The sequence below is a fragment of the Alligator mississippiensis genome, chromosome 2 (genome assembly GCF_030867095.1).
Source record: "Alligator mississippiensis isolate rAllMis1 chromosome 2, rAllMis1, whole genome shotgun sequence".
Classification (NCBI taxonomy): Eukaryota; Metazoa; Chordata; order Crocodylia; family Alligatoridae; genus Alligator; species Alligator mississippiensis.
In genome coordinates this window covers 186,143,264-186,287,442 of record NC_081825.1, presented here as the reverse complement: position 1 = coordinate 186,287,442, position 144,179 = coordinate 186,143,264, and the positions used below count along the sequence as shown (strand labels likewise).

Sequence of the window (144,179 nt, the reverse complement as noted above, 5' to 3'; positions counted from 1 at the left end):
GCACACCGAGAGGCTTCACAAACCCTGCAGCCTGGGACACTGAGCATGGTCCAGCCCAGTCCTGTAGCAGTGGCATATAGCCTGCATGGATGCTACAGGAGCTGGTCTTGGGCCATGCTGTGCGCACCTGGCTAGCATGCTGCTGTGGAGCAAGGGTAAAGGGTGAGTAGAGGCTGGGGGAGGGAGGAGCAGAGCATATGGGGAAGTGGGGAGAGGCTGGGGGAGAGGAGAGCATGGGGAGAGCAGAGACTGGGGGGAAGCTAGGAGCAAGTGCTGGGGGAGCAGGCAGGGGACAGGCTACTTGACCTCCCCACATCACCTGCCTCCTGACTTCCTGCCCTCCTGCAGCAGTGGGAGGGATGAAAACAGCCCCCCAGTAATTTGATTCTACACATGGAAAATTAAGTTATTAATTAAACTATTAAGGGGTTATTTCAAATTCAGGGATTTCTTAGATTTGAGTAAATACGGTATGTTTTCAGCAGGATGCCTGTGATGCAGGCATTTAAAATGGGATTGTCCTGGTGAAAAACAGGACTGCTACCCCCACCCCCACACACTCTTGGGTGCTCCACACTCTCTTCACCCTCCCTTTCCTGCTGGTGTGGGCACTCCACCTCCCCTTCTTCTTACTCCTCGGCACACTCAGTTGATATTGGATCTTGAAGACAGGAGAATGGTGGGAGGAGGAGGGGGAAGCTAAGTGTTCTAGTTTAAGGACAGAGGTGGTCACCCTACTCTGAGCACATCTTCTTAACCTGTCTTTCTCTTGCTTTCTGAACTCTGTGTACCTGTGACATTTTCTCACCTGCTCGTTTCCTTCGCCTTGTCTTCTCTTAACCAAGCTCTAGTCAACTGGCTGCAAGACACTGCTATAATATATCACCGTTATGCATAGTAGGGCTTACTACAGTTTACACAGCTGTATATATCTTAGTTTCAAATTTCCTCTGCCAATCAACAACCTGTTATTCTGGGGACAGCAGTCTACAAGAATTTCAATCAATTTGAATGATAGAAGCTGAAAGGCAAACATTGTCTTAAAGAGATGCTTGTAGCAAGGATTCTGGTTTCCGACTGACAGAAAAGGCTGCCATAAAACAAAGGGATTTAGACGAGGAAGTTTATCACGTACTTCCCCAGCATTGCACTAGCAAGGCACTGGCTCTGCTCTCATCTCCTCTGCATTTTTATCTATGGCATTTTAAAAGGAGTTCTTGGGGTTTCAGGTATTGTTGTTTATAACTGTTCAAGAGTTTAAAATAGTGATTTGGGGAATTCTTTGGGTAAATGATTGTCTGCAAACGCAGTGGACTAGACTTGGTAGGCCTTTCATCCTGCATTCCTATTTTGATAGACTGTTGTTAAAGGTGAGGTTTAAGGAGAGAGGCAGACAAGGTTCCTTGGGTGAATCTGATATCTTTTATTAGACCAACCCAAATAGTTGGAAAAGGTTTAAGGAGAGACACTCGGAAATCCTCAGATACTGTGGCCATCAAGAGTCCCAGTAGGTAGAATGAAGTAAATTAATTTGCTTACTGTCCAGGAAAAAAAAAATCCTGAAAACATGCTTGGATGCATTAGTTTCAGGAGTTTAATCTGTGTTTCTGCAGGTTTTTATCTTGTTTATCATTAAAATGTACTCTGAATCCCACTTTCAAAGACTGCCTTTCCACATTATATCTGCGGTGAAATAGAATTAATATGGTCTGAACAAGGGAATGCTAATTGCTTAGCTAGGTATCCATAACTTTTCCTTATCTTTCCTCTTCTTTAAAAAAGTTTCTCATTTGGATCTTTGCAGAAAGCTTGAAGGTTAGAGTGAGGTTCTCAGTGTTGAAACAATATATGAAATAATTGGAGCTTGATACTCGATTGGTATAAATTAGCATGGTACATAGAAACCAATGAAACTAGGTTGATTGACCATAGCCTAGGACAGGGGTGGGCAAAATACAGCCCGTCGGCCAAATCCAGCCTGCCAAGCACTTTCATCCGGCTCGCAGGGCCCCCAACAAATTGTGCTGTGTCCAACCCTTCCACCTACGTGGGTGGGAGCAATGCGCCCACATGTACACCCACCCCCAAATATACCCTATTGCCTCACCCCCACCCTCATGGGCAGAAGGGCCATGACCCCCCAGAGTGCATGTACCAGGCAGGGCTGCTGCTGCCAGTGCTGCAGCCCCAGGGACCTGCTCTGCTTCCCCAGTCTCCTTTTGGCTCCGGGCAGCAGGTAGGGAAGTAGGGTGGGACCACAGCTGGGAGGGAGCCAGGAGCGTGAGGCTGGGGCTGGCAGGAGTGCAGAGCCCATGCTCGGGGGGCGGTGGCAGTGTGGAGCTGGGGTGGGTAGCATGTGGATGTGAGGGAGGGTAGGGAGGGTGTGGGGACCCCTCCACACTTCCCCATAGTGCAAAGCCCTGGCAGGCAGCGGCAGCAGCAGCAGCAGCAGCAGGTGGAGTGCTCAGGGCGCAGGGGCCTGGTGGGGCACAGCTCAGGCCAGCGCTGCCCTTTGGGGTGAGGGGTGTAATCTCCCCTGGGCTGTCTGTATTGCCGGTGTTCCCTGCCACTCATGTACAGCCCACGCATTTGCACAGCACAGGAGGGAAGCCCCACGTGCTGGAGCCAGGTGCCTTTCCTGCTGGGGCTGTGCAGCACAGGAGAGAAGCCCTGCAGGCTGGAGCTGCCTGCACCTGGGGCTTCCCTTCCTTGCAGCACGGCCCCAGCAGGGAAGGCAATGGGCTCCAGCCCACAGGGCTTCTCTCCTGTGCTGTGTGAGTGTATGGGGCTGCACATGAGTGGTGGGGAGCACCGGCAATACAGACAGCCCGAGGGAGGCTGTGTGCTTCGCTGTAATGTGCAGTGCTGGCTGGAGCTGTGCCCCACCAGGCACCTGTGCCCTGAGCACTCCACCTGCTGCTGCTGCACCATGGGGGGAGTGTGGGAGAGTCCCCATGCCCCCCCACCCTCCCTCACACCCACACCCTGCCCCTACAACCCCCCACATATACACAACCTCCCCCCCACATACATTCTACCACACACACACACACACTCCCCCATACACACCCACCATACACAGACACACCACACCCACCTCACAGACCACACCCCCCACCCACCACACACACACACACACACACACACACACACACACACACACACACACAATACAATATACAAAACTAATAATTTTTTTTTGAGTTATTATGCAATCACCTCTATATACAGTACACAAACACAAATCACGACAAAAATATTTCTTGTAACAAAGTTAAAATATGCTATAGTAGGTGTTTGACTTTTAGTGTATGACTTGTTTTTTTTTTTTCTGGTTCTAAGATGGCAACCCCCCACAGGAGTATTTGGGGGGGGGGGCACGGGAAGGGACTTCCAGGGGCAAAGGACAGGGATTAGAGGTGGGACTTCCAGTCCCAAGATGGCAGCAAGGGGGCAGGGCAACTATCAAGGAGTGAGGCTACCCATGCGGCCCTCGATAACTCACCAAAACTTGTTAAGTAGCCCTCCACCTGAAATAATTGCCCACCTCTGGCGTAGGATCTCTTCCAGATAATTTTAGCTGTTTGTATCTAGGCCACATGTCTGGCACTTACAAAAATTGGCATTGGTTATTAACAGTGGCTCATATTACAATATATATGACATAATGTATGGACAGCTGATCTGTAGTTCTGACATAATCTCTCCCCCTTGGATCAGCCTTATATTTTTCCTCTATATATACAAAATGTACAACATAAAAGACAGCAAATATACTAATTTAATATACCAGTTCAAATGGTCACACAGGCATATATATCACCTTTAAAAATATGCGTATTTTCAATAGTATACTTATTCAGTCACATATAAAGACCACATCTGTCAAGTCCTCTCAAATGTGAATATTCAAATAAACGGTTTGAATCCAACTTGAATGTTGGTTTAAGTTGCACAAAATAAAGGCCAGCCCCAGCTCTGACCATAGCATAGTTTGTCTACACTTCCATAAATTTAAGGAATTTATCTGAAATGGATCTCAAGTTCAGAACAACTATGCTTTTGAATAAGCAAACCCAAACCACAACCATTTCAGTTTGGTGAAACCACAGTCGTACCTCAATTGTTTCTCTCTTATCCTGGCCACGTTGTGAGCTCTTAGAGAACCTTGCTGTGTCTTTGTAACAGGTAACCCCTACCTTCGTTACTGGGAAAGAGAAGTGTAACTGGGGCAGATTGCAGAGAGCTCAAGGGCAAAAGGCAGCAGGCATGTGCTGCCCCTGTAAATTGAGCCACTTGCTGCAGGGCTAAGTACAGACAGTCAAAAAGCCTGAGGCTGAATTGATTCAGTCCTTGCAGGTTAGTCTAAGACGCAGAGATTAAACTGAGAAACATCTGGACAGACATTCACTTTTGATTCAGGACATGCAGTCACATGTCTGCAGTGGCTCAGGCCAGACTCTGGGGGGTGCTATAGCACAGCTCTCTAGCATGTAACCAGCATGGGCTCTGGTTTTGCTTCCTCTTCCTGCTGCCCCCAAGGTCTCTGGGGCTTGCAGTCCAGAATCACAACAGCAGGACTTTGCAGGTTGCTCATCACTTCTTCTTCCTGCTTCCAGGTACTTCTGGGATTTGTAATTCACAGTCACAGCCAGCAGTAAGTTTTTAGTAGGGCAGGGCAGGGCAGGGCAGCTCTGCTCTGTACTTGGGGGGAAGGGAAGTTTAACTCCCCTCCCTGGCCCCAGGTCCCAGCCAGGGTTTGCCTGAGTGGGGGGTAGTCCCCGTTTCCCTCCTAACCCAACTCTTCTCTGCTGAAACAGACAGCCCAGCCCAGGGCTGGAAAGCACGCTGGGTTTCTGGGGGACTGTGATTTAACTTGAACCAGGAAGGGGCCTGGGACAGAAGTTTCATAAACTGGTTTGACCCAAATCAGTTAAGTCTGATACTACATTCAACCAGGTTTATTTTAAACCAGTTTCAGCCATTTTGAAACTGGTTAATGTGCACTGAACTTCTATTCTTTTACAGGTTTAAACCAGTTTCTGATGACTTAAACCAGTTTATGTGTAACTTCTGTGCCTAGCCCAGAAGGCCAGGTGGCTGATGAGGGAATCAGTAGTACCTGGGCCTTGGGAATGGAAAACTGGGTCAGATGACCAGAAGGGGCCAGGCTCGCAGGGCATATAAACCCAGACTATAGACACAGAGTGGGTAACTCGACTGTAGCTGCCAAAGGCCAAGGAGCTCTGAATGGAACTGAGTGCAGTTTGGTGGGAAGTTGGCTCAGACTAGGTACCTGGTGGGCTGGGACAAGCAGGCCTGCCTATTTAGGAGGGCTTGAGGAAACAGAGGCCCAAGGAAGGGGTTGTGTTAAAACCATTGGGGTTGGTGTTCTGTATTCAAGTTTGACTGGAGGTTTGGGTAGTGGCTGCAAGGAGGGCTTGGAGGCCATGGGACAGTGTGCTAATTGTGCTCTACAGGGCATGACTGGCTCTGGGTAGGATACAAAGGGCTGAGACCTGGAAGCTGATGTCTGAGGCAATGGACCTGGGTTAAGGGCTTGGCCTGAAGAAAAGGGGGCCAAGGCTAGGATGGCTGAAATCTCAACAAGTGCTTTGAGGCCAGGCTTGGGCTGCCTTAAAGGGGAAGCACCCCTGAGGGAAGCCTAAAGACCCCAAAACTGCTCTCGGGTGTTAGGGCAGGTTCAGGAGCCTTTCTACAGTCTCTAATGTTGGGAAGAGAGTGAAGAAAACTAGAGAGAGCTTTTTTGCCTCCATTTTTCTGCTGAACACAAAGCAATTGCTACTTTCCATATTGCCTCCTTAAAAAAACAAAAAACAAACCCAAAACATATAGTCGTTTACCAAGAGAAAGCTATATGCTATGGTCAGCAAAACTTCCCAGGGTGGTCAAAGACTCTTTTCTTACATTAGAGGCTTTAAACATTGTTAGCTCATAAATAAGCTCTACCCTGACCTTGCATTAAAGTAGGTACCCAAACAAGCAGAGATTTACAATTCGGGCTCCATCTTTGAATATATTATCAAGACTGTAAAATTGCAAGCAAATAAGTACAACTTCCTTTTATAATAAAACTATTGACCTACATGTTAAAGGAATATATAAACTTAAAAAGACACTCACACGTTCATGGCTAAGTTTAGCAGTGATAAGCTTCTTGAATATAAATTAATGATCCAATAAACATAAGTCTTGGGGTTTTTTTTTTCTTTTTAAAACTAAGGTAGGTTTCTTTCTATTTGGAAATCATTTGTAACAAATCATGACTTCAGCTGATGTATTCAATATTAGTTAGTAATGCATTCACAAAATATTTCATGCATTACCTAAATAAAATGCTGGTTAGCACTACAGATGAAACAGACTTGGAGGGCAGGCTAGGAGGGAAGGACAGATTACAGCAGGCCCTGGACAGGTTACAGGAATGGGCAAATGAAAATAGGATGGGATTCAATACTGACAAGTGCAGGGGGCTGCACTTGGGCAGTAGGAATCAGCAGCATACCTCTAGGCTGGGGAACTCCCTTCTCGAAAGCACGGTGGCAGAAAGATATCTTGGAGTTGTTATTGAACATGGGTTGACAATGTGAGGACACAGTCAGTAAGGCTAACCGTACCTTGTCATGCATCCATAGAGACATCACAAGCAGGGCCAAGGAGGTGATCCTCCCCCTCTATGCGACACTGGTCAGGCTGCAGATGGAGTACTGCGTCTAGTTCTGGGCACTGCACTTCAAGGGGGATGTGGACAGCATTGAGAGGGTCCAAAGGAGGGCCACCTGCATGATCAGGGGGCAGCAGGGCAGGCCCTACGAGAAGAGGCTATGGGACCTGAACCTGTTCAGCCTTTGCAAAAGAAGGCTGAGGGGGGACCTGGTGGCCGCCTATAAACTTACTAGGGGGGACCAGTGGGGTTTAGGAGAGACCCTGTTCCCCCCGAGCGCCTCCCGGAGTAACAGGGAATAACGGCCATAAGTTGCTAGAGAGTGGGTTTAGACTAGACATTAGAAGGCACTACTTCACAGTCAGGGTGGCTAGGATCTGAAACCAACTTCCAAGGGAAGTGGTGATGGTTCCTACCCTGGGGGTCTTTAAGAGGAGGCTTGCCATTTACCTTGCTGGGGTCATTTGAGCCCAGTTTTCTCTCCTGCCCAGGGCAAGGGTTTGGGCTAGAAGATCTACAAGGTCCCTTCTGACTCTAAATCTATGAATCTATGATTGACCACAGGATGAACATGAGCCTGCAATGTGATGCTGCAGCTAGTAAAGTGAGCAAAACATTGGTTTGCATCCATAGTTAGTTCTCAAGCAAATCCCAGGACTTCGTTCTCCTGTTGTACTTGGCCTTGGTGAGGCCATAGCTGGAGTATTGCATCCAGTTTTGGGCTACACAATTCAAAAAGGATGTGGAGAAGCTTGAGAGAGTCCAGAGGAGAGCCATGCGCATGATCAGAGGTCAGGAAAACAAACCTTATGATGAGAGGCTGAGAGTATGGGACTCTTCAGCCTGGAAAAGCGCAGGCTCAGGGGTGATCTGGTGGCCACCTCTAAGTTTATCAGGGGTGTCCACCACGATCTGGGGGAACGTTTGTTCACCAGAGCGCCCCAAGGGATGACAAGATCGAACGGTCACAAACTCCACTGCGACCGATTCAGACTGGACATAAGGAAGAACTTCTTTACTGTCTGAGCCCCCAAGGTTTAGAATAGACTGCCGCCAGAGGTGGTTCAAGCTCCCACTTTGAATGCCTTGGAGACACATTTGGATGTTTATCTTTCTGGGATCCTATGACCCCTGCTGACTTCCTGCCCCTGTGGCAGGGGGCTGGACTCAATGATCCTCTGAGGTCCCTTCGAGCCTGAATGTCTGTGATATCTAAATATCTATGAAAACTACAACCCAGAAATGACAGTAAGAATATTAAAGTTGCCAAATTATGCATTCAAAAGTTTGGAAATACTAGAAATAAAGCTCCTCATACTGTCTTAACCCAGCCCCCATCTGGTATATTTGTTGTGACTCTCCTACTAATGATGGCAGGAGTTTTCCAGTAAATATAGAACTTAGAGCTAGGACCAAAGTCGTGTTGTATCCTGGCCTCAAACCTGTGGAAGTGTCTTCTTGCAATGAAATTGAAACTCATGGTTCTGGGAGACAAATGGTTCTAGGGATGACTCAGACTTGGACAAAGCCAACTAACTTGTCCTGAAAAGCAGTACAATGTGACCAATGGGCTCTAAGGTTAATGCTAAATGAGTCAGTGTTAACTTAAGCAGAACATCCGGTATCCCTATCACCTGGCTCTCCCTAGCTCCAGGTGCTGACGTTGGCTACTGCTGTTTGCACGCTCACGCCCTTTTCTGCAAGGCTCACAGTTCCACCCTTCCACTGATACACTGTTGAATCACTAACATCTATGACAAATTGTCTTTCCCAGACATTCATGTTTATCTCCTGCTACCATGGATTCCTGAGGAACAGTCCATGCTGTTACATTTTTCATTGATCAGTAAAATATCTCCTCCATGAACTTGCTCTAGAACATCTATGACCTCCCCAGGGCAGGGCATAATGCAGTTTTTTGGCTTTACTCTTGTTAGTATAAACCTTCGGGATTAAAGAAACAGCACTGCTCATAGCCTTAAGTTCCATTTTGTATTATTTCTCTATGACAATTAATACAAGCTTTTGTTTCTCTTTCTCATTCCTTGGCTTGTGGCATCTCATGAGCCCCAAAGCACCCACATTTCCTGAGCTCCAAGCTAGTTACTTAAACAAAACACATGATAGTGCTGACTGACTTGTATTTGCTTGGATGTTTGTTTGGGCTTTCAGGGTGTACTTCTGTATTGTCATCCTTAAAATATCAAGAAACAAAAGAGCAACTCCCACTCTCTTTCCTAAAGTGGTCAAGCATGTACTAAAGGAAGAAAAAAAGAAATGATAAAAGTAATTAATAAAAACCTCATAATTAATAACTTGGTTAAAGATTATTTATATAACACGAGTTAATGAGATGTGTCCATGCTATCACTTTTGTTATTATCCTTGCATATTTTATTACTTTCTCTCATGCTTTGTACATCACAGGCCTTTTTGAGTAGTCAGCTCTCAGGGGCAGGGGTCAAATTTGTTGAGCCTCTAAAACAACCTTAGAGGTGCCATTGTAATACGTATATAAATAGTAATGATATTTATGATTGTGTGCTTGCCTTCATGCTGATCCTGGTATTCATCTGTGCTAGGTAAACTTACATTGAGGCAGATGGCTAGATTTCACAAACAGTGATGAATGCTTGGTATGAGATTTCAAAAGCACACAGCACTGGCTTAACTCTGCTTTTACTAAATCACTTTTAAAGCTGCCAGTAATTTAGGCTAAGACTGAGCACTTGTAAAAATCTCACCCTTAAGTAGTCCCAATGAAATGAACAGGACTGCTCACATGAGTAGCTGCTTGCTAGGGATGACCAGATTCTGATTCAGGTTCACTTACTTCACATATGTTTTGAGTTGAATCAATTAGATTAGATGTTAAATATAGGCCAGATTTTGGAAGCTACTTAGACACCTATTCAGATAGGCACTTATTGGGATTTTCAAAAGAGCTGTGTTCCTGTAGGTGCTACTACCTATTGGAAAGGTATCATTGTAACAGCTCTCATCACATTTTAATTAGAAAAATAAAACCTGCTTTATCATGGTTTTAACCTCCATTATCACAATCTGTTTCCATAGTTAACATTTTATTACCCTCCCTTAAAATCTGTTTCACCACATATGTTTGCACCTTAATGCAAGGTACTGCAGGAAACAAGGTGTTTTCTTTCCCCACTGAGTTTGAGAGGGTTGCTGTTTCATGTCTTGGTCTCATACAAAGTCTTTTGTTATACCTGGCAGATGATCTGATGTGGGAGTGAGTTTGAGTCTGTCTTGTAACAACAGGAGACCACCTTACACTTGGTTCTTCTCGGCATATGATATGTTGGGAGCCTATTCCAAAATCTGCTGGTCACTTGTTGGCCATGTTTCCTTTGCTCAGTTCTCAAAGGAGCGTGTCCCCCAGTCCTTGTTTGTATCTTGTATTCACTGCGAACAAATGCACTTGTGGTTTCAGTGAAACATATACTCATCTGCTGCCACATTATGTGAATGGGGATTTATGCTGCGATGCATGTAGAGCACAGCTTCTAAGAGCACAGCTTGTCCTGGGGAAATAATACCAATGCTGACAATGTTTCCTGGGTATAGTTTCAGGAGGTAGTCAGCTTTTACATTTTTTTAAGCTTTTATAATAGGTTTTGGCCTGTGCAAATATCCCTTCCTTTTAGTTTGTTACTTCTTCCACTGCTGTTGACTGCAGTAAATTTGAGGCAGTAGGTGCTGAAGTGCATGTTTGTTTAGATTATCAAGCATTGCACCACACTACTATTCAGGCCTTCTTGTGGGTTGCGTCTCAATTTAAGAAAGGTTTCCCACATGCTTTCTTTGTACTTTGCAACTTTCTTTAATATAATAGATTCTTAGCAATTTTGACTTCTGGTTTGCTTCAGCCATTTGATGGGTTGTAATTTAGTGATGATGTGACATACGTGACTGAATTCCCATTCTGAGATGATTACTTTCACAAATTCACTACAAGTGAACTAGGGCCAGTTGTCTGAAACTGAAACTATATCATTTAGCAGACACGATGTCTGCTGAAATGCTTTATTGCTTTTGTTTGATGGTCATTGGGCTAGTTTCTAACAGTTTCTCTCATTGTAAATAGTATATAGTTTGTGTAGTTGCGGTGAAGAGGTCTGTTTCTATCTTGTTCCAAGGTCTTTTGAGGATGCTTGGTATTTTTATTGTCTGTTTTTTCCTGCTTGACTAGACTTGGACATTTTTGGTCATGTTTGGCCATTACGTGGTGTCTCTGATGTTACAGATACAGGGTTCTATTTCAGAATGGCTCTGATATATTTTTGAGGGAGTTTTTGTGCTCAATAATCCAAATATTATGATTTGACTGGCTTTACAGATATGATACATTGTATGCTCAGCAGGTATCAATAGTTCCAGAAATCATGAGAAAGAGTTGAAGCTTCTCCTCAGATACCTAGCATTTTGGAAAAAATGATGAGCACCTCCATGTCCTTTTCTTTTATGCTTTGTTTGTAGCCTTTGCCTTGTAACTAGCAGATGAGAGGCTTGGTTGAATCTTTTGTTAACTTTTTATGTTTTCTGACTTTCCATTAGTTGAAGATCTCATATTCATGTTCAGTTGCTATATTTTCATGCTGCAAGACATCTCTGAATATGTCATCAGATATGTGTATTTCAGTCTCCTTCTCTTAACATTTATTTAAGCTATTACATTTCAATTTCAACAGCATACGCTGAAGGCATTTTGGCTTTTAGGTTTTTGTAATTGTTCTCTTGAGCAGTGGTTTACAGCTTTTTTAGACTCAAGGTACCCCTTGGAAAATGCCAGCCCTTAGCTTTCATGCATTTTTTGACCACAGAAAAATCATAGTGCAATAGTTCTGTTGCAGAATATGTTTGGGATGCTGTGCATTCCTCTTTGAAATCTCTGGGTTTATCTGGTGAATCATATAAGAGCTTGCACACCTAACCATGCTAATATTGTGCAATACTCTAAAAAGAATCTTGTGCACCCCAATTAAGAATCACTAATTTAGAGGTTTACAGTTAGTTTTTACTCAAATGGTTTCCCTGTACTTGTACATACTGTGACCATTTCACGTGCAAACAAGACATTCCTTTTCAATTCAAGCATACTTGTTCTGTGGGTGATAACCATCTCGATGTGAAAGCCCAGCTATCCCTTTTGATAGTTTTGCCCCAAGCCCCATCCCATTGGCATCACATTGTATGGCTGTCTCCTTAGTCACACTGGAGTATTTCACAGTTAGATAGCTGGTCATTAGGCTTTTGATATGTGCAATGTCTGCACCTATTAAGGTAATCATGTCTATACTACATTGTGGTCTATTTGTTATCTCTGGGATTCATGGGTACATCTGTAAGACTTGGAAGACATTTTGTCAGACAGTTTACAGATCCTAACAGTCTTTAAACTGGTTTAATATTGTTAGGTGTAGGCATCTGCTATATTGCTTTTACTTCTTTAGGATTAGGGTTGTATGCCACTCCCAGAAGTTCCATGTATGGTGCCTTAGTCAATCCCAATTTCATTTTGCTTTTGTTCAGTTTTAAGTTTACTTCTCTAGCTCTCTCCAGCAGACAGATAATGAGGCTGTGATAGTTATCTAGCCTAGCTTCTGCCTTACTGCCTCTTCATCTATTTACCATTAGCTTGTCTTTGATCCCTGTGGATCCTCTAAGTATCCCCTATTTTCAGCACTGATAATCTTCTACTGCCTGCATCTACACCATTGTACAGCTAGTCTGGCTTCTCAGTGCTTATCATGCTGCTGAGCCAATTTGTGGGCTCTGTGACTTTAACAATACCTTCTTTTGCATTTACTTTATTGAACCCCTTATTTTTTTCTTTTAATGCAGCAAATACTTTATAAGGCAGGCACTGTCCTGCCTGAATCATTGTATCTGTAACATGCCTGTAAGACATCTCAAGCCTTCAAAACATCTTAGTAAGCTTTAAGTGGCTCTGCTGCAGGAATGCCACAGTGCACTGATTGCTCTGATTATTTTGCTTGTGAGTTTTGCTTCTGTGATCCGTGTTTTGCTTGTGTGTCCACTTTATGCATCGTTGGTCCCAGGATTACCGTTACTAGTTTGTCAAACTCTAATTCCACTATGCAGCTGGTGCAATAAAATAGATCATCCTCAGAAATCCTTGCCTCTCTGTTATCAGCTTCACACATCCGCTTCTGGAAAGTAGTGATGCTTGCATTATTTGCATTATCTGAAAGTTCAGCCTGTTTCCCTTGGTATTCTCCTTGTAGTTCACATTGTCCTAATGGTGTTAGGGTGGTGTCATTTTAATATTGCTTTGTTGAACTGACATTCTCTTGCATACTTTCTGGCTGGTATCATCGCTAGTGTCTCATTGTATTTGACATTCAGTTCCCTGTTTGTGTGCTTTTGCTTTGTCTTTGCATCTAGTGCTCATCTTAGTTTTAGAGAGCATTTTCTTTCTCTTTTTTTTTTTTTTTTTGCATAGTGTTATCAACATGCATGTGGAAAATCAGGTCTTCTGGCTTATGTCTTCTACTTTAATAGAGTGCCATTCTCTTTGTGCATTTTATCCCTATGATTTTTCTTGCCACAGTTACTGCATAGGACTCCACATGCAGGACGTTTTCCATTATGATTTCCTCAAAGTGTTTCCCAAGTCTTCGTTTGCATTTTATTTGTCTACGCTGATTTGTATTTTTGTATTTGCTTTTCAACATAAGTCGGTGTATTGTTGTTATTCAGTTGTCTTTGTGAATCATCTCTACGTCTTTTTCACTAACATCATGTTTGGATGTCAAGTTACTCATTAGCTGTGCATACATTTATAGCTCTTAGTAGAAATATAGATGTGTGTATTCTTTGTGCATTCTAACCATTAGAGTGTCACATCCTCCTTCCATTGTAGTCATTAGTCATGCCTTTTAAGATGTGATAATCTTACTAGTCAGTCATGCTGTGCAATTCACCAGTATACTGATCTATTGTTTCTGCAAATACCTGATTACACTTACTGAAAGGATATTACTTGCATATAATACTTTTGTGGCTTGAAAGTGCTTTTGGAGAGCTTCTAGATTAGAAAGTTACAAAAATCCTCCCAATCTGCAGCTGACATATCACATACAGTTAGATGCTGTTAGCACCACATCTGAATGAGATCTGGGAATTGTGACAGATGACAAAACGAACACGAGCCATCAATCCGATGCCGTAGCTGGCAGAACTAATCAAACAATGGCATGCATCTTCTGAGGCATCTTTAGCAAGGCTAAGAAAGTCATCCTCCCTCTCTACTTGGCCTTGATGTAGAGTTGAACAGCTGGAGTTCTGCATCCAGTTTTGGGTGCCGTACTTCAGAAAGAATACAAAGAGCTTGAAGAGTCCAAAGGAGGGCCACATACATGATTAGAGGCCTAGAGACCAGGTCATATGAGGAGAGGCTGAAAGACTTGGGACTGTTTAGCCTGGAGAAGAGAAGACTCAGAGGGGACTTGGTGGCATCCTATAAGTATATCAAGGGTTTACATCAGGGCCTGGGGGAGCATCTGTTCACCAAGACCCTCTGGGGAAGACAAGAAATAATGGGCACAAGCTGATTGGGGATCGCTTCAGGCTAGACATAAGGAAAAACTTCTTGACAAGTTGAGTGCCGAGGATTTGGAACAGGCTCCCCCCAGAGGTGGTGCAGTCATCATCTACTCTGGCAATCTTCAAAAAATGTCTTGATGACCATCTTGCTGGAGTCATGTGATTCAACAGTCTTTCCTGCTCAAGAGTAGGGGGGCTGGACCCAACGATATGTAAGGTCCCTTCCAGCCCCTAACAACTGTGAAACTATGAAACTAGAAGCGTATGTGGCAGCCTTTGATTATTGCATCTATTAGTATGGTTTTTATTTCCTGTTTATCCATTTATCCATCCCTGTTGTTGTAGCCGGTGATGGGCCCTACTGCAATCTCATACTGTCCCCAACATGATTTAAAAACAAATTGCAATTGCTAAAGATGCCCTTTTTCTTGTCAGCTGCTCATAGACAGGGAATTAGGTATGCTGCCAGGATCACAGTCTGATCTCCCCCCCCCCAATATTATAAGTTTTTGACTTCATGTGCTGAAAGGAATAGACTCTCTTCTGCTTCCACTGCCAGTGTTCACGAGTGAAAAAGAGAGCCCAACCAGTACAATGTTCAGGCTTTCTTCTACACAGAGTGCCTTCCACTTCCTGAATCCTAGGTATTATCCCTAAAATTATCTTATTATCATGTTCTGATGCCCCTTATTGGAAAGCTGCTTATCCAAATAGGCATAAGGCCCACCTACCCACAACTTGGGTCCATATCTGGTCCTGGATATTGTTTCCTAGAAGCTATTGCCCTGCCAACAGCAAAGAAAAAGGGCAGGGAGTGGATGGAAATTTGGCTCTATATTCTATTCTTATATTAATTTGCCAAAGTCACTGGATATGTCTGAGGTAAGTAGTCTTTACCCTCCCAAGAGTTGCAGTAACGTTGTCTTTTCTGAAGTAAGAGGGAAGTACAGAGAAACTGTGCCTCCCGGTGGGATGTCTCTGAAGCATGATGCTTCTAAGTTTGTTCCAATGATTGTGCAGCTTATGCCATACACCTTTCAATAACCTATGCCTAAAAGCATAGTTTTAGCCTCTTTCTATTTGCAAAGTCTTTTGGGGATCTTTGGATGAAAGATCCTATGTAAACTTTGCTCTGCTTTTAATTATTATAATTATTTAATTTGTCAGCTGTTTTTTAACTTTAAAAAGCCTTTGTCAACTTTATATTTCAAACAAAAAAGAATAAGGTAACTGAAGATAGATTGAAATTAATTATCAAACTGTACATGGCATTTCAAAGCCTGATTAAAGAAGAGTAGATTGTCAGTAGGATTCCACACAAGCAACTTTGCTGTTAGGTGGTTTTCTAACTCATCCATTATTTTCTCTAATATTTGCTTATCATAACCTTTTTGTGTGTACATGGATGTGAATTGATTCTGTTAGTTTAAGTATAAATGAATACATGGTAAACTGCCGAACCTATTCTCTGTGAGGGGAGGCACATAATTTGTTCCTTCAGTTTTACATGAAAATCCCACAGAGCAAAAAAAATTCAAATTAATACTGATTTCAAATTGTCCACTGCATTTGTCCATCTTAAGAGAAAGCTCTTAAGATCTTCAACATTTCATTGGTGTCTTATTTCAGGGTCAAATTCAATACCAAATGCTGGCTAATTTCTGGACTGCAGAAAACTTGGCAAAAGAGCATAAAACTCTTTATTTTTTGTGGCTTACTTAACCTACCTAGTCACCCTCTGATCTTAGTTACACAGGTGCAACATGATTAAAGCAGTGGCATGCGGAAGCCCAGCTGATGGGTCAATATAAGAACATAGGTAAATAGATTAAATGTAAACACCTTGACTTTGTCTCCTGTTCTTGAAGCCTTCAGGATGTGGCTAAGTTTCAGACCCGCTAACATGGTGGGAATTATGTAGTTATATTAGGAAGAATTATACATTATAGAATTTTAGGATTGGAAAGGACCTCAGATATTTTACTGAAGTAAAACAGTAAGTGGTCAGTTGACATTTAACTGTTTAGTTGATCACTTTGCCAGTCCTAGAGGGGTAAGCCCTGCATTCTTCCCAGTTGTGAACCAATGGTTGATAGAAACAAAGATGGAAGCTTTCCTGTATTTCCATTTATAACAACTTCAATCCTATGTATTAGATTGATAATAGGTTTCATAGATTTCATAAGTTTCTAGGGTCGGACGGGACCTGCTAGATTGCCGGGTCTGACCCCCTGCTCCAGGCAGGAAAGAGTGCTGGGGTTCAGTAACCCCAGCCAGATGCCTGTCTAATCTCTTCTTGAACACCTCCAAGGTAGGGGAAAGTACTACCTCCCTTGGAAGCCCATTCCATATTTTGGCAACCCTTACCATAAAGAATTTCTTCCTTATGTCCAATCTAAATCTATTCTGCTTCAGTTTGTGGCCATTATTTCTGATAACCCCGAGGGGTACCGTGGTAAACAAAGTGTCCCCTATTCCCTGCTGACCCCCCCGATGAGTTTATAGGCAGCCACAAGATCACCTCTCAGCCTTCTCTTGTGGAGGCTGAAGAGATTCAGGTCCCTCAATCTGTCTTCATAGGATTTTACCTGTAGGCCCTCAACCATATGAGTAGCCCTCCTCTGAACCCTCTCAGGGTTATCCACATTGCTCTTGAAGTGTGGCGCCCAAAACTGGATGCAGTACTCCATCTGCGGCCTCACCAGTGCCACACAGAGGGGAATTATCACTTCCCTAGACCTGTCTGTGATGCACCTGCTGATACAAGAAAGAGTACAGTTAGCCTTGCTTATTACCTTGTTGGACTGGCAAATCATGTTCATTTTTTATGTCAGCCATGACTCTGAGATCTCTTTCCACTGTTGTGGTGCTCAGAATGGTACCTTCTCACTCTACAGGTGTATTGGAGATTCTTTCTCCCCAGGTGCAGCACCTTGCATTTATTCTTGTTAAATTGCATCCTATTCTGATCCATCCACTTTCCCAGTCTATCCAAATCCACCTGAATTCACTCCCTGCCCAGTGTGTTTACTATACCCCATAGTTTAATGTCATCTGTGAATTTGGACACGGTGCTTTCAACACCTTCATCCAAATTGCTGATGAAGATATTAAATAATACTGGTCCCAGAACAGCCTTGGGGGACACCACTGCCCACATCCCTCCAGGGAGAAACCGAGCCATCCACCACCATTCTCTGGGTGCATCCCATATGTCAGTTTTTCACCCATCTTACTGTGAGAAAATCCACATCACAGCTACTCAGTTTGCTCATAAGAACTGTGTGTGACACGGTGTCAAAAGCTTTTTAAAAATCCAGGTAAATAAAGTGGATTCAACATAATTCTGTGAATATGCTTAAACTCAAAATGGTGCATTCTGGGTGAGTCTATAAGATACACTTACTGCGCATTAGCCTAATTACACTGTGCAGCACTGTGCTGGTCAAAAAACAGTCTAATACACTACTGTGCAGTAAGCATTACAAAGTAACTGTGCACTGGCACTACTGCACAGTAATTGTAATTATTGTGCATTTAGTTAGTATTTCATAAGGCAAGTACTAAACTAAATACGCAGTAACTACTGAACATTAAAGAACATGTAGACGCACCCTTTTATAAAAATAATTATAATATTTAGTAGCTGGCACATAGTAGTTTTCCAGAAACGCTGTATATACATCTGGGCAAGCCATTTACTTGACTAGATGACCCTGATTATAAGATGACCACCCCCAAAATTAGATTTTATGTATGGAAAATGTATAAATTTGTTATAATTTTCTAGGTATAGACTCTAACTATTGGAGGTTTGCCTTGAGTTTGTTCCCCTCCCATTGCTACTGCAGGGAAAATAAATCAGGGGAGAGAGGTAGCCCCTTTGCTCTCTGCTTCCCTTCAACTTTTTCCTCTAGCAGCCCCTTCCTCCTCTCCTTACTGTCAGACCCTGATCTCACTGAAAGTGAAGAGCAAATCTGAGAACAACGACGTGAACATTAAACATGGCTGTAGCAATTTGCATATGGTACCCATACGCTTTGTATATCTAGAATTGATGCATGTTATCTTTCTTTTTCTTGAAACTGCTATAAGTTTTAGCATAGGTACTCTATACACGCACTTTAAAGCAGCACTTTGCCACCTACTTATATGTAGTAAAAACTTTTTTTTTTGCAGAAGATATATATTTCTACATCTATATATATATATAAAGGGCTTAGTCTTTATTCTCCTTTTTCTCCTTTTTACAAGGAAAAATACAAAGTGCTGCACCAAGGGAGGAAAAATGTCCAGCACACCTACTACCTAGGAAATGACCTGCTGGGTGGCACGGAAGTGGAAAGGGATCTTGGAGTCCTAGTGGACACCAAGATGAACATGAGTCGGCAGTGTGACGAAGCCATCAGAAAAGCTAATGGCACTTTATCGTGCATCAGCAGATGCATGACAAATAGATCCAAAGAGGTGATACTTCCCCTCTATAGGACGCTGGTCAGACCGCAGTTGGAGTACTGCGTGCAATTCTGGGCACCGCACTTCAAGAGGGATGTGGATAACCTGGAGAGGGTCCAGAGAAGGGCCACTCGTATGGTTAAGGGCTTGCAGGCCAAGCCCTATGAGGAGAGACTAGAGAAACTGGACCTTTTCAGCCTCTGCAAGAGAAGGTTGAGAGGCGACCTTGTGGCTGCCTGTAAGTTCATCATGGGGGCACAGAAGGGAATTGGTGAGATTTTATTCACCAAGGCGCCCCCGGGGGTTACAAGAAATAATGGCCACAAGCTAGCAGAGAGCAGATTTAGATTGGACATTAGGAAGAACTTCTTCACAGTTCGAGTGGCCAAGGTCTGGAACGGGCTCCCAAGGGAGGTGGTGCTCTCCCCTACCCTGGGGGTCTTCAAGAGGAGGTTGGATATGCATCTAGCTGGGGTCATCTAGACCCAGCACTCTTTCCTGCCTATGCAGGGGGTCGGACTCGATGATCTACTGAGGTCCTTTCCGACCCTAACATCTATGAATCTAGTCCATCTGTCTGTGTGTTTGCCCATCCGTGCCATGTTTTAAATGTGAATTTGTGGGTTTCCACCCTAATTTGCAATTTCTAAACAGAGAAAACAAGGATCCCTGACTGAAACAGTGTGTTCTTGTCACAAACCTTGGAATCCTCCAAAAATTTGTATGCAGAGGAGGTGCAGGGTAACTTGGTTTAGCTTTACCTCATGGTGGGTGGGGTCACACTAATCATATGGAACAGGCTGAGAAGGGGTGACAGGGATTCTGGATGAACTGTTTGGGTTTCCATTTGATGATGTTTGCCAGACATTTAAGGCTGATGAAGAAATCGGAATGATTGGATGTTGGAATGAAAGCAGCTCAGCTGTGGGAGTGAAGAGGAAGTAGAAATATATGCAGTGTTGTGGCTCATCATGACTTAGAAAAAGCTGGGACTGAGGGGAACTACAGTTAATGGGAAGTACCATACATCTTATTCAGATGGATTGCACTAACCTAGCCTTTTGATAGGTTCCCATCAGCATGCTTTTCCAAGATGGGCCATGTGTTAGGGCCCTACCAAATTCAAGATAGAAGTGGGCTGTGCAGCAGCTCCTTTAATCTTGCAGGTCCCCTCTACCTCTCCCTCCCCACTCCTTGCTCCTGATTGGCATGGAGGTGAAAACTGCAGTTTTAAAAATGGTGCACTTTTTGCCTTTTGGCTGGTCAGCAGCAAGCAACGGAGCCAATGGAGCCCCTCAGCCAATTGGCATTGCAGAGGGGGAGGGTGGGCAAGGGCACGCAGGGCAACCTGCATTAGTAATAATAGCAAATCACTAATACCTCAACTCTTATATGGTGCTTTTCATCAGTAGATCCCAACATACTTTACAAAGGGGATAAACATCATGGTTCTTCCATTTTACTGATGGAGCAATTAAGTTCATGGAGGGAAAATCATCTGCTTAGGTCTATGTCAGTGGTTTTCAACCTGTGGTCTACAGACCCTGGGGGTTTGCAGACTGTGTCTAAGGGGTTTGCAAAAGATGACTATGTTCAATCAAAAGTATGTGAATACCCACACTTACAATTCAAAAGTGTGCACACTCCATCTGAAATTTGAAAAGGGGTTTGTACTTCTATTTGACATTTTTCAGGGGTCTGCAAATGAAAAGAAGATTGAAAACCACTGCTTGAAGTGGGAGCTTAAATTCTGTAGATATGCTCTCTTGAATTGTGACCTGGATCCTTTCAACAACTCAAGAAGTTTCTCGCTAGAAACTAATATTTAAGCAGTAAAATATCTGGGAAATATTTAAGGTGGGTTCCAGTCATTGTGGAGGGATGCGTATTTGCTATAGGTAACATTTTTAAAGGCTGAAGGGATACCTTACTGTGGTTGTTTAGATAAGTGCGGCCTTTAGCTGAAGTGTCCGATTAATTAGCATTTTATATCTTGTTTACTTTTCTTCAGTTTGGGAGCTAGATCTGGCTGCCATTGAAAGAGTAGTCCAGATTTTATTTTTCCTAGCCTTATTTTAACTGGGCATAAAGACAAGTGTGGAGAATATGTTTAAACACAATTCTAGCTAAACTGGTTTCTGATAATGTGTGGCTGACTGATATTTGTCCATTTCAAAATCCAGACCAGGCAAACTTGTTTAATCTCATTTAGACATTAGTAGAAAATCTTTAGTCTGAAAGTCTGACTTCAACCCTAGTGTTAGTTAGCTCACTGGAAAAAAAAAGAAGGAACAACAAATGACTTGAAAATAGGATCTTGGAAAACAGATAGAGGGCGATTATAGTAAGGAGACAGAAAAATAAAATCCAATAAAAATTGGAAAAACCATATATGCTATCTACAAGGGCTCATGCGCGTTACCAGAGGACATGTTAATTTCTTCTACTTGTATTGATACCAGAGAGTTTAGCTAGACATGTGGTTTTGTTTGCCATTGAATTGTACTTGAAAAACCCCATGTTTTTATATTAAAAGAAAAAGAAAGAAAGATTTCAGGCTTCATACTAGTTTGAGAACCTGGAGAATAGTACAGTTTGTGACAAGCTCCACAATGTTCATTTACCTCAGATTAGAACGATGGTATATTATGTTCTAGCTTTGGATGGTATCTGATTGTCTGCCTCTGTTGGTGAATGAGTCTGTTGAACTTGGGTGAATAATAGTAGTATTAGAATAAAATTAGCCTCTTTTTCACTTAGCAAATTATCCCAGAACAAAGTAAAAATAATTTATGTGTATAGCGATTAGTCTATTCACTAGTTACTCTTATGGGCAAATTGAAGGTGTCTTGGCTAGTTTTATTCAGACATGATGCCAGTTTCATGTTTAATAGCATGAATTTGTCACCTGATTAAAGGATTCTGGGGCTTTGTTCAAAACTCACTGATTGGCAACAAGTGTGGTTGAACTGAGGCAAACACCAAGTATAGAAAAATGAAGGTTCGGGCATGCATTTTGGAGCCTATCTCATCTGAAACTGGGGTAGAAAACACTTATACAAATCACAGCTTTCTGTTGCTACACTTGAGGTTGGCATTTGTGTAATTATACCATTTGCTGACCACTAATTGCTGTGAACTAGGACAATCTCAAATAGAAATGAGGCTTTAGAATTGGGTTTCCAGTGTGACTATGGATACATATTGATTAAATAAGTTAACTCTCCAGCGCTCTGAGAAAATTTACCAATTCTGTAAATTTTCCTGGCCTTAAGCTTATCTGATAGGATATTTTTGGAGTGCAGATTCAGGGAAGGGTGTTACCATAGCATAAGTGAATGTATTACAGTTTGCAGACAAGGTTCTTTGGGTGAATCTGATATCTTTTATTAGACCAACTTAAATACTTGGAAATCAATTATTAAGCAAGCTTTCGGGTTCAAAAACCCTTCGTCAGGCTAAGAAAGTTTCAGCAGTTGGTGTGTGCTCTTCCTGGATGAAATGAAAAGTAAAAGAAGCCAGTGGCTGGGCTGGTATGCATACAAGACAGGCAGTCAGTGAAAATGTAGATTGAGGAGTCAATGGGTGAGAAACAGGCTGGGGAGGGGGATGAGAGAAGGGGGATGAAAGTGGAGTTCATAGGCTCGTCTCAGGGAAGTGTTTTGTAAGTTTCCTTTGAGGATCAGGACTGAGAGATTGGAGAGAGAGTGGCCCTCCTGTGAGAAATGTGCCCCCACCGGTAATTGGGTATTTCTGTCTTTGATAGATTTCCGGTGTGCATTCATTCTGGTGCACAGTTGTTGTCTGGTCTCTCCTATGTATTTACCATCAGGGCATTTGGTGCATTGGATGAGATATATTACATTTCTGGAGGTGCAGCTGTAAGATCCAGGAATGCTGATGGCTCTGTTGTGGGGTGTAGTAATAGTGTGGGAGGTGGAGATGTGTTGGCAGGTTTTGCATTTCTTATCCTGGCACGGTCTGGATCCTTTTGGTGTGATCTGGGGTTGAGGAAGTTTGCTTCTGGTGATGAGGTTAGCGAGGTTCAGTGCTTGTTTGAAGGCTAGGATGGGTGGCTCTGGGAAGATCTTTTTAAGAATAGGGTTTCTTTCTAGTATGGGTTGCAATTGTTTGAGGATTTTCCGTGTGTGTTCAAGGGAGGGGTCGTATGTCATAACCAGCGGTGTGCAATTTGTGGGGGGTTTTCTTCTGTACTGCAGCAGTTCTTCACGTGGTATCTGGGTGGCTCTTTCAAACATGTGATCTAACCTGGGATTGCCAACTCACCAGTCTTAAAAAGGCTTTCACCCAACAAGGACACTCCTCCAGAGAGAGAGATCGCACGTTTGAAAGAGCCACCCGGATACCACGTGAAGAACTGCTGCAGTACAGAAGAAAAACCCCCACAAATCGCACACCGCTGGTTACGACATATCACCCCTCCCTTGAACCTGTATGGAAAATCCTCAAAAAATTGCAACCCATACTAGAAAGAGACCCTATTCTTAAAAAGATCTTCCCAGAGCCACCCATCCTAGCCTTCAAACAAGCACTGAACCTCACTAACCTCATCACCAGAAGCAAACTTCCTCAAGCCCAGAACACACCAAAAGGATCCAGACCGTGCCATGACAAGAAATGCAAAACCTGCCAACACATCTCCACCACCTCCACTATTACTACACCCCACAACAGAGCCATCAGCATTCCTGGATCTTACAGCTGCACCTCCAGGAATGTAGTATACCTCATCCAATGCACCAAATGCCCTGATGGAAAATACGTAGGAGAGACCAAACAACAACTGCGCACCAGAATGAATGCACACCGGAAATCCATCAAAGACAGAAACACTCAATTACCGGTGGGGGCACACTTCTCACAGGAGGGCCACTCTCTCTCCAATCTCTCAGTCCTGATCCTCAAAGGAAACTTACAAAACACTTCCCAGAGACGTGCCTATGAACTCCACTTTCATCCCCCTTCTCTCATTCCACCCCCCCTCCCCAGCCTGTTTCTCACCCATTGACTCCTCAATCTACATTTTCACTGACTACCTGTCTTGCATGCATACCAGCCCAGCCGCTGGCTTCTTTAGTTTTCATTCCATCCAGGAAGAGCACACACCAACTGCTGAAACTTCCTTAGCCTGACAAACGGTTTTTGAACCCGAAAGCTTGCTTAATAATTGTTTTCCAGCTATTTAAGTTGGTCTAATAAAAGATATCAGATTCACCCAAAGGACCTTGTCTGCCAATGTCCTTAGACTGACATGGCTACAACCTACACCCCTGTGTTACAGTTTGGAACGTATAATGCATTTTCTGCATTAATGATTTAAATCTAATTCTAACACACTGATCCTTTTCCATACAATGTATTGTGTTGGTACTGTGTATAAACTTAATGTATCCATCACTCCAGACTTGGTTCTTGGCCCATTTTAGATAAGACCCAAGGTACAGTACATAATATTTCAAAACCTGGGAAAATAGGAACAGGAAACTCTCACCCCTAGAAGTTTGTTCTTTTGGGTGTTATTGTTAATCAACAACTATTTTGGCTAATATTTGCTCATTATGGGACAGAGGAATTTGTGTGCACATAAGCATGTTATTCTGTTAGTTTTGCTGTATATGACTACAATAAAATTCATAAACCAGATTGGGTATTATTATACTTGGAGGGCTTTCAAATATGAAACTGGGGAGGCTTTCCAGAAGGTACACATGCAGAAACCTGCAACCATCATTGGAAAATAGTGGAATTGGGAGAAAAAATTATCTACAGAAGGATTTTTGTCTCACAAAGAGTATGTGTAATAAAAAAGGATGATAAAGATGCACGCAAATTATTGTTTTCCTTTAAGGCTGTAAACAGGCATCAGATTTCTTGCAAGAGTGGATGTGCTGCAACTTGTCCACGCAGTTTTTAAAAGTGGTTGAATGCATCACTGCTCATCTTCATTAGGTGGCTGAAGAGACCACATATCCCAGCATGCCTGGCACTAATCAAGTATCCCTGGGTTCCCCTCGCTGAGCAAAGCACCCACTGGTTGTTCAAATTGTGGTTGGAAAAGTTGTTCTTGGAGGGATGTTAGTGTGATACACTGTGCAGATTGTGCCTCTCACCACCCGCCTTTATTTTTGCTGCATTTGTGTTGCCAGCTCTGACTGTGATCAGGAGCTTTCACCATCATCAGCCATTGAGTTTTCATATGTGGTTGTTGCCTTGCAGACCTTGTTGGTCTAGTGTTGTGCACTCCTGAGCAAGAGGGCGTGGAAAAGTCAACATAGGCAGGCCCTGACAGCTGCTGTGTCTACTTCTATTCATGCAAGAATAAGGGAGCAGTAATTGTAGGCAAGAGCCTCATGCATATGCTTGCTATCAAAGGGGCAATCTGTGGTTATGTCTAGCTCCTAATTTGTAACAGCAGCCACTGCTCTAAAAATATTTTGGCCATAGGTCAGCACATTGCGGCCAGGCAGACATAGGACTGTCTCCAAACTGTGGAGTGGTGTTTCTGGGCCAGGGAGGTGACCAGCCACTGGTCAAAGAGGATTAGCATGGCCACATGGGACAACAAGCAGCAACACAGCAATTTCTGCATATCCTGTGGTACCTTCATGGAGATCAGCACCAAGCTTGCCCTACAGAGGCAGCTGCAGATGATGATGAAAGTGCCCTTATCCGTGAAGAAGCATGTTGCCATCACCAGAGCTGACCCCAGGAGGGTGTGGGGCCTGAGGCAAATCAGCCTGTGTGGGTCCTTAAGACTGCACAGGGTTGTGGTACCCCCACAAAAGAGGAGGGAGGGGAGCTCCATGCTTCTTCTGCAGCCTGAGGCTGAGGTGCCAGCTCCAGGTGTGCCCCGCAGGAGGGGCCACGGCCACTCCACCTGGCTCCGCGGGGCCCCCCCAAAGTGCTTGGCCTGGGGCAGTCACCCCAATTTGTCGTACCATAGGGATGGCTCTGTCCATCGCTATATGGAAGCTTGCAACCCCAGACAGTCCCTGGTCCATGACAAATCATTTCAGTGTGGGCAAGTTGATAGCTGGAGAGGCAGTGGAGGAGGTGTATCTGGTGATCCAAAGGGTGTTGGCCCCATGCATCATACACCTTGCAGGCCCACAGGAGACTGTGGACAGATTTGCCAGCCTGGGGTTCCCCTGCTGCCTTGGGGTTGCTGTTGGTAGACACATCACCTAGCTTTTCCCATGTGGACCACAGCTGGGAATTCATCAACTAGAAGGGCTACTTCTTAATTGTGCTTCAGGTAGTTGTGGGCCACTTTGGCTGATTGACGTGCGTAAATGCCAGCTGATCAGGTAGGGTGCATGATGCCAGGAGGTTTAGGAGTTCCCTCTTCCCTGAGCTGATGGAGAGGAGAGAATTTTCTCTTGGTGTACCTGACATCCAGATTGAGGTAGGGACTATACCCCAATTACTAATTGGGGATCCTGTCTACTCACTGCACCTATGGCTTATGAAGACTTTCACTAGGTGCCTGGATTCCTGAAGGCATTGGTCAACCACCAGCTCAACAGCTGCAGGATGACAAGTGAAGCTTACTTTCAGGTATCTCAAGTCTTGTTGGAGGTGTCCTAGGATATGCATCGATGCCAGCAAGTGCAATGTGACCTGGTTTGTGGTCTCTGTGTACATGCTGCATGTGAGTGAGGCCAAGGCAGAACCCATGTCAAAGCCACTGCCAAATGTAGTGGAATGGCCCCCAGCTCCTACAGGTGATGTGCCCGTGATTTCTTAAAGAGAGGCCCTTTGTGTGTTGTGAAACCCACTGGCTGATAACTTTTCCAGTCCCTAAGCTGGAGGATGGTGGATGGCGAATTGTAGAAAGATGGAATATACCTGATTAAACATTGTCAACTGTACTCATGCTGTCATATGGTCATCTGCAGTGCAGGTGGGGGTGCCCGGGGATAGGGGGAGTGTGCAGAGGGCACACGGTGGGGGTGGGGCAGGGGAGGTAAATATTATTCTGGGTGTTAAGCTGTGCTCCTGGGGATATGGAGGCTTGGGGGTAGAGAAAGGGAAGTGATGAGAGCTTGGGCTATCAGGGTAAAAGTTCAGTTGGATGCTGAGCCATGGTCCAGGGAATTGGGAGGAGGGAGATGATGAAAACTTGAGCTGTGCAAGGCTGCGTGCTCTGCACCCACTTGGAGGAAGTGGGGAGGGAGATAGATAGGGAAGGAAGGTCAGCTTTGGCTGGCTGTGCACAGCTCTTTCCCGTCCTGGGTTTTTTATACACCATGGCCAGAGGGAGCTCAGACTGACTTCTGGAGACACCATCAGCGTTTAGAGGAGTTCAATACAGTACAGCCTACACTGTGGCCACTTACAGGGGAATCTGAATTGCCCCCGTGGTCTTCATTGACTGATCAAGCAGCATACCTGGTAATTTTAAAGTTGCTTGTTTTTGCCTTTCCTTGCGGACTGGCTTGCAGTGCATTGCTTGCAATACGGTGCCTTTATCTATCCCTGATGAGTTGTTTCAATGGGAGTAAAGGTGACTGCTGCTACTTTTTCAGGGCTCGAGCCAAGGCAAAGGGCCAAAAGGGACTGGCAAACAGAGCAGTGCCTTGTGGGAGCACTACATGGCTCTAACATGTGGGTGTGCAGCCAGGACTAGTACCTTATCTCAAGCTCTAGTCATGAGGCCAGGCACAGCAGGGAGGGTCTTTATTTCTGTGCACTACTGCTGTTGTGGTTTTGGGAGGGAGGTGGATAAGGCATTAAGTGGGCAATTAAATGGCCTCAATCACTGCCTAACTGATGCACCCGTAACACAGGGTTTGTTGACCATTAAAAACGCTTGCCACCAAACCAATGCCAGTTCCATTAGGTGTCCACTTTGCCTAAAGTGATACCTATTAATCCACCATGCTCACATGGCAGGGCACTCCCTAAGGGCAGTCATGAGGTTCCAGTGTAGCCCCAAGCTGCAATTCTGTGGTAGGCTGGGGGAAGGGGGAAGAGGGTCGCAGTTCAGCTGTTGCAAGGAGCCTAGTGAGCCATTGAGTTCAAAAGTACTCTGGCTTCTTGTCCACCAGCTCCCTGTTGCTTGACCTCTCCTAATCCAACTGTAACAGTGTCTTGCCAGTTACCATTCTCAGGTTCTGTCCTGTCATGGGCTGCATCTTCTGGGGCACTGGATCTACACTGGGAGATGGCTGGCTGGGATGCTGAAAGTGGGGAGAAAGAAGGAAGTTTTAGGTCCTTGATATCCGAGCTTGGGTCCATTCTAGAGTCCACACAGCTCTGGCATATGGCTAGCATCATTGGTAGGATGGACTGGGAGGCCTGATCTGGCTTATTTGCCTGGGTTGCTGTGGTGGCCTACAAGGGCTGCATATCTTCAGCCACGATCACATCAAAGTCCTTGTCACTTTACTGAGTGGCACAGGTCACTGTGTCCACCTTGTTTTTGAACATGACCACGTTGTTGACTGCAAAGGTGCAAGAGAGTTTCTAATAGTAGACGCATGTGATCCTTTGTGAAGTCAACATACAGTTGCTGTTCCACATCTTCCTGAACAGCTGGATCACCATTGGCTCCAGTCACAGTCATGTTTTGGTGGCTTGACCAATGTGCCTGCTGGTTATTGATCTCACCCCAGATGGTGATGAGATCTTGGGTATTTCTCTGAGGTGTGTGTGTGTTAGAACATGCTTGTCACAAATATTCCAGTTCTTTAGAAGTGTTGCATAGTTGTTTAGGCATCAAAAACCTGATCATGCTGAGCATTATAATGGATTCATAGATTCATAGATGTTAGGGTCAAAAGGGACCTCAATAGATCATTGAGTCCGACCCCCTGCATGGCAGGAAAGAGTGCTGGGTCTAGATGACCCCAGCTAGATGCATATCCAACCTCCTCTTGAAGACCCCCAGGGTAGGGGAGAGCACCACCTCCCTTGGGAGCCCGTTCCAGACCTTGGCCACTCGAACTGTGAAGAAGTTCTTCCTAATGTCCAGTCTAAATCTGCTCTCTGCTAGCTTGTGGCCATTATTTCTTGTAACCCCCGGGGGCGCCTTGGTGAATAAAATCTCACCAATTCCCTTCTGTGCCCCTGTGATGAACTTATAGGCAGCCACAAGGTCGCCTCTCAACCTTCTCTTGCGGAGGCTGAAAAGGTCCAGGTTCTCTAGTCTCTCCTAGTAGGGCTTGGTCTGCAAGCCCTTAACCATACGAGTGGCCCTTCTCTGGACCCTCTCCAGGTTATCCACATCCCTCTTGAAGTGCGGTGCCCAGAATTGCACGCAGTACTCCAACTGCGGTCTGACCAGTGCCCGATAGAGGAGAAGTATCACCTCTTTGGATCTATTTGTCATGCATCTGCTGATGCACGATAAAGTGCCATTGGCTTTTCTGATGGCTTCATCACACTGCCGACTCATGTTCATCTTGGAGTCCACTAGGACTCCAAGATCCCTTTCCACTTCCGCGCCACCCAGCAGGTCATTTCCTAGGCAGTAGGTATGCTGGACATTTTTCCTCCCTAGGTGCAGCACTTTTCATTTCTCCTTGTTGAATTGCATTCTGTTGTTTTCTGCCCACTTGTCAAACCTATCCAGGTCTGCTTGCAGCTGTTCCCTGCCCTCCGGTGTGTCCACTTCTCCCCATAGCTTTGTGTCATCCGCAAACTTGGACAAAGTACACTTCACTCCCTCATCCAAGTCGCTGATGAAGACATTAAAGAGTATCGGTCCAAGGACCGAGCCCTGCAGGACCCCACTGCCCACACCCTTCCAGGTCGAAACCGACCCATCCACCGCGACTCTCTGGGTGCGACCCTCTAGCCAATTCGCCACCCACCGGACTGTGCAGTCATCCAAGTCACAGCCTCTTAACTTGTTCACCAGTATGGGGTGTGATACCATATCGAAGGCCTTCCTGAAGTCTAAGTATACGACATCCACCCCTACTCCTGTGTCCAGGTGTTTCGTAACCTGGTCATAAAAAGAGACTAGATTAGTCGGGCATGATCTGCCTGGTACAAACCCATGCTGGTTTCCCCTTAGCATAATTTGTCCTGCCGGGCTCTCGCAAATGTGAGCCTTGGTGATTTTTTCAAAGACTTTGCCAAGGATGGAGGTGAGACTGACTGGCCTATAGTTGCCCAGGTCCTCCTTCTTCCCCTTCTTGAAAATGGGGACCATATTGGCCCTTTTCCAGTCCTCCGGGACTTGGCCCGTGTGCCACGAGCATTCAAATATTCCCGCCAGTGGCTGTGCAATGATGTTGGCCAGTGCCTTCAGTACCCTCGGTTGGAGCTCATCCGGGCCTGCCGACTTAAAGGTGTCCAGTTCTTCCAAGTGACTCTGCACCATCTCAGGGTCTACGCATGGTAGTCCGGCGCCTTGCTGCTGCCTCTCTACAACCCCAGTGAGAGACTTGTCTTGCCCCTCTCTTAGTTCTCTAGTATTTCTTTTAGATGTCATTAGGATATTTTTGACTGTAGTGGATATTGTTTAGTGTGTATTAGCAATACACATGCAAAAATAAGGCATCACAGTGCCCTGACACAGAGTTGTCATTTTGAGGAGCCATGGTAGCAGGAGAATGGATGGATGTGTAGGGGTATGGAGTAGAGCTGCACGAAGCTTCGTTCGCTCATTCAATTCAGTGAAGATTTGGCGGCCAAATCTCCAAATCTAAATTGAATCAGGAGACCCTTGAATCTCTCCAAATCAAATCAGAACCCTCTGAATCGATTCGGAGAGATTTAATGATTCAGAATAGAGAGCTTTAAATGTTTTTTCTACATATCTCAAGGTACCAGGCAGCTTGTGAATGCTGAGATGGTGGGGCAGATGGCGCGTCCCACAGGAGCATGGGGTGGTCCCCAGTGTGCTTGGCAGAAGCCTCAGAAGAGGACCAGAAGCACTTCTTGTCCACTTCTGGGTCCATCGCAGAGAGTGTGGGGGACCCTCCCCCTGTCTCCCGGCTCAGCGACTGGTGCCTCTTGGCCCTTGAGGCTGATTGCTGAGCCAGGGGACCATGGGAGGGGAGGGGGTCCACTGCTGAGCACGTGGGGTGGGCCCCCCGCACTCCTGTGGGATGGTTCATCCACCCCACCATTGCAGCCTTCACGAACTGTGCCTGGTACCTTGAGGTACGTAGAAAAAACATATAAAGCTGTGTCTATGGGTGAATCTCTGATTCTCCGAATCAGCATTGAATCTCCAGATTCAGATTTGGGCAGATCGAATTGGGACAGTGATCCAAATCAACTAATTGAATCATTGTCCCCTGAATTGGGTTGAATCCAAATCTGAATAGGATACGACCCACTTCGCACAGCTGTAGTATGGAGGCACTTGCTTTAGTGGGTGGTGTTTGGATCCAATGACCTGCCCAACAGGTGGATGGTTAATAGGGGTGTGCAAAGCTTCAGGTGGCGATTCAATTCAGAGGAGATTCCATGGCTGAATCTCCAAATCTGAATTGAATCAGGGGACCAATTAAAAGGTCCGAATCGATTCAAACCTCCTGAACCTTTGGAAAATATTTGGAGAGCTTCGATGATTTGGAAAGTCCCCGGTGACTGCAGCAGGGAGCTGCAGCTGGACTCCAAGCTGGTAAGTACTAGGAGTGGGGGAAGTGGGGCTGGGGGAGGGGACCATGGGGGGACCCCCTGCCAGCCCCTGCTGGCTCCCCCAGTTCCCTTCCCCCCCATGGCTGCCCTACCTGCCCCAGCTCCTGGCCCTTTAAAGAAAAGCCCCGATGCTCACTGGGTGCTGCTGGGCAGAGGGTGATTTCTGCTGCCCTCCACTTCCCTGTGCTGCATGGGGAGCTCTGCATGAGCCCCCGATGCCCCCCCCAACTCCCCCAGGCCCCCATGGTTGCCCCGCCTGCCACGGCTCTGGCCCTTTAAGAAAAAAAAATGGAGAAAAGCCACAGGACTCTCCGCTTCTGCAGTGGCCTCAGGGCTTTGGAGGGCTCGTGCAGAGCCCCCACATGGTGAGGAGCAGCACAGGGCAGCGGGGATCACCCCCACCTCGCCTGCAGGAGTGGTGAGTGTGGTTTTTTTTTCTCATTTTTTCAAGCCATGGAAGGGGCTGGGACAACGTGGGGGTTGGGGGACTCGTGCAGAGCCCCCCATGCATTGTGGGGCTGTGGGGGGCAGCAGGGATCATCCCTTGTCCAGCAGCACCCAGTGAGTCGGGGCTTTTTTTTTCCCAAGTGCTGGGGGGGGCCTGACACCTCTGGGCACTAAAGCTCTGTTCTCAGGGCAGAGTGACTGCACAGAGTTCAAGAGGGGAAAGGTTGGGGCTGAAGTGATGCATTGTGGTATACCTGGAGGACCATCCAGTCTGTTTGTCCTGTGATAATATGGCAGAAACACCATTCAGGCATCAGTTGCAACAGAATAAGACAGATTTAGTCGCTTTTATCAAGAGAACTCTTTTTTGGGGCCTTGTTCCATGACAACCACGAAGGGCATCTGAACACTAGCATTTTCTTCCAGGAGAATAAATTCTTCTCCTACAACATGAACAACATCTGTTAATAGCCTAAAAGACACAAGTTTGGTAAAGCATAGGAGTTCACTATAGGTATGCACCTGTATCTCTGTCACTTGGATAGTGACTGCTGTTGGGCATTCTCTGTTCTTGACCATTAGATGAGAATTCTGTCCACCCTACATAGCACCCGATTTGATTCCCACTGGAATTGTCAGGGAGGCTTTTGTGCCGTAATCTACAATTTGGTGATGAATTCATTTCTTCTGCCAGGTTGTTTCCCAGATCAAGTGGATTACATTGTGTATGGTGCTTTTTGTGTGATGCAGGACTTCAGGAGTTGAAAAACTACATGTTTACATATTGGATAGGAGTTATTTTTCCTAATTACCAGTTATCTAACATTTTGGCTAAAGCCTACATGACTCTCTTATTACAAGCTTTGTTCCTGACTCACTCATTACTAGCACAAGTGGCAGTACTTATTTGTAAGGTTATACTTCCCATTCTAAGCTATTTTTCATTTGATTATAAATTTGTCAGAATTTAATCGTTTGGCCATTTTTCCCCCTATGTTTTCTGAATGCCTTAGGCTAAATTTTTTTAAGGACTTCAACCAATATGAGTCAGTCACTCCTGAAAATGAGCCAAGGAAGACATCTTTTGTTTTGGCCATGTTAAAAACAATGTGGGCAACCTTTTATTTTATTTTATTTTATTTTGCTCATCACTTTTGGAGAGGGTTTTGAAACATGGAAAATGTGTGTGTACAGACTGTGCCATTTGTGATCTTCATGGAATTTTGCTAAAATGTGATCCTGTTACAAACCTACAGTTTTTATATTCTCCGTAGAGATTAACTAGAAGATTTCAGCTAATTCCTCACTAAGATCCTGGTATGTTCCAGTCTGGAGCTGATCAGGACTTTTCTTGCTGTTGTAGCTCTGGGATGCTTTAGGCTGGGTTGGGGTGGGCACCAGAACTTAGAAGAAGAAGCCTGTTTCTTCTGTGCTTTCAGGGGCCCCTTTTCTGGGTGAAGATGGTGAAGAGGATGGAGCTGCCTGATTTGGGTGCAGAGGGGATGAGGGCCAAACTTGGAATGGGAAGCTGTGGATATAAGACTAGATTGGGTTAGGGGAGATTAGGGCTGGAGGTTGCCTGATGGTGGGGAGAGGGAAAATGGCATTGCTGGTTGGAAGAGGACACCAGAACAAGCTGGACCTGGGAGATAGCATGGGAAATATGACACCGGATTGGGATCTAGTGGACGGTGATATTGGAATTAGAAGCTTGTATGGGAGGGGAATAAGACTAGGAGCCAGGGAGTATGGGGCATAAAAGCAAGGGAATGGGGAGGAAAGGGATTGAATAAGGAGCCAGCAGGAGGAGGAATAGGTACTGATTGAGAAGGAGACTGGGGACAAGCAAGCAACTGGTGAGTGGGATGGGGAGGGAACTGGGAATGACTGAACAGGGGACCAGAGACTGGGAGTAGGACAGATAGTCTTGAGGAGGTAGACTGGGACTCACTGAGCAAACACACTGAGTGAGATGAGTCACCTGAGGAGTGAAGACTGAAACTAGCAACATTAAGTCACTGGGATAAGAAGCCAGGGTTGGAAAAGAAACAGGGGCAGCACAGAAGATAGGCAACACAGGTATTCAAGTTTGGGGAGAGCAGGCTGAAGAGTCTTTACATGCGAAAGGCAAATGCTTTGCTAAATTTGAGTGGAACCCACAATCCTCTGCTGTCAGCTGATGTCTGTGGAATCCACTTCAAAGTGTTCTGTCCACCCTTGAGCTGGTCTATAAAGAGGATAACAACCTTCTACTGCTGTCTGTTACTGCACTGACTAAAGTGACAGAGGTCTGTGTGGTGAATCAAAAATTTTCAGCCCACTGATAACCAGGTCAACATAATGGATTAGTTTGCTTTTTAAAAGTAGTAAATTGCACATACATGCATGCACACATGCGTGCACACACCCACACCTACACCCCTCCCCCCTTACTAAGAGAATATTTTGAAGGTTTCAAAGCCAAGCACTGCAAACTTAGGATATGCTGGAAATATACTTGCATGTGCAGTTTATGTTGCCATGAGGTTTTCTGTCCATTTTTTTTCAGACCAAAGAGATCCAGATGCCTGCACTACAGGTGATTTGGGGGTAGCTGCTGCTCTGAATCAAGTCTGCAAACTTCCTGAGTTTCACCCAGTGCTGTAGCAATGAAGTTTGGTGCCCGGGGCAAAGCCCGCAGCGGCAGCCTGCCCTCGCCCTGCGCACAGATCCAGAGGGCACACACCCCTCTGTGCTTGCCCAGGAGTGCACGCAGCGGTGGGAGCCACCCTTCCCCCATGCCCCACCCCTCCAAATGAGGCACTCATGCCTCTGTCCTGCGCCCTGCCCTGGCTGGGCAGTGCCTGTTGGCACCCCTTCGCTTTCTTCCTTGGGGTAGTCGCCCTGCTTGCCATCTCCTTGCTACAGTACTGGTTTCACTTCTCACACTGTCAAAGCAAAACTAATGATGGGCAAGGGGTATCTAGCAGAGAAGAAGAGAAAAGGCACATTGCCATTCACTATAGAAATCTGTTGGCTTAGTTTGTACAGATTTTGCTTTTACACTGGCGAAAAACAATAACATCAGACAAATGGCAGCTACTTAGATCCAGCATGAGTAGTGCCTGCATTCAACCTAATTTCCTTCTAAGCTAAGAGTTGATAGTGTTGCCTAGTCACTGGTGAATTAGGACAGAGTAGTAAGGCTAAAACTTATGACAAAAGATCTGGTGCCTTGAAGACTGATTTCTTTTTCTTTCTCCTTTCTTTTGGCTGCTGCCAGTTCAGTTGTCCTCATGGGCCTCCTCTTTACTGCCCCTTTAACTTGTTGCTGTTGCCAGTTGAGCCAGTGCAGGGCTAGGAGTGACATCTTCCTGCCGTTGAGGCTGAAGGGAGAGAAGAAATATTATGCAGGTAAAGAAAAAGTTTGAAAAAGGGGCTTGTGGATGAAGAAGTCATAGAATCATAGAAGTAGGGTCGGAAGGGACCTTGTAGATCTTCAGGTCCGACCCCCTGCCTGGGCAGGAAGAAAACTGGGCTCAAATGACCCCAGCCAGGTAGGCATCAAGGTGCTTCTTAAAGACCCCCAGGGTAGGAGCCAGCACCACTTCCCTTGGAAGTTGGTTCCAGATCCTAGCCAACCTGACAGTGAAGTAGTTCTTACGGATGTCTAATCTAAACCTACTCTCCAACAACTTGTGGCCGTTATTCCTTGTTATCCCAGTGGGCGCTAGGGAAACAAGGTCTCCCCCAAACCCTTCTGGTCCCCCCTAGTGAGTTTATAGACAGTCACCAGGCCCCCCTCAGCCTTCTCTTGTGAAGGCTGAACAGGTTCAGGTCCCGTAGCCTCTCGTTGTAGGGTCTGCCGTGCTGTCCCCAGATCATGCGGGTGGCCCTCCTCTGGACCCTCTCAATGTTGTCCACATCCCTCTTGAAGTGGGGTGCCCAGAACTGGACACTACTCCAGCTGTGGCCTGACCAGTGTCGCGTAGAGGGGGAGGATCACCTCCTTGGCCCTACTTGAGATGCACCTGTGGATGCACGATAGGGTCTGGTTAGCCCTGCTGACCGTGACCTTGCACTGTCGGCCCACGTTCATCTTGGTGTCAATGATGACTCCAAGATGCCTTTCTGCCTCTGTGCTCTCAAGAAGGGAGTTTCCTATCTTATAAGTGTGCTGCTGGTTACTACTGCCCAAGTGCATACTTGTCAGTATTGAAACGCATCCTGTTTTTGTTAGCCCACCCCTGCAACCTGTCCAGGTCTTTCTGCAGTCTTTCTCTCCCTGCTAACGTGCCCACCTCACCCCAAATTTTGGTATCATCAGCAAATTTGAACAGGTTGCTTTTCACCCTGTTGTCCAAATCGCTGATAAAGAAATTGAACAGTGCGGGCCCAAGGGCCGAGCCCTGGGGGACTCCGCTGCCCACTTCCCCCCAGGTCGAATATGACCTGTCCACCACCACCCTCTGAGTATGACCCTTCAATTTGCAATCCATCTGTTTGAAGTGAGAAGGTACAGGAAGAACAAGACAGTGGGAAGACACATATGAAGGAAATGTGTGAATGGAGAAGGTAAACAAGGGACTGTGTTTGAATGCAAGAACAAGACTAGTAGTGAAAGAGTAAATATGAAGGTACAGCTAATTATACCAGAAAATGGGCCTTGGCTGAGGATGTCAGCTGGTCTCAACCACAGAAGGAGTTAAACCCTTTTTTGTAAATAATTCTTTTTTGTGCTGTTGTTGTTTTGGGCAAGTCACAGAAAAATGGTCATGCTAGTTAATTTTATTTGTCTTGAGGGCGGTGTGCGGATATCCTTGTATTTCGGAGACTCCTTTAAGTGACATTTCTTTAAGCTTGCTGCGGTTTATTTCTTTAAGCTTGTCTGCAATATGCATCCTTCCCCATTGCAATATGCATCCTTCCCCATTGGAGGCTGAGGATTGTGGAAGGGGATGTGGGTGAAGTTCCTGGAGCATATTCACTATTGCGTCTCTGGGTCTGGTGCATGGGACTGAGTACAGGTAGACAGGGTATACTTAAGAGTGGGTGTCCATGGCAACTCTGAGCATGTAGAGTAAACCCACCCACTGGTGCTAGGATAATACAAATGATAAACAGTAGTGTTACTTCCATGAGCATTAAAAAGAATTCAAGTCAAATAAGTTGCTTAAATGCTTTGTTGTGCAAGTGTGGGCTGCTGAATTAGAGCCTTAAGTGCAATCTCAACTTTAAGTATGGAAAAAAATCCCAGTGATTTCAATGGGTCAATTAATGTGTTTAAGGTTAAATACATGCTTAAGAATTTTAATGGGTCAGAGCCTTAGATAAGAGGAAGGTAACACAATCTGAAAGATAAGAAAACAAAAAAGTGAGAGAAATTTTTAAGGAAAGAGAAACAAACAATTAGAAATAATATACAAGGAGGAATAAAGGGGGAAAAAGCAGGTTCATCCTTTTTTTGCTACACATTTCTTCCCTAAAGAAATGTTAACCAAGCTGTTAGACCTATTTTTAGTAATTTCCAGAGATGTATCCCAATCAGAACCTGATGCAGATGACCCCAAGCTCTAGGGAAATTCTGTTTTAGATGAGCAACAAAGGATTTGGACAATGATCATCACATCTCCTTCATCAGACCATTATATTTTGCTTAGTATTTGCACTAACTTCTAGTGATTATGTTTAAAGCACACAGATCAGTGAGCAGGTGTATTTACTGGCATATAGCCAATGCCAAACCTCATACGCATTTTCAGCACACGAGGCTTAAAGCTGATATGTCTCAGTCCGTAATAGCAGGCTCTGTCTGCCTGCTTGCTTTGTATAGATTCTGTTTGTGTGACACCTGTTAAGTACCAAAGCCTTTCTGACAGAACAGGAGATTTATTAACACAGATACATTCATGGTTCTTCCCAACTTTTGGAGAACTTGAGAGCAAAGCTGCTTTTCCTGTTAGAAAAAGGGTATCTTCAAAGACTATGGGTTAAACTGGCTCAGAGTTCACAACAGTTTGTTGCCATAAACTCTGCAACATATAGGACATTGAGGAACCAGGTTCAGTAAAACAAAACACTTGCAACTTTCCCAGAGCTAATGTCTGAGAGAGAGAGCACAGTTCCAAAAAAGCTATGCCACCACAATACAGGGGTGGGCAACCTACAGCCCATGGGCCAGATCCAGATCCAGCCAACAATCCAGTCCTTGTTATACTAGTGGCATGCCGATCCTCTGTTGCAGCCTAGCTATTGGATCTGACTCAGATTCTGTGTTCTGCATTTTACTAAAAGACAGCTAATCTCCTTGCTATGGGCTCCCATGGACAGCATCCTGATTCTGGCTCTAGGTCTGGCTCTGTGCAGAGGGCAGCTTAACGAATAATCTACTCTAAGTGGTCCCTAGCCACATCTTTCAGAGGATGCTGTACTGGTGGGTGGGGGAAAAGGACACAAGAGATGGGCCTCTTTGCACTGAGTAGCAACAACAGAGGCACAGCAGAGGATGGGCAGCCTTTGGTACTGGCCAGATCACAAGGAATGGCCTACCATTAGTAAAAGGTTGCTAACCTCTGGCCTAGGAGAATGCTGACTGTGGCTATGGACAAACCTGCAGTTCCAGTGCAAAGAATCTTGGGGAAACCCATAGGTTAGGGCTGGGGGATATATAGGCTTTGTAGGGCTCCCCTGGGTGGAGAGCTACCAAGATACCTCTCCAGCTAGAGGCCACTAGAGGGTTGCTCCTTGGGACCTGCTGCCTCTAGGGGAGCCTGATGAGTCACAGCCAGCCCTCTTTCCTGCTAGATAGTCAAGGGAGCATGGTTCAGCTATCCCAGATGTCCCCAGAGCAGATCAGGCCACAGGAGAATGCCCCTTGCACACACTGGAGTTCTGTGCAAGGGGTGGTGGAGTAGAGGTGACCATCCCTGGGACACATCAAGCTGTGGTAGGTGTTTCAACTAGAACTAGCAGAGAGGGGCATTCCACTGTAGCTCTACCCATCCTGATGACACCCAGAATTGGTGGTGCCATGGGGGAATGCGCCCCATGCCTTTCGCAGCTCCAGGATCAGCCCAGAGCTATGTAAGCAGTGGTAGACAGAGGTTCTGTAGCTCAAACCTGCTGTCTCCAGGATTGGTCAAGCCACGGAGGATGGTTCCTACCAATCAGCTGATTGATGGGATCAACTGGCAGGATAGACATTTGCCCATGGCTCAATTGGTCCCGGGGGCACTCAGGATGGGTTAAGCCATGAGAAAATGTCTCTGACCCCTTATATAGCCTTGCGTCACCCTGGTTCTGTACAGGGTGGGGGGAAGTGGTGCTGGCAGCCTAAACAGTTTGGGAACGGTTCAAATGTGGCAGCAGGACTCCCTGACAGCTTGCCACAGGGTGGGTCATCAGGGAGCCAGTGCTCTCCTTCCTTCTCCCTTGGAGTGGGAGAGGGAGAGGGAAGGCCTGTGGGACACTGGGTTCCTTGCAATTTAGGACTCCAAGAAAAGCATGCAGCTATTCAGGTTGCTGCTAGAAAAAATGTCTTGAGAGAGAGATAACTTCCTGGTTGGAAATGTGTTCATTTGTTCGCAGAACAGCCAGTGTTCTTCTGCAAACCCCCTTGTACACTTGCTTTCTACGCTGAGAAAAAGGCATTTCTCCCAGCACAAATGTAATGCCTGTCCATAGTCTATGAAACCCCATATCAGGAAATGAAATGGGATTCTCCTAAAAAAGACCTGAGTTGAAGCAGCAGTGGTTATAATGCCAGTCCTCCCTTAACATCAAGCTTTATCTAGAGGAAGGGTCTTATCAAATATATGTTTGTAGATCTTTCACTGACCACATTTTTATGGTCTGTCTGTATGCTAGAGTTTCCTTGTATTGCACTCAGTTGCACTCAGTATACCAGTATAGTTCCTTGGTGTATACATTGTACAACTAAATAAAAATTATCTAATTGGAGTGTGCCATTTTGGTGCAAATCTTTTTTTTTTTTTTTTATACCAACGCACCATGCCACCATATAGAGTTGCATTAATTCAGCCACTTCAGTGTATGTCCAGTAGCATGTCTCCCTTGGGATTTTTCCCTTTAAACTCACTGTTAATGGATGCATAACTTTGCTTTAAATTTGAAAGAAGGAAACATTTCCATGCAGCCATCTTGATACGAATACCATGGGCCAGATTCTGTCCTGACACATGGATGTCCTGGGTGTAGTGGAGTGCAGACTCATTTCAATGAGCCTCAGAAATGATCAAGTTTGAGAAATAGCTTTCAGGAGATTAACACTGTGTTTTAAATTTCTGAGGGAAAGTACAAACAGTAATTCTGAGAGTGATCTGCATTATTTTAAAACATTTACTGAAGGTTTTCTTTTTCTTTTTTTTTTTTTTTACAGGAAACCAGCCTTGTAATTCACTTGATCTTAGCCCACAAGAAGTGGAGAAGAAACAACCCAGTAAACGATCTGCACCATGCTATACAAAAGCTGCAATAGAATAGTAAAAAATAGTAGTAAAGCTAAACTATACAACAGTTATGAGGAACAAAGTGAAGAAGAAATAACAAGAAGAGAAGAGAGAGAACTGCCTACCAGAAAGTTGTTAGAAATGTAAGAGTGGATAAATACGTCTATTATATTAGTAAGAGCAAGAATTGTCCCAACATACCATTTCATTGTTGTTTACTTGTAATCTATAGATGATTCTTTTATGTGAGGTTTTTTTCCCACTTGATCCAATCTTTCATGCTTGACTTTGAGTCTGCTTTTCAATATCTTAAAGTTAACTATTTTTTCAGTTATAATACTTCTATTTGTTCACATTCAACACTATGGCCAAGATCCTTAGCTGTGCCAGAACTCAGTTCAGCATTGCTTAAGGGAGAGAACAAAAGTGGCTTTAAACAGGCTCTTTGAACTCTTCTGGGACGCCACATAACTTGGAACAATCTCAAGGTTGATTTAAGGTATTATCTTTCTAAGAGAAATATGCACTAGTATAGCAGCACCCATTCGATGAGTAACAATGACGCTGCAAGCTGATGTAAAATGGGTGTTGTACCCATGCAATGTACCATGGAAAATAACTTACAGAAGCCCCAGAGTTGCTCTGAAGCCCTCTGTACAGCAGCAAAATTTGCACCACAGTAGATGTATCTGTGAAAAATTCCCTAAGATGAAGAACACTGTTGGAGCCCTACAGGGATCTACATCATGTTCTCCTCTCTTTAATATCTGTTCTGACTGATAGAAGAGAGATTGAGATGACTTGGTCTCAGGAGTCAGTGATATGCAAATAACATTCAACTACATACCTCATTCTCAACTGACGTAATCACTACCGGTATTTCTAAAATGTCGTAATGTTGACAAATATTAAGTCCTGCATGAAGAACACCTGACTTAAGCTGAACCCAGGCAAGGGTCAAGTGAAACTGGTTAGAAAGGGGAAACGCTTTCAACAATGTCCAGCTGTCCATCCTCAAATGGCACTAATTCTCTTCACGAGGCTTGGTCAACCATATAGCATCAGAATTTCAATGTACCCTCTTCCTTCACCTCCAGCTTGCAAAGTTATTTCCTTCCTTAGGAATGGGGATCTGGCTACATTGATCCTTGCCTTTGTCACCTCTGGATTATCATAGTTCATTGCATCTGTTGGGGATTGTGAAGACATTTCACTGACTCCATATAGGACAGAATACTTGTGTCTGTTCTCTCCCTTATTTAGGCCAGTGTGAACACACAGGTATCCCATGTGTTCATCTCTCTTATCTGGTTCCCGGCTAGCTTTTTAAGCTTTGAAGGTTTGGGTCTAATCTTTAAAGCAGTTAATGTATCATGCCCCGACTACCTTGAAGACTAAATTTTGATATATGAGCCACTGAGACAGTCATGTTCTTTTGGAACAGTGTGCAAAGCCCAAGGCATCATGTGTGAGTGAGCAGGAGGCAAAGCTTACTTGGTCATGATCATCCAACTCTGAAGGAAACATCCCGGGGAGATCAGATGAATTCAAAGTCTGACCAGTGCTAGAAAATGCTGGAAAAACTTCTTCCTTTTCAACTCCCTGACCCAACCAAAAAAAAAAAAGTTAGTACAACCTACACACAAAAAAAGAGGAGGAAACCTTATTTTAAGCAGAGCTTTTACCCTCACAAAAAATGTAGACCACCAGTTGCTCCAAGTCCACTAGAGACTTTGTTATTGCTGTCATTTTCACCTGGAAACCTTAAGTTAGCTAGTCTGGGGCAGTGAGAAACTGCAAGCTCTTTGATGATGCAAGTTACCTCGAACAAAGGCAGGAGCATAATCTCATGTTTCAGGTGGTCAAACTTGCTTCCTCCTTGTAAAATTATGAAGATTTAATTAAAAAAATTGGCTGAAATTTGATATCTTCCATGTGTCGGGTATCCAGGTCGTAGCTGTATTGGTCTAGAGGAAAAAGCAATCAGGACTCATGGTAGAGGTGATATCTTTTATTAGACCACTAGATTTTTGCCCCCCAAAATCTTTAATTGCCAACTTTCAGGCACAAAAATCAGGAGATTTTACCACACCTTCTACTCTCCTATGTAATATGAGCTTTCATTTCTACCCAGGAGAACTTTTACAATCTTTTCTCCAGTGTTTGATGAAGGGTGTTTGTGCCCAAAAGCTTGCAATTAAAGAACTTTTTTTGCAGAAATCTAGTTGGTCTAATAAAAGGTATTACCTCTACCATGAGTCCTGAACAAAGAATCAGGACCTTTACGTATCTGAAAGTTTTTCATCTTACTCTGCCTCAGTTCTGTGCTACAGCTAAAAAAGCGACGAGGGGAAAATAATATAAAAATCTTTAATATCTTAAACTTGCTCTCTTATTTTTGAATTAATTTATTGTAAACTGTGTAAAATGGTCTCAGTATTATAATCTAAGGGTCAATCCTCAGCCCAGAGAAGTCAAATAGAGATTTTTTTCATTTTATTTCTGTTGTATATAGGTTTTAAGACTGTCCTACTTACTAGAGTTCGGTGCACAGGTGGTATTCTCTTCCATCCTACCAGTGAATGGACGCGGAAGACGGCATGAGAACTGCATCCGAGAGACCAACTGGCGGCTTCGGCAGTGGTGTCTTGAGGCAGGCTTCGGCTTCCTGGACAACAACCCGCACATCACGACGAGGGACATGCTCAGTTGGGATGGGCTTCACCTGTCCCCCAAAGGTAAGCGTGTGTTTTCTTCTAGGTTGGCGGATCTCCTCCGGTGGGCTTTAAACTAGGCTCGCCAGGGGGAGGGGAAGATGAGGGCGGGGGAAACTGTGGACCACCAAACCATGTGGCACCCACAAGGACAGCCCAGCCTGAAGAAAGAGAACATTGGGAACCTGCAAGACGCGGGGCGGCCAGCACTATGGCACAGGTAAGAAACGAGAAGGTAAGAAATAAGGGGCCCCTTGGGACTTGGAGCGGGGGGGCAGCGAAGGCACCTGTCACAGGGCTCAAGTGCCTATATACTAATGCTAGGAGCATGGGAAACAAGCAGGATGAACTAGTGCTCTTGCTTGCACAAAACACCTACGACTTAGTAGGGCTAACGGAAACATGGTGGGATTCGTCCCACGACTAGGCGGTACATATTGAGGGTTATAGATTGTACAGAAAGGACAGGGTGGGGAAAAAAGGGGGAGGGGTTGCGCTCTATGTCAATGAGCAATATACGTCAACCCTCATCAAGACGGAATCGAAGGATGAGGAAGTAGAAGGATTGTGGGTTAGGCTACATGGGGGGCAAGGAGAAAGGGATTTGGTGGTAGGGGTCTGCTATAGACCCCCACACCAAGGGGAAGAACTAGATTTGGGGCTCCTGAGGCAGCTCACGGAGACCATAAAAGATAAAGAGGCGGTAGTCATGGGGGACCTAAACTACCCAGACATCTGCTGGGAGACACAGATGGCAGTCCCACCGCTCACGCAGGTTTCTAACCTGTGTACAAGACCTCCACCTGACACAGGAGATACACGGTCCCACTAGGGGGAATGCCATACTGGATCTGGTATTGGCAACGGGGGATGACATGGTAGGGGACCTCCAGATCAGTAGCGATCGATACGGTATCCCACCCCATACTGGTGAACAAGTTAAGAGGCTGTGACTTGGATGACTACACAGTTCGGTGGGTGGCAAATTGGCTGGAGGGTCACACCCAGAGAGTCGTGGTGGATGGGTCGGCTTCGACCTGGGAGGGTGTGGGCAGCTGGGTCCCGCAGGGCTCGTTCCTTGGACCGATACTCTTTAATGTCTTCATCAGTGACTTGGACGAGGGAATGAAATGTACTCTGTCCAAGTTTGCAGATGACACAAAGCTATGGGGAGATGTGGACACGCCGGAGGGCAGGGAACAGCTGCAAGCAGACCTGGATAGGTTTGACAAGAGGGCAGAAAACAACAGAATGCAGTTCAACAAGGAGAAATGCAAAGTGCTGCGCCTAGGAAGGAAAAATGTCCAGCACACCTACAGCCTAGGGAATGACCTGCTGGGTGGCGCGGAAGTGGAAAGGGATCTTGGAGTCCTAGTGGACTCCAAGATGAACATGAGTCGGCAGTGTGATGAAGCCATGAGAAAAGCCAATGGCACTTTATCGTGCATCAGCAGATGCATGATGAACAGATCCAAGGAGGTGATACTTCCCCTCTATTGGGCACTGGTCAGACCGCAGTTGGAGTACTGCGTGCAATTCTGGGCGCCGCAATTCAAGAGGGATGTGGATAACCTGGAGAGGGTCCAGAGAAGGGCCACTTGTATGGTTAAGGGCCTGCAGACCAAGCCCTACGAGGAGAGACTAGAGAAACTGGACCTTTTCAGCCTCCGCAAGAGAAGGTTGAGAGGCGACCTTGTGGCTGCCTATAAGTTCATCACGGGGGCACAGAAGGGAATTGGTGAGTATTTATTCACCAAGGCGCCCCCGGGGGTTACAAGAAATAATGGCCACAAGCTAGCAGAGAGCAGATTTAGACTGGACGTTAGGAAGAACTTCTTCACATCGAGTGGCCAAGGTCTGGAACGGGCTCCCAAGGGAGGTGGTGCTCTCCCCTACCCTGGGGGTCTTCAAGAGGAGGTTGGATATGCATCTAGCTGGGGTCATCTAGACCCAGCACTCTTTCCTGCCTATGCAGGGGGTCGGACTCGATGATCTATTGAGGTCCCTTCCGGCCCTAACATCTATGAATCTATGAATCTAGAGTATATGAGAGCTTTCCATTAGTAGTCCATTGGCCTTAGCTACCTTTGGACCAGGCTCTGAGACTCTTTTAATTTAACAGCTCAAAGCAATGTTCTGTAGTTTCTAATGATAAAATTGTTTGTCTCTTTGCAACTGCAATTGTTGTGTTTTGAGCTGAATCTCCTCTTTGAAGAAAGTGGGGGACTGACTTTTTTAATTCTGAAAAGAAAGGCTTGTACCACAAGCAAACAAATCATATTGCATTTAAATAAATTCATTTAGTCTCATTCTGTTTATCCAATGTCATTGAAAAAAATGTTGGTGGCTTCAAAGAATGTTGCTGAGTTTGACTCCATTATCTAATGTGTCTAAATAAAATGAAAAGAGTAATTATTTTTAATGCATTATAGTGAGTTTATTCATAATGCAAATATTAAAAAAACCCATAATCCTCTGATTAACTCAGCATGCTGATGAGCAGCTGTGTCACTGGCAGCTTCAGTATCCTCTGCTTCCTGAGGTCATCCTGTCTTGCATTCATTTCAAATCATTTAACATTAGTAAACAAGTTGGGAGAAAAATCCTGCTTTAAAAATAGCTAGCAGCTATTTTCACTGGCATGTACATTTAACAGAGACCCTGATCCTAAAGGTCTGCATCAAATATTTCACAACCAAAAGGTTTGTAAACAGGAACAGGTGTGTTTCTTCTTCCATGAAATCCCATGGAGTTCAGGAGTAATTCCTAGTCAATGGGATTATACTAGTGGAAAGCTGGTGTACATGAGAGGAGAATACGGCCTATTTATATTTACAAACCTTTTGGCTTTTTTGTTTAAATCCTCGTGTTTCCTACAGATGTTCTCCCATCATTGAGCAAGTGGGTGTAAATAGGGAGATGCTTGTAATCTGCACTGATTTAGCACTTGGGAAATGTGAGGTGAGGTGGCATAATTTTAAACCACTGTTGTCTATATTGTATCAATGGTAACTCCCATGGAGGATGGCCTGAATATGCCCTGCCTGCTTGAGTCTGCTGACAAGCTCCAAAGGAGGAATTTTGTCAATGAGGCTGCTTCCTCTAGCTTTCTCCCTCATTGAACACCAGCCATACCCTGTTTCACCCTGCCATGCCCTTTGAGCTTCGAGTGCCAGAAGCACTTGGGAGAGAGTTGATTACATTGGCTCTTGTCATGCCAGGAAAGTCCCTAGTTGACTATTTACGGTAGCTTCAAGGCTTCACTGTACCCCAGGAACAGCAAAAGGAGTTTCAATATGAACAAGCACTTGACTAAGAGTGTTTGTAAAACAAACAAACCAACCAACCCTGTGACTGACCATGTCTATATTGACTGTTTCCCTTGCTAAATTCCCATTTGCCTCTTCAGGGCAGGATTCTTCTCTCCTTTACTCTGGCATGAGTCTAGCACAGTAATTCCCAAAGGGTGTGCTAAGAGTAGCAGAAGTGTGCCATGAAATATGGGCTAGATCAGGCCCATTGGCTATATCCAACCCCACATGACTGGATTGGGGGCACAGATTTCATCCAGCCCCACAGACCAGCAAGTGAAGTGTGTTGCCAATTTTAATTCAGAATAAAAGTGTGCCCTGGGTATCAAACATTTGGGCAACACTAGTCTAGAGCAGGGTTTCTCAACCTGTGGATCGTGACACAAAAGTGAGTCACAAGAATATATGGGAGTGTCATGAACAAACTTTAAAAATGGATTCTCCTTTAAAGGAGAAAAATGTGGGAAACCATGGCTTTTCCTTTGCAAGATGTCAGAGTTCCAGCCTGTAAAGGGCTGTTTAGTAGGCCTGTGCGAAGTGGCTAGTGTTCACTTTGGATTTGGCTGATTTGGGGGACAGTGATTTGATTTGGTGATTCAAATCACTATCCTGAATCTCTGAATTAGAATCAGACGAATTGGCTGCCACCAAATCAGCTGAATCTCTGAATCAAACAGGCCCCATCCCCCGCCTGCTCTCCCAGCCTTGTCAATGGCTGCCCCACCCACCCCAGCATCAGAGCGTCCCTGCTCTTGGAAAAAAAAAAAGTCCTGCACTCACCAGCTCCTGCCGACCAGGGGGGGTGATACCCACTACACCCCACTGCCCTGCACTGCATGGGGGGCTCTGTCATGAGCCCACAGAAGCCCCGAGGCCTCTGCAGCAGCTAGTGAGTGCTTTTTTTTAAAGAGTTGGGATGCTGGGGTCGGGCGGAGCAGCCATGGGGAGGGGGCGCTGAGAGAGCGGGCAGGGGATTGGGACTCGTGGCAGAGCCCCCCATGCAGTGCGGGACAGCGGGGATCGCCCCCCTGCCTGGCAGGAGCCAGTGAGTGTGGGGCTTTTAAAAAGAGCCAGGATGCTGGGGCCAGGCGAGGCAGCCATTGATGGGGCTGGGAGAGTGGGTGAGGGTCAGGGGGCTGGGGGAGCAGGCAGGGGATGGGGCCTGGTGGGGGTCCCCCATAGTTTCCTCCCCTCTCCTCCAGCTACCCCCCCCACCCCTACTTACCGGCACGGAGCCTGGGTCCAGCGCCCTGTGGTGGCAAGTGAGTACTGCCCAAATCGCTGAATCTTTCTCTGAATCTTTTCTGAATCAATTCAGAGGCTTCAAATCGATTTTGACCTTTTTATTGGTCTCCTGATTCGATTAGGACTCAGAGATTTGGCCACCAAATCAAATTGGCACCTGAAGCTTCGCACAGCCCTCCTGTTTAGGGTCCCCCATCCCCTACACACAGAGGGGCTGGAGCTTGGAAGCGGAGGCCAGTGGGTCAGGAGTGAGGGGCACTGGGTCAGGACTGTCTTTTGCTGTTTATAAATGGGTCCTGCTACAAAAAAGGTTGAGAACCACTGGCCTAGATAACAGTGCTAACTTCATTCAAGTTAGCTTCATTTTACACTGGTGTAAGTAGCATTCGGACCTTTTACTTCTATGGAAATATTAATATCACAGAATACTAGGGAACAAAAATCCCATGAGGATCTTCATGGCAACATTTCCTTGAATCATTCTATTGAAAGGCAGGGTTTGCCTCCCTGCAGGAGGGACAGTGGTTCTACCCTCAAGCTCTGCGACTTTCTGCTACCTCTTGGCTTTCCCAAAGAGGTTCAAAAACCCACCAATCTTGTCTCCTTTTCCCAGCCTACCTCTTTCTGACCATGGATCTCTGAGCACAAGGTGAAAGGTAAGATGGAGTCCAGAAGGGTCCTAAGGAGGTAGATGGTACACAGTTCTGCCCCCATGGGAATGGGGGGAATCGGTGCATGGACACTTCCTCCGTGGCTAGTCAGTCCGACCTGAGAGTTTCTGATAAGAGTTGTTTTTACTTATAAGCTGGTTTACATTGTACTTGATGTACCACAGCCGATAGATACTGCTGTCAAATAGGTTCATTCTTAATAATATAAGCTCAAAGAAAAAGAATTATGGTTTTCTTAACAACCCTCATCTCCTCCCACCCTTGAGTATGTTGTTTTTCATTAATCTCCCATATGTACTTTTCTGCTACTGTTTCCTCCAGATTCTGGATTCACATGCAAGTTTCAGCACAGAAGAGGGAAGCGCTATTTTCCCAGACATACCCTCTTGCTATAAACTCTTTCTAGCTGGCTGAGGTGAGTGGAAAAGAAAGGCCTTTGTGATATCAGTAACTCAGAACTTCTATCTTCCTGGTTAAGGAATATTACAGAAAAGGAGGTTTAGGAGGTTACTAGGTCAAGGGTTTGTGCAAAGAGATCTGTGATCAGGTATTTCAGCTTTCAGGGCTTATGTCAAATGAGCTCAGATCATTGTGAATTTGCTAGGAGAGCTTCACTAGCTTGCTCCAATGATATAAGTACAACAGGGTGTGTGAGCTCATCTGTATAGCTCAGCACCTCCAGGCATTATCTTTGAGGTAAAGGGATACTGATATAAACTTCCTGGCTAAGCACCATTAACTCACTGGTATGATGTCAAGGTATGATGTCCTTTATTAGCTCCCTAGCTCAGCCGCTTTATCAGATCAGGCTAAAGCCAGGGTGACTGAATCAGCAGACCAAAGTTGTTGTCAAATCAGACTATTGTTACTAATGTACAAGCTTTAGAGTGTACAAAAGCATAGTTCAGAATTACTGGTGAGCTAGTCTGATGTCAAAGCCCAGCACAGCATCTTTAGTTCACAGGTTTGATATCGTGCAAAAAGCCATTGTAAGCTGGCCGCTGGCTCTACTTTTGATTTTTAGAGTTGATATCCAGGCACTGACTACAACCTCAGTCTTGTGCAGAAGTCTAAGTACAAGCCTGCTTGAAGTCATTGGCTCAGCACCATGGTCCTGGTGGCCTGAAACGGAGGGTTGTATTTCCGTGGAATCTGTCTCATTACCTCTTATGCACTGACTTATATCAAGCTACGTACTGATGTGAATTAATTAAAGTAAGACCTTTATCTGGTAGTTTTGATGAGCTCATGGGGCTTCGAAGAGAGCAAATTTAGGAGGCCAAGGTGGTACTGAGGCATAGGTTCTTGTTGAAGGTACCTGGCTTAGCAATGGTTTATCTGTCTAGTGTGAAAATGCCTGAAGAAGGGTGATTGCACCCGAAAGCTTGCAACTAACTTTTTTCCCAACTACTCAGTTGGTCTAATAAAAGATATCACATCTACACAAAAACCTCACCTGCCTGGTGTGAAAATGAAATTTTATGAGAAATTAATGTGTCAGCATCTCTAAGATGCTGGTCTAGTGTCAGTACACAGGCCTCTCAACTCACAAGCTCAGCAATTTTAGCATCTTGGGCTGCTCTCAAAGCATATTTGACCTATTACTTGGGCTGCTCTCAAAGCGTTTTTCAGCTTTGATGAGCTCCTGGTTTGGCACACATTTCATGGGCTTACAGGCGAGCTTTACAATTTGTTGGGCTTATGTAAAGGGCAAGATATCTGAGAGCTTTCTGGTAAACTCTTCTCTCTTGCTGGGATTATGTCAGGGAACTTGCTTTTATGACATCTTTTGTTCGGTACTTCTAACTTGCTGGATTGTAGCCAAGTCACAGGCCTTTGTGGAGTGTCAAGTCATTCACCACTCTGGATTGATATGCTATCAATAATGTTTACCAGGCCTCCCATGCAAGTAACCATTTCAAACTGAGAGTAAAAGAAGGAATAGACATTAGAAAATTGGAGAGAAAAATTGTAAAGTCAACTCATGATATCCCTGTGCTAGTCTTGGAAGTGTGCCCAGTTGTGGCTGACTTTTTTTCTGTATCAAATACATTGAGAAGCAGAGAATGGTTTATGTTGAAAACTTACCTTTGCTCGAAAGGACAATCTAAGGTGACCCCTTATGTTTTCAAAATTCAGCCTGGGAATATTGGGGCGGAGGGGACTCCTCTGTCTTTAATTGTTAGCCATCAGTTCGGTGACTTCCTTGCTAGAGACAAAGGTTCCTTAAATGTCAAGATCAGTTCAGACAATGTTGTGGAGATGTCTCATGCAGCTAGGTATACAACTAAATTGCACCTTACCACAAGGTACGTCAATTGGTGTTAGCTCACATTTATCTTCATTCAGCACACATAAGAGATTATTGTACTGTCATACAGAATAAAAGCTAACTGAACAAAGGGGATAAAATTTCATTGGAATGACCTCATGAAATTTAACAGCAAAAGCATTTGAGTTTAGATACATGATAAAATGCATAAGGGAAAATAATCTAATATTTGAAGGATATAAAACAACTTCAAAGTTGGTGGGCACTAGGAAGAAAATTTCCTGTGGGCAGATTATACTATTACTGTCTGTTCTGGTGTTGTTTCTTGCTCCTTTCTCTGAAGCGTCTGGTATTGCCCACTGCCAGGAGCTGGATGTGATGCATGTGGGCTTCTAGGCTTATATCCAGTTTGGTAATTACTGTGTTCTTGTGGTTTTTGCGATTCTGCATCTTTGTTGCAACTGACAGCTACTCACCTAAGAAGATCTGCTGTGGAGTCATGTCACAAAGCTTGGCTTTGGTTCTGAACCAACCTAAAGCTCAGCGTAGTGGAGCTGCTTAGTTTGAATGAATTAACTGCAGACCCAGGGAAGAGCTGCAAAGTTCAGATCCAGATCTGATGTGCCTCGAAGTTCAGAGCAGCTCTAGTATGAATGAGGCTTGGTTCAGACTCAAGCTCCATGGTTCAGACCTGAGCTCCACCCTATCTCTGCTCCATGCAGAGATACCCAGGCTAGTTTGGCAGGCTGTATACTTGTAGCTGGGCGCGTCTACAAGAGACTGTTGCTTAACTAGCTAGGCAGTAAAGTCTCAGCATCTACATGTACGGCCCTGTTAGGTCACAGTAAGCTAATAAACACCTCTGTAGGATAGTACTTGTTAATACAAGAACTATCCTGAGGTGGCATTATTTGCTCTGCTCCAATGCACACATAGATGCTGATGGGGCTGGCTGGGTCATGAGGGTGCTTCAGCGTGGGGGCTGCCTGCTGGCTAGATCTGCACTGGAGCCCAGCCAGCCCCTCCGAAGCAAGCTGAGCCAGGTCAGAGCAGCCCTGGGCTGGCAGGCTGACCCCCTGGACTCCCTGCCAGCTGGGGCTGAACTGACCGGCTCAACATGCTGCAGGCCTGGGTGGACTACACCAGTTTATTCAGTTGAATTAATAGCACATGTAGATGTGCCTACTGTGTTCGCTGTTTGTGTCAGGTTGATTAGTCCTGCCTTGCACCATGTAGCTATACTCTTAACAGAATTCTGGAATTACTATTACTTCAATTAAATCAGGCATGACACTCACAAATTTTAGCTGTTTCTCATGTATTTGAATGCTCTATAATTTGATATGTGATTTCCTTGTAATTCACTGTAGTCAAAGAGTGTTTGTTTATTGGTTTTTGTTTCCCACTAAACCTATTTATAGTTCCAATAACAAATAAGAAGTGGAAAGTAGCTTTTTATTTGATGCATGTGGTTATGCTTGCCAGACTAAGGGGAGTAGTATGCAAGAAATAGAATTTATAAGCAGGCAAATTAAGTAATTTTCTTGTATTTGAACTATTTGGGGCAATCACTAATAATATAAGGAAACACCTGCTGCCAGGGCTTGTGGATACTAAATACAATCAGTGCTAAAAGTAAGTGAAACTCAAGAAAATGGAGCAAGGAGAGTGTTTGAGGTCAAGAGTAGGAAGCACAGAAGCTGTGTTTGGGTGCCAAAGGATTTACAAGAAGAGACTTTCATGGTTCATGCTATGCCTAAGATAAAAATCAGTGCCAGATATGTTCCTGTTACACTGGTATGACAGATGTCATTCATTTGACTGCAGTGCAGTTATTCTTGGACCATGGTGACGGAAATGGGAGCGGCATTGGACACTCATGGTGTGTCCAGATGAGCATGGCCATGTGGTACGTGGCACTGCAAACATGTCTGCAGCACCACTTACCACAGTCAGGTGTTATTTGTGCTTCAAGGGCACACTGCTCATGTGTGCGTTGCTCCATTTTTTTCGCCTGTGGGGTTTTTTTTGGCCCCTGGATATCCAGGGGCCAAAAAAACCCACAGAAAAAAAAAAAAACAATGGAGCAGTGCACACTCAGACAGCACACACTGCTGAGAAGCAGAGTCGAGCTGCCCGGAGCCATGGTGAGGCTGGCAGCCAGACTGTGCCTTGCAGGATCGCTGTGGCTGCAACCCTGGGAGGCTTCCAGGATCCCAGGTAAGACTGCTGGGGCCAGCACTGTGCTGGCCCCAACCTCCCCTGCTGCCCCCGGGGTAACTTTCCAGGCACCAAAGTGCACGTGGCACAGGCATTCTCTATGGCACAAGGTCCCCGGGGAACCAAATGTCCGCGCTCATCTAGACATGCCCTCAGGGTGCATCCTCACATGCAGGCATGTGCACTTGCAGCAGCTCAAATAACAGTGGTACAAATTTGTGCTGGAGGTATGTGTCTCAGCACATGTTGCTAACATGCACTTTGGTGTGGGGCAAGTTGTGCCACTTGGGGCAAACTGACCCTGCCCAGCTTATCCTGGATTTGTAGCCAGGGGGAGCTAGAAGCTGGGGCCAGCACCTGTGCTGACCCCAGCAGTACAAAAAGCTGCCCTGGCGAGCAGCTCAGGGCTACTTACTCTTAGGAACTTCTGAGGCATGGCCAGTTGACATATGGGAACACTAGCCCCCTGTGCCAGCTGGACTGCTGCAGCAGCTCTGATCTTGAGTGGTCCCCGCACCCTCTACCCACTGCAGTAGTCTGGCAGCAGGGGTTGTTGCCTGGGTGTGACCAACCATGCACCTGCGACAGCATCCGCTCCCTTGGACCTTCAGACCCATGACTAGACAGGGACTTCATGGCCACCTGGGCTGTGGTATAGGCACTACAGCAGAGCTGCCTGCACCTCTGGGCAGGCTGACAGTGGACAGTGGCTGCAGTTGGCCTTCATGCGGCACTGCTGCTATGTGTGCCCCTGCCCTACCATCTGGGCAGCTATGGCCTGGAAGACGTGCTCATTGTGGTGGTATGCTTTGAACTGTCAAAGCATTGCAAATTCTCCAATAAAAAAATCCCATATTCAGTCTTTAAAATACCCCAAAATCTGTGTCATTCCACAATTAAAATGAAACACCACTATATATATATAGAGAGAGAGAGAGAGAGAGAGAGATCGGACAATGTTTTATTGATATATTTACAATTTTAAAGCAATTTGGGAGCCTACCAGTGTCTCTATCATCATAATAAAATGAATTCTAAACATCTATACGCTTTGGTGTTTGCTTTTGGTTTTTTTTTATCATAGAAAAATCAGAGCTCCCCTGATCCCTTTGCTAACCAGGATGCAGGGACAGCTCCCTCCAGCAGGTCCCATCATGTCTGGCAGCTGGGCATGCAAGGTATGAGATGGGGAGGATGTGGGATTTGCAGAAGGGGTGTGGGGGGTGGGGTTCTTGGGTGGGTGTATGTGTGGGGGGTATGGGTATAGGGGGAATGTGGGGTTTGTGTGTGTAGGGGTGGGGGGAGTGGGGGTGGGTGTATGGGGTTGGGGGGGGTTGTGTGTGGGAATGCCAGAGCATCTCTGGTGGACTCAGCCTCTGGTTGCCTTGGGCATACTTGAGAAACGTGCCCTGCACCGCTTTTTTCAGGGTGTTTGTTTTTTTTATACCAGGATGTCCTGGTATCAAATTTAGTGTCCCCACCACAAATATGCAGTGAGGGGAACATTTTTCCTTCTTAGCATGCTTCTTGCAGCATCTCAAACTGGTTTGAAATGCTGCAATAAGCACATGCACACTTGTCTGGGTGTATGCCCTCAATCCCTGCAGCTCTGACTGTTTGGCCTGTAGTCCCTGAGAAGTTCATATTTACTTCCTTGTTTATTTTATGCAAGGCCTGCAGAATCTCTCTCTTCCTAGCTTGTGCCTCAGGCTCTTTTCTTATGAGCTCACATTCTTACCATGCTTTAGTTTAGGTTTATGGACTAGCTGTAATAGGTCATGTGCATAAAATCCAAGGTATTGGTAACATTTGACTGTGAGAGTGCTGATGACTCTCACAATCCTGTCCAGTTTGCTGCAGTTGTGGGTGTCCAGAAACATCCAGATTCTACTCTGTTCCCATCCTTGCTAAAAATGGCCAATGGACCAAAACCACTGCCTACCCTTGGCTGAGAGGGACCACCCTTTTCCTGTAGCCATTACAAGTGGAACTGAGATTAGCCTCATGAAGATGGCCCTTATATTCCAGCAACAAGCCTGTAAGCCAAGATAGCAGCCACATAAGATAGTGGAGGAATGTGGAGAGACAAGGTGAAAGAGTACTGCTTGTGTCTGTGTCCACAGGAGTGGATTTGTGGTGGGGGGAGTGCGATGGTGTGGTCGCACCCCACTTAGCTGCAGAGAGTTCCCATCCCAGCCACCAGACGTAGGCCCTGTGAGCTCTTTGCTGCTGCTGTACCCCCTTTTCAGCATCTCAGAGCTCCTACTGTGTGTATTGCTGAGGGAAGAGAGGGAAGTCAAGGGCATGTGGACATAGAAAGTTTTTGGGGATCAGGGAAGAGGGCAAGAGAATGTGGGGAAAGATTTGAAAGTAGGCAAAACAAGTGAGGGGTGGGTAAGAAAATCTGAGGAGCAGCGTGGGCAGGGAGAAATGGAGATTTGAAGAAATTATCATTTTCCTTCCCAGGAAGTTTAGGAAAGGGTAACTGCAGGGGCTTTGCTGGTCTCACTCTGCAGAATTTGAGTGATTCATATGGAAGACAATGGCAGAAGAGTTTAGATCTATCCTGTTGTCATTCAGTTGTACACACTGGGCACATCTACACGAGATGCTATGGCAACGTAGCTCATTGCTATGGTGACATAGTGTCAGCAGGCATGAGCCATAATGCCAATGCTACTGCACAGTAGGGTCAGAAATGACCCATGCGCCGCTGGGACTGTGCAATAACGGTGGTTACTGCACAGTCATTTAGTACTTGCTTTAGCAGTCAGGGGCACGTGTAGACACCCCCATTATGTAGACAGCTGTGCAGCTGGGGGCATGTGTAGATGCACCCCTGAGTGAAATTTGTGAGATATTTGTGAGATACAGGTTTTCCCTCATCTGGATCTCTGATCAACATCAGCTGAGGTGTGTTAGGAGAAGACTTCTGCAGAGGGAATAAACCAACTTTTCCCCTCAATTACTCTGTCGCTCAGATGGGGAGATGGACTTCTCCCTGATTCCAAAGCAGTATGGCTAACCCTAGGTATCAGTGATCAGGAGCCAACAATTCCTCCCTTCCCCCATGAACCAGGAAATTGGCTTAAAAATCATGGGAAACTGTGAAACAATACCTTTTAGGCTCTTTTCTTTCCTTTCTGATTTCTGATCCCTTGGAGTGCACACGCTTCAGTTTTCCACCTCTTCTACACATGAAAAAATACAAACATGTCTTTTTACAGTGAAAGATGAGACTGTCAAGTAATTATTTGACTTCAGCAAAAAAGAGAACACCTAAAAACATGCACTGACCCTCTCAAAAAATGATGAGAAATGGCAAAACTGTGTCACAAATAACACCTGTGAACTGTGTGTTCATATGACTCCTCCCTTCTACAGCAATGGTATTTTAATGACTTGCTCTGCTGTCATCTAGTGGTGCTTTAAATAAACTTGAAGCTTAATATGTTTGTTTTGTAGGTGTATTGTAGCGAGCTACCCAAAAGGTACTGTTAGTTAATAAACTCTAAGTAGACTAATGAAATTACAGCCTATACAGGCCTTCTGGTTTATATATTGTGTATATATCTAATGCAGAATGAAAGACTCTGTTTCAGGGGTGCCCACAGACCCAAGGCATCTGGCCCACAGGCCTCCTTACAGGTTCAGAAATTTGGCAGCAGGGAAACAATAGTAGCATTAATTGTTGCTGCCTTGCTACCAAATTTCTGGACTGTGGGGAGCCCTGTAAGTCAGATAATGTGACTACATGCTAGATCAGGCCCACGTGTGAATTTTTTTTAGTGCAAAACCAGATCTGGGGGTTGCTCTAACATGCAGCTGGATCCATGTGCATGGGGTTGGCTAGTGTTGCGGGTGGATCTGGGCAGATCCTGGGATGTAGGGTTGAGTTGGCATATGGTCAGGCCAGAGCATGGTTAGATCCAGGCATGTGGAGTTGGGCAGGCATCCTGGATCATACCTGTGGACTGACCTCAGGCATCAACCTCATGTGAAATTCAGTCTGTAGACAGATCCTTACCTGGGCTGCAGGACTGGAAGTGTGTGTACTACTGCTGTAATTCATTACAGAGTTATACTACTGTGGTGTGAATTCTGGATGAAATAGGTATTAAAAAATAAAAATCCAGTTATCCTAATTCTGACTGTACCCTATACTTTAAAGACAGCTGAGCTACTGAGCTACAAAACTTCTGAAGGCAGGAGAGAAGAGGGAGGTGTGCCTGAAATTAAGGGTGTAAAACCATATTTTGCCCTTGGTAGTTGGAGTCAGTTTTTAGTTTGGTGGACAGTTTTTCAGCCTTGATTTCTTTGTATTCCCATGTTCACTGCATGTCATAAAAAATGATATACACTACTGATAGCAGGTGAGTTGTATTCTACCTTGGATACATGACAGAATTCCCATTTTCCTCCACATTCGTTGTATGCAGCGTACTCAGGCCCATGGACTAATCAAGGGTAGAATGTGTTGACTTCAAACTATACCAGTGTTATGAAATACCACACTCTAGAGCAATTCCTCCCTCTTTCAAAACAAATGAGAATTCAGGTACTTTTGTAAACTGTGAGCCCACTGGCCTCTAGTGGTAGCTCAAATGTATTACATGTTAGCACTGAGTAGAAAAGAATTATTGTGTGACACGGGCCATATTTTGGGATTTATCAAGTTAAGTCTTATCCCCACTCAGTTTTTGGTTGGATTTTGTATTTAACTGTGTGGTTTAAGAAAAGCAGTTGATTATAGTTGATTTGCTGTGTTTGTGATTCCCATCTTTCCCTGTTTTCATAAGAATTAGCCTATTGACCTCATTGGAGTTGATATAAAAAAAAACAAAAAAAGCTTAGGGAGTCTCACCCTTCTTTGCTTCTGTGGACTGATCTCATGGCACACACCAGAAGCTTCTTGTTTTCTTTCTGTGACAAAGGCCTTTCATGCCACCCTTCCTTGTCATTCTGTTTCAGGCACTCCCTCCAATACTACCCATTCCTATTGCACCTACCAAAGGCAGTTCCACAATACAAGGGTCCTTCCCCTATACCTGGGTCCCCACTCACTGCTATGACAATATATCTATCTGCTCCCATTCTTTCTGCCCCCTACATACTAGGTGCATAGGCTCTCCTCCATGCAAGGGGCTGTGTGCGCACTCCTCATTACTTATCACTTATGCTGTCCAATTACCTACTGCCCCATACCAGTTTCCTTCATTCTTCTCCAATGCTAGGCACCTTTTTCTCATCTTCCCTTCCATTCCTAATATCCTCCCAGTCTAAGTGCCATGTGCGCCCCCCCCCCCTAGAAAATTTTCCCCACAAAGTGATCTGTGTGCCCTCCTTTACCTTTTCCTACTACATAAGGGTCCCCAGGGGTTTTGCCTGGTGCACCTTTGCCGCAAATTTTCTGCTCACCCATTCTCTCCACCATTTTTTTCTTTCTGGGAGATGAGTCATTCAGGGTGTCCACATGTACAACTCTATTGGGCAGAGGAGAGGTAGGTTTATTTTTATGGTGAAGAGTTTTAACAGGTATCATTGGCCAGTTGCTTAATCTATAGTATATCTGCAGAAGTACTTGAAGGTGTGGCAGTTCTAAATGGATGGCAGGGGCCCTGAGTCTGTGTCACTTTCCCCACCTTTTGCTTTTCTGATTATCCTCAAAATCAATACATTTCATGCCTAGAACTTTCCATGAAATTTTGCAATTGATCAGATGTAGCACTCGAAAATGATTGTGTTGTAAATGGACAGATAAGCACAAATGCCATTAGGTTGAGAATATGGTTTCACAAGCTCAGCTAAAAACATATTATTCTTACTTTAGTTGTTAAAATGTCATTCTTAATACTGTGTAATCCTGTGTTTTCCATTGATTTCCATTCTTTTTATTCTCTATAGTTTTAGGTGTGTTTATGAAATGCATCATTGCTTACTCAGAATTTAAGAGAAAATAGCTAGGTATTATGAAGGTACATATTAGCCTATTTGCTTTCCAGAATTCTCAGCACTTAATTATTTTTTTAAACACGCAGTTCACCTAGGTTGAAGGAAAGTAAACATTCCATTGCAAATAGTGTTTAAAACCAATATTAGATTAATTCATCATAGAAAGGAAACTATTCCAAAATATAGCAAGAGAAAATGCATAAGACAAGTGATACTCTGTCTCTGATAAGGGATTGTAGGTTGGAAATTATTGTCCACAGTGGAGGAATAGGATGATGCTATTTTCTGCCCAGCCTGAGAGCTTTCCAGAGCTACAGTCTGACAAAACAGACCAAAGTAAAAAAGACCACGGAAAAATTTTGAACAAAGAAGTCATTGTGCGCCGAATGTCTAAAGGAAGTTGTTATGACAGCCTGGTAGCCTAGAAATATCCTTTTTCTTTCATCATGTCAGTCCTGCATCAGGTTATTTGGCAACACAGGTAAATGTTAAAATAAAACAATTCTTTTTGTGTACTCATTTCACCTTGTCTCTGTGATTGTTCATCTGGATTTTTACCCTAGTATAGGTACAGAAAACATTTGACTGGATTCTCAGACACACTGAACACTAAACCACTTTTCACCCTCAGCCTGCTGGTAGACTAGGCCTGAGCTGCCCTCCAGTGTAAATTAGACCTGATATGGATTAAAGGAATGGGGACAGCAATAGGCAACTTAGCATTTGTTACCATCTTTCTTGTCTGTTTTGTGAATGCCATGCCCCTTCTTGGATCTTTTCCATTGTTCCTCCCAGTTGTTAGTTGCTTCAAACTTAAGCCTTTTTTGGATGTACTCCTGACCCCATTGACATCACAGGCGTTTTGCTATTGATTTAACTGATACCAAGGTTTTATGCAGTGTCATTGCCTTCAATGCCTTTTTACTCTGTTTTTGCATCACTCACAACAACTTCTACTCCAGCTGCATTCCCAGCCTTGTTCCAATCATTTCCCATCTTCCTCACTTTTTCTTTGCAGGATCTTGTACATGGCATGATCTCCCTGACTTCATCCATAAGGATCATATCTTTTCCTTACTGAAGTCCCTCTAAAAGATGCCATTTTCTGTGCCTACAATCAGTCTGGATCAGTTGTATAAACAGTTGGTTATTCATTCCCCTTTACTCATGTTCTCTCTGCTTTCCTGTGTTAGGTTGTGAGCACCTAAAGACACCTAAGGAACAGAGTTCATCTCTCTTGAATGTCTGGAAAGCACTTAGAACAGAATAAGAACTATAATAAATAATGAAGAACAAAAAAATGGATGACACATTGCATTGGAGCTAACAAGGCTTCAGAGTTTGAAGTGTTCAACAAAAAAATAGGGTGTCATGTATGAGAATGAAACAGTTCCAGATAAGACAATGGAAGAAACAGTGGGCAGATGCTTGGTCTTGACTCTTTTGGATGCAAGCCACCTCAGTGAATGCCTCACAGAATGGCATAAATAGCTACCAGGATGACAAGCATTTTGAGAGAAATAAAGGACCAGGTGGGAAAAAATCTAGAAATTGTAGCAATGTGGTGTGAGGATCTCAGGAATGTGGAAAGTTGTCATAGGTGCTGACTTTTATTTTTGCTGGGCAGGAAGGAGCTAAGCTGAGGGATATGTTGAAAGTTTTATGCATTTCAGGTGACAGCCCACTTCCCAAGGGACCAGGGCCCTCAGACTCCCATGTACTCAACACCTCTGAGAGGTGTTGAATACAGGTATCATAATTCAGTCTCAGACTGTATTGGATACAGGGGTTCAGCTGGAAGAAAAGATGGATAAAAGAAGTAACCAAGGAAGCAGAACTCATGGTAGAGGTGATATCTTTTATTAGACCAACTAGATTTTTGCAAAAAAACCTCTTTAATTGCAAGCTTTCAGGCAGAAGCACAAGTAACCAAGAGCACCCGATGTCAGGCTGGACTAAACTTGGAACAACAACTTTTGGTTTAACGTTTAAGGCAGGGTTGGGAAATTATTGGATGCTTACCTTGCTAGGGTGATCTGACCCTAGCTGACTTCCTGCCCCTTGGGCATAGGGCTGGACCACATGATCTCGTGAGGTCCCTTACAGTAGGGCTGTGTGAAATTTTGCCCAGTGTTTTGTTTCGAACCTGTTTCAATGCATTTTGAGCTTGAAATAGTGAAATCAAAACAAAACCCTTCAAAACAGCTTCAAAATGAAACAAATTTAAAAATGTTTTGAGTTTTGAAGCCAGGCTTACTTGGCTTCAGCACCAGTCCAAGTCAGCAGTGACAGCCTCCTGTCAAATGGCAGGCAGATTAAGGGCCTGCCTGCACCCCCAGGAGGGCTGTGGGGCTGTGCCAGACTCCTCCTGGGGGGTGTGGGGCCCCCAATCTGCCTGCCGGATGACAGGAGGCTGCTGCTGCCAGCTGGGACCAGCACTGGGCACAGCCTGCACCCAGCACCGGGAAGATCAGTGCTGCCACTGGCCCCAGCCGGCAGCACCAGCCTCCTGTCATCCAACAGGCAGATTGGGGGCCCACACCCCTGGAAGGAGTCCGGCACAGCCCCTGCAGCCCTTCTGGGGGTGCAGGCAAGCCCCCAATCTGCCTGCCAGATGCCAGGAGGCTGCTGATGCCAGCTGGGGCCAGTGCCAACACCAATCTTCCTGGCACAGGCTGTGCCCAGTGCTGGTCCCAGCTGACAGTACCAGCCTCCTGTACTCCGGCAGGCAGATCGGGGCCCCCTGCACCCCTGGGAAAAGTCAGTAGAGTCCTGCAGCCCTCCTGGGGGTATGGGGGACTGTGATCAGCCTGCCGGATCACAGGAGGCTGCTCCTGCCACCTGGGATGTCGCTGGGCACACCTCTCACCCAACACCAGGAAGATTGGTGCTGCCACTGGCCCCAGCCAGCAGCACCAGCCTTCTGTCAGCCAGCAGGCAGATCGGGGTCCCCAAGAGGGCTGTGGGGACTGTGCTGAACCGCTCCCGGGGTGTGAGGCCCCAATCTTCCTCCCAGACCACAGAGGGCTGGTGCTGCTGCCTGGGGCCAGTGGCAGGTTTGCCCAGGGCAAATCAGCTTGTGTGGGGCCTGCCCCTGCCCCAGCATCAGGGCGGGGGCAGGTCTCCGCACAAGCTGATTTGCGCAGGGCTCCACACCCTCCTCAGGCTGTCTCCAGTATGGGGGATATCAACTCATGTAGGGACCCACCTCCTGTTATCCGGCAGGCAGATTGGGGCCCTCTGCACTCCTGGGAGTTGTCGGCAGAGCTGATATGTCCTAGGCCCCATACTGGAGCCGGCCCAAGGAGGGTGCAGGGTCGGGGCAAATCAGCTTGTGCAGGGACCCGCCCCCGCCCTGGGATTGGGTTGGGGGCAGGTCCCCGCATGAGCTGATTTGCCCTGGGCCTGCCTGTCGCTGGCCCCAGGCAGCAGCACCAGCCTCCTGTGATCTGGGAGGGCTGCAGAGGCTCTGCTGGACTCCTCCCGGTGGTGTGGTCCCCAAATCTGCCTGTCAGATGACAGGAGGCTGGTGCTGCCAGCTGGGGTCAGCAGCAGCACCAATCTTCCCGGTGCTGGATGGGTGAAACATTGAAACAACATTGAAACGGCAAAACTGTTTTGATGAAATGAAACAAAATGGAACAGTGCTTTTGAAATGAAACAAAACTTGAAACAAAACACTGTTCCATTGAAATGTCAAAATGGAAGTTGAAGTGGAACAGTGCCATTTCACCCAGCCCTACCTTCCAGCCCTAATGTCTATGAAATCTATTAAATCTATTTTGGGTGGAGGGCTGCTTACTGAGTTCTGGAAAGCTGTCAAGGCCACATGGGTAGCCCCGCTCCTTAACAGGTGCCACGCCCCCTGGGCACCATCTTGTGGTTGGAAATCCCACCCCCTAACCTTGACCTTTTCTCCCAGAAGTACTCCTTTCAGCAAGGGGTTTTGCCATCTCAGAACCAGACAAATACCAAATTATGTTCTAAAAATTGAACATCTACAACATTCATTAATTTGATTTCAAAAAATCTTTTTGTCCTGATTTCCATTCTTTGTGTAGTGTACACAGAGGTGATGGCACAATAGCTTAAAATGAAGTCTTATTCTTGTACATTGTGGGGGAGTGTGCGCCTGAGGGGGTGGGTATAGGTTTGTGGGGGGCTGTGGGTGTGTGGGTATGTGGGGGTGGATAGGTGTGGGGGTGTGGGGTGAGAGAGCATGTGGGTGTGTGTGGATATGTAGGGTGTGGGTGGGTATGAGGTTTGTGGGGGGGAGCTGAGATGTGTGAGGGGATGTTGGTGTGGGGTTTGCATGTATGGCAGTATGGGGGGGGTGTGGATATGGGAGCATGTGTATGGTGGGGTGTGCATGTGGGACTCTCCCTATGAACACACACACACACACACACACACACACACACACGCATACACTGTCTCTTCCTCACTGTGCATGTGCACACACACACACGCACCCTCTCCTGCTCCTGGCCCCGGGACACAGGCATCAGGAGCAGTTGGTGGGTGGACAGGGAAGTGCTGAAAGTAGCAGCAGGTGGGGGGAGTGGGAGCAAGCAGGCGCGCAGGAGCTCAGTGACAACTGGGTGGGAGTGTGGGGCCCATGCTAGTGTCCCAGGTCCAGCGCTGGCAAAACCGAGAGCAGGGTGACCAGACCATGGGGTCCTGACTGGCAGGGGCTCTCTGGAACCAGGCTGGCTCCCCTCTCTCTTTGCTGGGGCAGCCCAGTCTGGCTCTGTAGACCCCTGCCAGTCCATACCCCATGTTCCTGCTGCCCTACTCTGGGCCCCACTGGTGCTAGCCTGGGGACACTGGTGTGGCCACACGCTCGTGTTCAGCTGTCACTGCACTCCCATGTGCCCACTTGCTCCCATTCTCCTCCCCATCCCCTGCCACTGCTTTCCCCACTTTCTTGCCTGTCACCACAGTGCTCCAGTACTACGTGGTTCCTGGCTGCATGGCCGTGATGGCAGGACTCAGCAGGAGCTGGCCCAGCCCCGAGGACTGAGGTGATAGCTTGCGTTCTCCCCTCCCTCTCTCCTCCCCCCTTCCCTCCCTGCATTCTTATCTGAATTCCCTTCTTCAGCACATGGTCCCAGGGCAGAAGACTCTGCTAGGCAGGGGCTTTTAGTTGGGGGTGGAGGTGGACCAGGCAGGCCTTGCTGTTGGGTCCTGCCGCCAGCTTCCTCTGGCTTGTACCGGCCCTGGCTCCTGTCAACTTTGACAGGCAACCAGGAGAAGATAAATATTAATTTTCTAAAATGTTATGGGCCCTGCAGTCTGGATAGAATGGCCTGGCAGACTGGACCTGGCCTGCGGGTCATATTTTGCCTGCCCCCAGTTTCAGGGCACAGGAAGCATGCATGATCCAACATTCTCAAGTGGTGTTCCCAGTAAAAGGATACCTGAAAAAGTAAGTTTAGGGCATTTTGACGAACCTGAAGAAAAAAGGGAGTTTGCTAAGGCAGGCCAGATCCACTGTTAATGACCTGAGAAGTAGTGGTTGCCATGCACAGAATATGTAGTGTTTTCAAGTAGACAAGGTTATCCCTGCTTAACAACTTTTGGAGAGATGTCAGGGGCCACAAGGGTATCCCCACCCCTTGACAGGTGCCCTGCCCCCTGATTGCCATTTTGAGACCATAAGTCTCACCCCTAACCCTGACTTTTACCACTGGAAGTCTCTCCCCTTGCCTCCCCCTGAAAACACTCCTTTGGTTGGGGGGGGGGGGGGGGTTGCCATTTGGAACTGGAAAAAAACAACAAATCATATACTAAAAATCAAACATCTACTATAACAGGTTAATTTTCTTTCAAAACATATTTTTGTTCTGATTTATTTGTGTTGGCACAGTGTATTTAGAGGTGATTGCATAATAGCTCAAAATAAAGTTTTACTCTTGTATATTGTGTGTGGGGTCTCGTTGGTGGGGTGGGTGTAGGATTTGCGGGTATGTGTGGGGGAGTTGTGAAAGGGTGTTGGTGTGTGTGTAGGTGGGTGTGGGGCTTGTGGGAGGTTGTGTGGGGGTGTAGGTATGTCGGTGGGGGTGTGTGGGAGACTGTAGGGGGTGTGGGCACAGAGCCCACTTGGCCTGATGGCATGTGACTCTCTGTAGCTCCCAGTCCACACACTATTGGGTGAGGTAGGCTCTGTGCTACCATGTGCATCTCCCTGGCTCTCCTTCCAGGAGCTGCGTGACACTGGGCTGGCAGGGCTGCCTCCATGACAGCACATGCGGCTCCTGGCACTGCAGCCAGGAGTGTGTGCTGCTGGGCCAGGCTGGGCTGGGCTGGGCTGGCTCCATGCCTCCTTGTGCAGCTCCCTGCTGGAGTACTGGAAGACCCACATGGAGGCACGGAGTCAGCCTGACACAGCCTGATGGGCACACGGCTCCCACCTGCAGTGCTGGGAGCCTTGTGTGCTGGCACAGAGCCAGCCCAGCCTGGCCTGAAGGTGCACATCAGTGGGCCAGGCCAGACCAGCTCCATGCTGCCACATGCAGTTCTTGGGGTTCAGTTTGAGCCACACATTGCTGGGGGCTCTGCCTGCCATGGGCCATGAGCGCCCCAAAGGCCTGCTGCCTGCTGCCAGTGGTGGGGGCTTTGTGCCATGGAGGTGGGTGTGGTGGGGGGACCTACAGCTGGAGTGTCAGGAGCCCCACAGAGGGGGAGACACAGAGCCTGCCCATTCTGATGGCATGTAACTTCTGAAAGCCTGCCTCCTGCTGGCTTTCAGAGGGGCAGCTACAGGCTGGTAATACTTGTTTTTTGGAGGGGCACTGTGGACTGGATAGAATGGCCTGGCAGGCCAGATGTGGCCCGTAGGCCATATTTTGCCCACCTCTGCATTATCTGGTTTGTTCATGTTTAGACCCATGGTCCAAAGGATCATTTCTTAAATAGTGGCATATAGAAAAATTGGCATTAGGTAGGCTGTGGTCAGGTGGTATACAACTTGTTTTTGAGGGCTGTGTCCAAATGAAACGTCATTAAACTTATTTAGCACTCTGCATCTACTAAACTGCCATAAAATGGCAAAAGTGGCACAAGAAGACTTTTGGCTTGGTTATTTCAGGATTTAAAATCTGAGAAAGCTGGGTTTAGGAATATGCAGCATATTTTTACAAATATGTAGATATCAAGCTGATTTCTGATGGCACTAGTGCTCAGAGCCCTTGTGGTTTTTGCCACCAAACGTGTAGTACACAGAGTGGCCTATCAAGTGTCGTATCAGGAGTCAGGTATCATGACATGCAGGGACCTCTGAACTGGGGCTGGTAGGAAAGGATAAAAATATTGTATTACATTTATTTTATATTTATGTAAGGGATTTAGTGAAATACAAACATCTAAAGATACAAAAGTTGCAAAATGCTTAAAGTTTATTAATCATCATCATCACTTTCCTTCAAAAAAGACCAAAAAACAAAAAAACAAAAACCAAAACAAAATAGAAAAAAGAAAATATCCCACACCCAGATATGAACTGAGGCTAGAAAGTGGGGACAACATTATTGCTGAAGGTTATAGCCCAATACACCTATTTTTCCAAAAACAAAATAAATAGCAATAGTAAAACATTTTTAAAAAACTCAGCTTCCTTGGAAAGAATTTATATTAATATAATTACTTTTGTTAAAAAATCCTTCATATGCCCCTTTTGACAAAAAATATATATTTCTTCTGTAAACAGTTAACCAAGAACATGTAATAAAAATGTTCAAATTTTCATATCATTACTATGCTGATAATCTCATGTAAACAGAGAATATTCTGCAGCAGCTTTGCATGGTAGGATTTCTTTCTTTCTATCTTTCTTTCTTTCTTTTCCAAAGAATATTGATGGAAAACCACCCATTACAAATCACCCACAATCTTGAAAGTTTGAAGGTTTAAGATGATGCAGTTTCTACCACGTAAATTCTTTCACGTAAAAAAAGGGAGGAAAATAAAGTTCGTATTTTTTCTGGTGTAGATTGTTGACATTGCTGGGATGAAAGCAGATTTAACAGTAGTAAGTCTACTTCAGTGAAATGATTAGTCATTTTTAAGTTGGTATGGAACACAGTGTAATGACTGTGGCTAGTGAAACTTCATTAACTATACAGTGATGTTTATTTTATGCTTGGACTTGCACAGTCACAGTAAAGAAAAATCAAGCCAAAAAGAAGAGACTACTGCTTATAGCAAAGATTTTCTGTAAGAGCTGTGAAAATAGTTACAGTAAAATTTAACTTGATTTCACTGCATGAAAGGAAAGGTATCACTCAGAAAATAACAAACCTCAAGATTTCCTTATCTTAGAACCTCTCAAGTTGCAAGGAAAAGATTCTTAGAGCAATGAGATGAATTGTTAATGGAAGCTGAAATAATTTGGAAACAGAAATGTTTAGCATATATAGAGAGAACTTTATCTGAATGTCCAAAATTTTAGCTGCTTTAGAAACGATTTATTTCCGTCTATATTCTGCTCTTCCTGGCTTTGGTTCTTTCATCTGTTGCTTGGTTTTAGCCTTGCCATTGTTGCTGCTGGATCTGTTCCTGTTGCTGCTGTTCCTGTACCTGTGCTGGGGTGGTATGGCTGCTTTGTGGGATGCACTGGGAGCCCACACATCCGCACTCATCCACATGGATGTACGAGTAGTCGATGCGGGTTCCATTATGGCACTGCAGGGTCACATGTTTTTTGCTGGTCTTGACTTCCTGACAACACTTGCATTTATGTTCCATCATGTTCGCCTCAGCAGAATATCTGATTGGTCCCAAAGCAAAAACAGTAACAAAGAAAGACTTAGAGACACTGGTACAAAATCCAGAATCTAAATTCACACCCCTTGCTAAATATTGCCAAATGCTGTATATGTGCTTTGAGAGCCTATTTGATATTACCACTGTTACCTCATTTTTTCAGGGGCAAATCCTCAGCCCAGGTTCTCAGAGGCTAAAGGCTCTATTCATTCTGCCATCAAGCTTCCATCTATTAATAACTGATAGGTCTTAAGGTGGTTAACCTCAATATTCAAGTCAACACAGCAGAAATAAAACACCTGCTTGCTGGATGGATATTGGATGTATTAGAAAGGCATTGCTAATTTGCTCCCTGTCACCAGTGTAATGGAGGAGGCCACAAGGACAATGATATACAAGCAGAGTGAGTAATGAGCCTTGTATCACTTACATTGAAGAAGCAGGGCAATTTCCTTCACAGTATGTTAGCTCAATAGGTACAGTAGCTGTGCATTCACTCTGGCTGATGATGGTAGTGGTGTTCAGTAGCTTGCAACCTGGATTTTCAGTAAACAAAGGGAAATAATAAAAATGATGTGTGAAGATTGATGTATATTTGCCATAGACAATAACTGGTAAAAATCTGAGAAGGTGGAGCTGAAATGCCATTGTGCCACCTGTTGTAATGACACGTAGTTCTTACTGCTTGAGGGTACAAGGAGGGGAGCTCCCTTCCTCATTTGCACCACTGGTACAGGACATGGGCAGAATCAACAGTTCACCAGCACATTTCAAATGCAATTCTATTTGCTCAAGGTGATTGAAACCAGGCAGGTTAGAAAATAACCAAGGCCTTGTCCCTTCCACCTAATGGTTAAAATATAGCAGCAGAGCTAGTAAGTGAATGCTACATGTTTTCAAAGGAGTTGTAGCCAGGTGCTGGAAATGTCCTATCCCCATAGTCTCCTTTCTCACCCTGATAGTAGGCATACTTCTCAAACTCACAGGCATTCATTCTGCTTCAAACCACATTTTCTTATCCACTGTACCTATTCACCAACTACCCCAGATGGCTAATCTGCTTAAATACATTGTTTTCCTATACTGCACATTTTGTTTGCACCACAAAATTAGCCCGACTTACCTTTTGGTAGTGTTGAGCATACTTTACAGCAGCCATCTGCAGACAATGTGACTCCCTCCTAGAATGGAGAAGCAGAGGGAAGAGGTTCAGAATTAGTGTCTGTGTATCAAAGCAGGAAGCTTCCCTGCTCCCTGAGTTTCTTTGGTGGTAGCAGGGATCAGTGATCTTCACTGATACAGGTGCTTATTCTAAAGCAGGGTATAAAGGCAGTTTAAAGACAGGGGGTAATGAGTACTATATTAATACACTATTAATAAGAAGTTTCTTCACAGGTTGGTGTGAAGTGGTACTTGATTCCCCATCCTGTCCTCAGAGTTTAGCATTCTAATATTGCACACAGCAACACAACTTCTGAACACTACATACATGCTGCAAATGGACCATATTCTGAGAGACTAGAATACTGCAGGAAAACCAGCATTAGCAAAATAGTTAATAAAATACTGACTTCCCACTGCCCTTTGTGGACCTGGTTCCAATCAGCCCTGAAATCTTTATTGAGTTGAATTAGTTCAATTGAATTCCCTTCAAAATTTCCCCCCCCTTCTCTGTCTCCTAAACTGTGATTTTTTTCCGAGGCACCTGCATGAATCCAAAGACCGGTTCCATAAAGGGCAATATGATTTATGCTGTTAGGACACGTGAAACTTTTGAAAATCCCACTCTTTATTATAATGTCCCATCCTCTACCACACATTACTGTCCTCTCTACTGTATACAGAAATATGGCGTAGCTTAGGGAGGACATATTTAAAGCCACTTGATCTAAATAATCAATTTTAATCACAAGTACATCAAGAATGCTTGATTTATGTAATTTGCTTGTTTGTAATATGTTTTATTCTTGTTTCACATTTTAACGTTTTATTTATTTGCTTTTTGGCTAAAGTAAAATTCAGATTCAGATGGGATATAAAGAGAGCTGTGTAGCACAAAATGCCTGTGCTCACATGTAGTCCTTTGACCCTGGTAAAACTTGTTTTGCCCATGTAGCTGTTGTCTATTCCATTTATTTAAATGAATATGCAAATTAGAGGAGAAGCACTTACTGGTCCACAGTCTTCAGGGTTCAAGGCAGCGCAGGATTTATTTCTTGTGACAACAAAGAAGTGATGATTGTTTTCTTTACATTCATAGGAGGTACAGTTATTACCAGGCAAGTACCAGGACATTCCAGGCTAGAAGTAATTAACATTGAAAAAAAAAGTTAATAGAAATCTACAGATAAGTTCTTTTGTAAAAACATCTTCCAGTTGCCTTGGTTTGGTTGTTCTGCAAAAGACTGATTTAAAATCCTCAGTATCCAAATATCGGTATTATTTGTGTTGACTTTTGTAGCATTAGCAATAGCATTACTGTTGTAAGCTCCGTTCATTAACAGAATGAAGAATCTAATTTTATCCATGCAATTTCTAGCTTACATCATTTCCCATTCCATATCTTATGAAGTGCCATTAAGCAATTATGCAAAAGATGTAGTGGGAACAAGCTAGATATGGTGAAAATCTGGTTTGGAGGCAGATCAAGTCAGGTGTAAACAATCTATTGGTTTTGCTATTGATTGAGTGAGGGTACATATGCATGAGAACATGGAGTTCTCCCTCAACAGGTTTATTGTACATGCGTGGAAAATGTGACCACATTTTTTCTTAACCAGAGTATCTGATAATGGTGAAAGAAATAATTTATATTGGGGGAGGAAAATTTCTTTTGTACAGAGGCAACTCAGGCATCAGGAAAAGCTTTTTTTTGCACAGAGGAGTGTGGAATGTTGTTTTTGATGAAATCATAAATTACAATTGTCTCTGGCTTTGTGCAAAGAACTATACTCCCAGCCACTGCTAGAGTTCTGAAAAAAAACTTTTCTTATTTTATTATATGCTGATAAATTTCAAAATGTTTGCATATATACTTACTGGGTAGACAGTTCCATTGAGTAGACAGCCTGGTGGTACCCCTGTAAGGGAGAACAAATATAGTGCCATGTTTAGGGGGGGGGGGGGGTTTAAAGAAGAAGAAAGACTTGAAAGTTACTGGTCATTTTGTTGACAAGATCCGATAACAGAAGGCAATTGATTTTTACCCTGCTGCTCACAGTGTTTTCTTCAACAACATTGTCTCCTGAGTAAGCTCTAGCAACCTTATCCAGTACATAACAATTTTATCTGCTGGTTCATGCACAATAAAAAAAGCCTAGTACTTACTGCATCTAAGGACAGGACAGCAACTTCCTTCTAGCATCTCTATATGTGACTCATAGCCCGCTTCACATGTCTTTATGGATTCAGGGCAGAAGCTAACGTTGCAGCCTGTATAAGATAGGGGAAAAAAAATTCATCATATTTAATTATAGAATATTTGGTATTGTATGAACAAGCATTTCTTAGGTTTCCCATGCAGCATAATGAGCACTACAGCTGTAGGAGCACACATGTAACGCAGGGTAGCCTGGGAGATGAGAAGATAACCCTCTGTTTAGCCTTTACATTTTCAAAGGTAATGAGCTGTACTCTTAACCTTAATTCTTAACAGGAATGGGTTTAAAGGTTAGGAGAGTGGATTAGTGAAAACTTCTTTTCCTACAATCAAAGAGAAGCTTGAGAATGAAAATGTATAAGGATGTGAAAATCTAGTGACTTCTAGGACTTCACGAGGCTTCATGAAACCTCTAAACAAGTTTTCCAGAGTTTTCGAGATCTTGTGAAATGGCTTAGGCATTTTCTCATGGGAAAGGGTTTTTTTTTTTAGTGAAGCTTTTTTGTTTTCAGTGCCATTATTAATATTTACCTCTAGGGGTGACACAATTTGTTTTCTTCCAACAGTTAAAAATGCTTAGAAATTTAAAATGACTATTTTGTAGACACCTGTGTTTTCCTTGTGTTGACAGAAAAAATCTGTCTGGGAAAGGAACTGTATTTATTTTTAAAGGTGTTCCCTTCAGGCTTCTAATAAATGCTGTGAACAACTGGGATAGGGGAAGTGACCACTCAGTAACTGAAGCAACGCCCCAAATGCTGAAAAGGTATCCCCAAATTCCACACAAAAAATATCCTGAAAGCTTGCAGAAAAGGACAGTTTTCTTGCCATTTTCCAGTTGGTCTAATAAAAGGTATAATTTTGGAACCAAGAGTTCTAGTTTTTTGTACATACACAAAAAATATTGCATTTCTCACGTGGAAGAGTTGAGAGACTACTTACGACATTCGGTACTGGGACAGCATTTATCATCTTTTGTCCATATTTTCACAGGGATATACCCTGCCTTATCACAAGATACTTTGCTGACTTGTGGACATTTGCGTGGTTCACAGTGCACTTCAACGGTGGAATTGTCACAGATACAGTCTTGGCAATCACTCTCCCATGTTGTTCCAGGCTGGAAAAACAGAAAAAATATTGCTTAGAATAGAATCATCTGTTTGTAGTTGATTTATTCATAGCTATAAGCTATACATAATGACATCAATGTTTTTCATATACTTTAATTTTTACAAAGGAACCTAAAATCCTTAAACGCTATAAGAATCCATGTGTTCCCAAAGGTCCCTGAGCATAATTGCCTTTCTCCACATATTTTGGTCCGTTCTTAGTTTTTGATGGAAATATGAAGGCATGCTGCATCTATATGTGTGCCTTGAATGTGGGAAAAATTATTGCATGAGATAATGGCGTAGATCCTAGGTAATAAAATGGGACCAGTAGAAACTATGCAGTTGAGGAACTGGAGCTGCAAAGTTTCTGGCCACAACTACTTTTCCTTCTGTCCATTCTTTTATTCCTAATAACTTTTGTATGCCAAAGTTAACCCCCCATCCTGACCCCAGTATATTAGATTACTTGTAGTACTATTTGTCCTTATTTTTTAATGAGTCATGGAAAATTTAGAGAGAGAAGAACCCATTACTTGCAACTTAATCTCTCTTAAAATAGTATAGGTTTGAGAATTCAGATGCTTGCAGAATATTGGGACAGACTATTTGCAAAAAGTATATTTCCTCAAACCTGTTAAAAAGATTTGGCAAAACCTGATTTTCATACTTACCGCTTTGGACTCTCCACCTGGTCCCACACAAACTGAAAGAATGAAGACATGCATATTAATGCTACTGTCATGATTTAGCATAACAATTATGTCAGTAAGGTCAGGTAGTTTGAAACAGTGATATCTGAAAGAGAAATTCTACAAGAGGACTAGGAGATTGATTTGGACACAGATGAAAATTTTCAGAGATGGGAGCAGAGCAGATTTACTGAAGGCACAATTTTAAAATAAAATGACCAGTAAGATGGGGACAGGGAAGATGTCAGAATTTATGTAAGTCATTTCAGTAAACAATGGTTGAAATATGATTAAGATCATGTAAGTGAAAAGATTTTTTCAATCTAGTGCTCAGTACACATTTATCTATACATTAAAATAATCCAGGTGGCCATTACTATGACTGTTAATCTCTGTGGAGAAGAGCTGGAGGATCATAACAGTGCTGCATATCAGGACTGAGATGCTCTGAGAAAGCTATGTAGGGGAATTATATGTGGGTCATGCTTGCAGTGGGTTTTGAACTGGCCTGGGTTATTGGTTACTTGCTTTCATAAGCAATGCTAGTTCACCCTACTCAGTATTCTTTTAAAATCCAAGAGTGCAGTCCAGCACCCACGGATGTCAATGGAAAGACTGTTGATGCAAACAGACACTGGATTGGGGTTCTAGATAAATAACAAAAATATTCAGCTCTTATATAGGTTTTCTTCATCGGTACATCTCAAAATACTTAACCAAGAATGATAGTGAAGTGACTTGGCCAGAGTCCGTGGCAAAGGTGACAATGGAACACCAACCCCTTGCCTGCCAGCCAAAGCCCTATCTGCTCTGAGAATAAAGCACAAAATTACTCACTGCATTCAGGGACACATGTTTCACTGTCTGAATTCAAGAGAGTCTTTCCTTTAGGGCAGAAACATCCTTCAGTTAGGCCAATGCCGCTGAGTTGAATATCCCTGTAACAATAAAAAAGACATGCCTTACTGTACTGCTTTTTCTTGTAGTCATTAAACAACTAAGTGCAGTCTGTGCAAGAGGTTACAGCCTACAGATAATGGATATATGTCATGGCCTACAGATAATACATATATATGAAACAATCGGCTTTGTAAATAAAAAAATGGGAATTTCGGGTTAAATTCTGAATTGATTTTCGGTTCAATAGTGAAACGATTCATCCCAAAGTCCTAAAATCACCAGGTAATATTTTTGCTGTGAATTATTGACTAGCTTTACTTGTTAAGGATCCTACATGACAAAGATCCATTAGGACACACTGAACTTCGATTTTTCCCATACCTTGGGTTACAAGTTGAAGGATTAAGAGGTCCACATGCCTTATACACTGTACCCACTGGACAGGTGAACGCTGTAAGGAAAAGGGAAAATATTTGAGTTACATTTAGCAGTTAGAGATCCCTTGTATCTCAGTGAACTCCTCATGTTTTTCAAGCTCAAATTCTGCTAGTAGGATAGTCATTGGGCATGTCTACCTGAGACACTACTGTTCAATGGCTACTGCGCATTTATTAATACTTGTATAAGCAAGTAGTAAATAAATGAGCAGTAATTGGACTTACTGTGCAGTACTGCCAGTGAATGTCTTTTAAATGACACTACAGTGCAGTAGCCTAATAGTACTGCGCAGCAGCATATTAGCACTGTCTGTGCTGTGATGTGCTGCTAGAGAATTATTTGGCTATTGCGCAGTCAGTGCCTCATGTAGATGTGCTCACTTTCACAACAGTTAAGGATGGTTGGTAGGCTGAGTTGTGACACATGAATTTTAGTCTATCCCTGTACTCTGTATCATCATTTTACACTTATAAGCGCCCAGTCTACTTTTTTCCCTTCCAGAAATCTAATAGTATAGTTTCATGTAATGACTAGGTGGATACTAACATAATACAGTGAAATAGTGGCTTTCCCTTTCCCAAAACACAACTAGCCAGATTTTAATATTGGTTATATCTGGGTAAATCCATAACCATTTCAATCAGACAGAGACATAGGCACTAGGGCTGGAAGGGACCTCACAAGATCATCGGGTCCAGCCACCTGCCCAATGGGCAGGAAGTCAGCTAGGGTCAAAGGATCCCAGCAAAATAGGCATCCAAATGTTTCTTGAAAGTGTCCAGAGTAGGTGCTTGTACCACCTCTGGAGGGAGCCTATTCCAGGCCTTGGGGACTCAGACAGTAAAGAAGTTTTTCCTTATGTCCAGCCTAAAACAGTCTTGGAGGAGTTTGTGACCGTTGTACCTTGTCTTCCCTTGTGGGGTCCTGGTGAACAGGCGTTCCCCCAGATCCTGATGCGCTCCCCTTATGTACTTATAGGCTGCCATCAAGTCACTGCTGAGCCTATGCTGTTCCAGGCTGAAAAGTCCCATGGCACTCAACCTCTCTTCATAAAGGCTGCTTTCTTGCTCTCTGATCATGCACATGGCTCTACTCTGGACTCTTTCAAGTTTCTCCACATCCTTTCTGAATTGTGGACCCACAACTGGACGTAATACTCCAGCTGTGGCCTCACCAATGCTGAGTACAGCAGGAGGATGACTTCCTGGGTTTTGCTTGAGATGCATCGGTAGATGCTAGCCAGAGTTTTATTCACTTTGCTGGCTGTGGCATCATATTTCATAGATTTCATAGATTTCATAGACATTAGGGCTGGAAGGGACCTCGGAAGATCATCGAGTCCAGCCCCCCGCCCAAAGGGCAGGACGTCAGCTGGGGTCATAGGATCCCAGCAAGATAAGCATCCAGTTTCATCTTGAAGGTGTTCAATGAAGGCGCTTGAACAACCTCCGGCGGCAGTCTGTTCCAGACGTTGGGGGCTCGGACAGTAAAGAAATTCTTCCTTATGTCCAGCCTGAAACGATCTTGTAGTAGTTTGTGACCATTCGTCCTCGTCATCCCTTGGGGCGCTCTGGTGAACAAACGTTCCCCCAGATACTGGTGATCACCCCTGATAAACTTGTAGGTGGCCATCAGATCACCCCTGAGCCTGCGCTTTTTCAGGCTAAAGAGCCCCAGGGCTCTCAGCCTGTCATCGTAGGGTCTGCTTCCCTGACCCCTGATCATGCGCGTGGCTCTTCTCTGGACTCTCTCAAGCTTCTCCACATCCTTTTTGAATTGTGGAGCCCAAAACTGGACGCAGTACTCCAGCTGCGGCCTCACTAAGGCCGAGTACAGGGGGAGAATGATGTCCCGGGATTTGCTTGAGAACCATCTATGGATGCAAGCCAGCGTTTTGGTCGCTTTACTAGCCGCAGCATCGCATTGCAGGCTCATGTTCATCTTGTGGTCAATGATGACCCCCAAGTCTCTTTCTTCCATAGTGCTAACCAACATAGCACTGCCAAGCCTATAAGGATGCTGAGGGTTTTTCTTCCCAAGGTGGAGAACCTTGCATTTATCGGCATTGAACACCATCAGATTTTCATCCGCCCACTTGTTGAGCCTGTCCAGGTCAGCCTGGATCACCCGCCTGTCTTCTGGCGTGGATGCTTTGCCCCAAAGTTTGGTGTCATCGGCGAACTTGGCCAGTCCGCTTCTGACTCCAGTGTCCACATCGTTAATGAAGATGTTGAACAGTATGGGTCCAAGGACAGAGCCCTGGGGGACCCCACTGGTCACAGGACACCACGATGAGTGACTTCCATCAATTACTACCCTCTGGGTCCGACCCCGGAGCCAATTTTCCAGCCAGTGGATCGTGGGGGACCCAAGGCGACAATTGGCCAGTTTCTCCAAGAGACGATCATGGGACACCAGATCGAAGGCTTTTTTGAAGTCAAGATATATGACATCAATCTCTTCTCCCTTGCCCAGGTGATAGGTCACCTGGTCGTAGAAGGAAATGAGATTGGTCAAGCAAGACCTACCTGCAACAAACCCATGCTGGCTATCCCTTAAGATGTTGGCGTCGGCCAGTCCATTAAGGATTGCCTCCTTAATAAACTTTTCTAAGATCTTCCCCGGGATAGAAGTCAGGCTGATGGGCCTATAGTTAGCCGGATCCACTTTCCTCCCTTTCTTGAAGATAGGCACCACGTTGGCCTTCTTCCAGTCTTCGGGCACTACACCAGAGCGCCAAGAGTTTTCAAAGATCCGCGCTAGAGGCTGGGCTATGATGCTCGCCAGCTCCTTGAGTACCCTGGGGTGAAGATTGTCAGGGCCGGCTGACTTGAAGGTATCCAGCTTCTCAAGATGTTCCTTCACAAAGTCAGCATTAATGGAGGGCAGGGGATCACCCTCACCCGGACTTCCCGGCCCTGTAGCAGGCACGGGCGTCCCATGGGGCTGATGAAAGACCGACGCAAAGTACCTATTTAATAGGTTGGCTTTTTCCTGGGCGTCAGTTGTCAGTTGCCCCATCTGGTTCAGCAGGGGTCCAACGTTGCCCCTGCTTTTCCTCTGGCTCCCCACATATCTGAAAAAGGACTTTTTATTGTCCTTGATGCTCAAAGCTAGCTGGAGTTCAGTTGCAGCCTTGGCTTTCCTGGTCTGCTCCCTACAGGACCGGACCAGTGCAGAATAATCCTCCTTGGAGGTGACTCCCATACTCCATCCTTTGTAGGCCTTTCTTTTTAGCCTCAGGAGGTCTGCTAGGTCCCTGGAGAGCCAGGGGGGCTGCTGTGCCCTCTTGCTGCCTTTCCTCCGAGATGGAATAGACTTAGTTTGTGCATTGAGGATCGCTCCCTTGAGGAGCAACCACTCTTCTTGAACTCCCCTCTCCCTGCGGTCACAGTCCCTTAGGGCCTCACTGACAAGCCTCCTGAGCTTGTCAAAGTCGGCTTTCCTGAAGTCAAGGACTTGCGTGTTGCTGACCGACTTGCCAGCTTTTCGGCAGATGGTGAAGGTGATCAGCTCGTGGTCGCTGTCACCCAGCTTCCCATCGATCACTAGGTCGCCGACTAGGTCCTCCCCAGTAGCCAGCACCAGGTCGAGCAGCGCTTTGCCTCTCGTTGGCCCATAGACTTCTTGAGTCAGGTAGAGGTCATCCACGCACGAGAGGAAGCTCTGCGACCGCTCAGATTTTGCTGAGCGATCCTCCCACGAGATGTCTGGGTAATTGAAGTCACCCATGACTACCATGGTACTATATTGGTGGCTCATGTTCATCTTGTGGTCAATTATGACCCCCAAGTCTCTTTCAGTCATGGTGCTAGTGAGTGTAGCACTGCTGAGCCTATAAGTGTGATGTGGGTTTTTTTTTTCCTGAGATGAAGCACCTTGCATTTCTCCATATTGAATGCCATCAGGTTTTCATCCGCCCACCTTGTGAGCCTGTCAAGTCAGGCTGGATCACCAGCCTATCCTCCACTCTTCCCCATGGTTTGGTGTAGTCAGTAAACGTAGCCAGTCCACTCCTGACACCAGAGTCCAGATCATTTATAAATATATTAAAGAGAACAGGTCTTAGAACAGAGCCTTGGGGGACACCACTGGTCACTGGGTGCCATGTTGATTCAGTTCTGTCAACTACCACTCTTTGGTAAAGCTACTCTAGATTTATACTGATATAAGATCAGAATATCATATTTACAGAGCTAGCTCCTTGATGCTCCACGTTAACAACAATGTGAGTTAAATATGTAAATATTGTTTCCAAAGCCTGCATCCCCTGAGTCATGTTCCTATTAAACCACTGAGATAGGAACATAATACAGGACATAGAAGCACGGGACTGGAAAGAGTCTCCCAGGTTATGGAGTCCAGTCCCCTGCATTCCCAGGCAGTAATTTGCCCAAAGATTCCTAAAAATCATCCACTCTAAAACCTCATGTTTAAGAAACACCAAGAACACCTTAAAACATGTCACTGGTAAAATGAAGGGGAGGCAAAGGCATTGCCAGAGAGACTTGTTATGGTTTATAGTGTATTAAGGAAAGATTTTGTGTTAGGACCAACTTAATATGTTCCCATTATAACAAATAAAGTGCTTCATTATTACACATTTTTTTTAATGCTACTGTACTTACGGCATGTGCCATTGGTTTCATTTCTCCAGTCAATGCAAACACCTCTGCTGGCACACCAAAAAGCATACAGCTCCAAGCTTGAACACAGTATAGAGGGCTTCCTCATGCGACATTCATCAAAAACACAACCCTTGTAAAAAGGTTCTGGTGGGATCACTTTATGACATTCTTCAAAAACTCTTTACATGCAACAGGAAAAAAAAATCAGTTTCACTTCATCTGGTCCCTGTACAAAATCTGCTCTAGCCCAAGTAGATACCACACATGTATATTTTATCCTCCTAAGAAATGAGGTTTTCAGGGGAAATTTATCTGAGCTTGAAAAAGGGGCACAAATTGGGGAGAAATGTTCAAGAATGGAAAGGCTGGGAAGTTTGAAGCCATCAGAACTATTATTTTCAATTTGCCTACGATTTAAGACTTCTATAGAATATAGTGTCTATTTATCCATTTAGCTGTTAACAGACCAGACTCATTACTCTCTTCCATAGAAAGCATTTGACAAATTTAAAATGCAGTTATGAAAAAGAATATTGGAGTATAAATAGATATACACTGGGTGCATCTACACATGTGTTTTAATGCGCCGGAGCCTATTTTACTGTGCATTAAAGCATCACATAAAAAAACCCTGTGCAATTATGCTAATGCAGAGTAGAATAGGCTATGACACATTAAGCATCACTTAAAAAAATGTGCTTTTGGTACTGTGCATTAGGGCAGTCTAATGCATATTTATTTAGTACTTCACATTGGAGGTACTAAATTGAATGTGCATTAGGTAATGTGCATTAATGCATGCGTAGACATGCACACTGAAATGTAGATAGGAAGGTAAATAATTTTGTAGTTAAAAGAAACAATTTTGAGCTATTTTATGCAGCCCAGAAAATTTGGATTTTGTTACTGACCAAATCCCTGATCTGTTAATATTCCCCACAGAGAACTGTGTGTTAACTCTGAAAAGCTCCTTCACATCAAGAATCATTTGCATAGGACTTCCATTGCATTTGTGACCTAGTGCAACTGGCATAACTGTTTAGCCATCAGAGGTGTGCATCAGGAAACCTTAGAATTTGGCCTGTATTTCCTGAGGATATAGTTCTTATCCCTCTCACCCCCAGCTTTTCTCAGATACATGAATAATATTGCCTAAGTCAGAGAAGATCAAAGAATTCAAGTTTGATCTTACTTGCTCAAAATAACCTTGCAGGGTGAAGAAGGTTCACACGAGAAAGGAGGAGGTGTTGTAATGATAGGTGGTGGTGTCAAACAAGTTTGATTATCAGAAACTTTCCAGTGATAAGCCATTTTGGGACAAGAAGAAATGATCTGACCATCTGGCAAGCGGCATTCATCTGATTTATTATTTGTGCATGTGCCTGAAAGATATCAAAAGGAACCAGATGAGAAGGCAGGTAAGCCACTGACAAAATATGTGACATTATGCTAGGATCAAATGCAAAACTGGTGTGCATACTGAATTGGTCAAATAGTTTGGGTATGATCCTATTCCACTTATTAGATGCTGATTAAGATGTCACCTAATAATGTGGCTAAGTGTAATCCTATTCTACCCTTTTCAAGTCCATGAAAAAAAGTTAATACAAAAGTTGGAGGCATCCCTCTCCTGCTTGCTACTTTGTGTGACATAGCTTTAAAGCTATAATGATACCATGTTAGAGAAGTAGGTGCATTAAGGATTTTTGAGGGACTTGAGAACACTTAGGCACCTAACAGATGGAAAGAATTGGGCCCTTTCTACGTTTAGATTGCATTGCTGATAGGTAATACATTTTAATCTCTACTGAGTTGATTTAGTCTTGTTTTTCCAAGATTAAAACCAAAATAACAATTTCGGTCATTCTAATATATAGCTTCTGAGCCCATATCTTTGAACAAATGGAATATCAGTGACCAACTCCGACAGGTTTCCTAATTTTAGTTTACTTCCCTTTGACAAATTCCTGTCAGTGATAATCCTGAAGAGCTGATGAACAAAAACAGAGGAAGTGGGAAAGAGAGGGGTTAATAAATCCTTACCACACTGTCCTTCAGTGTTGTTGCCAAATTTGCTGTATGGGAGTTGTATTGAGAAGACATATCCATTAAATGTGACGATGGCTCCAATCTCAGGTATTTCAGCAATCATTTGAATACCACGCATGGCAATCAAAATGCCATCCTGGTTCAAGCCTGGTTCGACAAGTTCGCCATTGAAATAAATCTGCATGTGAGGTTTAGAAAAAATATATGAGTGCAGCAGTCCCTTTTTAATGTGTCATTTAACACTCATATTACTGTTCCTCATATTCCACACCAGTTGTTCATAACAATAATTCACATTGTTTAATGTTTCTCTCTGCTGCTTTACAGTCCCTTTGTGACTGAGTTGCAGGATTAACTATTAAAGCAACCCTGTGCATTTAGCTTTGTTCTGCATATTAGTTATATTCTGTTTGTGCTGGTACTATCCTAAGATACATTATTCCCCAGCAAAATGTAATGATTGATAATATCATTAGTTACTGTATGGGGACATTTTCCTTTGTGGTAATTTTTATTTAATACAATGGTTTCATAATTTTTATTTCATAACTATGAAATTAAATATCATAATTTTTATTTAATGACTACTTTTTTTTGCTCTTTAAACTAAACTGTTAAAGATACTGGCTGGTTACAAATTCTGGTTTTTAACAAAAGTATAAATATTTGGTTAGTGACTTTTTTCTGAAGGATTTTTTTCCATATTAGAAACTTAATTTCTTTCTCATTTGACTGAGAGGAAAATGACACGGTTACATATTCTTCACATACTATTTTTCTCAGACTTGATTTCTGATCTGACTACAATGCTCAGCATGCCCATCTCTATCCCTGTCTGTAACTTCAGCTGGAATTCTTGGCATGATTTCACAGAGGACGATTGCAAGTGTTTTTACATCTTTCCCTTCCACTCATTCTGGTCATCTAAGTGTCTGGTCCATCCCCAGTATCAAGGGCAGCTTGAGATAACCTCTCATTTTCACCAGCTCCCAACAATCACTTGGTATCTCTAGGGTGAAGCCCACTCTAGTTCATACCTTTCTCTTCAATCACATCCTTGATTCAGGAAGGGAATGGGGAAGAAGTCATTCATGTGGATCTATATTGACAGAGATCCATACTAACGGGATAGGTCCCTATTTAGCTACCACTCTTGGGCTGAATTCTGGTTCGTCTATTCAAGGGAAAATTGGTCCTCTGGCATTTATTTGTATTGCTTCCTAATGTTTTTACAAATATGCAGTATATACATTTGCGTGAGATGGGAGCCCTCTGGGAACAATGAATCTCTGTGCCAGCGAAGGATTGTGTCTTATTCTGTGATCCAACATAGGATCTTTTGAATTTACTCAAGCCTTATTTAACTAACTCATTGACATTTGTGTGTGTACTTGTTGTGTGACAAATTATTGTAATGGAACTTTTTTCAGAGTCCTATATATTTTACAGTTCTACATGCCCCCTACTTCGTAAGCCTCTTTCCAATTTTGAATGTATTTCTATTTAATGTATTAGTCTGTTTCCTAATTTGATTTATATTTCCAGTGACAAGAGGTCCAAAACCTTCTCTGATATATTTTATTCTCAGGAATTGGCCTGATCTTTTTGCCCTATGAGGCTCTCTTCCCAAGTTGTGTCTATACTATGGTGAACACTAATGGACTCAGGGTTTCAAATGAGTTTCAGAAATATGCCTGTACTCCCTGTTTCTCCTTGGCTGAAATAGGAAACATGGGGGGAAAACCCTGAAGTATTACAATTTACCTTGTTAGCCTGCGCTCCGCTACCAGCTTCACGGGTCAGTACTATTTTTGCAGACTTGTAGAAAATAATAATGGCTTTAGGACAGGAAAGTCCTGCTTTTGCATCGCAGAAATAATTGTCAATGTAAACCCGGAAGTTGTCGTACACAGGTATAATCTGCTTCACCAGGACATATGTGCAGTTTTGTAGGAAGGTGTAATAGGTTCCATCAAAAGTAATGTAATGAGGATCCCCCCAGCCACTACATGTACCTGATAAAGAGAAAACAGTGTGGAAGGTTACAATTAAAGTGAATTTAGAAAAGAGAATTTGGAAACTGAGGCTAAAAAGACAATGGCACCATTTATTCTATTTGTTTTGTGCAGTATCAGTTGTTTGCCTCCTTAATTCACTTGCCACTTACATTGGCATTCGTAGTGGTGACAGCAGCCAGTTTCATCAGTCACCAATACTGGTGGGTATCCATTTGCACAAGTAATTTCCCTTGCAGGAGGGCAATATTTGTTTTCTACAACAACCGTGTTATTCTCACACTTCGCTATTGTGCAGTTAGACGGATTCCAAGTCTCACCATTCTGTAACAGAGAAAGGGAGTGGTATCACAAAAGCTTATAATCATACTTGAACTTTATCCAGATTTGTATTTCCATAATGCTTGCAACAGGGGTGGAACTGGGGAGGAAAAAAATCATATATCTTTTTTAATGACTGCCACTCATGCTTTACAGGTTTTGAAAACAGTTAGTTGTGTAGTACATTATATACTACCCAAATAACCAGAACAGCTCTTCTGTTTCTACCTAAACATTCTAAACCCATTCAGTGTGAAATAAAAGCCAGCCAAGGAGTATGGTAACCTAGAAAATGAGTTATACACAACTGAAACAATGTACAGACACACATAACAATTTAATTATTCCAAGACTGCCACTGATTGGGAATGAGTTCTCAATTATACCTGGTCAGAGGTATCCACACATACGCTACCAAGGGTTCCAAGCACTGTTTTTAGGCCGTGCAATGCTGTCAAACTATCACCACGGGATGGTAGTGAGCACTTGGCCCAGCATGCCTCTCAGTGGCAAGTGTCCAGAGTTTCCCCAGGATTCCCTGAGCAGGGGAAGAACTTGACTGACTAGATTCCATGAAAGAGGAAGAAGATGACATCAATTGCCTGCAACTGCAATTTTCTGAATCCCCATTCTCAGTAGCCCTGAGTTCAATAACGAGCAACTGAATTTGATAAAGATCATTCCTATACTTTACTGAAATATGTATTGTCCTACCTACCTGATGATGCCTGGACCCCTGCTTCTAGGCTACTGGTGTGTGTGTGTGTGGGGGGGGGGGGGGTGCTGCCAGAGCTTTCTCAGCTTTTAAGAGAAGCTTTCCTCAAGGCACTCATCAGTTTACTTCAATTCCTGACAAATGACCAGGGTTGGGTGCATCCCAAACTGATTTGGGGGTAGAGGAGCGATCATATGGGGGGGGAGGGCCTGATCCCCCTGCCCCCCTGTCCCCCTAATTCTGCATTCCCAGGGGGATGGGTACTCCAGAGCTTGCCCAAGGTCTCTGGCTCAGGTAGATTTATGAAGACTTTCATGAGAAACTCCTTATTAATTTCAGCTGCTCTCAGTGGACCCCATTCCATGGCATCCCAGGCTGATTTGGGGTGGGGGTGAAGGGGTGGCCAGGTTGGAAGGGTGGCTACCTGGACCTTTATTGTTTGGTTTCAACCCACCTGGCTACCCCTCCACCCCAAAAGCAGCCTGGGATGCACCAAACCCCGGTCAGTTGTGAGGAATGGAAAAAAATTAACAAGTGGCTTGGGGAAAAGTGATGTTTAAAAGCCATCACCAGCAACTGAAAGTCTTTGGGGGAAAGTGCTCTTCTGAGGATGCAGCGGGAGGCACATACCTTGGGGAGCCCCAGAGGATCCCACCCCTGGGATACCAGAATCATGGAGCCACCCTGCTTCTGGTGGGAGCACTATACCTTCCCATTCCCAAATCAGCAGATTGTGGCTAAGTGCAGGCAATAGAGGTTGGTGATGTAGATATCTGACTCTGTACCAGACCAGCCAGTTGCCATGCAGAGATATGGGAAAGAGGAGTATGAACAGTGCAATGTGGGATGCCTGGAGGACCAACAAAACACTAGTCATGGAAAGCTTGCTGTCTGCATATAAAGCTTAACTGATTCATGAAGCACTAGTTCAAAATAATAGCTAATTATGCAGATACACTTTTGAATTCTTCCAGGAGGTTTAGCCTATTCTGAGCTGGCTGGTTCATGTAGACACTCGTGGTTTAAACCACACTTAAAATTGTCTAAGTATTATGTCTGAACCCTGTGCTTCACATTTGAGAAAGTTAGGCATTCTTAACTCCAGGTGTCATTTCTGCTTCAACTGATGGTAACAATGATACTCTTGCAAGGGGAAGAAAAATGAAAGCTAAATCCTGGCAATGTATGTGCGGCATGGTGACAGTTAGCTGTTCAGAGTTGAATGGGCTCATCAAGTTGAAAGAACACACAATGCAACAAATTTTGAAGAGACATTAAAGAAAGTTTGTATAGCTAGTCTGTACACCCTAAGTCTTGGCTGTGGTCACAGGGAGTCCATGCCCTCCCTAACACATTTCTTCACAGGGTGATAGCAGATGACACCAGGGATGGCTTGTGTATGCAAGGACCACTCTGACCATTCATATACTGTGGAAAGCTTCTACACTGCAGCCCAGCCAACTTTATGAGAAAGAGGGGAAGTTTAGGATGTATAGAGATACTGGTAAGGGTACAGGAGGCCAGGAACAAAGCTTTCCAAACTACCGGTGACAATGTCAGATTTTTCAGTTTTTTGCATAAGCAATGAATGCAAGTATGGGGCGGGGGGGGGGGGGGGGGCAAGCCTCTTTACTTCAGTGTAAATAACGGCAAAATTGGGATCTTGCTGGATAAAGAACATCAAAAGTTGTGCATTTGAGTTGCAACTAAAAACACGTTAGAAGACTAATTATCATTGTCAGTTATAAGGTTGCACAAATAACCAAGTCTTACTAGAAATAGCTTATGGGGGTTTGCACTCAATGCTGTAAAAAATGACTGAAAACATCAAATGGTATTTCAGTATTAAAATACATAAACATTCTACATTGTTACAGCTTTATTAACAAAACAACTTTGAAGACTAAAAACAAGAAAAGTAGAAAACAAATACCTTTCTGTGTGGCTTGACCTTCTGGCATCCTGTAGGTGGTGTTATAATAGTAGATGCAGTGACTGTTGGCAGAATAGCTGTTGCCGGTGTTGTTGTTGCTGGTGTGGATGTATTACACCGTTCCTGGAATCTAGAAACTGAACAATTGCTAGTACAAATGGCATAAAAAACACATCCATCACTGTCTGTGGTGTTGTAAATCACTTCACCTGTAAAATATAAAACCACAGAAAATAGTGTGCAACATGAAAACGAAACAAAAAAGGACAAAAATACTTCATTTAATGGATGGCAGATAATTGATACCCATACAACAAATTGCTTATACTACCCTGCTTAGTAAAAATAAAAATTAAAGTCAGAAAAAATTACTTCTATTAATATATGAATTCCGTAACAACTTACCAGGTTGATAAAGACTTTCCTGGACCTGGCAGTGACAAGCACGGAGTGTTGTTGTTCTTGTAGTAATAACAGACATTGAAGGTGTGCTAACTGCTGTGGTCTGTGGGATGGTGGTTGTACTTGGGCACTTGGGGATTTCCTCGCAGCACATAATGCGAACCTGGTAGTTGAAGCATATCCTGAACTTCCCAACCTGTTCCTCATTCTTGCAAACAAATCCAAAACTGACATCACACTGCACGACTTGACCAATGTTCTGAATACTAATATTAGGAAAGTTTTCTGCCCGGCATTCAATGTCTGCAGGCTGTCCACAAATAGAAATTCCCGCTGCCCTAATGTTGTGAAAGGTTTCCCAGTCTCCATCTCCCGGTTCTGCGGAGGGGAAATCAACATCAAGCCATTTGCCCCACGTGCATATTGGCTCACAAGCAGTAGTAGCTGTACTGGTGGATGTAGTGCTTGCAGTGCTTGGGGACGGGGTTGAGGGCCACACGGTGGATGGAGAGCCTGTGGTGCCCTTTGTGCTCGTGCTGGGTGCTTGGGTTGTAGTGGCTGGAGTCGTTTTGGAGTGGGTAGGGTGTGTAGACAAATGGGTGGTAGACTGGGTGGCAGTTGTGACAGTTGTGGATGTGTGCAGAAGAGTCCATGTTGTGCTCTGGGTGGAAATAGTGGTCTTTGTACTGGTTGGCAAGGTGGTAGTTGTGGAGGGGGTTTCAGAGGTCCTTGTTGGAGGGGGCACCGTAGTTACGGGTGTGCTGGTTTCTGTCGTAGGAGGTGGCATCGTGAGGGGCGTAGTGAGCACGGTTCTGCGATGCGTGGTTGAGCTGACCTCTGTGCTGGTTTTTGTGGTTGTAGGTGGTGGGGATGTTTCTGTGGCTCTGGTTCTGGTTGGCACAGTGAGAGTGGTGGTGCTGATTAGTGTGGTCGGAGGCGGTGTGCTGCCTGTTGTGGTCACCGGGGCGGTGGTTGGACTTGAGCAGATGGGGGTTGGCCCACAGCATAAGACACGTATCTGGTAGTTATAGCACTTGTTGATTTTTCCGGTTTGGTCCTTGTTCTTGCACACCAGGCCAAAGTGCACGTCACACAGCACGACTTGACCAACTTCGTTGATGCTTATGTCCTGTTGGTTTTCAGCTCGGCACTCAATGTCTGCAGGCTGTTCACAGATCTTCTCTCCTGCTGCCCTAATGTTCTGGTAGGTTTCAATGTCCCCCTCTCCTGCTCCCGAGTACGGGGAATCAACATCAAGCCATTTACTCCACGTGCATACCTGCTCACAAGCGGTAGTTGCTGTAGTGGTTGTGGTGCTTGGGGCCGGTGTTGAGGGCACTACGGTGGATGGAGAGGCTGTGGTGCCCTTTGTGCTCGTGCTGGGTGCTTGGGTTGTAGTGGTTAGAGTCGTTTTTGAGTGGGTGGGGATTGTAGACAAATGGGTGGTGGACTGGGTGGCAGTTGTGACAGTTGTGGTGATGGGCGGGAGAGTCCGTGTTGTGCTCTGGGTGGAAATAGTGGTCTTTGTGCTGGTTGGCAGGGTGGTAGTTGTGGAGGGGGTTTCAGAGGTCATTGTTGGAGGGGGCACCGTAGTTACGGGTGTGCTGGTTTCTGTCGTAGGAGGTGGCGTCGTGAGGGGTGTAGTGAACACGGTTGTGCGATGCGTGGTTGAGCTGAACTCTGTGCTGGTTTCAGTGGTTGTAGGTGGTGGGGATGTTTCTGTGGCTCTGGTTCTGGTTGGCACAGTGAGAGTGGTGGTGCTGATTAGTGTGGTCGGAGGCGGTGTGCTGCCTGTTGTGGTCGCCGGGGTGGTGGTTGGACTTGTGCAGATGGGGTTTGGTGTGCAGCACCTGACACGTACCTGGTAGTTGAAGCATATCTCGAACTTCCCGACTTGCTCCTCATTTTTGCACACGAGCCCGAAATTGATGTCACAACTCACTTTCTGACCGACATTGTGGATGCTTATATTAGGAAAGTTCTCAGCACGGCACTCAATGTGTGTAGGCTGTCCACAGATCTTCTCTCCTGCTGCCCTAATGTTGTGGTAGGTTTCGATGTCTCCATCTGATGGTCCTGAGGTGGGGAAATCAACATCAAACCATTTGCTCCACGTGCATATTGGCTCACAAGCAGTAGTAGCTGTACTGGTTGATGTAGTGGTTGCAGTGCTTGGGGACGGGGTTGAGGGCCACACGGTGGATGGAGAGCCTGTGGTGCCCTTTGTGCTCGTGCTGGGTGCTTGGGTTGTAGTGGCTGGAGTCGTTTTGGAGTGGGTAGGGTGTGTAGACAAATGGGTGGTAGACTGGGTGGCAGTTGTGACAGTTGTGGATGTGTGCAGAAGAGTCCATGTTGTGCTCTGGGTGGAAATAGTGGTCTTTGTACTGGTTGGCAAGGTGGTAGTTGTGGAGGGGGTTTCAGAGGTCCTTGTTGGAGGGGGCACCGTAGTTACGGGTGTGCTGGTTTCTGTCGTAGGAGGTGGCATCGTGAGGGGCGTAGTGAGCACGGTTCTGCGATGCGTGGTTGAGCTGACCTCTGTGCTGGTTTCTGTGGTTGTAGGTGGTGGGGATGTTTCTGTGGCTCTGGTTCTGGTTGGCATAGTGACAGTGGTGGTGCTGATTAGTGTGGTCGGAGGCGGTGTGCTGCCTGTTGTGGTCACCGGAGTGGTGGTTGGACTTGAGCAGATGGGGGTTGGCCCACAGCATAAGACACGTATCTGGTAGTTATAGCACTTGTTGATTTTTCCGTTTTGGTCCTTGTTCTTGCACACCAGGCCAAAGTGCACGTCACACAGCACGACTTGACCAACTTCGTTGATGCTTATGTCCTGTTGGTTTTCAGCTCGGCACTCAATGTCTGCAGGCTGTTCACAGATCTTCTCTCCTGCTGCCCTAATGTTCTGGTAGGTTTCAATGTCCCCCTCTCCTGCTCCCGAGTACGGGGAATCAACATCAAGCCATTTACTCCACGTGCATACCTGCTCACAAGCGGTAGTTGCTGTAGTGGTTGTGGTGCTTGGGGCCGGTGTTGAGGGCACTACGGTGGATGGAGAGGCTGTGGTGCCCTTTGTGCTCGTGCTGGGTGCTTGGGTTGTAGTGGTTAGAGTCGTTTTTGAGTGGGTGGGGATTGTAGACATATGGGTGGTGGACTGGGTGGCAGTTGTGACAGTTGTGGTGATGGGCGGGAGAGTCCGTGTTGTGCTCTGGGTGGAAATAGTGGTCTTTGTGCTGGTTGGCAGGGTGGTAGTTGTGGAGAGGGTTTCAGAGGTCGTTGTTGGAGGGGGCACCGTAGTTACGGGTGTGCTGGTTTCTGTCGTAGGAGGTGGCGTCGTGAGGGGTGTAGTGAACACGGTTGTGCGATGCGTGGTTGAGCTGAACTCTGTGCTGGTTTCAGTGGTTGTAGGTGGTGGGGATGTTTCTGTGGCTCTGGTTCTGGTTGGCATAGTGAGAGTGGTGGTGCTGATTAGTGTGGTCGGAGGCGGTGTGCTGCCTGTTGTGGTCGCCGGGGTGGTGGTTGGACTTGTGCAGATGGGGTTTGGTGTGCAGCACCTGACACGTACCTGGTAGTTGAAGCATATCTCGAACTTCCCGACTTGCTCCTCATTTTTGCACACGAGCCCGAAATTGATGTCACAACTCACTTTCTGACCGACATTGTGGATGCTTATATTAGGAAAGTTCTCAGCACGGCACTCAATGTGTGTAGGCTGTCCACAGATCTTCTCTCCTGCTGCCCTAATGTTGTGGTAGGTTTCGATGTCTCCATCTGATGGTCCTGAGGTGGGGAAATCAACATCAAACCATTTGCTCCACGTGCATACCTGCTCACAAGTGGTAGATGATGTAGCGGTTGTAGTGCTTGGGGTCAGTGTTGAGGTCCCTACGGTGGATGGAGAGGCTGTGGTGCCCTTTGTGCTCGTGCTGGGTGCTTGGGTTGTAGTGGTTGGGGTCGTTTTGGAGTGGGTGGGGATTGTAGACAAATGGGTGGTGGACTGGGTGGCAGTTGTGACAGTTGTGGAGGTGTGCGGGAGAGTCTGTGTTGTGCTCTGGGTGGAAATAGTGGTCTTTGTGCTGGTTGGCAGGGTGGTAGTTGTGGAGGGGCTTTGAGAGGTCGTTGTTGGAGGGGGCACCATAGTTACGGGTGTGCTGGTTTCTGTCGTAGGAGGTGGCGTCGTGAGGGTTGTAGTGACCACGGTTGTGCGATGCGTGGTTGAGATGACCTCTGTGCTGGTTTCTGTGGTTGTAGGTGGTGGGGATGTTTCTGTGGCTCTGGTTCTGGTTGGCATAGTGAGAGTGGTGGTGCTGATTAGTGTGGTCGGAGGCGGTGTGCTGCCTGTTGTGGTCACTGGGGCGGTGGTTGGACTTGTGCAGTTGGGGGTTGGCCCACAGCATAAAACACGTATCTGGTAGTTATCGCACTTGTTGACGTTTCCGATTTGGTCCTTGTTCTTGCACACCAGGCCGAAGTGCACGTCACACAGCACGACTTGACCAACTTCGTTGATACTTATGTCTTGTTGGTTTTCAGCTCGGCACTCAATGTCTGCAGGCTGTTCACAGATCTTCTCTCCTGCTGCCCTAATGTTCTGGTAGGTTTCAATGTCCCCCTCTCCTGCTCCCGAGTACGGGGAATCAACATCAAGCCATTTGCTCCACGTGCATACCTGCTCACAAGCGGTAGTTGCTGTAGTGGTTATGGTGCTTGGGGCCGGTGTTGAGGGCACTACAGTGGATGGAGAGGCTGTGGTGCCCTTTGTGCTCGTGCTGGGTGCTTGGGTTGTAGTGGTTGGAGTCGTTTTTGAGTGGGTGGGGAGTGTAGACAAATGGGTGGTGGACTGGGTGGCAGTTGTGACAGTTGTGGAGGTGTGCGGGAGAGTCCGTGTTGTGCTCTGGGTGGAAATAGTGGTCTTTGTGCTGGTTGGCAGGGTGGTAGTTGTGGAGGGGCTTTGAGAGGTCGTTGTTGGAGGGGGCACTGTAGTTACGGGTGTGCTGGTTTCTGTTGTAGGAGGTGGCGTCGTGAGGGTTGTAGTGACCACGGTTGTGCGATGTGTGGTTGAGATGACCTCTGTGCCGGTTTCTGTGGTTGTAGGTGGTGGGGATGTTTCTGTGGCTCTGGTTCTGGTTGGCATAGTGAGAGTGGTGGTGCTGATTAGTGTGGTCGGAGGCGGTGTACTGCCTGTTGTGGTCACTGGGGCGGTGGTTGGACTTGTGCAGTTGGGGGTTGGCCCACAGCATAAGACACGTATCTGGTAGTTATCGCACTTGTTGACGTTTCCGATTTGGTCCTTGTTCTTGCACACCAGGCCGAAGTGCACGTCACACAGCACGACTTGACCAACTTCGTTGATACTTATGTCTTGTTGGTTTTCAGCTCGGCACTCAATGTCTGCAGGCTGTTCACAGATCTTCTCTCCTGCTGCCCTAATGTTCTGGTAGGTTTCAATGTCCCCCTCTCCTGCTCCCGAGTACGGGGAATCAACATCAAGCCATTTGCTCCACGTGCATACCTGCTCACAAGCGGTAGTTGCTGTAGTGGTTGTGGTGCTTGGGGCCGGTGTTGAGGGCACTACGGTGGATGGAGAGGCTGTGGTGCCCTTTGTGCTCGTGCTGGGTGCTTGGGTTGTAGTGGTTAGAGTCGTTTTTGAGTGGGTGGGGATTGTAGACAAATGGGTGGTGGACTGGGTGGCAGTTGTGACAGTTGTGGTGATGGTCGGGAGAGTCCGTGTTGTGCTCTGGGTGGAAATAGTGGTCTTTGTGCTGGTTGGCAGGGTGGTAGTTGTGGAGAGGGTTTCAGAGGTCGTTGTTGGAGGGGGCACCGTAGTTACGGGTGTGCTGGTTTCTGTCGTAGGAGGTGGCGTCGTGAGTGGTGTAGTGACGACGGTTGTGCGATGCGTGGTTGAGCTGAACTCTGTGCTGGTTTCAGTGGTTGTAGGTGGTGGGGATGTTTCTGTGGCTCTGGTTCTGGTTGGCACAGTGAGAGTGGTGGTGCTGATTAGTGTGGTCGGAGGTGGTGTGCTGCCTGTTGTGGTCGCCGGGGTGGTGGTTGGACTTGTGCAGATGGGGTTTGGTGTGCAGCACCTGACACGTACCTGGTAGTTGAAGCATATCTCGAACTTCCCGACTTGCTCCTCATTTTTGCACACGAGCCCGAAATTGATGTCACAACTCACTTTCTGACCGACATTGTGGATGCTTATATTAGGAAAGTTCTCAGCACGGCACTCAATGTGTGTAGGCTGTCCACAGATCTTCTCTCCTGCTGCCCTAATGTTGTGGTAGGTTTCGATGTCTCCATCTGATGGTCCTGAGGTGGGGAAATCAACATCAAACCATTTGCTCCACGTGCATACCTGCTCACAAGTGGTAGATGATGTAGCGGTTGTAGTGCTTGGGGTCAGTGTTGAGGTCCCTACGGTGGATGGAGAGGCTGTGGTGCCCTTTGTGCTCGTGCTGGGTGCTTGGGTTGTAGTGGTTGGGGTCGTTTTGGAGTGGGTGGGGATTGTAGACAAATGGGTGGTGGACTGGGTGGCAGTTGTGACAGTTGTGGAGGTGTGCGGGAGAGTCTGTGTTGTGCTCTGGGTGGAAATAGTGGTCTTTGTGCTGGTTGGCAGGGTGGTAGTTGTGGAGGGGCTTTGAGAGGTCGTTGTTGGAGGGGGCACCATAGTTACGGGTGTGCTGGTTTCTGTCGTAGGAGGTGGCGTCGTGAGGGTTGTAGTGACCACGGTTGTGCGATGCGTGGTTGAGATGACCTCTGTGCTGGTTTCTGTGGTTGTAGGTGGTGGGGATGTTTCTGTGGCTCTGGTTCTGGTTGGCACAGTGAGAGTGGTGGTGCTGATTAGTGTGGTCGGAGGCGGTGTGCTGCCTGTTGTGGTCACTGGGGCGGTGGTTGGACTTGTGCAGTTGGGGGTTGGCCCACAGCATAAGACACGTATCTGGTAGTTATCGCACTTGTTGACGTTTCCGTTTTGGTCCTTGTTCTTGCACACCAGGCCGAAGTGCACGTCACACAGCACGACTTGACCAACTTCGTTGATACTTATGTCTTGTTGGTTTTCAGCTCGGCACTCAATGTCTGCAGGCTGTTCACAGATCTTCTCTCCTGCTGCCCTAATGTTCTGGTAGGTTTCAATGTCCCCCTCTCCTGCTCCCGAGTACGGGGAATCAACATCAAGCCATTTGCTCCACGTGCATACCTGCTCACAAGCGGTAGTTGCTGTAGTGGTTGTGGTGCTTGGGGCCGGTGTTGAGGGCACTACGGTGGATGGAGAGGCTGTGGTGCCCTTTGTGCTCGTGCTGGGTGCTTGGGTTGTAGAGGTTGGAGTCGTTTTTGAGTGGGTGGGGAGTGTAGACAAATGGGTGGTGGACTGGGTGGCAGTTGTGACAGTTGTGGAGGTGTGCGGGAGAGTCCGTGTTGTGCTCTGAGTGGAAATAGTGGTCTTTGTGCTGGTTGGCAGGGTGGTAGTTGTGGAGGGGCTTTGAGAGGTCGTTGTTGGAGGGGGCACTGTAGTTACGGGTGTGCTGGTTTCTGTTGTAGGAGGTGGCGTCGTGAGGGTTGTAGTGACCACGGTTGTGCGATGCGTGGTTGAGATGACCTCTGTGCTGGTTTCTGTGGTTGTAGGTGGTGGGGATGTTTCTGTGGCTCTGGTTCTGGTTGGCATAGTGAGAGTGGTGGTGCTGATTAGTGTGGTCGGAGGCGGTGTGCTGCCTGTTGTGGTCACTGGGGCGGTGGTTGGACTTGTGCAGTTGGGGGTTGGCCCACAGCATAAGACACGTATCTGGTAGTTATCGCACTTGTTGACGTTTCCGATTTGGTCCTTGTTCTTGCACACCAGGCCGAAGTGCACGTCACACAGCACGACTTGACCGACTTCGTTGATACTTATGTCTTGTTGGTTTTCAGCTCGGCACTCAATGTCTGCAGGCTGTTCACAGATCTTCTCTCCTGCTGCCCTAATGTTCTGGTAGGTTTCAATGTCCCCCTCTCCTGCTCCCGAGTACGGGGAATCAACATCAAGCCATTTGCTCCACGTGCATACCTGCTCACAAGCGGTAGTTGCTGTAGTGGTTGTGGTGCTTGGGGCCGGTGTTGAGGGCACTACAGTGGATGGAGAGGCTGTGGTGCCCTTTGTGCTCGTGCTGGGTGCTTGGGTTGTAGTGGTTGGAGTCGTTTTTGAGTGGGTGGGGAGTGTAGACAAATGGGTGGTGGACTGGGTGGCAGTTGTGACAGTTGTGGAGGTGTGCGGGAGAGTCCGTGTTGTGCTCTGGGTGGAAATAGTGGTCTTTGTACTGGTTGGCAAGGTGGTAGTTGTGGAGGGGCTTTGAGAGGTCGTTGTTGGAGGGGGCACTGTAGTTACGGGTGTGCTGGTTTTTGTCGTAGGAGGTGGCATCGTGAGGGATGTAGTGAACACGGTTATGCGATGCGTGGTTGAGCTGACCTCTGTGCTGGTTTCTGTGGTTGAAGGAGGTGGGGATGTTTCTGTGGCTCTGGTTCTGGTTGGCACAGTGAGAGTGGTGGTGCTGATTAGTGTGGTCGGAGGTGGTGTGCTGCCTGTTGTGGTCGCCGGGGTGGTGGTTGGACTTGCACAGATGGGGTTTGGTGTGCAGCACCTGACACGTACCTGGTAGTTGAAGCATATCTCGAACTTCCCGACTTGCTCCTCATTTTTGCACACGAGCCCGAAATTGATGTCACAACTCACTTTCTGACCTACATTATGGATGCTTATATTAGGAAAGTTCTCAGCACGGCACTCAATGTGTGTAGGCTGTCCACAGATCTTCTCTCCTGCTGCCCTAATGTTGTGGTAGGTTTCGATGTCTCCATCTGATGGTCCTGAGGTGGGGAAATCAACATCAAACCATTTGCTCCACGTGCATACCTGCTCACAAGTGGTAGATGATGTAGCGGTTGTAGTGCTTGGGGTCAGTGTTGAGGTCCCTACGGTGGATGGAGAGGCTGTGGTGCCCTTTGTGCTCGTGCTGGGTGCTTGGGTTGTAGTGGTTGGGGTCGTTTTGGAGTGGGTGGGGATTGTAGACAAATGGGTGGTGGACTGGGTGGCAGTTGTGACAGTTGTGGAGGTGTGCGGGAGAGTCTGTGTTGTGCTCTGGGTGGAAATAGTGGTCTTTGTGCTGGTTGGCAGGGTGGTAGTTGTGGAGGGGCTTTGAGAGGTCGTTGTTGGAGGGGGCACCATAGTTACGGGTGTGCTGGTTTCTGTCATAGGAGGTGGCGTCGTGAGGGTTGTAGTGACCACGGTTGTGCGATGCGTGGTTGAGATGACCTCTGTGCTGGTTTCTGTGGTTGTAGGTGGTGGGGATGTTTCTGTGGCTCTGGTTCTGGTTGGCACAGTGAGAGTGGTGGTGCTGATTAGTGTGGTCGGAGGCGGTGTGCTGCCTGTTGTGGTCACTGGGGCGGTGGTTGGACTTGTGCAGTTGGGGGTTGGCCCACAGCATAAGACACGTATCTGGTAGTTATCGCACTTGTTGACGTTTCCGTTTTGGTCCTTGTTCTTGCACACCAGGCCGAAGTGCACGTCACACAGCACGACTTGACCAACTTCGTTGATACTTATGTCTTGTTGGTTTTCAGCTCGGCACTCAATGTCTGCAGGCTGTTCACAGATCTTCTCTCCTGCTGCCCTAATGTTCTGGTAGGTTTCAATGTCCCCCTCTCCTGCTCCCGAGTACGGGGAATCAACATCAAGCCATTTGCTCCACGTGCATACCTGCTCACAAGCGGTAGTTGCTGTAGTGGTTGTGGTGCTTGGGGCCGGTGTTGAGGGCACTACGGTGGATGGAGAGGCTGTGGTGCCCTTTGTGCTCGTGCTGGGTGCTTGGGTTGTAGTGGTTGGAGTCGTTTTTGAGTGGGTGGGGAGTGTAGACAAATGGGTGGTGGACTGGGTGGCAGTTGTGACAGTTGTGGAGGTGTGCGGGAGAGTCCGTGTTGTGCTCTGAGTGGAAATAGTGGTCTTTGTGCTGGTTGGCAGGGTGGTAGTTGTGGAGGGGCTTTGAGAGGTCGTTGTTGGAGGGGGCACTGTAGTTACGGGTGTGCTGGTTTCTGTTGTAGGAGGTGGCGTCGTGAGGGTTGTAGTGACCACGGTTGTGCGATGCGTGGTTGAGATGACCTCTGTGCTGGTTTCTGTGGTTGTAGGTGGTGGGGATGTTTCTGTGGCTCTGGTTCTGGTTGGCATAGTGAGAGTGGTGGTGCTGATTAGTGTGGTCGGAGGCGGTGTGCTGCCTGTTGTGGTCACTGGGGCGGTGGTTGGACTTGTGCAGTTGGGGGTTGGCCCACAGCATAAGACACGTATCTGGTAGTTATCGCACTTGTTGACGTTTCCGATTTGGTCCTTGTTCTTGCACACCAGGCCGAAGTGCACGTCACACAGCACGACTTGACCGACTTCGTTGATACTTATGTCTTGTTGGTTTTCAGCTCGGCACTCAATGTCTGCAGGCTGTTCACAGATCTTCTCTCCTGCTGCCCTAATGTTCTGGTAGGTTTCAATGTCCCCCTCTCCTGCTCCCGAGTACGGGGAATCAACATCAAGCCATTTGCTCCACGTGCATACCTGCTCACAAGCGGTAGTTGCTGTAGTGGTTGTGGTGCTTGGGGCCGGTGTTGAGGGCACTACAGTGGATGGAGAGGCTGTGGTGCCCTTTGTGCTCGTGCTGGGTGCTTGGGTTGTAGTGGTTGGAGTCGTTTTTGAGTGGGTGGGGAGTGTAGACAAATGGGTGGTGGACTGGGTGGCAGTTGTGACAGTTGTGGAGGTGTGCGGGAGAGTCCGTGTTGTGCTCTGGGTGGAAATAGTGGTCTTTGTACTGGTTGGCAAGGTGGTAGTTGTGGAGGGGCTTTGAGAGGTCGTTGTTGGAGGGGGCACTGTAGTTACGGGTGTGCTGGTTTTTGTCGTAGGAGGTGGCATCGTGAGGGTTGTAGTGAACACGGTTATGCGATGCGTGGTTGAGCTGACCTCTGTGCTGGTTTCTGTGGTTGAAGGTGGTGGGGATGTTTCTGTGGCTGTGGTTCTGGTTGGCACAGTGAGAGTGGTGGTGCTGATTAGTGTGGTCGGAGGTGGTGTGCTGCCTGTTGTGGTCGCCGGGGTGGTGGTTGGACTTGCACAGATGGGGTTTGGTGTGCAGCACCTGACACGTACCTGGTAGTTGAAGCATATCTCGAACTTCCCGACTTGCTCCTCATTTTTGCACACGAGCCCGAAATTGATGTCACAACTCACTTTCTGACCTACATTATGGATGCTTATATTAGGAAAGTTCTCAGCACGGCACTCAATGTGTGTAGGCTGTCCACAGATCTTCTCTCCTGCTGCCCTAATGTTGTGGTAGGTTTCAATGTCTCCATCTGATGGTCCTGAGGTGGGGAAATCAACATCAAGCCATTTGCTCCACGTGCATACCTGCTCACAAGCAGTAGTTGCTGTAGTGGTTGTGGTGCTTGGGGCCGGTGTTGAGGGCACTACAGTGGATGAAGAGGCTGTGGTGCCCTTTGTGCTCGTGCTGGGTGCTTGGGTTGTAGTGGTTAGAGTCGTTTTTGAGTGGGTGGGGATTGTAGACAAATGGGTGGTGGACTGGGTGGCAGTTGTGACAGTTGTGGTGATGGTCGGGAGAGTCCGTGTTGTGCTCTGGGTGGAAATAGTGGTCTTTGTGCTGGTTGGCAGGGTGGTAGTTGTGGAGAGGGTTTCAGAGGTCGTTGTTGGAGGGGGCACCGTAGTTACGGGTGTGCTGGTTTCTGTCGTAGGAGGTGGCGTCGTGAGTGGTGTAGTGACGACGGTTGTGCGATGCGTGGTTGAGCTGAACTCTGTGCTGGTTTCAGTGGTTGTAGGTGGTGGGGATGTTTCTGTGGCTCTGGTTCTGGTTGGCACAGTGAGAGTGGTGGTGCTGATTAGTGTGGTCGGAGGCGGTGTGCTGCCTGTTGTGGTCGCCGGGGTGGTGGTTGGACTTGTGCAGATGGGGTTTGGTGTGCAGCACCTGACACGTACCTGGTAGTTGAAGCATATCTCGAACTTCCCGACTTGCTCCTCATTTTTGCACACGAGCCCGAAATTGATGTCACAACTCACTTTCTGACCTACATTATGGATGCTTATATTAGGAAAGTTCTCAGCACGGCACTCAATGTGTGTAGGCTGTCCACAGATCTTCTCTCCTGCTGCCCTAATGTTGTGGTAGGTTTCAATGTCTCCATCTGATGGTCCTGAGGTGGGGAAATCAACATCAAGCCATTTGCTCCACGTGCATACCTGCTCACAAGCAGTAGTTGCTGTAGTGGTTGTGGTGCTTGGGGCCGGTGTTGAGGGCACTACAGTGGATGAAGAGGCTGTGGTGCCCTTTGTGCTCGTGCTGGGTGCTTGGGTTGTAGTGGTTGGAGTCGTTTTTGAGTGGGTGGGGAGTGTAGACAAATGGGTGGTGGACTGGGTGGCAGTTGTGACAGTTGTGGAGGTGTGCGGGAGAGTCCGTGTTGTGCTCTGGGTGGAAATAGTGGTCTTTGTACTGGTTGGCAGGGTGGTAGTTGTGGAGGGGGTTTCAGAGGTCGTTGTTGGAGGGGGCACCGTAGTTACGGGTGTGCTGGTTTCTGTGGTAGGTGGTGGCATCGTGGGGGGCGTAGGTACCACGGTTGTGCGATGTGTGGTTAAGATGACCTCTGTGCTGGTTTCTGTGGTTGTAGGTGGTGGTGATGTTTCTGTGGCTCTGGTTCTGGTTGGCATAGTGAGAGTGGTGGTGCTGATTAGTGTGGTCGGAGGCGTGCTTAGGGTGGCGCTGGTGGGTAGTTTGGTAGTTGCTGATGCTGTTTTAGAGGTCGTTATGACTGGGGGCACAGTTTTTAAGGGTGTGCTGGTTTCTATCGTAGGCGGTGGTGTCTTGTGTGTTGTGCTTCCCAGTGTTGTGGCATGCGTTGTTAGAATGATCTTTGTGCTGGTTTCCATGGTTTTAGCGGTTGTGGTTGTTTGTTTTTGAGTAAGCTGATGTTTTGTGGGAACTGTTGTTGTCCGTGTATGTATTACAACTGGTTTTGTCGTTAGAGTTGTTGGGCATTGTGTCGTTTCATTTTTGCAGCACTCAATTTGTATTTCATAGTCTAAGCATATGTGTGGGAATTGATCTCTGTTATAGCATATCAAGCCTTCAGTTTTGGTGCATGTAACATTTTGTTTTAAATCTTTCAAACTAGTATTGGGGAACCTTACTGCTCTGCATTTAACATTCTTTGGTGTTTCACAAACAGAATATCCTTTTTCTCTTATATTTTTAAATGTTTCTAAGTCTCCACCATTGATTCCTTGTTTTGGGTAATATATGTTATACCACTGTGACCATTTACAGATTTCCTTTGTGCAAGCAGCAGTTGTTGAAGAAATAGTGGTTATAGGTTTTGCACTTGTGGTTGGTAGAATGGAGCTTGTCATTGTGGTTGTTTCTGGGACTGAAGTTGTTGAAAGAGTTGTGGTTGTCATGGTACTCATTGATAGGGTAGTTGTTTTATATTTTGTGGAGGTAGGTTGTGGTGTAGCTGTGGAATGTACAAAAGTTGTAGTGGTTTCTGGAGGGATAGTTTCTGTGACAGTAGTTGCTGTTTCAGTTGACTTTATGCTAGTTGTAGTTGTGTATCCACATGGTACAAAAGTACAGCAGTAGATTTTGATCTGATAATTGTGACACTTCATTGGATTTTGGTCCTTGTTATAACATATAAGACCTGCTGTTGTATTGCATTCTACTTTTTGCCCAAGTTCATTTAACGGTGTGGTTGGATAGTCCTTTGCTCTGCATTCAACAGCCTTTGGAGCTTTGCAGATTTTGTAACCTTCAGCTCTTAAGTTATCAAATGTATCAAAGTCTTCATCATTTTCCCCATTGTCTGGATAACGCACATCATACCACTGTGACCATTTACATACTTCATGAACACATAGTGGTATAGTTGATGGTACTGTGATTACAAACAAAAAAACAGAATAAACAAACATAAAAAGAATTGTACTAAAAAGTATACTACTATATTTTCTGTTTTAAGTTGAATATACTAAAAAGTTCCCATAAATATTCTCCTTTTCGTTGTTCTACATACATTGAATATTTTTCTAAAGCAAGGTTCTAGCATGTTAAGCCTATAAGACAACCATTTCAGGTTAGTTTGATTATAATTGGTATAGTTATTAAAAATAGAGAAAATAACACTCAGTGTATAAACCTATTGGCATGAAGAGGTACAACTTAAAATAGAATTTGCATTGCCTCTTGTGAAGTGCCAGGATGAAGATCACCTGCCTAAAATGATAATTTAGTTGCACTTCCATAATTTAAACACTTGGAAAATACATATATTTTTATGGAATTCCGTATAATTTCCCATTTTGTGAAGCCTGCTTATCTTTTTATGCACCATCTCCTAAGCATTAAGACCCCGATCCAAAGCGTAATGCATGCAATAGGTAAATATCACTGAACTCATTGGGCTTTAGATCAGGTCTGATTATGCAGCAAATATATTTTTACATTGATTTGCTATTAATAAAATATACTACATTGTCTTTATTCCTCCATTTAATCATAAAATAATTACAGTAGGGTTGAAGCAGCTATACAAGATATATAGGGGCATAATGAGGAGCAACAGCCTTAAGCTGTACTAGTGGAAATTTAGGTTGGAGATTAGGAAGGACTTTCTGACTATGAGGGTGGTCAAGTATTGGAATAAGCTACCTAGAGAGATTGTGGACATCTCATTCCTGGGAATTTTCAAGAACAGGTAAAACACTTGGCTGGGATGGTTTAGTCAAGGATGATCCTGCCCTGTGCAAGAAGTTGGACTAGTTGGCCTTGTGAGGTCTTTTCCAGCCCTATTTTCCTATGATCCTAGGTCATTGCTTTCTGTTGAATCAGTCTAAATAGCAAGAATAGCATCAAAATCTTGTACAGCGATTGTATTTTCTTTATGTTTTGTGTTTACATTTCTTTACTAGCTAGTGATTGGAACCCCAATCAATGTAGAAAATGCAAATAAAGAGTTAGGGCTTATTGGGAACATCTACAAGTGACACTTCATCACTATAACATCGCGTTATGGTGATGTAGCTTGTCGCTATGATGATGCAGCATCGCTGGGCACAAAATGCAACACTGACACAACATCTATGTAGTGATGAGCTACCTCATTATAGTGTGTTGCTACAGTGATGTAGCATCTAAAAATAACCAGGCACCATTATTTTGTGTTCCAAAAGAAAGTAATAAATAACGGCTCAGTAACAACAGCACCGTGGGGGGCACATGTAGACGTGCCCACTGACTTTTAACTTTCTGATTCATTCATTGGAAATATAAGTATGTACTTATTTTGTTAGGTAAATTTCTCTCAATGGTAAATAGAGAAATCTCAACATGGTTATTACAGAAGGTACCTGTAGTGGTAGTTATAGGTGTTGAAGAGGTAAATACAAATGGTGTTGTGGTTACAGGACATTCATAGACAGTTCTGTTGATTGTTCCATTCGGGCCACAGGTTGCAAGAATACATGCACCAATACCATCTGTAGTGTTGTAGATGACAGCATGATATGGATAAGTCTTTCCATCATATGTGCAATTGCAGGCTGTAAATCAAAAGAAAATGTCATCCTTGGACACTGAGAGTTTGAAACAGATTCCACCACGTCCTTCATATTCAAACTGAAACTGCTTTGTCAACATACCGTGTTCATCGTGCTTGCAATTGATTTTGCCTTCAAGCGTGCATTCACTGAGGAAGAAAAGAAAAAAGAAATATGAGTAAGCTCAAAAGTAGTTTTTCTTCAAGTCATTCCTTCAGCAGTGCATTTCTGCTGCAAAAAAGGCAGATAAGGTAGGGTCTTTTAATCTATGTACAGGGTTTGCTCTTGATATGTTCCAAGAGACTGCACTGAAGAAGGCTTTGAAAGTAAGGGAAAGACGGAGAGGAGCAGTTGGACGGGATATCCTGATCATCTCTTTCCTTGGAGAGGAAGTGCACTTGATGTGGCGCACCTCTATAACATGTAGTTGCCACACTGGCCGTGTCTACACAAGCGTGGATGTTTGGTTTCCTGGTGAAAACTAACCGCGGTACACCTTGTGCTGCCGCTAGCTGTCCCAGGGGAACACCTCAGGTGAGGTAGGGAAGGCTGAGACCAGCACTGAGCTGGCCCCAGGAACCTTACACTGCCCCTGCATGAACCACTCCACATTTTTTTTACTGAGGGTTTTTTTGACCCCATCAAAACCCGCCCTGCGCTGCAAGGGAGCAGTGCAGAGAACAGCTGAATGTGTGGGATTTGATGCCACAGACATGACTGCGGTACCACATACTGCACAGCTGCACTTGTCTGGACATGGTCACAGAGTCTCTTTTGCTGCTTTGTTACCTGGTGAGAAGGATTTTGTCTCCCTCAGACTTCTACCTGTTAGAACACAGCCTTTTCTCAGGGTTTGCAAGCTATAGGGGGAAGATCTATTATTTAGGGCTAGTCACAGATAGCTCTCTTCACACTGACTAAGGGTATACCTGTACAAGCTGCAGTCCCTGTAGTGCAGACCTACCCAAGCTAGCTCAAAACTAGCTTGCATAATCACCAGTAACAGGAGTAGCCTCAGCAGCACAGAGTGGCACAAGCTGTAAAGTCCACCCAAGGAACTGCACCAGAGCATGAGCTACTCTGCTAGAGGTATCTAAACACTTTAGAGCTAGGTCAGGTGCATCTACAAGAGCTGCAGTCACTGCAGTGGCTACAATTTAGACAAGACCTGATGCCCTACACAATGGAATAAATGTGTTACTCAGTGACTGCATCTATGTGAGCAGTGGACTGCGCAGTTGTTACTGCACAGTCATTTAGTGCTTGCTTAACCAAGTACTAAATGACTGCACAGTAACCGGAATTGCTGCTCAGTACCAGTGCCGCTCAAGGTTTTTTAGATGCTTGTTACTACTGTGCAGTAGCGTCGCCATTATGGTTCATGCCTGTTGATGCTACGGCACCACAGCAACAAGCTACGGCACTGTAGCATCTCATGTAGACACACCTAGTGTGAGAGAGCTGTTAGCACGATTCTCTAAGCAAATATCTATACGTAGAAGGAACCAGTTATGAAAAAGAAAACACTGAGGAATACGAAAGCACCCAAATAGCTAGACGATTATAAGCAGGATAGCAGAAATAAGGAATAAAATCAAAGGTGAACACAATCTTATGTAACAATTTCAGCAAGGTCATGGTAATGTGTTTCTTAAATGAGGTAAAAACTGAAAACTGAAAACAATTTTCCCTCCACCTTCCCCCTTTTTTTTGTAAGAGAACACAGAATAAAACAATGACCCATACACTGAATAAATCACTCCAAAAGAAATAATTTCAGAATGTGATCTTTCCTGTCCTGGTAACAAAATCAAATAGCTTTTAATAGCTATTAGCTATTTATGAATAGTAGGCAGACATTTCTGTTCACAAGCAATGGAATGTAGTGCTTATGTCCCAATCACAACTTCAAATGCACCTTGCTAAAATCTTTACACAGCTAAGCTTACCATGAATAACAGTTTTCTTTTGAAGGAATCTTTGATCCTGGTGGGTAATAGTTTCCATTATTGTCATAACAGCCGCAGGTTTCAACACACTTCATATTTTCTTCATTAAAATAGGGTTTATCATCTGGACAGTTTGGGTAGCAGCCTGCAGTAGGAAAGAAATACGCAGACACTTTTTCTTTAAACAGGAGGTGATTTTAGCCCATACAAATATCTAAGCTCTAAATGGATTTTGCATAGAGGGGTTGAATTTTATCTTTTGTGTCTGGCTGCATTTTTTGGCAATCCAATAAATTACTGTCAGTTTGGGGGCATTAACTAGGATCTTTTCCCTAAACATGTTTGTGATTTCTTTAGAGAACTACAGACTATTAAGAAAGACTTCATGATCGCTCCTGTGTCTTGTCCTTTTTAATAAAACCTTTCATTATGTTGAGTAGTAGGAACCGTGTTCACCATATGTAATTATCCTTTATTAGAAAAATGCATTATGCACAATCCTTTTTACCTTCCAGGCCTCGTAGTTCATGACTGCAGTTTCCACTTTTGTTCCTGCAGGTCTTTATACATGGGGCCCCACATGACTTGTAGTGCCACTCACATTCCTCTTTTGGGTTGTAGTAATCACAGAAGACAGCTGGAAGAGGGAGAGATGTGAGAAAATATACATTAAAATGCTTCTCAAGAGCTCTATTTCCAGAAATACATTGTGTACAAATCTCATTCCTTCAGTATATTCCTGCATATAGTGACCAGGGAGTTATCTGGTTTCTAATTTGATGCAACTGTTTTACTTCTTCAGTTGTGTTCAGAATAACGAGGTTACAATGCATCAAATGGAGACATACAAAAACAATAACAACTCAGTTAGCTAGGACATAAAATATTCTGTCTCTATCATGCCTTGCCATTTATTTATACTAAACCACAAGCCCAACAGCTGGGCATACAATACAGTAATGTAGCTTAGTAGGAGATAATGGTTTTATTTTCATGATAGCTACAATTACAGGCTGGTCCTTACTAATTTATTACTGGCTCCTCCTAGAAATACTACAACACCTCTCACCACACAGTATTTAACCCTCCTTACTTTTTCTTCCTTACTTATTTCCCTTCTCATTCTTAATTGCATTTTGTCCTCTCTGCCTCCATCCAGTTATAGGATAATACTCACGACAAATGGATGGGGTTCTCCATGAAACGCAGATGCCAGCCTCATTACATTTTTGAGCATATGCAGCTACTGCTGTACAGAAACATTCACAATCTCCCCCAGTGTCACATGCACAAGCGTCCGTCACACATGCCTCATAATATTCATTTGGTTCAATCTGTTTAAAGAGGAATATGTCATGTTTAACGTTTTTATTTCATGCATTTGTCATCATGCTTTGCAATAGCAATTCACCTTGCCCTTTAAAATTGGACTCAACATTTGAAGTGAACAAACTGCTTTGTGATATAAGAAAATAAAGGCACTGTAAACTGGGAAGGAAGTCTCAACAAGAATGTTTCAGTAAAATGAAGTGAGAATGTCAAATTGAGGACACAGCATGAGTAATTATAAAAGAAGTGACTACCCTAAGAACTGTGTAATATTATACATTCATTGGGAAATAACATGTGATTAGATTAGTATATGCTGTCATAACAATCAGTATGTTAACAATTAGGTATATTATCAGAAGCTGGTCTTGATGGACAAAAGAACACAGCCTTGAATCTTTCTATCCCATTTAAAAAAGTGGGACCTGGTGATACCTATATCACCATCAGTAGCTTTTTTGGTGTACTCATCTACATAGCAAAAATAGAGGAGATAAATATGAATGAAATTTCTGCATAGTCCACCTGGAAATAGTACTGACTCCAATTTGTCTGCTACCACCGATCCAGCTTCTACTGAAAACAATGGAAAATTCCTGTTGACTTCAGTAGGGAACTAAATGAGGTCCACCATGATTAAGCACCTTCCACACACATTTAAATACACATTAGAACAGTAGCAGAGAGCCTTTATGTTTTGTATGGGGATTGGCAACTCAGTGCATATCCCTCAGGCACCCTGTAAACAGTATAATCCCTGCTCAGGAGAATTTCACACGAAAGGTTTACTATACCTGAGAGTGGCAGTTTGCAAATGCTGCGCTGGTGATGATGCTGCACTGTTTTTTTGCCCAGGAAGCTCTGTAAGGGTTTGTAGTGCAAGGATTCTTGCTCCCTTTGGTATCTGGACAAGATGGAGACACTTTCCAGCTGTTTCCAAACTCTATCACATCTCCTACCACAGACTGACTCCTAGTGGTAAAGTCATTGATGCCATTTCCATCAAAGTTTCCACACAGGCCACAAACCTGACCCTGCATAAAGATGTGGACAAAATAACAAAGGTAAATAAAACCTGTGGGTAACAGAACTCTTGACTTTTCATATTTAATGTGGACTGTGGCTGTCCAATGAACGTATCTTGCTTTCCTCTGAGAATACATTTAAATAAAAATATTGCTTTTGCCTTTTGTATTGAATTTTGTCTGAAGACAGAAGTAGAGTGGACCTTCTTTTTTATTTTAGTATTTGTTTTTAAAAAATTGATTAATTAGCTACATTTTGTTTTGGACATACCTTATTAGTGATGATTTTTAGGTCACTAGTGATGTAACATGTACAATCTGTGTGCAATAAATTACACAACTAGAATAATTCCAATGCATTTTGTAACTCTAAAGGAGTTGCACTGAAACGTAGAAAACATGAAATCACATTTCTTTCACGTACAGTCTTTTGTTCCACTGTGCCTTCATTTTCTCCTTCAACAGGTAATAACAAAGTAGATTCAAGATAGCTGGCCTGTGTTGCATGGCTTCGAAACTTACCTTAAAATTAGGGCTGAGTTTAATAAATACACTGGTTTTCTTATCCCACATGACTATTAGCCCAGCATCAGTGTCAATCACCAGGTAGAGACCCATGGAACGGATGGTGAATGGCATTTCCCCTCCAGGGACCCTCTGTATCACTTCAAAGTTCCCATCACTGAGTATCAGTTCATAGCTCTGAAATAAGAAGAGAAACCAAAAGACAGTTAAAGAGCCAACTGATGTTCCTGGTTTCATGTATCATTTTCAACATCACTATCAGGAGGCGCTACTTCACAGTCAGGGCAGCTAGGACCTGGAACCAAATTCCAAGAGAAGTGGTGCTGGCTCCTACCCTGGGGGTCTTTAAGAGGAGGTTAGATGAACACCTTGCTGGGGTAACTGACCCCATTACTCTTTCCTGCCATGGCAGGGGGTCGGACTTGATGATCTGCTCAGGTCCCTTCTGACCCTACTGACTATGAAACTATGAAACTATAATTATTATAACTATCATAATTAAAATGATTCTATTCACTAACTCATTATTTTATTAAACTACTCACCCTCAGAAAAACTTTAATGGACTTTGAGCAAGTGGTTCCAGTAGTACCACAGGGGATGTTCTCAGTGATAACTCGGAAGGTTCCTCCCTGGCTGCTGTTGTTCATACCACAGTAGTTCTGAGGGGAATGATATTCATTGTTAGCAATGAAGTCACCATATGTACAAGCACAAGGTACTTCCTTATTGTAATAATCCAAGGAAGAAAGCTCAGTACCTGGACCAGTGTGTATTCACAATCTCCACTGAAGCTGTAGCGTTTGCTGTCAAAAGTGATGTAATGCCCATCTCCATAAACAGTGCAGGTTGCCAGACAAGATTCATTGGTGCATTGCCACTGTCTGTTTTTACATGTGCTAAAGAAAAAAGTCAGATGTCCCAATGTAAAAATGGAATCACCACTACCACCAAAACACTTTTATGGCTTCATTTCTAATACAGATGCATATTCAATTAAGATTCATCTGTTCTTTAAGTATGTGCTTAATGAACAGCATTGGAAATATAAGATTTCCTTATTCTAAACACTAATGCACTGTAACTCTGTATAAACAGCAGATAAACCCCAGGCATGCCCAAATATTAAATTACTTGATTATTCCATGAATGGTTTTAAAACATTTTCATTTTCAGAACTCCTAGAAGTTTTTGAGATGTATATTCTATGTAGGGACTGCAGACAGATTAAGAGGGTACAAGTGTGCATCTCTATTGGACATGACAGCATCTAAAGTTCACTCTTCTCCTGACCGCTTCCTATCTATTCTCATTTGTTCTGCTTGCCTATGAAAAGAAGAGAACCCACTTTTTATGATAACCATTCATTTTGTTATTAGTTGATAAGCAAATCATCTTGAACTTTCATTCCTAGCCAAATTATAGTATGTAGCTATATGCATTGTATCAATGCTCTAGTGAATGAAATGTGACTTCCACTCATAAGCCTTAGTATTGCTACAGAAAAAAAAGATTCTTCTATGTTTTAGTTTATATATTTTATGTCCAACATATACCTACCAAGTGTTACAGCCAACTTTGATTGTTTCCCCTGGTTTGTAGGAGTTCTCATTGTGAACACATGGACACTCTTCTGCCGGTATGCAGGCACCTTGCCCATCTGCCACTAGATTGCCAGGACAAATGCAGCCAGAGAGACATTGTGTGCTGTACTGTAAGAACCATATGAAAAATATGATTTGATAAATGGTGTCAGTGGAAGAGACATATTCAACTGCTGCAGCAAAGACTTAGTTTTGGTCAAGATAGGAAAATGTGTTCCAGCAGATATAAAATATCCAGACTTACGCATCCCATATCAAGAGTCTGACAGCTCTTCTGGCACTCAGCTCCAGTTACACCTGCAGTGGTGTTGGTGCAGTTAAAGTAGACCATTGGAGATTTACAAGCTGTTGAACAAAAAGGCCGTGAGGAATTGCAAGTCTGGCATAATGCTATCAGTTATTGCAATAGTAATTATTCATTATGAACGTGTTTCTAGAGAACCCTGCTTTTAGTGTTAAGATAAGGAACACACCATGATCAGAAAGATCCAGTGGTTAGTAAATAATCTGGATTTGCTCTGTTAAATATTTCAGATCTTCACTGAAATCATATTATTTGTGTGAATGGACATAGGCATTTATTTAGCATTATAAATAAACGTAGAAACTCGTCAGTTATTGTTAGAAACTTGAAAACAAAATCCTCGCTGTTATTAACTGATAATAATGAAATCCATTTTTCATTTAAACATTGTAAAAAAAAATTCATTGAATTTATATTAAAATCCAATTAATCCTTTTGTGATTGCTTCTGTAAGGACGTTGTTACATGTTAAACTTAGGCAGCTTCTGGAGCTCTTAACCCCTGGTTTTTCCAAACATTAACATCTAAAACTAGTTTTAAGAACTTTGGGAAACTTAAAGTTACACCACTCCAGCCTAGGTTTATCTCTGACCCCTGTTAGCCCCACTAGGCTACACATTAATGTAAACACCACTCCCCCTGCCCCCCGCCCATCCACTCCCCTGCTGTCCCAGATTGGGCCCATCGCCCACCCCTCTGCTCTCACCAGTACTCTGCTCACTGCCCCTCCCCTTCCCACCCCTACTTGCTTGTGGCTGCCTGTGCTATCTGTCCCAGGGGAGCAGGTAGGGAAGGGTTAATCTGCCTGCCCTTCCACTGCTACCACTGCTTCTGCTCTCTGGGCCAGATGCAGTACAGAAATGTACAGCAGCTCAGTAGTGGTGGCGGCGAGGAGGTGGGGGCAGGCATGGAGAGGGAACTGGGGGAGCCCCAGAGGGCAAGGGGCTAGGAATGGGACCGGGTGGGGGCAGGGTGGGGGGATTCTTACCTGCTGACCTGAACTTGTGATTGCTTCAAACTCAAGCTAGCACTAACAGCCATCAACATTTGAGCAGCTCACCGTGTAACGTGTAACAAGGCCCTAATTTAGGCACCAGATTGTTAAAACATGCTATTTGCATGTGTAATTACAACACTTGTAAGCATAAATGGCCCAGAGTCCTTGTTTAATCAAACTCCAGTTGATACTAATAGAATTTTTGTTTGAGTAGGAAGCGTAGGATCAGGCTGTACGTCTTGAATTAGCACCTCCCAATCAATGTACAGTAAACTCTCTGGTAACTGGCACCTTACAAGCCAGCATGCTCTGTTAACTGGCATGCCGGCTTGTAAGGAAAAGTGAAACCAGAAGTGCCCACCATGGCACTTCCAGTTTCTCTGAGCCCCCATAGCCCGGGGCAAAGCAGCCTGTGCTGCCAAGCCCCCCACAGCCTGGGGGCATAACAGGTTGCGTGGGGCTGTGTGGGGCCTGCCTCCCTGTCCCACAGGGCCTGCAGGGCCTGCAGGAGGAGCGGCAATGCCATGGCAGGGGCAGAAGGGATGGAGGGACACGGCAGGAGAAGTGGCAGCCAGGGCCTTTCAATTAACTGGCATATTTTGTTATCCATCATCCCCCATTCCTGGGGGATGCCGGATAACAGAGCTTTTACTGTACTATGAAATATATAGATGAACTAAAAATATATAGACGGTACCCTGAATATTAATATAATTAAATATAGTGTTTGGCATAAGTCACTGGCTTCAGAGCAATAGTTGGATGTTAATATTTTCTCTTCTGTTACATGTAGAATGGCATCTGATGTATGCTGGAATCGTGCTTGTATATAAAAGTGCAATATGTGACCTCCCTGCTTTCCAGTGTTTTATTCTCTGGGACTTGATTGTTTTCTTCTTCCTACCAGCCATTCTACTTTTTTTATGTAATGCTAAGACCAAATTTGATCTTGTTCTGAATTATCTGACATATCTTTTACCTCCTAATATATTTATTTCTACTGTCCCAGAAGGTAAATTATGACTCTTTACTTCCCAAGAATAATGCCCTCTGTACTACAGAATTGCTGTGTTGAGAGTTTCTAATCAGTTGCTTTTTTTTGCTTTGTTTCAGATTTTTATCACTGTCACCATTGCAAGAAAAGAATTCAAAAACATGAAGACGCTAGAGGGGATAAAAGAAAAGCTTAAAAGGGGGTTTACCTGGTGCTGGTTTGGCTCCAATACAGTTCAGTTTGCCACGTGTGCAAGAGCTGTAGAAAGAGAAAGGAGTGACTTTTGTTTGAAAGGACAGCTAATTATATGGAGAGCTTCTACCTTGCCAGGTTTCTGGTCTTTCCTGAAGAATCTGGAATATCTGCAGTGCTACCCAGTGGCCAGAGGTAGACAGTGTCCTTTCAAAAGAATGGCTGGTATTCTCTGGATATGATTTTTGCAATGGCACAAAACAAATAAGCCTCACACAAAAACAGCCTCAACCCAGTCAATATGACTAAATGAAATCATGATACTATAACATCTTCCTTACTACTGTTGTCCTCAGAAGTAGTCCTCATGTTAAATCCAGGGAATATCAAGTTAGTCCTTTTTTTTTTTTACAATGACTAAGTTTGAGCGGAAAATGTGTCTTATTGAAGTTAAAGACTGGATTAAAGAAAAACTAGTAAATATGGACAGTTCTAAAATATCATAAGCCCTGGCTCACACTGATCACACTGGTTAAGCAGGCAGGGAAACTCACTTGAATTGAATATGCCACATAAAATGGATAAGGTTTCATAATTCCATAATTCCCAATATTCAACCCTGTTGTTTCTTAAGAATCTCTTACCAGACAACACCATTGTCATGAACAACTTCTCCAGAAGATACAATGGATCCTTTGTAGTAACAAGGGCAGCTAGAAGGAGGCACACATTTGCCACTTTCATCCATGTAGGTTCCCTTTTCACAGGTACAGCCATCAACTGGAACAAACTGGATGTTGCATGTGATATCTGGCTCGCTCAGAGACCGACAAGTGGGTTCACAGGAATCAACAGCGTAGCTGTATGTCAGGGTTTTGGGACACGTGGTTGTGTATTTTGCTTGAGAAAGTAAAATAAGGCAAGTTACTTTCAATGCAGCCACACATGCCTGACTTGAAATATGGTATATATGATAAAATAGGCACTGCATGTACATAGATTTAAATGAAATAGCTCAAATTCTGTAGTGACATCCACAGTAATGCAATTTACATGATTTGTATTTTCTATGGTAAAATTTACCTCTGAAATTATCATTTTGGTTATACTTGTGATCTCTGTCAATGTTGATAAGTTTCTTCCAATTTAAGATGAGAATGTAACCTAACCTACATTTATTTGTATGGGTTATTTTTTTCTGTATGTTTACTTTCCCATTGCCTTGAAGTAAGGTAGTATACTAGTGTATTTGAAAGTGATCCAGTCATTCTGTACTACTTCAGTAAAAGTTTCAAGATCCCTGGTATTTCCTTTACCTCCCAACAGGCATTATTCTCACAAAGCATCTCCAATATCTCCCTGCTTACTGCATATCTTACATGACATCTCTCACTTTTTGTTCCCTCAAGGTCCTGCAAAATAGAAGTGAGTTGATGCTAGGCCTTCATCAAACTTGGTTTGAAATTGTACTAGGGGAACCACGATGTCCTTGGAAATGTGGTATAATGGACCTACTGGCTAATCTCTTTTCGTGCAATGAACAGCTGTAAAACTTACTACAGACACCAGCCCTCCAACCGATCAGCTGGATTCCCTTGGTAGCACAGGCTTTGACGTAGGTTGAGAGTGCCGCACACATGCAGTCCTCACTGTTCTCACAGTTACAGCTGTCAAACATACAGTTCTACAAATGCAAGTAAGATGTATTAGTAATCATGGAGCTACCCATCCAAAGAAACTATCCTTTAAGTTTTTGTACTCACATGCCAAATTAGTTGGCAGTAACTAGTCTTGTATTGTATTATGTGGCCAAATTCTACCTTGATTTATCCAAATTTGGACCAAGTGTTGCTCTGGAATTTCATTACTATTGCTTACAGCAGAATTTAGCCCATTAATATCTATGCATTTACATATATATATAAAATCTATGCATATATATATATATTAGACAAGTTTATCTAAAAGTGTATCAGCCATGCACATTGTGATTATTTGCCTGTAAGAGAAGTTACCTTGAACACCTACAAAGACCATCAAAGTCCTTTGCCAGGTAGTAAAACTATTTAATTACCCAAATATATTTTTATTCCTCTTTCTTTACTATTTACATGATAAATTTATAACCAGTCTGGTGTGACATACTCAGTGAAACAAATAAGTGGAAAGAAAGGTACCTAGTTAAAGGAGTAGATGATATGATATAGAGATTAAAGTAAACTTTATTGTGGCCTGAGAAACCTGTCAGGAGTAAATCAGAAATATAAACCAGATCTTCTTGTTTAGCAAATTGTTCTTTTGGTGGTTGTAATCAGGAAATAAACTCTGATTGGTATTATTTTTAAAGTGGAAAGAAACAACTAGCAATTACCACATAGTAAGCATCTGGATTCACTGTTGAGTGGCACTTGGCAAAGGGTCCAGTGGTGGCAATAAGTAATCCACACCAGTGCTGAGCATATTGTTCTGTAAATACAGAAAGGGATATAAATACTTGAGTCATTTGATGGACTGGATTCTTCTCTCAGTTACATCTTTGCAACTTTACTGAACACAGTTGGAGTTGTAGCAGCATAATTTAAAGAAGAACTTGGCTCCATTTCTTAAGAAATAAAAAAATGCTCCTGTTCTCTTTACTGATACCTGAACATAATATCAACTGAGTGAATCTCAAACATAATGGTGACTTTGCTTAAGCAAACTTGTATTTTAGAAAAGAAGGTTGCCATTGCATTACAATTCTTCAGTTCACATCAGCACCAGAGGGCATGTCCCGACGAGTGTGCACATGCGGTTTGTGGCACCTCAAACCCATTCAAGGCACCGCTAATCGTGTGCAGTGCATGTACACCCATTTGCCATGCTGTTTTTTTGACAGTGGGAAATCTTGGTGTCAAAAAGAAAACTGCTGCCAAAAAGACCAGTGCAGTGCATGCAGCAACAGCATGTGCTGCCAGAAACTGGAGCTTGGCTAGCCAGAGCCATGCTCTGACTTCCAGCCAGACTCCAAGTGGCTGGATTGGCACCGGTGCTGCCCCTGGAGGCTCCCAGGATCCCACATAAGGTTGCTGGGGCCAGCACTGGCCCCAGCCTCCTCTACTTCAATTTGGTCACTTTGCCATGTGCTGGAACATGTGTGCAGGAGCATGCCCATAGACAAATAGCAGATGCACAAATATGTGCCCCTGCTATTTGTCTCATGGTAAATGGGCACCCCTGGATGTGTGTGTTCATCGGGACAGATGCAGAGGGTGCATACATGTGTTCAAATGCACTGGTGGAAGTTAAACAGTTTAGATGAAGCGGTTGAAAACCTTGTTGGATGAAGGCCATATAAGTGTTCCTCAACTGGTTGTCCAGTCTACAGAGTTGCCTGTTCTGAAATTTTAATCTGAATTCTTATTTCTTGTCTTTTTCCAGTTTTATTTATTTTTTAATTACAAGACACACATTAAAGTGTATTATTATAACAAACATACCATTTTCTATGCTGAGAGTGCAGGGGTTCTCAAAGTTGTTTTTGACATTAGGACAATCTGCCTGGGTTTTCCAGGTGTTGGCAAAAGCAGCTGATGTTCCTTCAATTACACCACTTGCGGCTTTGAAGTCATCTGCCTGTATATTGTTGAAATTTCCACAGAGACCTTGGGGGAAAGGGAGGGGAAGAAGCAAACAGGGTTTGATCGTCTCATATCAGACCATGTACAATTTCAATGAATAGGAGAAACTAGTTATACTAAGTCTACTCACCACATGTCAGCCCTTTGTGGGCTGGTTCCACATTTATATACAGTTGCATGATGGGTACAAGCTGGATCTTTAGTTGAAGACCATAGTTTGTATGTACAATCATGTAAAATGATGACGGCTTGAAGATGGTGCAATTGGCTGTGGACAAAGAACACAACACATTTACATATTGGATAAAAAATTACCAACATTAAGGATGAGGATTTTCCTCGGAGTAGGCCTTTACTGCACATTGTATTCATCTGAACTGATAAGAAATCCTGTCCAAAGTTCAGTACAATGTTAACTTTTCCTTGTCCTAGATAATAGCCTTCTCTAGTTTTTAAATTTCTTTGGAGCAAGGGAAGAACATGAACTTCTGAATTGATCTACAAATAGACCTTTGCTCTGTAAGAATTATTTAGCAGGATTTTATCCTAGGATTCAGTCTGGAAATGCCCCAGACATCATATATGTATGATGTTTATACTTCCTGTGCATGTAAGGTGGGAACTAAGGAGATCTGTGTAGAGTGAAGGTTTTGTGTTCACAACCAAGGTTCATGAAAATAGGCAGAAGAAATACAGGCCAACTGAATAGCATAGCAGGTTGGAGGTCTGGTGTTTGGGTCACATTATACACCAGGAGTTTGCTTTTACTCACACAGTGTACATGCAGACATTCACCGCATCCAGTCTATGACCACACAGCTTACTTTAAGCTGCATGATCGTAGATTTGGATTGGCATGTGAAGGTATTTGCCAGTCCTGAGAGCTGCACTAGGAATCTGGTAAAAGTAACTCAGGGTGGCAGGAGGGGTGGGTGGGTTGGAGGGAGATAATGGGTCTGCGGTGTGTGTGGTGGGGGGGAGGGGGGTGGTGATTGGTGGACTGGGGCAGGATGCTGTCTGTCTGATGGTAGGACAGGCTTGGGGCTAAAAATGGCCCAGTCAGGGCTGGTGGGAAGGAGGGAAAGTAGGAAGAGCACAGTCCTGGGGCTGGGGTGAGCAGCTTTGGCTTTCAGTGTTCAAACATTTGGTAGACTGGGTTAACCCATTCCTGATGTAAGCTAGTTCAACTCCTTAGGAGAACTAGTATAGATCAGGCCCACCAGTTTTTGCTCAATGTAACCTCCCTGAACCTCTGTACAGATTGGCTTTAGGCAGATTTAAGTGTAACATCTACACATACCCACAGTACTACTTGGGTCTTAGAGTAGCAAAGTATTGTTATGGGACTGAATTGAAGATATTCTGTACTGGTTACAGAGCCATATCCTAACCTCACAAAGAATAAAAAATGCTGGGTAAGCAAAGATTTCATTCTCTTGTTTTTTAATTAAATTCTGTTAGGGGGTTCATTGGATTTGCTCCAGTCTAACTGAGAACAAAATTTGGCTTTTGATGAAGCAGTGCACTCAGGCAAGTAAAATCCAAGAATGCTTTGAATAATTTCCAAAGAGACATACCTGCAGAGAAGGGCACCTGGGTGTAGATCGTGTTCACAAAGACACTGCCAGAAGATTTGATTGCAATGATCTGTCCAAAAGAAAAAATGGGGATTGGCAGGCAAACTTAGGGACTGCACAGCACTTTCCAAAGACTTTACATCCAGTATTGTCCAAGGTAAATAAAAACATGGCACATGTGGGACTGTGAAAATTATATTTTCAGCACAAACATCCTTTTTTTTTTAATTGCTTCCCATTGATTATTTAGAAAAAACTATATAAAATACTGTTGTCTTACACTGACTGACTTCCATTATCCACACTATGGTCTAAACTTATTTGCTGATTTCCTATGTGTATTGTTCTTTTCTTGTGTGCCTATCTTTTGCAAACTGTTCTTCCACTGGTTTAGGAGATAGACTCTTGTAGAAAATATTATTCCATCTGGACACAACATAAAGCCTAACATATTTCATTGGGAACATAAATTGTGATTAGTCAAATCTGCAATCTATAAAGTATTTTTACAAGATACAGAGCACAAAGATTTGTCTCTGGTTTTTCAATTTTAGCCAACCCACAGGGCAGGTCTACACTTGCCTCTTATGGTGCAGTTGTTACCGTGCCATCATTTAGTACTTGCTTTAGTAAGTACTAAATGACAGCATAGTAACAGCTGTTACTGTGCTGTCCCAGTGGTACATGGTTATTGTTACCATCTATGTCACCGTAGCATCACGCTATAATGAGAGAGCTCATCGCTTTGGCGATGTAGCATTGGCATCATGGTTTGTGCCCCGCAAAACTATGTTGTTGTAGTGTGTCATTACAGCAACATAACATCATGCGACAGTCATCAATTTAAAAAATATTCAAACACAAGGCTAGGCATCTGTTTTCACTACTTACATTTTGTCCTCCACCAACACTTATGGTTACCCCTTTCAAACATGTCTCAGTGTCAGTTAGGCCACATTTACGGATTTCTCCCAGGACAGTGAAGTCATTACTGTCACAAAGCTGAAAAAAGAGAAACCAAAAGGCTACTGAATAAAAAGTCATTAGTATCAAATGGCATTCAAGATATAATGGTCATTTTAATCTTTGCTGATTCCTTCTCTCACAAGCATGCAGGCACACACGCACTCACACACACACACACACACACACACACACACACACTCACTGCAGTAAGATGACGTAAATATGTGTAACACTATAAAACATACCAGCTAACTTTGACATTACAGTATAGAGCCATAGAAGGGACTTGAGAGTCCCAATGCTGAGCACGATAGTCCCTACATTTTAGGTGCTTCGCGATCTAGTGAAATTTGTAACATCCAAGTGTGGTACCTAAGTACCCTGTACAATGGAGGATAGAGATGTTCTAAATCCTTCCCCCTCTCTGGAACTTAGGTACCCTACTCTGCTCTGCAGAGAGGTACCACTCTCCCCTTGGCATTCATAGACCTAAACCCTGTTGTCAAGTTAGGAACCAAAACGTAATGCACCTACTGATAGCATTAATTAAATAGCATCCTATTATATATTATGTCAATATATTATGTCAGCAGAAAAGGTGATTCCTATTTACCTTTGTCAGTACATAGTTACAGTCTCCAAAGAAAGTGAAACGTTTCTCATCAAATGTGGAGATATGGGACCCTCCTTCAATACTACATGTCCCAGGGCATGAAAGGCTGACACAAACCCACTGGCCTTCAGTACATGTGCTAAAATAGATGAAGACATGCTGATTAAGCCTGGTTCATAAAAACACGAAGGAAACTAAAGAAGATGGGAATCCATGACACCTTCATTTTCTCCTACTTTTCGTCATAGGTTCTTTAAGGGAAAAGAACAGTATACAAATAAATGATTAATTGATATTGCTTTGAAAACTCCAAAAAAGGGAAGGGCATATCTGCCTCATTGAAAATCCTTGGAGCTAATCCTTCAGCCCTGGTGAAAATAGGAGCAGCTCTATTGGATACCTGGAAGTTTCCCCTGCTGAATTTCGCCTCTTGGCTTCATTATCTTGAGTCAAAGTAGTTTACAAACAAGAGAGACTTGGTAGATTTTTGTTCATATACATACACATTCACACATACTGAAGTAATTATATTTTATTTACTCTAGGGGAGCCAGTAATATACATGCAGAGGTTGTTAACACATTTGCATGCAATCTGTCCCTCTCTGTATATTCCTTTATTTAGCATATCTCTAAATTTCAAATAGCACATATAGAGAACATTCACATTTCAGACCAGAGTGCTCCAAGGCATGTATGAGACCCCTGATATGGTTGTTTATATTTTGAAGTGCTGATTTAAGCCTCTAATGACTGGCCTTGTTGACTTGTCCTTACCAGGACATCCTTGTCTAAAATCAGGTGTTTGTTCTCTAGAAACAGGAACTAGAGAAGAACAATTTTTATAAAACTATTATATCAGAATGTTTAGATTAGTGTATACCCTCTTTCCCAAATACTGTGTAACCAATGACTTGTCCCCCCCAGTCAGCAATTATTAGGTAATGCACAAAAAGGCAAAGATTTGACAAAAGCAATGACTTACCAGGAAGTGCATGTGGATGTAAATTTGGCCCCTGGAGCATATGTTTCACCTTTGTAGGTGCAGTAGCATTGTTCGAGGGGGATACATCCACTGTTGTTAATATCATCATACACAGTTCCTAAAGGAAGAAACGGTATGTTCATTTTGCTGTGCTTTCCAGAAGCTGCTTTGGAACATTTCTTTGGGAGACATTCTAAAACATGTTGCATGTCTTTTTTAGACCAGAGAAATGGGAAAAAAATCTTAACAATGGAATCTCTACATTGTTTGGACAATGTCAGGGCTGTCCAGTTTCCAAGCGGTTGGGGGCCACATGCCCCATGGACCACATCAGAAAGTGCTGCACACCACATGAACCATACCAGGGTGAGTCAGAGTCCCCTGGCCCATGTGCCACATGGTTACCCCTACTGCTGCACCATGCAAAGCCCTGGACTCACCCTTCATTCCCTATGCTGCACACTGCAGTGTCCTTTCCCCTGGGAAAAGGGAGGGGGAGCCTGGACTCCTCAGCTGCTTCTGCAGCTAGAGCAATTGGGGGATCAGCTCAGGGGCTGCAGCTTAACTCCTCACGGGCTGCATCAGCCCACAGGCTATCAGCTGTACAGCCCTGGACTATGTAACCAACTCAGCACTAGCTACAATCCTAGGGCTCCTTTGTTATATGCTAATCAGGAAAGAACCATTGCAATAAGGCTTCACTAAATTGAGTGGCCAAGGGACAGGGTAACAGCAGGTAACTGAGTAAAGCTAAGATCTCATTTGTATCATTATACATGTAAGAGAGAAAGTAATGTTAGGGATGATAATTTTATTCTGGCAAGTTATGGCTACATTTTGCAGCAAGGGGATACCACATGTGATCATGCAATAACAGGGCCAGAAGAATAGCTATAGGAGATGCTGCCAAGCAGAAGACTCATCCTACAAATTCACCAGTTAGCAAAACTTCTGAACACCAGAACTCAGTTTGTTGGCATTTACTAGCCATTTAAGCATTGGCACCTATATGTAATGCATAAGTTTTACAAACTTCAAACTGGTGAGTGCCCACTTAGTTTCCCTTGGTTAAAGAAGGCGATGGGAGTGGTCAGCACACCACAGACAATATAGATCTTCCTGTAGAATAAGACTCAACGTTGCTAATACCAGGAAACATTTTTGTGGGCAAAAGATGATTAAATGTTTTATAAATAGTGGCTGGGGAAGCTGCCAGGTTTAGACAGCTCCCTGTCATGTATTAATTTCAACCACTTCCTGCATGTCACATGTATGTCTTAAGCAAACTCCTCCTATTTGAAAGAGTTTTTCTATTGACACGGGTAGAAATAATGCACATGTATCAAGAGAAAACACAGATGTTGCTTTAGCTGCAGTAAAGGTTCAGCACAACTTAGGAGAACTGCTGAACTGTATACATAAGTGTTTTGGTGGTGTTGAAGAGAAAAGTGAGCCAAGGTAGCAACTTGCCTGGAGGACAAAGACAGGCATCTGTACAGTGGTCTTCACAGAGCTGAGATCTTTCAGGGTTGGTGCAGGTGTCTGGACAGGGGGAGCCACACTCCTGGTACTGCATGTTGAAAGGGCATGATTTGGCTGCAAATAAATAAAGGGAAGTAGCATTTTTAATGAAGGCTTGAATTGTCTATTATTGGATTCTCTCCATTTAAAATTTGGAGAGGCAGCATCTATAACTAATAATGCATTACTTGAAAGGCAATGAGGATTCCTCATCCAAAATATTAGAACCCCAAGTTAATGTCTTCACATTTAAAGATTTTAATTCCTGCCTCCAATACACTCTCTATATTTGGGACTCCTATGAGTCTGTACAGGTTGTGGGGGGTGCATTTAACATTTTTGGAATGGCTTGATGGCTTCTTGAAAGCAAGGGTGAAAATCATTTCCTAAGATACTTACTGCAGAGTCCTGCAGTTCTCCAATTCAGAGGTTCCCCACCAGCATGGGCACATTGCCGGGAGTATTCAGCAAAGGTGTTACACATGCAGGATTCAGCCATTAGATCGTCACAGTGGCACAAGTCTTGTATGCAGGAGCTGATATACTCTTGAACGTTAACTAGTTCATTACAGCTTACAAAGGCTTCACCTGTCAGTACTGCTTGGCATATAGCATTCTAGAAGGGGAAATACTGGTTAAAACAAGGGAGTTTATGAAAGCCAAAAAGCTATTTTTTTAAATTTAGATATTTTCATATTTTATTTCAAGGACATGTCATTCTCTTTGTTTTCACGCATGTTATATTTTTCTATTCTTCCCAGATTTCTCCCAAACAAGCCCCTTAATACATGAGAAGGGAACATATCCTTACAAATTCACTTGTGCAGTTTGCAGGAGTTTCAAAAGGTACTGGATCCTCACATTGCTCTGTGGGTCCATCCAGCTTCTGCAAATTCCCAAACTGTAAAGGGGTCAGCTCAATATCTGTAATAAGTGGTATGAAAAATGGTTATAATGGTGTTTTTGCTGTCTTTAAAAATGCAGTTCTAATTTTGAACACAGATGTCTGTGCTTGAAGCACTGGCACAGCATCAGTAGCAATCACCACAAATAGAATGGGAGATGAAAAGTGTGAATAATTCATATGTGATTAGTGTCTATATAAGGAAAGGAACAGAACGTTGCTATTAGCAGCTCTTAAAAGAGGTCCTCTCAGGGGAAAAATTCAGATGCTATTCATATATTCTACATGTGCTATGTAAGTATTCAATCTAACATCATCAAAAAATACATTCCAAAATAAACATCTCTGCAGTTTCACAACCCATTTACAGATCAGTGCCCCATTCTACATGTAATTAATATGATTAAAAGAAAGAAAAATAAACAACCACAGCTTAATGATGTTTTTGTTACGTACTGTTGGACACAAACTCATTGTAGGTTGAAATCCCATTGAAGTCCCCGCAAAGCCCACAGGTCTGATTAGCATATTTCTCATGCAGTTCCACCTAAAGGGAATAAGAAAACAGAGTTTAAAATATAGTTATAATCCAGGGCACATACCCAGCTCTAAATTCCAATATAATATTTTCTAATCTCCTTGTCTCTTACATTCATTGAGAAACTATATAAAGTTCTGATATTTAGCTAGACTAAGATAATTTTTTCAGTAGTTTATTTGACAAAAATTGCAGTTTAGGTCATCATCAAGCTGCTTGTGAATTCAGTCCAGATGTGTTGAATAATTTCAGCTGGGAAAAAACCAGGACTAGATTCATTAAAATTGGTGGGGGTGTTTTTCCTTTTTCACAATAACCCGCTGGTTAGGTCTCTAATATACTTGGAGACTCAGGTTTGTTACCTTCCCCTGCTTGCAGGTTTTTACCCCACTGTCACTTCCTGGAAGAGGGCCCAACTCTCAATCTATCAGGTATTCTGGATAGGGTATCTCAGTTTTTTTCTTTTTTGAAGTTGTTCCTCCTTAAATATTCAGTGACACAGAGAACAAATGAGAATACAGATCTGCATTCTGGTGCTTGATCTGCTTACCCAGGAGGTGGAATACCTGAGCTCTAGTGTCTGTTCTAATGAATATTTAACTATTAATCACTGTAGTCCTATTTCACATTAACTACATAGCTAACTATCCAACATTAAGGTGAGCATCTTAAGTGAGGACATTGATTTCTGCACTAGAACGGAGGCATGGGGAAGCTGGAATGGCTGCCAGAGTCTGTGTTCCCTTCTGACCGCGTGCAGCAGGGGCAGAGTCTTTTCTTCTGCGTTATTCACTCTCCCCTTCCTGCTCAGTCAAAAGCTAGTGGTTCTCCCCTGGCACCGCCACTGTCACATTGGAAGTAGCTTTTGTCTGAGGAAATGCCACAGGGACTGTGACAAGGTTAAACCACTAGCTTTTGGCTGAGCAGCAATGGGATGGTAAATGACCCTGAAGAGTGAACTCTGTCCCCTTTCCATGCAGCCAGCACTCAGCCAAGACTCTGGAAACATTTTCCCTCCTTTTCAACCTGGCCTCCTGAAAGAAGGTGTGTGTATTATTTCAGGCTGTGTGGTATGCAAGAAAACAGAGTGTATTGCATATAAGTGTCATTTGCATGGAAGCTAATGTATATCTATTCTTCACATAGCTTGGTTACCAAAAGACACCAGTCCTAGACCCGTGACCTAATTTTTTCATGGCTCCCTGTGCTCAACCCCCATGATTTCAGGAGAGGAATTCTGGTCTGTCTGGGAACCTGGGCTCAGGGGCACTGAACATAACAGCAGGGGTGTATCTAGTATCGGAAGCATATTGAGCTTTATTAACAGACTCTTTTAATAGTTTGGGGAGAATGGTGGTTATTAGCAGAGCTCTGGGAGGCAAAGAGAAATAGGAGATATTAGTAGGGGAACAGACACCCTGGAGATGGATAACATCCCAAAAGAGCTAATCCCTAAGCAGATAGGCTAAGAAGACATTAAATGAAATCTTTCAAGCACATGCAACATCTGGACATCTTACCAGGAGTGCATCCTCTTCATTCCACATGAACTCCAGGCCCAACTTGGCCGAGATTTTCAAGTACATGTTACTTCTCTGCATCAGGATTCCTGACTGGCTGAAAGGCAGCTGCACCCTGGAGAGAGATCAAAGTGAAGTTCAATGGAGAGTGCTGCATTTGACATTCTCTCTTTCTGAGACATGTTTAATGTGTCTGGCTAAGGAAATTGCTAGTAATAGCACTTGCCAAATATGGGCCATGCGAGGTTTAGAAAGCCTTGGTGATAGGGTGGATGATTTCCTATGCATTTGCTCTCCAAAGTGCAGTAGGACCAGTGTTATATTTTTATTCCATTGCTTTTCAATAAATCTGTGAATGATGTTTTAGCACCTAAAATGCTGATCTGTTAATTAGGTGACATAATTAAAAAACACTATGGCTGTCTGTTTTCAAACAAGTACACTTCAAGGCATTACTATTACTAGTTCAGGTCTTATTAAATATAAGATTAGCCTCTCTAAAGAGACTTTCTGATGGCTTTTGTTTTGGATTGCAAGTAGAGATACATCTACACTGCAGGCATAGCAGCATCTGCATCTTGTGTAGACATGTGTGAGCTAACTTTAAATTAACCACCTCAGGTGCTGCTAGCAAAATAGTTGCAGCAGCAAGAAGCTCAGCATGGGCTGAGAAACCTTTCCAAGAAGCTGGGTGGCTAGCTTAAATGCATTTTGGATCTCCAAAAGCAATTGAGGAACAGATGTCTTCCTGGACTGCCATCAGTACAATGACTGCAGCATTGATGTGTCCTCTCCTAACAGTAGATGAGTTGAGATAACAGTGTGGGGTTTGTTGACCAACTCCAGATACTGCTGTGAATGGGCAGGATGAAAAGCGCCCTTTAATAAATGTCCCAAATCTCTGCAAGAGCTTCCCTTTCCACATTCACTCCTCTGGCATCCTTCAGGCAGCAAACCTTTAAATTCATTTCCTGAGAGCACGTGCTGTCTGTTGTTGATTTCTTTATCGATTGCCTCTTGAGACTGTAATGTTGGGCTTCTGTTGCTCCTGATCTTCAATTTATTTAGGCATCTTATTTCATCTTTTTTTTATTCTGGCTTTAATTCAAGCCTCTAGATATAGGTATGTATAAATCAGAACAGTAATGTGGGGCCCAAGGTGCAGCCAAACTTCACAAAGCACAGGTCAGAGAGTACTGTATAAAGATGGAAAAAAGCTAGCTGCTGCACCCCCTGATTATTCTGATGCTCCAAGAATGCCCAAACCCCCGAAGTCATTTTAGAGCAGCTCAAAGGGATGAGATTGAAATAGGTACCCTTTCTAACAGACAGTGAGGGACAATAGCTATAGTACCAATTTGAGCACATAATATAATGTCTGAACTTACGGGTTGCCATTAACCACTGTGGTGTTCCTGGTCAGTTCTATGGCCACTCCATCCAGCTTCAGGCTGATATGGCTAATGAGGGTGGTGTTTTCTATTATGGAGCGTCTGATCTGGATGTTGAAGTCCTCATAGCTGGCTTTACAGTTAGATGCAAAGATATAGTTGCAGAGCCCAGGGAACTGGAAGATGTCTCCATCAAAGGTCTTGAAGTGGAAGTTTCCCCAGGTACTGCATACTCGGCCAGTGTGAGCTGGGTTGCCAGCTGTAGATTAAAAACAAGCTATGAGGCTTTACTAAAAATTCCAGTACACACTCATTTGTTCATTCATTGTCTAGTCATATTCTTGGCATGTAGCATCTATTGTCCCAAACAATCCATTCTCTGTTTGCTTTTTCCTTTGATTGTTTATTTATTTGGCCATCTATTGTTCATTCAGGCTGCCTATTTTTTTTGTCTAACCATCTCTTTATTACTTATAAACCTAGGGATCAGACACTGTGAGTCATCAAGTACAATCACCTTGACTAAACCCATAGTCTTACCAGGCCCTTGTATAAAGGCACTGATACTTCCTTATCTCAACTGGAAATACCTTACTTGGCACATCCCAAATATGCATTTTACCTTTTCCCTGGCCCTGTCACTTAGGGAGAGTATCATTTCATCTTTCAACTTAGATTATCTTTAATCTTGGCCCTGTCCTCAGAGAAAAATCACTCTACTTCTTCTCTCCTTTTACTCTTCTAAGTTATACGACTGCAGAACCTTATACAATAATAGTTGTTCAACTTACACTTTACTGCCAGTGTCTTTCCCAATGGTGGGATGATAGTCACTTCTGGGGGTCTGGTAACTGAAGCAGAAAAATCTAAGAAAAAGAAATAAAATTGTAATTTTTTAAAATGAAAGACTTAATATATCAGGTAGCAGACATAGAGACAAATCTTCCTACCTCATTAGTGATGTTTTTTTCCTGATAGTACCATTTTATTGAAAAGCTTCCAAGGGATTCTTAATATCATTGCTTCAAACCTTCTTCATGTCAGTGATTGCCATGGTTGATGTTGAGAAACTACTCCTAAACTTTCTCTGTATCATTTCTGCTGAAGGCCTACACACACCCATGGACACACACACACACATACTCTTCAGGAAAATGGAATAAGCTTTTGTAAAATTCTACAACTTCTTCATTATGTTCATAGTGCTTTTCCACCCAAGGTCTACAAGGATTGGACCCTTGGCTTTTCCTGTTCAATCCCATGAGGGTTTCTTTGGTTTTAGTAATGAAAGGGATAGGCAATCCTGAGAGCTGCACTATTGTTCCTCAACACCAGCTGCAGAAACCTCATTGTAGTTGCAGCCACTGGAGCCATTATGATCATGTAGTCTGACTTCCTCAGAACACAGTTTCACCTGATGATTTCCTAACTAACTAAAAATATGTGAAGGAAATGAACAACTCTTTTAGAAAGGCAATCATCCTTGATTTTTCAAGGAAGAGAGAATGTGCCACCACTCTTGATAAGTTGCTCCAGTGGCTAATTACACTTGCTATTAATAATTTGTAACACATGTCTAGTTCAATTTATCTATGTTCAGCTTTGTGTCACTATGACTAGTAGGGTTACTTAGGCTAGAAGTTCAAATTTTCAGATTAATTAGCAAGGTCTTTTTGTGAGAACTTTTATTGGACCCCCTGTACAGCTGGGAGAGAATGTTAGGCAAAGTTTTGGGCATAAAGGACCCTTCTTCCGGTCTGGGGAAGAAGCAAGAACAGACCAGATAAAACAATGAAGGGCATTTTGTGCCCCAAATCTTGTCTAACATTTTCTCCCAGCTATACAGCCTGTCTATTAAAAGATATCACCAAAAAAAACCTTGCTTCTCTCATGTTTCCTGGACCATCATGGCTACAACCACACTCCTAGTCTACTACAGGCTGATCAGATAAGTTACATTGTAAAGAATTTATTGTAGAAAAATACCAATAAATATGAGAGCTTTTCAGAAAATGTATACAACTTTTTTTTGTCATCTTTGTTATACTGAAGGCCAATGGAACCCCCTCCTCCACCAATCTTACTATACATAACCACTATGTTTCAGTAAGTGGTACAATGCATGTTATAGGTATGTCTGTAGAAGCCATCCTAAATACCTGTGGTGCTTATGCCACTGGACTTCTGCTGCCTTTCATGAGTGAGCCAGTTATCTCAGTAGAATGAAGAAAATGCATTTTTTATTACCGGCTATGAACTATCTTTGTGATACATGTGTAAACAAACCCACCCACATAAAGCACACTTGTAGATATACCTTATGTACACATTATAAAAACTATAGATTAGATACCTGTTTCGTGTCAATGAGCTAGATCCTCAGCTGTTGGAAATCAGTACAAGCACATTTAGTTCAATGGAATTTTATCAATTAATACCAGGTGAGGATTTGGCTCTTCAGCATTAATGCAAAAAGTCTGAGCATTGCTCACAATGGGAACTTCCTTCTTCTTTATTTAAAGGTACAGCGCACTTTAGTCAAGCTGTGTCTGAAGTGCTGAGTTTTTAAGGCACTATTAACTGGATTTAGCTATTCAATAAAGATATAAAGCATAGCAAAAGCACTTACTGTCTTGTCGCTGCTGGATAGACAGATCACCATATTCTGTTTTTTGCTCCTCTTGTGAAAACTGGGCATGGACTGTAGCAGGAAGAGAGGGTGGAAAAGAATAATAATGTGTTACTTTTGAGGATTGCACACATTCTTTCCTGCAGTGTGTATCTAAATGCTAGACTTTGCAGGAATGTGTTCTTTCAGACAGGGGAAATGAGAGGAAAATGAATTTGTGACACTGTGGCAAATAAATGTGCACCAAAGAAGAGACAAATGTAACCAGAAAGGAGGCAAGGGTGAAACTAATTTGAATGTTTAACATGAAGGATTTTTCTCCTTAGTTACAACTCACGGCTAAAAGAGGTAAAGTTTTGACTGTGTGATGGTCTTTGGTACTCCACTAACTGATCCTTTTTGGATGTTCTACCTGCTCCTAGCTTTCAGCTTATTTCCTGTGCATCATGTGGATCAACCTGATAATTAGCCACTAATGCTCCACCAAGCATCCACCATCTGCTTGTTCAAGTCAGTCCCGAAAACCTGGATCCACCTACCACCTGCATGGTCAGGGAGCCGTCTAGTGAAAATCAGCATGTTACAAATCAATGGGACAACTACACCACCTAAAATTTTGGCCCAGAATGCCCATATATCACTCCTTGAGTGAAGCTTCTCTTTGGATTATAGTAGCAAAAATCCTACATAAATCTTTGGGTTTCCACCTGTGAAATCTGAATAGATATTTCATTGCTTTCTCAGCTAGCCACAAAGCACCCTTTTATGCCCTTCGTAAAATCCTCAGAGCAAGGACTCTGTTGTGCAGAGGCATAACAGGGCAGCATAGCTTTCAGGGCAGCAGCAGCTCCTGGATGCTGGTTCCAGTGGTGCATTCAGACAGCAACTGCATCGGGTGCCATTTTTATGCACCTTCCCCCCCTGAATACCCAGGGCTGCTGTTCTAGTCACCCTGCCCTAGTTATGCTACTACCATTTTATTCTGTACTAGTCAATTACTTGTCAAGAATGATGAGGGGCAGGGGGAGGAGTGGGCAGGGACAGAGTCCTAGGCCCCCCTGCCCCTGTCTGGGACCACTCCCCCTTCCCTCCTGCTGCTTGGGGTCTAAGCCCACTGCCCTGCCCCCCACATTGGGCCCTGGTCCACTCCCCCTCCCCTCCCCATTACCTGCAGGAAGCAGACGATCAGAGTGCGAATAAAGCGTTACGGACAGACAGACAGACATAGGCTTTTATAATATTAGAATTCTGAATTTATAAGATTTAAGTATTTGTAAGGCCCAGTATACATCTATGACATCAGAGAAATAACAAAAGCATATAATAGGAGATTATGCAAAGACTCATTCAAACTGGAAAACCCCATTTAATGCTAGAGGGCCAGCTCTACACTCTGTTTCTGACAGCAGAAGTTGGCTTATGATATACAATTTCAGGTATCAGTGCTAATAAATTGCAGAAGAACAGCAGTAACTAGAGGCAGCAGAGATCAATGGTGCTGATCAATAGAAACCTATGAAGTTGTCGACTTTTTGCGCCAGTGACAGAAGTCATATTCAAAACTCCCTTTTGTTCCATTGAACATAACCTCAAAATGTAAAGCCTCTGGTTAAAAAAAGGCATTGCTTAATGCAAATGCTGAATAGTGCCTACACAACCTAGAATCCTAGCGCCCTAGTTCCTTGTTGCAAACAATGGATATGTACCATCAGGGCTACTAATCATCTCACAAGGGCAAGGCTGACCTGAATGGAGCAGACGGCATCTAAGACTGGAACTGGAGGAGTGCACACCGCATCATTTTAAAGGGCGCATTATTGGTTTTTAACTTTCCAACCCTAGGAGGCATTCTGTTTGTGTTCCAAGACACAGAACATTTCCAGCACTGTGTTTGCAGCTATGCCACTCTGTACTTCCTTGCCCATTAGAAGGGATCATTAATTTCACAATTTACCTCTGGGTGAATTATAGTGTAATAGCACTACTTTTTAATAGAGGTTAGCCTGGAACTTAACCCCTACTATTTTATTATCTGAAACTTATGTGGAATTTAACAAATGATACAATTAAAAAATTCCCCAGCACTTTGAATTTAAAACTCCAGCTTACAACATACAAAGCAAGTTCTGTCCATTTCTGATCCAAGCTTTTGAAGTCAGGAGTGGGACAGCTTTGTTAAAACTCATGTCAGTGAGAAGAAATAATCTGACATTTTGGATTCAGTTACATTAGAAGCTCAGTGTAATCAGCGTACAAACTCAAACTGATGAGGAAACAAATATCCCAACAACCTGTCACTTTCCACAATCATGTTCATACCTGTCAGCCCAAAGAGAATTAGAAAAAAGTACATTTTTTAAAATGGATAAATAGACTGGGATTAGCTCCACTGAGTTCAACAGAGTTGTTTCAGCTGTAAATCAGTGAAAGTAAAATCAAAGAGTCAGCTAAACACATGCTTTGAAGTTGTTTTCATGAGTAACCAGGGAAGGAATTTGAGTCACCCATGCCATGGGGAAATCCTAAACTGTCTGATCTAAGCACTTAGGACAGAACAATCCCATGTACCAGGACAGGCTGGGGGCTGACTGACTGGGCAGCAGCTCTGCAGAAAAGGACCTGGGGGTTACAGTGGAAGATAAGATTAATATGAGCCAGCAGTGTGCCCTTGTTGCTAAGAAGGTTAATGACATACAGGGCTGCATCGGTAGGAGTGTTGCCAGCAGGTCAAGAAAAGTGATTATTCCCCTCTGTTCAGCTCTGCTGAGGCCACATCTGGAGTACTGTCTTAAATTTTGGGCACCCACTACAGAAAGGATGTGGACAAATTGGAGAGAGTCCAGTGGAGGGCAACAAAAATGGTGAGGGGGCTGAGGGACATGACTTATGAGGACAAGCTGAGGGAACTGGATTTATTTAGTCTAGAGAAAAGGAGACTGAGGGGGGATTCAATGGCAGGCTTCAACTACCTGAAGTGGGGTTTGAAAAAGGATGGAGCTGGACTGTTCTCAGTGGTGGCAGATAACAGAACAAGGAGCAATGGTCTCAAGTTGCAGCAAGGGAAGTTTAGGTTAGATATTAGGAAGAATTTTCTTACTAGAAGGGTAGCAAAGCACTGGAAGAGGTTACCCAGAGAGGTGGTGGAAGCTCGATTCTTGGAAGTTTTTAAGACCCAGCTAGACAAAGCCTTGGCTGGGATGATCTAGTTGGGGGTGGTCCTGCCTTGAGCAGGGTGTTGGACTAGATGACCTCCTGAGGTCCCTTCCAACCCTCATTTTCTATGATTTCTATGATTTTTCTCTCTTTCAAACATCTTCCAGATATTTTTATTTTCCTTTTTATTTATAAAACTTCCCTGGCTTTTTAAACTGTAAAATCTCCTCTTTTTTTACATTATATATGGGTCTCCTCCAAAAATGTTTTTAGCTTTGTGGTCAAGAACATTGTCCTGGTGTTGCCATATTTACAAAAAGTCTCAAATGGTCATAATGACAGATAATAACGGGAGTAACACACGTACTGGCAGGGAGATAGTTAAAAGCTGACAGTAAAATTCAGATGACCTTTACCTGAGAAGTTCACTCCAGTTTCAGTTTCTGATGGATTTTAAAGTGGATTTAAATATTGGTATCTGGCAGGAATTAAGCCCTTGATTCTGATACTTATTTGTTCCAGAAGCGTCTTTCATTATGACTAGACTTTTGCCATCCATCATCTCTATATTATACTCTCCACTGGTTCTATCCATAAATGCCAACTTTCTCATCTGCCGGTTCTTCCATCCCAGGAAGACTTTCAGCAAAATGAACCAACATATGAAATCAAATTTATATTTCAAATGACAAATAGGTTCCCTCATTGTTTTGTGTTCTGTGTACTCTACAACTGCTCTGTTACAACCAAATTTATTTATTACATTTGCTGTCATGACTATAAGAATAAGGCTTGTTCCTAGTTGGAAATTAATTTTCAGTATGATTATTAATATGCTTAACTGTGTTCTAGTTATTGGAAAAAGGTGTAAAGGGAATAGGGGTGCGGTTGGCTATTTACATAGGCACAAGCTATGTATACTACTCCACAGAAAGTTAGATTATAAGAATTTAAAAGTATCACTGTGTCTATTTGAGCTCTATTTTGTGAACTAATGATGAGCACAACATTGGTATCAATTCTTCTGCCACGAGTTGGAATTGGAAAGCATCTTGAACTGATGGAGTGGAAAAGAGATGACTGAACATAAGGTCTAAAACCAGAAGTATTAGCATAGCAGTGAGGCAAAACCAGGAATAACCTAAAGCTTTCAGTCTATGTTATTAGCATGCCAAGTTTTTAATCAAGTTTCAAATTTCACATTTGTTAAAACCTGCCCCCAGCAAAATCTAAATTATTTAAACAGGTAAAAATGACCAGAGAGAATAACTAGTTGTCTAAACTTTACTCATGTGTATTGATGCAACCCTATTGCCCATGTTTTGTTTTGTTTTTAACTTGTCCCATTCCTTTTGCTGGGCTTGGGACAGTAGGAAATTACCAAATCACAATTAGGAAGGAAGGTAATAGGTATGGACAAGGAAATCTCATTTAAAAATAAAAGCCTATTAGCTTCACAAAGCAAAGCTAAACTACTGAGAGGTTATTGTTTTCTTTTACAAATTGTGAAGCAAATTAGAACTTAAGGGGAGTCTAAAAAGCAAAATCCTCCTACCTTTGTTATGTGTAAAGGCAATCACCAATAGTGGTATCCATAGTGGTATTCGTAACCAGCTGCCATTGCTCATCTTCACTGGAGCTCGGTAGCAAGTACCGAACTGCTGGCTTCTGAGGAAGCACCTGTCTTTTTATGAGCCTTATATAGTAGAGGTGACTTTGGCTCAGTTCCCAGATTGTTTCACAAGGTACACGAAAGGTGGGGTTGCAGAACGTTTAGCTTTCCTTTGCAGGTGCACAGGTAATCAGAAGATGCTCTGGCTTCCCTAGGGGCTGGCCAAGAGTATTTGCATTCTGGGAGGAGTATTAGTTTCTAAAAGACTTTTCTAGGGTAAAAATTCAGAGTGACCAGTAAGGAGGAACAGACTCAGTTTTCTCAGGTATTTAAGATTCTGGAATCAATACAATTTAAGGAACTTTTGAGTGGTTTTTTTTGAGGTTTTTCCACACAATATCAGTTTTTTCCAGCAAGTAAAAAAATATTTTTATCCAGGATGTGGAATAGAGCCTTTTATGTTTGGGATTCTCATCTCTCTTGAGAAATGTTTTTTGTGCCGATGTGCATGGATATTCTCATGGAAACATGAAGAGTCCAAGAATACCAGAAGCCAGCAGTTATGCACCATCAGGGAAAGTGTAAGAGCATGAAATGAAAAGCGTTCAGTGCTTAGTAGCTGAACATATGCATAGCGTTCATAGAGGGATTCTTCTCCTCGTGTGTGGTTCACTCCCAGTACTGTATATTTGCATATATATCCAACCAGAGTGAAAATAGGCATTTGCTTCTCCCTATAAAAAGTCAGTCTATCCTACGTAATTTGGAAAACACTTTTCCTTGCTGCTTAGAAGAATTTTTTACATCAGGAATGTGTTTAAGGAGGTTCCATTGTATGATGAACAAAACAAACATGAACAATGAGTTTTTGTAAATAGGTCAGTTTATTATTCAAAGATTTATTATTTTCGTAGCTTGACTTTTTATTGCATTTCACTTCTCAGTGCATAAAAATACAATCTTTCAATAGGTGTTGTCCTAAAGCATGTATCCTTTCTAGTTAGCTCTGTAATCAGTGAGTTCTGTTTATATATGGTAAATTAGTTTCAGCAGCTGGTGGTAGAAGAGGGGTGGGGAAGGAGTGAGGGGAGACTGAAGTCTTATATGTTATCTGTTTTCAAACCGAGAAACTAGAAGTGGAAAAGAACACTGTTCTTATTACATTTCTTTAAAAGTTCAAGTACTTTATTAGTCCTATGAGAAGTATAGCACAGGTAAATAAACAGTGCTGCAGAAAACAATTTGTCAAATATTGCCATAAATTCTGGTTATTATTGATTTATTGATTTCAAAAGCAGTGGAGGCAGAAAACAGCTGTAGAATTTAGTACATTGAAAAACAAAAAGGGTACAAGATCATTTCCATCCATATGGCACAGTGAAAAATCCTAATTAATATTCTCACCAAATCTAGTATAATAATACTAAATAAACAGAAACAGTTTCTAAGAAAGTAAATTGTAACTGATATAACTGGTAAAGAATTATAGCAATTATCAAATAATAAGATAAATCCAGCCAAAAACGGTTTTGTATAAAGTTGCATGTATTAATAAGGCTAAAATATGACCTTTTGTGAACCATGGCATTGTTTGACATTGGAAAATCAAATCATATCAGCAGCTACCACAGTGTGGTTTCTGAAACACCACACTGAATTACTTGTTCTAGGTACAGGGAAATATTGTGGTCTCTCAGAAGTCACAATGTAGTCACTTTTGATAATTATGATTTTAAGGACCAAAACATAACCTGTTTTACACCCAAGTTTAACAGTCCTTCCTAAGCTTGCATGAAACTGAAATCGGCATCAAACTTGGCCCATTATGTCTGTTTTCAGTTGAAATTTTAATAAAACATCTCAAATCACTTACATATCATAGGGTAGATCACGATCTCCTTTCTTTTGCTGCTGAACTGTAGGGCTGTGTGAAGCTTCAGTCCCTGATTCAAATCATGCAGAGATTTGGCTAGATTCAGTGGCCAACTCTCCAAATCCAAATCAAATCCTGAGACCCTTTAATCTCTCCAAATTGAATCGGAACCCTCCAAATCGATTCAAAGAGATCCGGAAAGATTCGGTGATTTGGACATAGACACAGTTTTAAATGTTTTTTCTACATACTTCAAGGTACCAGGGGGCTCATGGATGCTAAGATGCTGGGGTGCATGGAGTATCCCACAGGAGCCTGGGGGTCTCCCCAGCACACTTGGCAGAAGACCCAGAAGTGGACCAGAATCACTTCCAGTCCACTTCCAGATCCACCAGGGAGCACTCCAGGGCCCCCTGCACCACCCGGCTCAGTAACTGGTGCCTCCTGGGTCTGGGGAGGCACCCATGGTCCCCCTGTAGCCAATCGCCGAACTGGGGTGTGTGGGGGGGGGCAGCGTGGCTGTGTGAGCTCCCTGGCAGACCCGGAAGTAGACCAGAAGAACTTCCCGTCCACTTCCAGGTTCACCACCAAGCACGCAGGGGGTCTCCCCATGCTCCTGTGGAATGCTCCATCTACCCCAGCATCACAGCGTTCACAGTACTATCTTATGGTGGGGTAATTTACTGCGCTGAAATGGATGTGTAACCACTGACTGTGGGCATAAATTGCTCCTGGTCAGCCCAGCCAGCTGGGGGCCTGCTCTGTCCTGGCTCAAATTGCTGCTGTCCCAGGCACACATGTAGCCTCTGCCCAGGAGCAGTTTACTTTGGCTCAAACTGCTCCTAAGTTTATTGCATCACATTGGCCAGATCCAGATGTGCAGGTACATGCGGTTTGTGGCACTGCGAACCTCTTTGTGGCACCCCAACCTGCACATCTGGCATGTTAAACTGTGCACGGCACTGCTAATTTGCAGTGCTGGGAAACAAAACTGCTACCAGAATTTCCTGGTAGCAGGATTTCCTGGTAGCAACATCCCCCTCCCCCCCCTGCAAATAAAAAAAATGGCTCAAACCACACCAAAGTGGCATGCAACCGGACAAATGCAGAAATGGGGGAGCAGGCAGCCCTGGGCTGCCTGCTTCTCCATCTCTGTACACTCGCCCCCATAGCACATGGAGCAGTGAGACAATGTGTCACTCTGCAAAGTGCATGGGTAAGGCAGGGGTATGCACTATGGCACAAAACAGTGGCACAAATTTGTGCCACTACTGTTTGTGCTGCTGCAAATGCATGTTTCTGCTCATGTGGATACGGCCATTAATTGGATGTGTAGATGCACCCATTGGATGTGTGTATGTGTGTGTGTTGAGTCTTTACATATTAAGCATACGCTGAAAAAGTTTGTGAACATTTCTTCAAACAATCAAATAGTTCCATCTTTCAATCTCCTGATAATCTGGAATTTTCATTACATTTATAAAGGGAGAAATGTGACAATTTAGATGTTTTATGCATCTGGATGAATTTTAGAGCATTCATACTTGCCTGTCACTAGATATTCTAGCTGCAGAGGCAACAGGGTTCAGATATCTGAACCACAGGAGCAACACAGATCTGGACTTCTTTGACTCGTCCGTCTTCTGTTCATCAAGCATTGCTCTGTGTTCCTTGCACAACAGAACATACACATGAACTGAAAAACTTATAAATCCCTTCCCGTCATTTCTTTATCAGTTTCAATTCTTCATTAATTTCAAGAAAAGATGAATCACACTTCTAGACTCGGCCATCTCTGAGTAAAAATGGAGTACTCCAACAAAACATGAAGTACTTGACAGAACAAGGAGCAATGGTCTCAAGTTGCAGCAATGGAAGTTTAGGTTAGATATTAGGAAAAACTTTCTTACTAGGAGGGTAGTAAAACACTGGAACAGGTTACCCAGAAATGTGGTGGAAGCTCCATCCCTGGAGGTTTTTAAGACCTGGTTAGCTGGGATGGTATAGCTGAGGATGGCCCTGCTTTGAGCAGGGAGTTGGACTCGATGACCTCCTAAGGCCCCTTCCAACCCTCATTTTCTGTGATGCTATGATTCTGTGATTCTATTTTCTAATAGAAGAGCTATTTTGCCAGCATATTTCAATCCATTTCTTTTTATAAACTTAGTAAATGATTGATCCATTGTGATCATATTCTTCACACATTTTATCTGGCTTCTGAATCTTGTTCATCATAGAAAAGTGAAACTATCGACATTCATTTTTAATACCCTACTAAACTTAATTAAAGTGGAAGGAGGAAGAGGAGGGGGAGGATAAAAGGCAGCCATTCAGAACAAGTGATTGCCCCTGGAGGCATGACGAGGACGAGACACCTGATGAGACAGGCAGACAGAGGAACTTGAGTGGATTGCAGTTGGGTGAGCAAAACCATTGTGGGATTCTGCCACCAAGGAAGGTGAGGAAGATTTTCCACTTACCTGGACAGGATAGTTGCCAGGATGCTGCTGGAAAAACCAGAGCAACGATCCCTGGAGGAAAGGAGAGCTGGGGTCAGAGATGGGCTCCAGGACTCAGTGAGCATGGAAAAAAGTGGTGGGTTGCCTCTTATAGTGACAGCCGCTCATTTCGCTTAACTGGCTTGAGAGAATTTTTCAATAAACAAAATCCTTGTAACTGGCTTGAACTTAATTACATACATTAAAAGGGTATTAATTCTTCTTTCTCCCATCTCAAAGTCGTGGCAGGTGGGTCACCCCAGATGAGATTGAGGGCCCAACACCCCAGCCCTCCTACAACAAGTAATGTAGAGTATTATAAAAAATTCATTGAATCATCTGCTGCTAGGAAATGGAGTTTTGAGGGTGTGTCTACACTGCAGAATACGGTGTATTGTAGAGACTTCAGTACTTGCATTAAACTACTTCCTTAGAGTCTCAGAACAGCAGACTCCCTATGCATGAAGAAAGGTGATTGCACCCAAAAGCTTGCTAAGAACTTTTTTCCAACTACTTAGTTGGTCTAATAAAAGATATCACATCTACTCAAAGAAACTTGCCAGAATTAAACTACCTAACTCAGGTACAAGAAGTGTTCTAGCTGTGGCAGCATTGTCTTCTGGGTGGGCTAACCTTGCCAACAAATACAGTTTAAAAAGTCTAATCAGGTGTAGTGATTAGAAGACCTTTATATTTATATGTGAGTTTTATTTTGGAAAAAGATTTATTAACAGAACATCCCAGTATCTTTAAACAGGAAAACATGAATTACTCAGTGTTAGAAAGCCATTCACAGTTCAAAAGCACTACATTTTAAATACTTCAACACTCTTATAATACTGACCTAATTACTTTGTTTAGACTGCTGGGAAAGATTTGAAATTTCATTCCAGGCACTAAGCTGGTCAGGTGGGCCTTGGTATGAGCACAATGGTGTGAGATTACTACAAATTCCCTATGTAACCCTGTACTTATGTCTAAGTGCACTACTGCTGTGAACTATATTCATCCTATTAAAATATGCCAAACTTGAGCAGGGTAGTTTCAGCCTGTGTCTTACTCGCACCTTTCCTTCTGGTCAGGTCCCAGATATCAGTTGCCATTCCCAGAAATCTTGCATACAAAAGACTTAGTTTTCCCTTCTGATGATTGATTGCTTTGTTCCACTTGCTCCCTCCCACCCTCATTACTTCCTCCTGCATTACTGCTACATCTGTTCCATCTTCTTTTTTTCCCCTTTCTCTCCCTTCTTCACTTTAGTACATTTTCCTCCTTCCACATTTACATAGAACACACTTCAGTTTGGGCAAGGGTGGATCCAGGGGGAGTGCAGTGGTTCAGTGTTACCCCGCTTTGGTTCCTGCTCTACCCAGATTTTAAAACCAACTGCCTGGGAGGGGCAGCAGCATTTCTATTTAGGCAGTGCTGAAGAAATCAATTGACTTCATGGCTCATTTATCATCTCCCTGATTCCTGTTACTTTCTCTTCACTCTATAGGTGTTAATGACCCTCTCTCCTTTTTAATAGTTTTAATGTTTTGCTATTCAAACTATTCTTTCTTCTGCAATGTTGCTGTTAACAATTCTTAGTAACATGTCTCTTCCATTTTACAGCTATGCAGACTGTTTTTAGCTCTAGCCAGAAACTTTAATTCAGGTGTGGTAACATTAACTCAGGTACAGAAATACAGTATAGTATTGGAGCCATGATCAAGATGCTCCAGAAGGCTAGATTTTTTTTAATGAATCTGAATAAGAGACATACATTTAACTACAATGCCTATAGGCCTAATAATACTTGACTAATAATCCTTTGACTATTTTTTTTGCCTAGTTTGTTGGGTTTTATATAAACTTTATATAGATTCTAACTAATTAGTGCACATTCCAATAGTTATATTTGTTTTTGGTTTGAACTTAAACTTACCTCAGTAAATCTAGTTTCTCTTTAACTGGAGAAAAATGTGTGTTGCTTTATATGTGCTGATGCACCACATCATCTGCACCCCACTTTCAAAATCTTATATCTGCCCATGAGTTTGGATCCAAAGTCAAGGGCATGTTTGAAAGAGGGATAGTGCTTGCAGTAGAACACTTAGAAATACTGGTCTTTCAAGAGTGGCACTTCAAAGAGAGACACTGTATCTAATTACAGTAAAATAAATATCAATTTAAAAACATTTTTAATTAGGCCTATGGACTTTCTGATTGGATTCAAGATGACTGCCTTAACTATATAGCCAGATTTGTATTTTTATGATTTTTATGGGTCCACATGATCTGTAAGCTTCAAAATGTCTATAAACCCAAATATGCATTATTACAGTACAGAGAATTGGAAGAACAACATAAAGGGGAAAAGGGACTACCTGATCATATCATAATGCGGTAAGGGGGATGACCAAGCTAAGGGGGGATGACCAAGCTAAGGGGGATGACCAGGACACAAGTCCCAGATGCTGAGTTGGTGAGGGAGGGGGTATGCAAAATAGCACCCCACCTTGACTCTGCTCTGATACTGAACCACCCAGGGTGCAAAAGTGCCTAGGTACACCTCTGCCATAATTATTTTATTACATACAAAAATAAGGTCAACAGCTCTTTTCTGAAGTACACTTCATAAACACTGCAGCATACGGTACATATACAAGAGGGCCAGATTAAGACTTCATTTTTATCTTATTGTCTCCATAGTATTTAAGCATGTCTAAACTCCTGTAAAACTTGTAAGCACAGGTAACACAGCTGCCCATATACATATTGTAGCTACATAGGAAAACACACAAGTTTACCTAATAGTAAGAGTAGGTCATTAGAGGTACTTGGTAAATATTCACAGGCACCAAGTAGTGCTTGATTGGTTGGCATATGGGTATGTAGATCCAGGTATATAGAGGGCCTAGGTACAATATGCACAGGTAACTAGGGGACATATTACTCATGGACAATTAACAGTTTTGGGGTTTCAAAATAATGTTGGCTATAACCCACATGTAAAGATGCTTCTGCAAATATTAGTCTAACATATGTTTTGTTTTTCAAATATACATGAAGCAATGCATTCCCAAAGGGTCCAAGATACCACACTCTTTCCTTGGTACTGCTCCTTAAATCTCTTGTGTATGAGGCAGCTCCAACTCTTACCCACTTCTGACTGTCCCTTCCCAAGGAGAAAGCCTTCCTTTTTCCTTCCCAGAAGCTCCTGTTTGCAGTAGGAGGGGCAGACATTCCTGAGTTATTCATTCTCTCTGGATAGCGGCTATCTGTTGGGCACTTGAGAAGCCACCTTTCCACCTTTTATCTCTGTGACAAAGTAATTCCAGCAGCCTCCCTTTTCGGTTTTGGTTGTGGTGATTTTACAGCTTTCTTGGGGAAATGAAGTGGGGTTCCTACAGGACAATTTTGGATTGTATCATTCAGAGACTACCTAGGGCAATAGGCACTGTTGCACCATCCAGGGAAGATGAAAGATGAACTGAATAGAAGGGATTTGTTGATTTCAGTGATTTCAGCAGGATGCAAGTGTAGGGTCCTGGAGAGAGACTGAGGCAGCAGAGACATATTCGGACCTCCCACTTTCCTGCTGTGGGTCTTTACTTGAAGTCCTTCAAACCAAGAGAAATCCATGAATCCAAAAAAGATTTAGTTCAGGTATTAATTATAAATACACATATTCCTCTCTGGCTTGTAGAATTTAGGTTGACATAAGGATGTAGAGGCATGTGGTATGTATGGACAGGGTTGCCAAAAATACAGGACGGGGTTGCCAAAATACTGGATACAGGACAGGGTTGCCGAAAATACTGTCCTCTCTGAAGTGTGTGTGTGTTTGTCTTCTTTTCTGCAGTTCCTTGCAAATGTATCCCTTAGTGTAAAGTACTAGCCCCCTTTCCTTATCCTAAAAGTACTCCCAAAGTGTTCCATAGAGTCAACAGTTAATGTAGATAAAGGAAGCCCAGAAATAAAGAGTGCCACAGAAAAATGTTGTATATATTTAAAGAGGCTAAGAATATACTGATTTTTCAGGTGTGGTTGTTAATGTTAATGGAGACCCCTTGGAGCATTTTATCAGTGTTATTCAAATATTGGCATTTATTATTATAACTAAAGAACTGTGGTGTTCTCTCACATTCTTTGAGGGCAATATTAAGACCTGTTGCAGTGAGCAGGCTCATTTGCTGTTTCTGTAATGTACTTTTTTTCTTGTTCCTCTGAACTTAGCTGTGTGATTTAGTAAATTATCTAATATGTTACCAGAGATGGAAAAATCTATTTAAGCTAAATGAAAATATTGCTCCCAAAACAAATGATTATGAACTGGCCTATTTAAATTAGAAAATGATTTCTAAACATCAGAGACATGAGGTTCTGCAACAGATTTTCAGTAGGACTAGGTGAGGTAAGACATCTAACTATTTTAAAAATGAAACTTTATCAGCTTGCAAAAGAAATTATATGGTGTGAACAATGCAACAACAGGGGACTGGATTTGATGACCCGGAAGAAACCTTCCAGGTATATGTTCCTATGCTTCAGTAAAGTGAAGAAATACCTTTTGCATTAAAAATGTCAGACTTTATATATTCCTCCACATTCTAACCAAATTCAGCACATAAAACTCTCCCCCCACCCCATAAACAGACATAGAGTGAATGAACATACTGCATCTTCTCTCCTCTGTCTGGCTGAACTGCATATATACTAGGGGTGTGCGAAGTGGGCCCTATTTGATTCAGATTCAGATTAGGCCTGAATCAGGGACAGTGATTTGATTCATTGATTTGGATCACTGTCCCCGATTCATTTCGGCCATATCCAAAGATTTGATGCTGATTCAGAGAATCAGAGATTTGGACACAGACACATCTTTAAATGTTTTTTCTACATACCTTGAAGTACCAGTGTGGTTCATGAACGCTGTGATGCTGGGGCAGATGCAGTGTCCCACAGAAGTGCAAGAGGTCCCTCCATGTGCTCGGCAGTGAACCTGGAAGTGGAACAGACGTACTTCTGGTCCACTTCTGGGTCCACTGGAGAGCGTGCGGGGGCCCTTCCTTGCCCTCCTGTCTCAGCAATCAACCTCAGGAGGACCCTGGGTGGCCACCCAGACCCAGGAAGCACCAGTCACTGAGCCGGGGGGGGGGAGTCCCCAGCAAACCCAGAAGTGGACTGGAAGTGCTTCTGATCCACTTCCAGGTCTGCTGCCAAGCATGCTGGCGGACCCCCCTATGCTCCTGTGGGACACTCCATGAGTCCCACCATCATCACAGCATTCATGAGCTGCCTGCTACCTAGAGATATGTAGAAAAAACTTTTAAAGCTGTGTCTATGTTTGGATCGCCAAATCTTTCTGAATCTCTCTGAATTGATTTGGGGGGTTTCAATTTGATTCGGAGAGATTAAAGGGTCCTCTGTTTTGATCCGGATTCAGAGATTCAGCCACCGAATCGGACTGAATCTTCACCGAATTGAATCAAAGGGACCAAAGCTTTGCACAGCCCTAACATATACCACCCTCACAGAGCATCTACTCATGCTTCCCCGCAATTCTAGAAGAGCAAAGCAACCTGTAATGGTTGCTGGGTGTGCCAGCCTTAGGTGGGGTAAGGCACTGGAAATGAGAACAGAGAGCCTGTCTCTCCTTTGCCTTCAGTGAAACCCACTTTCAACCTTGTAGGCACTCAGCAGTGTGGGAGAGGAAAATGTTTTTGAATGCAAAGATAGAGAAAGACTAGAACTCTGGCAGTGGAGAAGATTTGGACTAGTAGATTTGAATCAGGAACAAAAGGGGTAAAGATTTGAAATAGGAGCCTAATGAAGAGAAATGGAGACCAAATGGGGAAATGGAATAGAGATAGAAATATGACATCAGTGGACTGAGGGGAAACTGAAATAAGAAGACCTTGGGACGGAGCCTTAAATTGGCATGGCAAGGAGACTGGGCCAATTAACCCCTGGCTTCAGGGAGACATGAATGATCTGTAAGGATCTGAGTTTTCGGTTTGCTGTGGAAAAACATGAAAAAATGAGGATTTTCTCCTTTAAAAGAGAAAAACTCAGGAAATGGTGGGTTTTCCCTTGCAAGGGGCTGCTTGGGGCGGGGGCAGGGGGAATGGGATGAAGGGGGAGGGCACATGTGCACAGGCACATGCATGTGGTATCCAGCCAGCATGGTGGAGAACAGCTTCTACAGCTCTCTCAAGGTAAGTCTATGGGGGTGGGAAGACACAGGAGAAGTGGCAGGAGGGGGCAGAGCTACAGCTGGGCTGGACCAGCTCTAGGCAGGAGATGCCTCTGTGGTCCAGTGGGCAGGACCCAGAGTGTGAAGGAGAGAGGGAGCACCACTATGGCCACCAAAGTGAGGTGCAGCAGTAGCAGCAGCATGGAGTTGTTCCCCCTGCTGCTGCCAGGCGGGCAGGGGGTGCTTCACCTTGCTGGCCATGGTGGTGCAGTGCTCCCTCCAGCACTGGTATCCATGCACGGGTCCACAGAGGCAGCTTCTGCCCAGAGCTGGTCTGGCACGGCTGCAGACCCACACCCTGCTGTGGGCTCACAAATCTGGTGGGGCACATACCCCCACCCCTCTGATGTGTAACTTGTGCCTACACCCCCTTCCCTTCCCCACACACCCACCCCCTTCCTTACACACTGGAGGACTGGGACCTGGGGTGGGGGGAAGCAGGTTGGGAGTGAGGGCCACCAGAAGAGCTGGGTGCAATCTGGGTTGGGAGTGATGGGCACTGGCAGGGCCAGGGTGCTGTGGGTTGGGAGTGAGGAGCAGGGGCAGGGCACCAGCATATCAGGGCTGTTCAGCAGCACAAGGCAGGGAGGGGAGAGGGAAACAGCTGCTGCTGGATCTGTCTTCTGGTAAATGGAGCGGACAGAGAGAGCTCTGATTTTCCATGGTAAAAACCCCAAATCAAATGCCAAAATATATAGGTATTTAGAATTTATTTTATTATAATCATTGAGGCACTGGTAGGCTTCCAAATTTTAAAATTGTAAATTTCTCAATAAAACTTGTTCAACTGATGCATTTGTGTGTGTGTGTGTGTGTACTCACACACTTACACACACACACACACACACACAAGCTAATTGCCAGTCAAAATGATGGATTTTAGGGAGTGTTTACATGGATCCCCCTCATCCCCTGCTCACCCTTTGGGGCTGCCCATGTAAAGACTCCCTCCACTGCTGCAGCCTCCTTCTCCAGACTCCTCAACAACAGCCACCACCATGACCTCCCCTTCACCTCTCCCTGCCCCGCTCCCCTCCCTCCCTCTCTGCCTGCCACTTCCCCCTCCCTGTTAGATGTTTTGGGGGGCATTAGGGATAGGGAGCAGGCGTCGCTGCCACCATAATGCCCCCCTTGACCCTCGGGCAGGGAGGCATGGGGAAGTCCCACTGTTCGGGTGGCACCACCATTACAAAGTTCCCTGGCAGCAGTTCAAACTTGGGCATGCACAGTCAATTGCTGCCCGTGCTCTCGGCGGTGCATATGCAGTTGGCCAAAAGCATTACAGACAGACAGACACACAAATAGACAAAGCCCTTTATATATATAGAAGAGAGAGAGAGAGTAGCATTTCATTTTAATTGCAGAAAAACATGGATTTGGGGTTTTTTAATCAGAGAATTTGGGGTTTTTAAACAGAAAACCAGGATCCCTGATTTGACAAGACTTGGAGTACAGGGAAAGAACTGGAACTGGTTAGACCAAAAATTTTGGAGATAGAATGGGTGGGGGGATGGGCTGAGATGAGATGGGAAGATTGGGATAGAGATTGGCATTGTGAGGGATAGGGCAGCAGGGATAGGGAATACAGGTGGAAGAGAGAAGAACTGATGTGTTGGGGCTGGAACTGGATGGAGATGTGATGAGGACACAGATGGAGGTGTGATGAGGGGACTGGGAATGGCTGGGAGTCAAAAGAAGGGGAGGTTAATACATAAACAAGATGAAGACTGTAAATATGTGAAATTAGGATTTAGTGGGCAAGAAGACTGGTCAGATGGAGAGAATGGAATGGAAGAAAACCAATTTGGATTCAGAGATTCAACCACCGAATCGGGCCAAATCTCCTCCTAATCAAATCACCATCTGAACTTTGCACAGCCCTACTTTGTATATTAAAAGCACTGCTCCCATTTACTTTAGCTACAGATGTGAGAGTTCAACACTTAAGAAAAACAGACCAGGATCTTAAGTCTGCCACCTAGAAAATGAGGATAATACAAGTAATGGCTACCTGTGAACTGCTTGGTATAAATGACTTGTTCAGA

General features: G+C 44.2%; 1 protein-coding gene across 1 annotated transcript; it reads right to left on the bottom strand.

Moving 5' to 3' along the window:
* Positions 1-66,009: 66,009 nt before the first annotated feature.
* Positions 66,010-131,561, bottom strand: LOC102568121 (mucin-5AC). Its single transcript, XM_059722573.1, has 47 exons — positions 131,466-131,561; positions 126,758-126,829; positions 124,920-124,994; positions 124,126-124,387; positions 122,738-122,852; positions 121,136-121,226; positions 120,587-120,699; positions 120,175-120,391; positions 119,725-119,850; positions 118,255-118,372; positions 117,271-117,409; positions 116,583-116,693; positions 115,692-115,761; positions 114,245-114,382; positions 113,974-114,138; positions 112,866-112,960; positions 112,052-112,178; positions 111,139-111,394; positions 110,511-110,560; positions 108,252-108,352; positions 107,964-108,115; positions 107,164-107,302; positions 106,949-107,065; positions 106,401-106,580; positions 105,648-105,887; positions 104,702-104,858; positions 104,033-104,161; positions 103,525-103,669; positions 101,678-101,724; positions 101,387-101,578; positions 85,981-99,915; positions 85,576-85,784; positions 82,759-82,930; positions 82,356-82,606; positions 80,586-80,769; positions 79,735-79,924; positions 78,543-78,721; positions 73,858-73,927; positions 73,414-73,514; positions 72,559-72,590; positions 71,715-71,892; positions 70,721-70,825; positions 70,433-70,473; positions 69,566-69,694; positions 68,517-68,574; positions 67,824-67,929; positions 66,010-67,397 (listed from the first exon to the last, which is right to left on the bottom strand). Exons 1-47 carry the CDS (start codon positions 131,536-131,538, stop codon positions 67,154-67,156), a joined length of 20,196 nt encoding a protein of 6,731 aa, XP_059578556.1. The 5' UTR covers positions 131,539-131,561; the 3' UTR covers positions 66,010-67,153.
* Between the last annotated feature and the right edge of the window lie 12,618 nt (positions 131,562-144,179).

What these genes read in the sequence shown, in the direction of transcription:
- LOC102568121 (XM_059722573.1), bottom strand. Translation starts at nt 131,538, where the DNA reads ATGAGCAATGGCAGCTGGTTACGAATACCACTATGGATACCACTATTG. An exon ending in CAAACTGCACAAGTGAATTT is followed by an intron (nt 120,392 to 120,586) that starts GTAAGGATATGT and finishes TTCCCCTTCTAG; the next exon opens with AATGCTATATGCCAAGCAGT. An exon ending in ATCCAGATGCTTACTATGTG is followed by an intron (nt 112,179 to 112,865) that starts GTAATTGCTAGT and finishes TTGCATTTGTAG; the next exon opens with AACTGTATGTTTGACAGCTG.